Here is a 144,179-nt window from a genome sequence, read left to right as displayed (position 1 = left end):
ATGTAGCTAACCTTCAAGGCTAGGCAAAATGTATTTAATCATTAAGATTATTTCCCTCCATCTTTGTTGCTGACGTGGCATTCTATAAAGTTAATAGTATTTGGATGAATAGCTAAAATAAAGAGCATGGTTGGGGCAGAAACATGAAATCGTTGATAGGCAAAATAAAATGTATACTTTATAGTAATATTTAGATAGGTAAAATGCCTACTACCATTGGAGATGCTCAAGGCTAGCTACATATAGCTAGTGAATGTGAGCTGAGCTAAAATGCCTAATCATATGGCTAGTGCATTGGAGTTGAAAAAAGTGAGTTACATTAGGCATTTTGACTAACATGTATTAGCATCTCCAATGGTATTAGGCATTTTACCTATCAAATATTACTATAAAGTATACATTTTACTTTGCATATCAACTGTTTCATGTTTCTACTCCAACCATGCTCTGTATTTTAGCTATTTATCTAAATATTATCGGCAGTGATTCGTAGCTTGAATCTTGTGGCTCGAGAGTGGCTCGATTTTTGTTTTCAGCAGGAGAAGGAGGAGGGAGGAGGGAGGAGGAGGAGGAGGAGGAGGAGGAGGGAGGGGAGGGGGCCATAAAAATGGCTGGAGGAGGAGTCGGGGCCGAAGTCAGGGCTGGAGGCGGGGCTGCGACGAGCTGCGGCGGGGCTGCGATGATCGGAGCTTTTACGACGGGCGAAGGCGGCGGAGGCGACGAGCTCCTCGCGACGAGGACGGCGGGCGGAGGCGGCGGAGGCTCCCTTTCTCCTCTTCCCCTCAGTTCTTCTTCTGGTTTCAACGAAGAAGAAGAAGAAGAAAAGGAAGAAAGAAAAAGAAAAAAAAAAATTCGAATTGCAAAACGACGTCGTTTTGCAATTCGAGCCGATTTCGAGCTACCAGTCTTTATCCAAATATTATTAACTTTATAGAATGTCACATCAGCAACAAAGATAGAGGGAAATAATCCTAATGATTAAATACATTTTGCCTAATCTTGAAGGCTAGCTACATGTAGCAAGTGAATATGAGTTGAGCTAAAATGCCTAATCATATGCCTAGTACATTGGAGTTGAAAAAAGTGAACCATGCTAGGCATTTTGACTAACAAGCATTATATACCTAGTGGGTTGGAGATATGCCTAGTGGGTTGGAGATGCTCTTAAACCTTAAGGTTGGAAAATAAGGTCTTAGTCAAGTCTACGCATTTTAATTTAAAAAATGTTTAAAACTAAAAAAAATAAAAATTAACAATTATATTTATAATGATGTGAAATTATATCACTACAAGAAAATGCATTTTTGCCGACCATTTTTGGCTACTAAAAACAATTTAGTCGCCAAAAGTCACGGAATTGGCTACCAAAAATAATATTAGTCGGCAAAAGTCAACTTTTTAGCTACTAATTTTTTTTAGTAGGGGAATGTTGATTATTGGCGACTAAAAAAAATTTAGTAGCTAAAAATATTACAAATGGCGACTAAAAAAATTTTTAGTAGCTAAACATATCACAATTGGCGACTAAAAGAAAATTTAGTAGCCGTAGAGGCACCTTTAGCTACTAAATTATTTGGTAGCCGAATGAAAATAAAAAATTAATTTTTAATCTTTGCCGACCAAAATCTTGGTCGCCAAATGTTAACTTTCGGCGACAAAATTCCTTGTAGTCGCCAAAGACCTACCTTTAGCTACTAAATTATTTGGTAGCCGAATGAAAATAAAAAAATTAATTTTTTATAGCGACCCCGATCTTTTCTCTTTAAATTATTGTATCCGGACTTAGGATCCGTGGATCCTGTCATTACTTATTGGTTGTTGTTGTCCTTTAATCTCTTTGGATTTGAAGTATAGGTTGTGTTGGGCGGGTCTGTTACAGGTTGGTTGATTCTAGATGCCAATAGGTGATGCCCAGATTTTGGCCTTCATGCTCGAGCAGAAGTTTTAACGCTCAAGCGGTCCCTTCGTGGTTGCTTCTCCGCTCGAGCGGGAATTTTGACGCTCGAGCGTGATTTTCCATCTCCCAGTATTTTGCTCTGCAGTTCTTCCGCTCGAGCGGTAGTTTTTACGCTCGAGCGTGATCCCTTGTTTTTGCTCCTCCGCTCGAGCGGGGAGTTTGACGCTCGAGCGGGTACCAGCGCCTGCAAAACTTCTGGAAGGGTGCAATCGACGCTCGAGCTGCTTTCTTCACGCTCGAGCATGATTCTGTGTCTTACGCTCGAGCGGGGCTTTCTACGCTCGAGCGTAGAGTCGATTATATCAGTCCGTGATTTCACTTTTTGGATCACTTTTTGACCTACTTTTCCTTCATAACGTTTTAAAAACCGCCCCTGGAGTGTTTTTATCTCTCTCTCTCCCTCTACACACCTTCTCTCTTTTGATTGATCTACTTAGAGTGAGTTTCTACCTTAGATCCTTTATTAAAAAGTTAGAGTGAGTTGAGGGCTTCGTTTTAATCTGAGAAACTTGGGATTTGGAGCACGTTGGTCTTTGGTCTTCATCTCCATCTTCTCCATACGGGTTATTTTCTTCGAGGTAGGGATTTTCCTACTCCATTTTATATGCTTTGTTCTAAGTTTGGTATTTTGATAGGTTGGGGACACTTTGAAAATTTTGGAAAAAAACCCTAGTTGAATTGCTAAATTGATTTGAGTAATTAATTCAAGGAAATTGGGGAATTTATTGATTAAATGGTGTAGTTGGTATATTTATTTTTCGAGTCTAGAAATAACTGTTTTGGGCTATCGGTGGAGGATAGTCGTGCTTGTTGTAGACATTGCATGCGGATTAGGGAAAATTGAAACTAATCAATTTGTTAAGTCATAAATTTAGACTATTGAATTAATACATAAATTACATGTATTGATTGAGCATTGCATATGCATATTGTTTGGGAGGAGATAGGGGATGTACTCCACGGTTTAGGAGAAGATAGGGGATGGACCTCTAAACCGGATTTTTGTTTGGGAGGAGATAGGGGATGGACTCCATTAGCACCATTTTTATGTGTGCTTATTATATTGAAGTGTTTTTACATGATTATTGATACAACACTAAAATGTGTATCAAATGGGAAGTATGAAGTGTTTTGATATGAGCATGAGTCTCATTTGTTTTGTTGATATTGGAAGTAATGTGAATATGATATATAATTCACTGTTGTAAGTTTGGCCAGGTTCTGAGCCATGTTGATAATAATGGAAAGTGAAATGTGTCTTAGACATTAGTGTCATGAGACTGTTTAATGATAAAATTGATTATCTTGGTTAACCATCTATTGAATGCTATAGCTTTATTCAATGCTTATATTTGGTTTAGTATTTTTCTACTGGGCTGTGGCTCACCCTTTATGGGAACATCATTTTCAGGTTCAGGTGATAAGCTACCTCCACGGACTTAGCCTGGAAGGATTTGATGTTTGGGATTTTGAAGACTTGTCTTTAGTTATATGTTTTATTTTGTTATTTTGAGATTTCATGTAAACATTCAAGCCTAGGGCTTAACTTGTAAATGAGTTAGTACTCATCCTTTTTGTGTCCAAGTGTTAGCTTGGAAAGATGTAAACCCTTAGGGCATTTATTTTGATGTTGCAGGATGTTACATGTGATGTCTTTCAATAAGAATACTCTGATGAATAACTCAAATGATTCGTTTTCTTTTATAAATGCATGTTAATGTTATGGTTATTATGGGTTTATTTTGAGGACGTTACATTTTTAATCTTTGTCGACCAAAATCTTGGTCGCCAAATGTTAACTTTCGGCGACAAAATTCCTTTTAGTCGCCAAAGACCTACCTTTAGCTACTAAATTATTTGGTAGCCGAATGAAAATAAAAAAATTAATTTTTAATCTTTGCCGACCAAAATTTTGGTCGCCAAATGTTAACTTTCGGTGACAAAATTCCTTGTAGTCGCCAAAGACCTACCTTTAGCTACTACATTTTTTGGTAGCCGAATGAAAATAAAAAAATTAACAAAATAGTTATTTTATTTTATTAATAACAATACCATTAGTCTCCACTTGAAAATTTGACTAAACAAAATAGTTATTTTTATTTTTATTTTTAGGTTGTGCACCCACCATCCAAAATTATTAATATCTTATTTTATTTTTTATTATCTCAGAATATTTATTTTAAAAAAAAATTAATTATTAAAATAATATGAATTTCTTATTTTGTCCTTTTTTAAATCCATTAATAATACAAAAAGTACAATTATGACAATTGATATTTCTACAAAAATATACTATCAAAAGGTAATTTTGAAAAATTAATATTTTTAAAATGTAATAATTGTATTATAAAAAGAAATTAAATTCTGAAAATAGACTATTATTTTTAGATGGAAGAAGTTGTCGGCTTTCATTTGATGGGTTGAACACATCTTTTAATAATTGGGCCCTCACGCGAAAGGTATGCTAAAATGGGCAACTTGTTATTGGCTGTTTGTCGATAGTTTTACATTGCAAAAATTTAAAGGCATAGTTACAGGTCAGTCTGATGAATTTAATTTTTAATAATAAATTTATTATTTTTAAAAAGTACAATTAAACTATTTATACTTTTTACATCATCATTTTTCAATAACACTAATAAATTAAGAATAAATCAAAATTCACAAATAAAAGACAAAATATCCCAATTATTTAGCATTTTAATAAATTTTTGCGACGGAACTATTTGCGACGACACACTTTGTCGCTCATTACTCTGTCTCTTTCTCTGTCTCTCTATCTCTTTTCTCTATTCGTCTCTCACTTATCTCTCTCTCTCACTACCCATCTTATCTACCACATTTACCACTACTGCAAATGCCATTCAACTACCACCACTCTTCTCTTTCTCTCTTTTATTCATCACTCTTCTTTCTCTGTCTGTTTGTCTATTTGTCTGTGTGTCTTTCGTTCAACTTTCTTCTCTCTATCTCTCTCATTTTTCTTCTTTCTATGTCTCTCTCGCTCATCTCTTTTCTCTCTCTGTCTATCTCATTCATCTATGTTCTCTCTATCTCTCTATTTTTCTATTCTCTCTCTCGTTCATCTCTTTTCGCTCTCTTTCTATATATCTCTCTCATCTCTTGTTTCTCTCTATTTTTCTATATGTCTCTCCCTATCTCTTTCTCCCTCTCTCTCTCTCTCTATATATATATATATATATCTCTTTATCTCTTTATCTCTCTCTCACTTATCACTCTTCTCTCTTTCTTTCTCTCTCTGTGTCTGTTTGTCTGTCTCTCACTCTTCTCTCTCTCTCTCTCTCTCTCTCTCTCTTTCTTTCTATGTGTCTATCTATCTGTTTATCTCTCTCCCCCATTGTGTTCACATTGCTCACTCTCTCCCCCATCTCTGTGTCTCTCTGTGTCTCTCACTCATCACTCTTCTTTGTCTGTCTGTCTCTTTCTTTCTCTCTATGTCTTTGTCTCTCTTCTCTTTTTCTCTCTCACTCATCACTCTTTTCTGTCTGTCTGTCTCTGTCTCTGTCTCTCTCTCTCTGTGTCTCTCGTCCATCTTTCTTCTCTTTATCTCTCTCATCTCTCATCTCTCTCTGTCTGTCTTCTCTTTATCTCTCTCGCTCATCTCTCTTTGTCTCTTGCTCATCTCTCTCTGTCTCTCTCTCGTCTATCTCTTTTCGCGCTCTCTCTCTCTCTTTGTCTATATCTTTTCATTCATTTTTCATCTTTCTTTCTCTCTTCTCTTTGTCTCTCTCACTCATCACCCTTCTCTTTCTGCCTGTCTGTCTATCTGTCTCTCTCTCTCTCACTCATCTATCTCTTCTCTCATCTCTTTTCTCTCTCTTCTCTTTATCTCTCTCGCTCATCTCTCATCTTTCTCTGTCTCTCTCGTTCATCTCTCTTCTCTCTATCTTTCTTTCTGTCTCTCTCGTTCATCTCTCTTCTCTTTATGTCTCTCTCACTCATCTCTCTATCTCTCTGTCTCTCTCGTCCATCTCTCTTCTCTCTATGTCTCTTTTCTGTCTCTCACTCTCACTCTCTATCTCTTTCTTTCTCTCTCTCTCTCTCTCTCTCCCACTGTGTTTGAGTTGCTCACTCTCTCACTCTCATCCTCTCTATTTACTGAGCTCCCTCTTGATTTATCGATCCACTACAAGAAAATGCACTTTTAGCGACCACTTTGTCTCTCTCTCGCTCATCACTCTCTCTCTCCTCTATCTGTCTCTCACTCATTTCTCTCTCTCACCATCCATCTCCAGTACCACCTTCACCACTACTACAAACGCCATTCCACCCCCACCACTACTTCCACTATCGCCACTTCACCTCTACGACTACTATTACTACTATCATTACCACCACTCCACTACCACCACTACCACTACTACTACCATTACCTCTCTTTCACCCCTGCCACTCCATTTACACTACCACTACCACAACTTCACCACTAATCTCTTTCATGAGGGCTAAGTGTGTAAAAAAAATTCACACTTTTTGCGAGGGCTAAGTGTGTAAAAAAAATTCACTCATCATGACTTATGAGTAAATAATACATATTTGTAAGACTTATTGATATTATTTTAGATTTTAAAATTTTTCTTAATTTTCTAATAATTATTTTTTTCAACTTTTTTAAATATTTAAAGTAAATTTGTTTATTTTTTAGATTCACTTAATTATTTTTTAGATTCACTTAATTTAGATATTTTTTTTTTAATTTGAGGGATTTATAAAAGTAATTGGCGATTTAATGCTAATTGAACTAAAGGCGTAAGCTGGGGCTGTGCGTATATATTTTTTAGTTGTACGTTAATGATTTTGACTGCTAAGATGTGCTTGAGAAAATGATTTTGACTGCTACTTATAAGTAGCAGTCAAAATCACATGATTTCTTGACACATGATTTTTTCATCTGTCTTTATCTATGAGAAAATATACATATTGCATGTTCTAAAATTCTAAAAAATTGATTAGTGCCTAGTTATAACTAGGTTTAGTTATGCAGGAGTCCCAAAAAAAAAAAAAAAACACGGGTTGAGTTGGCTCATAATTTTTTTTTAAAAAAATTTTCCTTCTTTTTTTTTTAATTTTCTTTCTTATTATATATATAAGAATATAATAAAATATAAGGATATAAAATTTTAAAATATATTATTATAAAATTTTAAAATATATTATTATAAAATTTAAAAATTGTGCTTCATATCTGAGGGAAACTTCGGAGGGAAACTTTATTACTTCTTTAAAATTTTTAAAAAATTCAAAATTCAAAATAAGCAACAAATATTTACTATTTTTTTGTTTATTTTTATCTTTATTGAATTCTTTTTGAAATTTTAGAAAAAAATTATAATTTTTCGATTCGTTTTGTTGAATGAAAACGAAAAATAAAAAAAATTATTTTTTACCTTTGGCGACCAAAATTTTGGTAGCCAAAAGTTTGTTTTCAGCGACAAAATTGAATTTCAGTCGCCAAAGAACTAAAATATTTTGGAGGGAGACATTTCAAATATGTAGAGGGATTTACAAAATACCTTTAGCGACAAAAAATTTTAGTCGCCAATAACCATTTATAAAATATCTCACGCTCTCACCAAACCAAACCCAACAAAACCAGCGCCTCTCTCTCTCTCTCTCTCTCTCTCTCTTCAGCATCCTTCTCCCTCTCCCTCTCCCTCTCCGCTGCTCCTCTCCCCTCCACTCTCACCGCCGCTCCTCCTCACGTTGGCCGGCAACCAGAGCACCGATTCAACCCCTTGTTGGTCAACGTCGCCTGAGATCCTCTCTCTCCCTCTCGGCTCTGTTTTTCTGTCTCTCATTCTTCACCATTCACTCACAAAAACCCATAGAGCTTCACATACACGCATACACATGGGTTCTTCAAATAGTCAGAAGGTATGATTTCTAATGCATAATACTCTATTGGGTCATTCACTTTTTGCTCTAATTCTAGCTTTCCATTAATGGGTTCCATCAATTTTTTTGAAGGACCACTTTGAAGTTGTAAGACAGTTTTTGTTTGATTCATATTAAAAATGATAATGACCTAACATTTTGTTTGGCTCAAAACATTGGTCATGGTGTTTTGTGTTTTTTTGGGGGGAATGTTGGTGAAATTGAATCACTTTGTCTATGTAGCCATTGTTGGTTTTTAATCTGTGTAGCTACTTCCCTTTCTGCTATCAACTTGAACATATGATTTCACTATCTCGCCCGTTAACTGTTTGATAAATTGCATGAACTATCAAAGCTTCAATTTCTTCTTATATTCTTGGAAGTGCTTAATTTAGGGGATATTAACCCAAAAATCAGGTATTGTAGGAGTGCCCCTTATTTCTAGTTAGCTCTGATAATCTATCTAAGATAGATCTTCGCAATTTACTTCGGGTTCAACTTGGTTCCCTTCCTGTCAAATACTTAGGAGTGCCCCTTATTTCTAGTTAGCTCTCAATTGATGACTGTAAAGGCCTCATTGACAAAATTAGTTTCTTTCTTACACTGGTAGACTTCACATTATCCAGTCTATTCTCTTCAAGTTTTTTGGTCTATGCACTTTCTCCTCCTTAAGTTAGTATCCTTGCATATAGACCAGTTGCTTAGGAATTTTTTCGGACTGGGACAGACTCTTACCTTCATTCTTATAAATTCGCTTGAGGGACTCTTTGCTTACCTAAAATAGAAGTAGGTCTTGGCATTAGAAAGCTTCTAGATTGGAACCATGCTCATTTTGTCAAGAATATTTGGGTCATTTACTTTTGTTCTTGTCAATCATAGATGAAGCTATATAATGATAAGTCAATATTTTTTTATTATAAGCCTTTTAAGAACATGAAAGGTATTCTCTGGAGAATGTTTAGCCAATCACCGTTAGATTGTGTGTGTCGAGTGTAACTTTCTGTGAACCAATTGAATGGCTTTTTTGGACTAACTGACGAGAGTTCTCTATAGCATGTAAAGCTATAGTCTTTAGAGTTCCAAGAGTAACTTGTTTTGAAGTTGAAATGGAAGAAAGTGAGAACAAGAGATAACTTTTATTCACCCAAAAAAAGATCTATAACTTGCTTTCCTATATAGTTTGATTTAGAAGAATATTTCCATGTTTAGTTGTAAGGAATTGCATTTGTTGATAATTAACTTTTGGAAGATCTTTTGTGGTGTATTGTATTATATTTTGATTTTCAATTTGGTAAAAGAAATGGAGCTGTATCATTTTCTATGGGTTGATTTACTTGGAAATACTTGTAATTTGTAAAATTTATTATTTTTTCTTTAGATAATATTTGTGAAATGATTTTCACACTTTTCTTTTAACCTTTCACAACGGGAGTGTGAGAGGCTAACGGGGGAGAGTGAATATAATTTCTCTAATATTATTATTCAATAGAATTTAGATCCATTGCAATATTTTGAATTTTATCAAGGTCAGTTTTGTGGTAATTGGCATTTGAGGCCACCTTTATTATCAATTCTAACTTGCTTTGGAATTTTCTGTTTCTATTTACAGCATTCATGGGCAATGTGCAGCAACTATGAAATCTCTGTTAAGAGTAACTATAACTTTGAAAAACCTTTCTTGCACCTTGCCAGGAAGCTTGCAGGGTAATGGAATAGTACATTGTTTGTTATTTTATTTTTTGTTTATTTATACTGGTGGAGTTGTAGACTATTAGAGGTTAGGAGTGTATTTTCACTCTTACCACTGAATTTTGAATTGTTCATTTCTGCCACTTCTGATTGATGCATCTATTTTATTTGTTTATTTATTTTCTTGTTTTTGTGTCTGTTTTGGTTGAGTTTTTTAATTTTTTTGGTCTTTCATTTCACTCAAGTATTGGTGTATGTTATGAGATTTATGGGTTTTGAGATTTTTATATAATTTATGTATTTGGTATGCATTTCATAGCTGGATCTGTTCGGATTGTTTGTGTCTTAAGGTTCTGGGGTAATGTATGTTGATTTGTCTCTCAAATGGGTAGTACATTGACTCTACTCTCCTTTAGGGGATCATTATCGGGTTGCTTCAACTTTTTCTTCTCCACTGTCTTTTCCTTATTCTCAGATGAAAAAAATATCATCAATAGATATCCAAGTCAACAGAACTCTGGTTGTGTTTTAGAGATTGCCTCCCTTTTGAGTGGGAAGTTGGCTTTACAGTTGCCGAAGTTACAGAGCTTGTGAGGAAAAAAAGAAAAAGGAAAAGAAAATCTTTTAGGTATGTTGTTGAGGGATACTTGTTGGAGAATGTCAACAGAACTCTGGTTGTTATGTAATTAATTTTATTTTAATTTTCTAATTTAACAATGAATTATGTTGATGAATATTGTAGTTTTTCCATGCCATCTGTTCTATGCATCTAGTGCTAAGACATTTAGAGCATAAAGTGTCCTGCCTTTTGTTTTGTTTTGTTTTGTTCGTTTGTTTGTTTTTGTTTTTTGTTTTAACAAATGAATTTTGGGCATATGCAACAAAGAAATTTTTGACTATACAAGAATGGCAACAAACAAAAGAATGAGTTTGTTATTTTTGTTGTTTCTCTGTTTTTTGGTATTTGGTTTTTGGTGCCTCATAATTGTGAATGGTATTGATATGTTATTGTCATGACTGTTGTTTTTACAAGAACTAGAGTGCGAACTAGAAACATTACTTACTGTGCAAGTCCAGCTTCGATTTTGTGATTTTTGGCCACGAGTAATTTTAATTTTGGGAGTTTTCTTTGTTGTTGTAAATTTAAATTGTTTGATCACACAGATATTACAACACTCTTTCAATTTTATTCGATTCCTTTCTTATGTTGTTTCTTCATATTCCTCTGTTTCCTCTGTTTTTTTCTCAGGTATATAGAATTTGGTGGTGTAGTTCCTTATAGACCTGTTGAAGACTTGGCATTTTCAGTTGCTAGGTTTATACAAAATAATGGTTCATTCATGAATTATTATATGGTAAGTCAATTCCAAATTATATTATTTATAGAAATAGTTCAGCCCATGTACAATGAATTTTTTTCTTTTCTTTTCTGTATCAGTACCATGGCGGAACAAATTTTGGGCGGACAGTTGCTGGTCTCTTCATTGCCATTAGCTACGACTATGATGCTCCGATTGATGAATACGGTATGATACCCAAAAACAAAAACAAAAACAAAAAATACAAAAAATACAAAGAAAAATGCGTGTAGACACACGCATATATTGTGAGATCATGAGTAAGATTATCGTGCATGTATATATGATACGAATAATTTGTTATCTTGAAGGATTACTAAGAGAACCAAAATGGGGGCATTTGACAAATTTGCATAAAGCTATCAAGCAATGTGAACCAGTTTTGGTTTCCTCGCATCCTGCAGTGACTTGGCCTGGCAATAATCTAGAGGTAGATTAAGCAAAAGCTATAAGGTAAATGACTTGGCCTGGCAATATATACTGTGGTTTTCAACATTTGTCGCTTTTTTGACAATTGAAACTCGCTCTTTTTCATCAACGGTCAACTATCAGGTAAATGAACTTATTTAGTAATTTTAACAAAAAATTGAAAAGACTTTCATGAAATGAGCTTTGACCTGTATCTTGATTTACTAATGCATGTTTATGGCAGGAACCGTGTACGGGGCTGCTAGAGAATCCAAAACTGACATATAGCAGTACTGTGAAGTTGAGAGCCGGAATTAACAAGATTTCTTTACTAAGTGTTGCTGTTGGCCTTCCGGTTAGTCCATACCTTCTGATAAAAGTTTACATTCTTGGGATGTTAATGACAGTAATGGAATCTTTCTAAATTCTATTGGATCAATTTCATAATGTCGGTGTGCATTATGAGACATGGAACACGGGGGTTCTTGGCCCGGTCACATTGAAGGGCCTTAATGAGGGGACAAGAGACTTGACAAAGCAACAGTGGTCTTACAAGGTTTGTTTTTGTTTTCATTGTTTTCTGCTTCCATTTTCTGTTTCCAAGTATACTCTCTACATTTCAAAATGGTAAAAGTCCAAGGCAATGATGAAACCAGTAAGTTTCCTTCAAAGTCGAGTGGTGAAAACAATAATAAAGGGATACCAGAATTTATCAGAAGATAATAATAATAAAGGGATACCGGGATGAAAATAATGATGATATGGGAAAAGAAGTTCATATAGTTCATAAACAAGCAATAAAAATTAAGATTGATGTTTCTATGTTGGTTGGTCTAAAAGGCGAGAACTTAAAACTGCAAACACTTGATGGAAGTTCCTCTGTTGAGTGGGCTGAGGGATCACTATTGGCTACAAAACAACCCTTGACATGGTACAAGGTAATAATCATCCCAAAACCCCCGTTAACGCCTTTTTATTGATACTTATGAGTTCCATTACCCATAGACGCACAAATGAATTCATAAAAAACTTTTAATTCATTGAACAATCTTTCCAGACTACATTCAACGCACCAGCAGGAAATGATCCATTAGCTCTTTTTTTTTTTGGGTTGATTCTCCTTTCTCATCTCTCTCTGATTTTGATTTGATTTCTAGAGTTTTGATTTTGATTTCTAGGGTTTTGATTTTGATTTGATTTCTATTCAATTAAGCTAAATTTTTCTCCCTTCCAGTTTCATTTCAGCTTTTTTTTGTTGTTGATAAATACAGTTTCATTTCAACTTTATGATCTCAAGGATCAAGGATTCATAGAGACAGGAGCTTATGAGGTATTTTGAATTGTGTTGTGTTTATTGCTCTTCAATGAAAATTTCTATTGATTTGGTTATGTAACATGTTTTGATGGTTTGAATGTCTCTGTTCTTACAGAAATTGTTTCCAATTGCTAGTTAAATTTTGCTTTGTTCTGAATTTTGATGGAGATATTAGTTGCTTGCTTAGTATTATTAAATTTAACTTGCAAGAAAGATATAGAGATCATAGATGCTCTTAGCAAGTTGCTTGACTTTAAGATTTGTATATAGAGATTCCAATAATTGACTTGAAGCTTTAACTCCCTCTTAGTCAACTACCAACGGTCTCTGCTTTATTGTGAGAATCGTGGTAGCAATGATAACACACATACATGGATCTCTTTTAGCTGCCCCTGTTTGGCCATTGAAAAAGCATTTGCCAAACGCCACTTAACATAGTGCTTTAATTGTTTATTCATTTCGTATTATTCATCTATTTTTAGCAAATTACAGCGGCATATTGCAAAGTGGGTCTACTATGTTCACACATAATGCTCTATCGGATTATATCCCAATTATCCTTTATCCTGATGTCTCAAATTATTTCAACTACATCATGAGTTTCTCTAAACATGATAAGACGAGAGAATTGGTGACTGGGGATTTGATCTATGTCTTATCATTATATGTGTTTCAAAACTATCGTTAAAAAAAAGGCAGTTTATTTTGTCATTAAGATTTGTTAGAATGGACTACTCCATTTCGAGAGAAGTTATTTTGTATTCTTGAGACAATATCCTATACTTTTTACGAATAATATGATTACATAAGTACATTATGTGTCTAAATAAAATAATTTACACGATCATGTGAGTTTTGAAGAAAAATTGTATGGCTTAGATTTAACACTTAAAAGTAAGCAAATCAAATTTAAACAAATTTCAAATTTTATTTTTTGGTGGTGGTGGTGGTGGTTCACAGTTCTTAAATTTTTAACTTGTGGGGAACATTAGAGTCCAGGAATGAAAATTTATGAGTTGCTGTTAATGATCAATTTGTGGTGTTTCTTATCCCTTTGGTATTCTTTACAGGCACGAAGCTGAGCTTGCTGCAGTGGCTAGCCAGCCCCTTCCTGATGATGATGACGATGCATTTGACTAATGCTCATGACTTTAGCTTTTTGCTATCATTTTTCGTGCTCCTTTAGTTAATATGAGTTCTAAAAAAAAAATTTCAACGCTATCGAAGGACTTGTGTATGAGAGGTGAATGTATCGCGGAGAAGAGACTATTTTAGTTATTCTTTAGCCATTGTTTGAAGTCTGGTTGTGGTTGTGCTTTGTGGTAGAATTCTTTAGGCTGCCATATGGATGTTTTGAGTCACTTCAAGTGTTTGCTTGAAGATTTTAAATTATGTATGGATTTAAATTATTGACGTTGGATTAGATTTGGACTGTATGGAATTTGTAATATATATAGAATTGGACGTTGAAGATTACTTTTTTGGATGCTTGGAACTGAAATGTGTGCACGTTGTTGAATGCTTTAATGGTTGATAACATATTTTGGTGTTGATAGATTATATTGTTTTTACAGGTTGTAATATAAATGAATACAGTTTGTTTACAAATTTTTTTTTTTCAAAAAAAAAAACAAAAAATTATTTGGCCACCAAATGTTTTGGTAGCCAAATAGGTAATCAAAAGTTTTGGCTACTAATAATTTAGTAGCAAAAACATAACCCAAAATGTTTTTGCCACCAAATAATTAGTAGCTAAAAGATTTGAGAATGAGAGAAAGAAACTATTGGCCACCAAATGTTTTGGTAGCCAAATAGGTAATCAAAAGTTTTGGCTACTAATAATTTAGTAGCAAAAACATAACCCAAAACGTTTTTGCCACCAAATAATTAGTAGCTAAAAGATTTGAGAATGAGAGAAAGAAACAATTGGCGACTAATACTTTAGTGGCGGAAACATAACTTTTGCCGACTAAACTAAGATTAGTAGCCAAATGTGTACTTTCGGCGACCAATTATTTAGTGGCTAAAAGTGATACCTTCCCCGACCACAACAAGTTAGTAGCCAAAAAGCCTCATTCGGCGACTAATACTTTAGTGGCGGAAACATACCTTTTGGCGACTAAACTAAGATTAGTAGCCAAATGTGTACACTTTCGGCGACCAAACAAATTTTAGTCGCCAATACTATCACCGACAGGGTAAAGGCGACGAGCTTAGTGACAAAAAATTTTGGTCGCTAAACACCTTCGGCGACTAAATAAGTGACTTTTGGCGACCAATATTTTGGTAGCCAAAAGTGACATTTCTTGTAGTGTATGTGTTAACTTTTACTTTGTTGTACATTTAGGCCATGTTTGTTTGGGTGGACATGAGCTTGGGATTGGACTTATAATCCAATAAAATTATTAATCCGATGTTTGGTTAAACAATTAAAGTACGGACTAATTATTTTAAACTTGACTATTAGTTAAGATAGGATACATAATCCAATGGATTCGTAATCCTAGGACTATTAGTCATGGGAATACTAATGTAGTCCGCCCAAACAAACATGGCCATAATGATATGAGACTTAACTTCCTTAACACATCATTGTAAGTGAAAGTAAGAATTTAAAAATGTAGATCTGTAATATTTGCTCTTTTAAATTTTTTTGATTAGTAAGACTCGTATTTGTTGGTTGGTTTAGGAGACAGAACATCTCAAATGTCATGTGTTAAACGGTGTAGGGCACTATTTTAAGGCTATCAAATAATCACTCTTCTAAAGCTTGTTTTTGGTGGATTGCAATCACTCTATTTAAATATTGGGATTAGATCCCTTTTAATAAAGATATTCGATTGAATGGTTCTATCCGGCCTATTGTAAGTCCATTTTGAGCTTGTTAAAATAATTTAAATTGTTTATTTTATAGAACCATTTAAAAAAAATTATGGATACAAAAAATAAGTTGATTAGATATTGGAAATCACTCGATTGAATCACATTTGTCTAAAAAAAAATTAATGGACTACTTTCAAAATTATGGTGTCCGTTAATTAATTTTTAGACAAATATGTTCCAATTGAGTGGTTCCCAATGTTCAATTGACCTTTTTTTTTTTTTTTTTTTTTTTTTTTTTTAAACGCATGATTGCTTTGGAAGACCTTACATTTGAACAGTTTGAATCATTAAGACTGGCCCAAAATAAGTCCACAGTGAGCCAGACTGGATCATCGAGTTGGATATCCCAATTGGAGATAATGCAGTCCCTCATATATTATATTTACCATTTGCTTGGAGGAGAAAGGAAAAAAAAAATTATTTTACTTTGTCCTAATCACTTGTTTGAATTACTCATTAGAATATATGAAAGTTATAGGAATCAAACTTTTTTCTTCAAAAGAAAAATTTTTATTGTAAGAAAATATTATGAGACCAATCCTTGTCATTATAGGGCATATCAGGAGATGACCCTTAGTGCTAAAATTTTGAAATTGTTGCTAATAAATGTTAGGAACAAAATAATTTCATGCAAAAAATATTATACGCTTTTAAATGATAAATTTTGGTTCAAAAAAGAAAATAATTTATCACTAAATATCAAATTACATTGCTAAAAGTACAACAATGATACATTCAACAATTAATGACTCATTTGTTTGACAGATTAGGTTGGATAAGATTACGAGTATGGTGAGATTGAGTAACAATATTATTAGTGTGGTGGTATTAGGTTGGAGATATAAGACAAAGTATGTTTGTTTGTGCACTAATGTGATAGTATTAGTTAGTTAGAATTAAATGTACAAATTACATAAAAACCTTTATCACCTAGAAGATAACTTCGTTGAATTTGTAAAATGAAAGGTAAAATTGTCTTTTAGCCATCAATCCATGGGAGTGGACTACCAATCTCATCTCCACTATGGGATTGCTAATTCTATCATGGGAAGGGACTTATTGTCCATGGGATTAGCAATTCAACACCATTCCTCTTCAAACAAATATGGTATAGGTAAGGCTCACAGATTACTAATCGATTCCCCCTTTCCAAACCCCCCAATCAAACACGGCCTAAGAATTTTCATCCCTAAAATGTGAATTTTTTTTTTTTGGGTCTCTAAAACCTTAATTATTGTAGTAAAGATGAAAGAAATGAGGAAAGGTCGAAAAAAATAGAGTTATTGATTTCTCTTACAACTTACTTTTTAAGTCACTCCAAAATTGAAGAGATTCGGAGATAAAAGAAATTGGGTGATTAATAAGTAATAGAGAAATAAAAACATAAAAAATATTTTGGTAATATAACCTGTAAGAGTTTCATTTCTTTGATTTTATATAGTCTTATTAAACAAGATTAGAGAGAAATCATAATTTATTTTTTTATTTTTGCTATCTAATTTAATTAAACAAGAGAAAGAAATCACAATCCTCTCTCTTGTTTTCTTTTCATTTATGTATTTTTACTTTTTATTTTTTGTATTTAGTAAATTTTTTAACAAATATTTTATTTTTTTTAAGTATTTTAGATTAAATGCATCTAAGGTAGACAAAAAAATTTTAAATATTAACAAAATTTACTAAAGATATAAAAATACAAAAATATAAAAAATTCAAATTCAAAAACTATAATTCAAAATTCAAAACGAAACAGAGCAAGTCTTTCTTTTAATAAAGTTTACAGAATCAGGCCCACAGTTGCAATTTTACAGTACGTTTTGAGAAAACACAAAGAAAAAGATAAAAAGAAAAAGGAAAGATTGTCTAAGTTGGAAGAGAAAAAGGGGAAAAAAAAATTATGTTATATCTTTTTTTGCAAGTGAAACCAAGATAATGGGTTTCCTATCTTGTTTTCTTAGAAGGAAAAGAAAAAGAAAAAGAAAAAGAAAAGTAAAACACTCATATGGCTTGTTTTGAGGGACTGGAATGAGGGTGTAGAATAAATAATCTCAATGTATTTTAATTGGACGGTAAGAAAATATATATATATATTTTTTTCATAAAATAGTGCAATCTCTTGTGCATATCGTATGTTTTTTTTTTTTTTTTTTTTTTTTTTTTTTTTTTTTTGGTGTTTAATAAAATTCTATTTATAATATAATGATTTTAAGATTGTCTCATTTATGTATAATTTCTCAACCAAGTAATACGGTGACCTCCCATAAATTTTTAGTATCATAAAATTACTAGTGAAAACCCTTGTTATGCACAAGATATGAAAAAATTAATAAAACATATTTGTATAAAATAATATAAATAGTTAGATTTTTATATGTAAATTATGAAAATAAAAAAATATTTATACTTACAATTTAAGTTTCATAATTTTATCACAATTTATGTATCAATTTTAAATTTGTCACAACTTGAATCATGTAGCTTTCAACTCCCTTACTAAGTTATAAATTTGGGCGAGTTGAACCCAAGTAACTCAAGTCAAGCTTGTAAGTTTTTAAAGATTGGGCAACATAATTTTTAATGGAGATTTTTTTTAGGGTCTTTGGTATTAAGATTTTATAACATAAAAGATATCTAATATTTTCATAATGTCTAAGGTCCCTCAACATCAATCTAGAGAAAATTCGATCTAAAGAATTTCTTTGCATTTCCCACTCTTCAGAGAAATTATGAACTTTCCAGATAAATTCTCTCCAGAGAAATTTGAGAATTGGATAAAACTTAGATTGAAAAAGATGAAGTGAATTTCTCTGGAACCATTCCTTCAAAACCCACAACCACCATCCTCATCTTCATCTCTCTCCTCTAGCTTTCCAGAGAAATTCTTTGGAAATTTAGAAAAATTCTCTAGATTTCAGAGAAAATTATGAAATTGAGGTTGATTCAAAACTGAACCCCACATAAAAATTAATTACTTGCCCCCAATTATAAAAATTGGATAGAGCTTAGATTAAAAAAAATGAAGTGAATTTCTCTAGAACCCACTCCTTCAAAGCCCACTACCACCCTCATCTTCATCTCTCTCCTCTGGCTTTCCAGAGAAATTCTCTGGATTTTAGAGAAAATTATGAAATTGAGGTCGATTTAGAAGCGAACTCCACACAAAAATTATTTACTTGCCCCAAATTATCAAAATTGGATAAAGCTTAGATATAGCGATCCCGATTTTGACCTGATTTTTGTTACATTCCGGACCCGAATTTCGTGGTTTAACATTGTATCCATGTCTTGTTTTCCTTCTTTAGCTCCTTGAATTTGAGTTTTGGAACATGTTGGGCATGTTTGGAACAGGTTAGTTGTTAGTTGGTCTAGATTGTTGTTGCCCAGATTTTGACTTCTTCTCTCGAGTGAGGCTTCTTGCGCTCGAGCAAGCCTTGTGAAATTTGCTTCTTCACTCGAGTGAGCTTTCTTGCATTCGAGCGAGAATTGAGAGTCCTTAGGTTTCTTTCCCAGATGCAAAATTTCTGAAAAGGTTGAGGTCTTTGCTCGAGCGAGGCTTCTTGCGCTCGAGCGAGGTCACTTGTTGTGTCTGGTCACTTGAGCGACAACTCCTTCGCTCGAGTGAAGGTCGCGTATATCTGTTCGTAGGAGAGTATTTTTGTATCACTTTTTGGTATCTCTCTCACTCAAAACCCTAGCCCAGCTCATTCTCTCTCTAAGATACTCTCTCTTTACAAATACACCTTGATTTGGGGTCTCTTAACTCTAGTCCCTTTATTAAAAGGGTAGAGCATCTTGTGGGCTTCCATTTCATCCGAGCAAAATTGGGTTTGGACATCTTTGAGGCTTTTCTTCATCTCCTTTGAGTTTCTACACTTGAGGTAGGGATATTCTACCATTTGATATGATTTTTAACCTAGGTATTGGTCATTTTGTATAAATGGCGAAATTTGGGAGGTTTTGGGTGAAGCTAGGGTTTAGGTTTGAATTTTGAAAGAGGGGTTTTCTACATCTGGCTCCATATATGTAAGTGAGATCTTGAATATGATGCTACTTGAAAATGAATGGTGAGATTGGGCCTTGGGAATGATATTGGGAAAATGGGGAAGGTTTGCCCTAATTTGTGTTACATAACCATTTTGTATAAATAATGAAATTGATTTGGGAAATGTAGTGTAATTGGATTTGATGAATCACTCACCTTTGGAAATTTGATAAATTATCTGTTTGATAGATTGTATATCTGTTTAAAAATAATTGTTTTGGGCTATTGGTGGAGGATAGCTATGATTGTTGTAGAAACTGCATGAGGATTAGGTAAATTGAAACTAATCATTTGAATTATGTCATTGAATATGACGGTTTGATTAAACCATGGAATATGTGATTTGGTTAGTCATTGTATATGACAACGCTTTTAAATACATTATATATGTATCATTGTTTGGGAGGAGATAGAGGATGTACTCCATTGTATGGGAGGAGATAGGGGATGGACTCCATTGAAAATTAAGTTGGCCGGAGTGTCCAGGGTGAAAGTCCCGAAATCTTATATACATATATGGGTGCCGATTCCCTCGGATGTGAATTTTGTAAAATGGCAAGAACATAAAAGTGTTGGAGTGATGAATGTTTTGAATTGTAAACCATTGAGTTGTAGTCTCATTTTGGTTGATTAGATAATAATGAATTTGGTTAATAAATTAACCTGAAATGGATGAATGGAAATGAATTGAGGTATGGTTATCTATATTGAATGGTCCTGGAAGGAAAATGAGTTGGTTATGAATATTGAACATTTATGTGATGCTTATATCTTAGTTGAATCTCATATATTGTGTTCGTATATCTCTACTTGGCTTTGACTCACCCTACTTGGGAAATCATTTTTAGGTACAGGTGATATGCCACCTCCAAGGACATAGCTTGGGAGGATTAGAGGGCTGAAGGCTCCATTTTGTTATTTTGCTCAGTGTTAAATGTTTATTCAACTCGAGAACTTTACATGTACAAAGCTTAGGACTCTTTTGTTGTAACCAAGTGATATCTTGGAAAGATGTAAAGCCCGTAGGGCGTTTATTTTGTTGTAATCAATTAGTGTTACATGTTGTAGTTTTAGAATGAATATTTATGAAAGTATAATACATGTAATATCTTTTGTATTATAAACTCTGATGAATGAAAGTATTACATTTTCTATTATGTTATGAATCTCTTGGGTTGGATTATTCTCTTAATTTTGAGGGCGTTACATTAGATTGAAAAAGATGAAGTGAATTTCTTTAGAACCCATTCCTTCAAAACCCATCACCATCACCACCACCACCACCACCCTCCTCTTCATCTCTCTCTTCTGGCTTTCCAAATAAATTCTCTGGATTTCAGAGGTCAATTTTGTAGCATAAAGGATACTTAAATCAGTGACAATAACACCCAATTTATGAATCCAAAAGATGAATATGAATATGAATATATATATATATATATATATCATCACCATGAACCTGGTAATGATGATATTCTAGGAATTCTCTGGACTTCCTACTTTCTAGAGAAATTCTGGACTTCGTAAAGAATTTCCCATCATCATCACCACCATCACCAGCACCCACCACCCTCATCTTCATCTCTCTCCTCTGGCTTTCTAGAGAAAATTATGAAATTGAGGTCGATTCAGAAACGAACCCCACACAAAAATTAATTACTTGCCCCCAATTATCAAAATTGGATAAAGTTTAGAATGAAAACACATGAAGTGAATTTCTCTGGAACTCATTCCTTCAAAACCCACCACCACTACCCTTATCTTCATCTCTCTCCTTTAGCTTTCCAGAGAAATTCTCTGGATTTTAGAGAAAATTATGAAATTGAGGTCGATTCAGAAGCGAACACCACACAAAAATTAATTACTTGCCCCCAATTATCAAAATTGGATAGAGCTTAGATTGAAAAAGATGAAGTGAATTTCTTTGGAACCCACTCCTTCAAAACCAACAACCACCACCATTATTCTCTTAATTTCTTTTTTCTGGCTTTCCAGAGAAATTATCTAAGCATCCAGAGAAATTCTCTAGATTTTAGAGATCAATTTTGTAATATAAAGGACACTTAAATCAGCAACAACAACATCCAATTTATGAATCCAAAAGATGAATATGAATATGAATATACATACAGATTATACACACACGCATATATATATATATATATATATGAAATATGAAGTTCAAATAATTAATCAAAGAAAAGAGGACAAATACTAGAGCCATCCCTAAACGGATGGTTAAGATCGGAGAGAGTATGAATACCAAAAGTACACAATAGTCAAATTCAAAGACTTTCAAACAAAAGATAACAAATTTCACCAACTTCTTTAGCCTCAATTAAGGCATAACTTTAGTACCAAAAATCTAGATTGGAGTTCAACTTATACCCAGAGTACTCTGTATTTACTCTCACGTCATCCACTGAAAAACAATATGATATTATTAGAAAAAAAAAGTCTCCTTTAACTTCCCTGGGATTGAGAAATGAAAAGTAGAAATAATCAATTTAATAAAAGCACACTCACAATCTATATCTGGAAGCCCATTAATTAATAGTTCAATTTCCTTATCATTAAAAATGCAATTATTTGAGGACAAATAGCAATAGTCAAACGATGCTCAGCAACTAAATCAACATATTCATGCTTGTTTTTCTCAGTAACTCAAATGTTCCTTCCACCAGGGATTAGTTCATAGTCAGTTACTTGCATTATGTAAATCAAAATTTCTCTATGATATATGAGTGTTGAGGTTGAGGGACTTTAGATATCACAAAATAATATTATAGACCTTTTCCATTACTGAAAATGGGATAGGGACCTTAGACTAATTTTCTCATTTATAATTCGTCAGAACCTATGTAAAATTCAAAAATTAATAAATTTGAATGGATTTAGGCTGAGACACCAAATAACATGAGCAATCGAAACAAAATTGTATATATAAATATATAAAATTATTTGTTGATTTATTTTTTTAATAATAAATAAGATTAATTAAAATTTTAATATTAATGAACAAAAGCAAATACACCTTTTAGAAAGGGATCATCGAATAAGTTGATACTAAAAAAAATTACATTTTATAATGGCATAAAATAATTTAAATATGATTTTTTAAAAATTATTTTTAATTTTAAAATTAAAATAAAATATTTAAATGTAGTAAAATTAAATTTCTTACAAAATAAAAGCATTTGAATAAAAAAAAAGGTAAAAAAAAAAAAAATAGAATGGTATTCTCATATGATCTAAAAATAATTCTAGATGACAAATAAATTATCACCGATAACTCTCATTTTTTAAAATAAAAAAAAATATTTCACAAACCATCACATTTATTAGAAAAATAACATTTATTTCTATTTGTTTTAGCAAAAGTCACTTTTTAGCAATTTGAGTAAAAAAAAATTTGATTTTGATTTTAGTTTGTTTAATTGACAATTGAGATTTTAAAAACATAAAATTAATAGGATCCAACAAGTGCTAAAAAAGTTAGATGAACAATAAGAAAAATGTTTGAGACCCACAATTGTATCCATAATGATGTGAGATGTGTTAACTCTTAATTTACTATATACTCAATAACATGGGATCCAACTCCCTTGCCAAATCATTGTAGTTGAAAGTGTGGGTTTGTAACATTGTTGAAATAATAAATTATCATGTGTGACTCCCATTTTCTTTTTTTATTTAAGAAAATCTCATTTTGCCCCCTAAACATGCATTTTTCAATTTGACCCTCTAGACTTCGATTAATACAATTTTAAACCAAAACATTCAAAATTTTGATCAATTTGGCCCCTGCCGTCACATTTTGTCTACAATTAGACAAAATGTGCTAACATGGCATCAAAGTTCATTTGGAATTTCATTTTACCACCCAAATTATACCTTAAAAATTATTTTTTCCCTCAAATATGAAAAAATTAAATTTAAATATTTAATAAATAATTTTTTTTATCAAAATAATGAAAAAAAATTAAATTTTAAATAATATATACTTTGCAAAATATATATATATATATATATATAAAATATAAAAATTCTCATTTAGAATTATCTTGAGACTATGAAGCACGGGTACTTCGACAAACATGTCGTATCCGTATTGGATACTTACTGAATTTTGAAAATTTTCTCCCACTCAATGTTAAAATTACTATTAGTCTATCAATTTTATTGAAATTAGTTTGGGTAATAAAGTAGTTACAATAAGTTTTTGCAGGATCGACTCGAGATAATTTGAGAGTTATGAAACACAGGTACGAGTATGAGTATTAGTATTGGTATGATACAAGTATGTCGACATAGTAAAATCCAAAAAAAGTAGGGTATAGGTACAACCTAATACGTTTATAAAAAAATATTTTTATTTTAATTTTGGAATAATACAAAAAGTGATTAAATGGTTTAATTTGTTAGATCTAACATACAATTGACATTTAATGTTAAAAGTATAGGTATAAGATAAATCAAAATTAAATATCATTATATTAAATAACTTACAAACCATAACTTAATTTTAAAATTATAACGATCCTAGTTTTGTCCCAACCTTTATGGTGTTCCAGACTCGGGTTCTGTGATTGTATGTTGTTGTCTATGTCTTGTTTCTTCCTTTGATTCTTGAATTTGAGTTTTGGGACTTGTTGAGCGAGTTTGGAACAGATTGGTTGTTAGTTGGTATAAATGGCTGTTGTCCAGATTTTGGCCTTTTCGCACGAGCGAGGCTTCTTGTGCTCGAGCAAGCCTTGTGTATTTGTTTCTTCACTCGAGCGAGGATTGAGGGTCTTCAGGTTTCTTTCCCAGACTCAGCTTTTCTAGGAAGATTAAGTTCTTTGCTCGAGCGAGGCTTCTTGCGCTCAAGCGAGTCTTGTGAAATTGTTTCTTCGCTCGAGCGAGACTTCTTACGCTCGAGCGTGCGTCTGCGTCTATGGCAGACCTGAAGCTTTGTATTCTGCGCTCAAGCGACACTTCTTGCGCTCGAGCGAGGTCACTTGCTGTGTCTAGTCGCTTGAGTGACAACTCTTTCGCTCGAGCGAAGGTCGCATATATCAGTTCGCAGCAGAATGATTTTTACTCCACTTTTTGATTTATTTTCTCCTAAAAACCCTAGATCAACTATCTTTCTCTCTCTCTAAAACACCCTCTCTCTCTCTCTCTACAAATACTCCAAGATTTAAGCATCTCTCAATCCTTGCCCCTTTGTTAAAGAGTTGGAGCACCTCAGGAGCTTCCTTTTGATCCGAGTCAAACCGAATTTGGGGCTTTTTGAAGTTCTTCTTCATCTCCTTTGCTTTCCTAACTTTGAGGCAAGGATATTCTACACTTTGTTATGATGTTTAACCTAGATATTTGTCATTTTGAATATATGATTGGATCTGGGAGTGATTTGGGTAAAGTTAGGATTTGGGTTCTAAATTAAAAGAGAGGTTTTCTTGTTGATTTACAAAATAGCTATGGGGCTTTGTGTATGAGGTTCTCTAATGTTGAAATGGTGAAATTTAGACACATGGGTTGATATTTTGGAATAGGGGGAAACTTGCCCTAGATTCGGTTGAATTAATTATTTTGTGTAAATAATGAAATTGTTATGGGAATCATGAACTTGGGAGGTGTAGACGCGCCCTTTGGCCTCATGCTACAGTTTGGACTCAAATTGTCACGGTTCTGAATCTAATCCCACAAAGTGCAATGCGAGACCGATAAATCACCAAAGAGTCCAAATCCGGCAAATCGTTTTGGAAAACTGATTTTTAAGAAAGAAGTGCCAAACATGGATTGTTTTGCCAGATACAGAGTCGCCACCTAAATATTTTATTTTGAGAGAATTTAGGAAACCCTGACTCGTGCTAAGGCCACGTGTCTGTCATCACCAAAGTTGCATTGGCTCGGGAACTTGGGTACGATTGGAAAAGGTTAGCTATGAGCACCCCCGCTCGCCCGATCCGAAGATCGGCCTGTACTAAGCATGATATCGAGTTTTTGAAAACACATGCGTTCTTATTGCGGTTAATTAGCTAATCTTTACTACGTGATGCGCATAACACACGAGTATAGACTAGATCCCCTAATTTGGAACAAAGCATCGCATATCCGTTTGTTTGGAAATGGTTTAGAGTTTGCTACTCGTAAGTAGGCTAAAACACGGATTTCAATGAATCGTTCCAATTCAAGCAATCCAATCTCCACCCACAGGCATTCAGGCAGTTAAACACATAAGCAGTCAGCTTCATGGCAAGCATGCTATCATGGCAGCACTTACACTTATGCAAGATGCTAAAGCATAAACACTTACAGTGTACTCCAAGCCAAAACAGAAACTAGTTAGTAATCAATGCAAGATCCTAGTTCATGTTTGAAATGTCTAATGCAACACATACAAGATGCAATCTAGATAGGCTCGACTTATTCTAAAATGGCATATGAGGTGCAACAATTGATAATCATGTATTCAAATTGGAATTTGAAATACGATGCAATTAGTATGATGCACCGAGTCCGGTGCATGCAAGATAGATGAATGTATGCAAACATGCAAAGCGTAAGGATTCTAGACAGATGAATAGATGCAAACATGCAAAGCATAAGGATGCTAAAATGAAATGTGACCTAAAACTAACCAACAAAAGCAGCTAAGTAAAAGGGAGGAAGAAATGGAGGTTGGAAGACATGCACACACGCACGCACACTTATTACAAAATTGGCCCTCTCGACGGAGGGTCCGAATAAATAATACATGCCAACTAATTAACTAACTAACAAGCTAATTAATTATTACATAACCGAATTGAATAACTAGCTACAACTAATTATTACAAAACTTAATTAATCAACAAATTAATTAACTAACAAATGAAAAAAACAACAAATAAACCTGCTCCAGCTCTGTTCACAGAAACAGAAGGGTATGCATGCTCGCATTCGGTTTCTTACCTCGAAACGCTCTCCGGTTGCTCTTTAGAGGCTCTGTCTGCAGGGTGTCCTCAAGGAATTCCTGCTGAAACTTACCAAAACACTGCTGGGGAGTGCATCAGTGGCCTGCCGGCCATGGGGAGCCACTGCCGACCAAAAATGAAGGGGTGTCGGCCAACAACAAGGCACTGCTGGCCACTGATGTGCTGTGACACCAAACTGCAGTAGAGCACAAAATAGAGAAAATGGAGGGTCTCCCAAGGGCATGTACGCACTATGCCACCCCATATCACCTCAAAACATCAAGGGGGAGGCATAGTTGGATCCACGACCATCAATCACGCATCCCGATGCGTGATGGCCAAAGATCTAACTTGTGCAAATCAATGTGGAATGAATGCACAAATAAATACATAAGTGCCTAAAACTCTATCATGGACAATCAAGAGCGTCGGCGACCGAGAATTGAGACACGTTTTATCACTTGAAGTATGAAACGTTCCTCATTTCTCCTGCTCGGATTAACACTTAATCCAAACAACAATGCAATGCAAGGATGGCATACACAATGCTAACTTGAACATGCAATCATGCAATATGACTTAAGCATGCAAAATGCAGCGTAATAAACATGCAATAACATGTAATGGAACTAGCATACGACAACATGCAAAGATGGAGCAAGCATACAACAATATGCAAGACAAACATGCAACAACATGCAAGGGTGGACTTAAACCAAAATGGGCAGACCTCAACTATGCCCAAATCAGTGGCCAAAAGGTGTTGGAATTAAGTCACCAAAACACATACAAGCATGCAAAATGCAATGGCTCATCAAAGAGGCCTAAGAGCACAACTCTCTAGAGCGCTTAAGGAGTGACAAATGTGCAAGTGTAATAACGCTAAGTGCACCGAAATTAAGTAAGAAATGATGACAAATCATTCAAACGACACAAGTGTGGCATGCAAGGGTCCTAAGGCATGAAAGCTAGCAAAAAGTAACAGAAAGGGGGTCCAATACATGGCACAAATGATTGAACCAAACATGGACAGAGGTTAAATAGGTCTAAACAAAGACCTAAACATGCTGAGATGAAGGCTCAAAGATCAAGGTATGCAAGCATACAAGCTAGGCCACAAATAAGGCAATAATGCACAACACTCAAAGACACTTAAAGAGTAAATGAAGTGCTAATATGGCAATGCTAAATGCTCTGAAATGAAGTATTAAATGATGTCAAATCATCTAAATAGCTCAAAGATAGCATGCATGAGTCCTGAAAACATAAAGCTTGCAAGGCCAATTACACTACAGCTATACAAAGCGTGAAGGATATGGCAAGGGCAACCCAAAACAGTCCTAGTACATGTTAATGTGAGACTAAAACATGCATGGAAGGAAGCCAAAACAAGCTAGCATGGAGAGCATGAGGCATGATGCATACAAGGCAAATAAGGTGGATTACACTACACCTATTAAGACCAAGCATGAGATGACTCAACTAACAAAAATCAGAGTTATATCATGGCATAATAACCCCAAAAACCCACTGAGATGGTAACCTAAGGACCTAAGCATAGAGGCATGCACAATGATCCATTCATGAGGCATAAAACATAAACTCTCTAAGGCATTGAAAGCATGTTAAATGCAAGTGTATGACCACATTTCATGGACTGAAATAACATTTAAAATGATGGCAAAGCATGCAAACATCACATGTATGGCATGGTAGAGGCCTCAAAACCTAAGGCTAGCCTAAGCATTTGTACTATAGCTATACAAAACAAGTCATGCATGACTAAAATGACCAAAATCAGACCTTAAACATGGTAAAATATGAACAAAGTCTTCCTGAAGTTATGCCAAAAGCATGCTAGAATGACATGTTAAAGCATGAGACATACTAGGCTAATTCATGAAAATACTCTACAAGTGCATGGAGCATGCAAGGACTAACCAAACCAAACCAAAACAGGGGTATGTCATGGCAAAAAATCACCAAAAACCTACTGAAATGGAAAGAAAACAAGCTAAAATGACATGTCAAAGCATGAAGCATATAAAGCTAGTTTAAGTGATTTACACTACAAGTGTGTGGATCATGAAAAAGATGACCAAACCCACTTTAGACAGAGTTATGTCATGGCAAAACATCACCAAAAATATGCTGAAATGGACTCAACATAAGCTAGGCAAACATGCTACTTTGATGAGTCACAAATGGGATTACATTACACATACAAGATGCATGCAAAAAGTGACCAAACCAGCCATGGAAAGACTTAAGGCAGGTCCTAAAAGTCACAAAAAAGTGCCTGAGCTAGGCCTTAAAAGCATAGAGATGCAAGATCCTTTGGAAGGCCAATAATGCAAGAAAACAAAAACAAAAAGAGAGGGGGTCACCCCCTCTGATTTGAGGCCTCAAAACCACATGCATACCACTGAAAATCTACTGGATTTTAGTGGTTAGAAGGCCAAACCAAGGCTAGCTCGGAGGCCTTAAGGCATGGCTCTAAACAAGGCCAAACAAGGCATACAAGAGGGTTGAAGACCCTTAACAGCAAAAAGACCTTAAACAACCACCAAAAGAACTTAAATACAAGACTTTTTTCAGTTGAAAGCAAGGCCTAAAACAATATGCAAGGATGGCCAAAATGAGATACAAAAAAGTGCCTAAAAGGGGGAAATACTCACCCTTGAAGATCAGCTTCGAAACCAGCAACCTCAGGGGCCAAAAACTCACTTTCAGAGCTCAAATAACCCTTCCAAGAACCTCAGTCCAAAGGTGGTGGTGTATCTCTAAGTGTTGTAGTATAAAAGTGCAAGGAAAATGGACTTCAAGGCACACATCAACAACAATATAGAGGGAGAGAGAGATATTTCTTCTCAAAAATGCTGAACCTCTGATAAGGAGAGATGCTCTCTCCTTATATAGAAGGAAAACAACGCAAAGCTTCTTCAAGAAGCTTGGAAAGAGCTTCATCCCTCCATACACGTGTATGGAGGGGAGATGAAAGGATTCTAGCTGGCTCAAAAGATCTGGCGTGAAACCTGCTGAGACAAGGGCTCTACCGGCCATCATTAATGGCCGGCAGTGGCTCATTGATGGCCGGCAGGCATCATCAATGGCCGGCAGTGGCAAAGGCATGGCCGGCAGGGCCAAAAAGGGGCCGACAGTGCCTTCCACAAAGCATGTAGAAAGGGCCAACACAAGGTCCAAAAATGGGGCAGGAAGGATACAGGGTTTGGAAAGTTCAAACCTGTGACGTTTCATTGTGAAAGTCGAGTACTCGGCGAGCAATCGAACTAGTGGCTGGATGTACCTGCAAGCACAACCGAGTCTTGAGGACGGTCAAAAATGGGGTGTTGTAGACGCGCCCGTGGGCCTCATGCTACAGTTCGGACTCGATTTGTGTCACGGTTCTAAGTCTGAACCAAAGAGTCCAAATCCGGCAAATCGTTTTGAGAAAAACAGATTTTTTTGAAAGAAGTGCCAAACATGGATTGCTTTGCCAGATACAGAGTCGCCACCTAAATATTTTAAAATGGGGGAATTTAGGAAACCCTGACTCGGTGCCGAAAGCCACATGTCCGTCATCACCGGAGTTGTCTCGGCTCGGGAGCTTGGGTACGATCGGGGAAGGTCAACTATGAGCACTCCCTTTCGCCCGGTCTGAAGACCGGCCTCTACTAACTGTGATATCCGTTTTTGAAAACTTTATGTATTCTTAAACCAATTGTTAGCCTAGAATTACTATGTTATGCGCGTAGCAAACAAGTATAGACCAAATCGCCCAAATTGGAACAAAACATTTCATGTTTGTTTTGAAAATGGTTTGCTACTTGCAAGTAGGCTAAAATGCAGATTTTGCCACCCTCAAGTGGGCTTTTAGAGAAGATGATTTTGCCACTATCCAGTGGGCTTAAAACTCACAGTTTTAATGCATTATTCCAATTTAGGTAATTCAACCTCCATCCACAGGCATTCAAGCAGTTATATCACATAAGCAGCTAGCCTCATGGTAATCATACTGTCATGGCAACACTCACACGCATGCGATATGCTAAAGCATAAAAGCTTACCTAGTACTCCGGGCCAAAACAGAAACTAGTCAGTAATCATATGCATGATCCTAGTTCATGTTAAAAATGGCTAATGCAACACATGCAAAGATGCAATCTAAACAGGCTCGGCTAACCCTAAAATGGCATATGAAATGCTACAAGTAACATGTATTCAATTTGGAATTGAAAAGTACAATGTAGTTTGTATGATGTACCGAGCCCGGTGCATGTCAACAAATGCATGAATGCACGCATGCATAGCATAAGGTATGCTAAAATAAATGTGCCCTAATCTACCATCATAAGCAGGTAAATAAAAGGGAAGAAAGAAGTGGAGGTTGGAAGGCATGCACACCACGCACACACACTTATTACAGACACGCCCTCACTCGGAGGGACCAAAATAATAATACAAATTAATTAACTACGCAAGCTAATTAAATATTACAAATTGCTTAATTAATTAACAAATTAACTAAACTAAGAAAAACGGTAAACCGCCTCGGGGCGAGGGCCAGATGCAACACATGCTCGGGACTGGCTCGGAATTGCACTGCCATGCATAGTTTGCCTCTGTTTTCCCTGCTCTGCTCCTCTGAAAACTGCCAAAGTCTCAGGGATGCCTCTCAGGACACTGGGGGATACCATCGGCTGAGCATAATTTCCACCGGCAGTAGAATTTAGTCACCGGCACAAAATAGATCCACCGGCCATCGATTGACTGCCGGTCGGCAATAAATACTGCCGGCCGGCAATAAATTCCTGCAGAACCTGCAACTCACAGCAGCAGACGGCAAAATCTTGCATGCAATGCAGTTCAAGCAATTTATGCACCCATCACATTCCTTATCATGTTAATGACTCAAAGGAGGATGTGCCCCAATTCTCGGACCACCAATCACGCATTTGCATGCATGATGGCCCAAAGAATCAAGTGTGCAACTTCAATTTCAAAATGCATGCAAACCAAATAAACACACAAGGAGGCCTAACCTCTATCATACTCATCTCAAGAGGCAAGGTGATGCATGCAAGATGCAATGCAACTTAGGCATACGAGCTAAGGATGCAACATGCCGATACAAGCAAACATGCAAGGTGAGCATGCAAATAAGCAAAGGATGGTCTTAAACATGAATTAGGCAGCTCTAGTTAGGCCCAAAACAGTGGCCAAAATGCTAAGTGCATGGAGGCAAATGACATGCAAACATGCATAGATACATGGTCCAAGACTTAAGCGTAATGAAGCAACTTTTCGACGCATTTGAAAGGCACAAACATGGAAAATTTGCATGCAAATTTCAGAGGTGATAGGTGATGCAAAACAACCCCGAAACATAACGAAACGACACTCAACGCATGGAATGAATCCCGAAGTGCAAGATTAGGCACATGAAATGGCTTACAGCTATACAAAGCATGCAGAATATGGACATGGAGCATGAAGACATAAGCAAGACAGCTCTGAGATAAGCATTTTTACAGTTTATGACATGGCCAAACAGCAAGCAAAGATAGGGCTAAAATGGCATACAAAAAACGGCCCTAAACATGAGATTATGAAGCAACTCACAGCTGCTGACCCCGAATAGGTTAGGGCCCTTCAACAACATTGAATAGGGGCCAAAAATAAGCCACTTTACAGAACTGCAAAAACCCTAAAAACAAACATAGGTATGGCTAAGCTTTTGTGCAAGAAAAAGGGCCAAAAGGTGGCCAAAGAGGCAAGTGGTAGATACAAAGCCCAAACTGAAAAATTCCCTTCTACAACATTGAAGAGGGACCAAAAATAAGGATATTTAAAGAACCATAAAAAGGCCAAAAACAGAAGCATGATAGGCTGCCAAAGCATGCAAAAATGGGGACCAAAGAGAGGATATAAAGGCAAGTAAAACATGGAGGTCCCAAACAGTGTTGAGCCCTTCTTCAATGTTGAAGAGGGGCTCAAAATAAGCCTATTTTCAGTTTACATCAGGCTCTAAAACAGATCACACGCAAGCCAAAAATTCTATGCAAGATTATGGCATTCAAGGAGGATATTGAAGCAAGTGCAAGCTACTGTTCTCAAACAGGAAGAGGTCCTCAATCAAACATGAAGAGAACCTCAAAATATGATGAGTTACAGTTTGGGTCGGAGCCCAAAGATGCAAGAAACTATGGCTTAGATATGATGCAAGGATAGGCTAGAAAAGGGAAGAAGAGGACTCACCTTTATAGACCAATGAACCAGCACCTCTTGGACCAAGTTTAGGTGCTCCTAAGCTCTGGAGAACAGCCTCAAGCTGCTGGAATGGGCGTTGGATGCCTTGTGCTATGAGTTGATGAAGAAATGGCCCAAGAATAAGGGTGTTTGATGGTTGAATGGGAGAGATATAGTGAGAGATGAAGGGATATATGTATATATATATATATATATATATCAGATATATCTATATATCTCTAGTTTTTTGTTCCAAAAATCCAACCCCACCAATGGAGGAGGAGAGGCCCCTTATATAGGCAATACTAAGCTTCTAAGACAAGCTTCAAAGGGTCAAAGGGGTTTAAAGGGGAGGTCAATACTTATTGGAGAAGCTTGGACAGCTGGTAGGCTTCTTGAGGAAGCCAAGATAAGGGGTCAAGGCTTCCTCAAGAAGCCTTGAGCAAAGGGTGCAAAAGAGGGGTCCAAAGGTGGTCAAGGGTTCAAAATAGCAACATATATGCACGGGGGAGTGTGCTGGTGCATTCCAACTGGCACAGCTGGGATGCACCAGGCTTGGAGAGTGCAAATGGTGCAAACTGGCCAGAAAATTTGGTCGTCGGCCAAAATAAAGTGCCGGTCGGCATAATATTTTACCGGTCGGCAAAATAGATTTCCGATAAATGATTCCAATGTCAAAAAACGGCCGGTGGGTATGTAAATTTAAGCCCCGGAAGTTAGCTTTCCAATGGCGCAAACCTTGCATCAAAATTCCTCCTGTGAAAAAAGTTATGCCCTTTTTCGTGAAGCCGCGCAGATTCGATCCAACCGGGATGATGCCCGACTTCAACTGATCATATCTCCCCCACCCGGACTTGGCTCTAGGAGATTCTTGAGTGCAAAATGAAGCCCCGGAAGTAAACTTTGCGATGGTGGTGGCCCCATAGCTAAACTCCAAGTGTACAGACAGATAAGCCCGATTCAGCGAGGGCTACTCGACTCGCTTCTACCCGGATTCATGCCAAACTTCTCCCAAACTAGTTTTCTCCTCTCCTTTCCTCTTTTCTTCAACTCCAAAACCCTAAACAAAGTGTTTTGAAAGATTTGCCTCTCTTCTAGCCGAAGAAACTGATTCTTTGCCCTGCACATCTCTCAACACCGAGCAAACCATCAGTAGTGCCCAAGTCTTAAGGGCGGTCAAAAATGGGGTGTCTACAGTTGCCCCTCTTTGACAGAACTCGAAAGTCATAACAATGACGGGAGTGAATGTCAAAGCCCAGAGACGACCTATTTTTGACAAGGCTGAAGACTTGGACAAACAAACAAAATACCGATAAATAAATGGTTGTGCCCACAGGCTGCCTACGTATCCCTTTGCAAGGAATCAAACCAGCGTAGTTCAGGGGCAGGATGCAAATAATATGCAGGAAGACTTTGATACTTGGACTTATACGCCACGCGAAGCCAGTTTGTACTCAAGACAATGCAATGTACTAACAAGTACAAGTGAGGTGCGCAAAATAGCGCGAATGTAAACTGCACAAAACAGTGCGATGCGCAAAATAGCGCGAATGTAGCTGTGATGAAGCAATTATGCAAAATAAATGCAACATTTTAAGCGAATGCTATGCCAGCAAGTAGACATGAACCAAACTACATCTCATGCAGAAAGGATGTGAGAGAATTATGCAATTCTCACGAACATGTGCGTTAGATACACAAAAGTGAACGAAGTGTGATAGATACACTAAGTGGACAAACATGCGTGATAGATACACAAAAGTGAAGAGAGTGTGATGGATACACTAGGTAAGCGTAGTGTGATGGATACACTAAAGGTGAACACAAAGCATGGTAGATGTACCTAGTGAACAAGTATGATAGATATACTGAAAGCGAACACGAAGTGTGATAGATGCACTTAGTGAGCAAGTATGATAGATATACTAAAAGGGAACACAAAGTGTGATGGATGCACTTAGTGAGCAAGTATGTTAGATATACTAAAAGGGAACACAAAGTGTGATAGATGCACTATGTGAACAGAGTGTGATTGATACACTAAAAGCGAACACAAAGTGTGATAGATGCACAGTGTGAACAAAGTATGATTGATATACTGAAAATGAACACAAAGTGTGATAGATGCACTATGTGAACAGAGTGTGATTGATACACTAAAAGTGAACACAAAGTGTGATAGATGCACTATGTGAACAAGTATGATTGATATACTAAATCAATGAAGTGTGATACAGAAAACGAGAATGTGTGTGATAGATACACAAAATGAAAGAAGTGTGATTGATACACTAAGTGAGAGTGCAATAGACACAAAAGCGAATATGTGCGTGATAGATACACAAAATGAGAATGTGTGTGATAGATACACAAAGCGAGCGAAGTGTGATTGATACACTAAGGAAAATGAAGTGTGATTGATACACTATATGAATGAGAGCGTAACTGAAGTGTGATTGATACACTAAGTAGATTAGAGTGTGATTGAAATTAGAGTGTAATTGATACACTAAGTGAATGAAGTGTGATTGATACACTAAGCGAATGAAGTGTGATTGATACACTAAAGTGAGTGTGTGTGATTGATACATAAAAGTGAATGACCTTAAAACGGAACTTCTTTGAATGAACCGTGCATACAATATCGTGCATGACAGAGGAAGAAACTTGATAGGTATAATGCATTACAATGCAAGTGAAGTGGGTGCATAACAATGTAAGTGGAAGAGTGTATAACCTTAAAGCAGGATTGATCTTGCGCTTGAGGTAGAGGTACACTCATATTTCGGAGCATTGACAAGGCCCTGAAGAGGTACGTCCGGAGTACACTCACGGAATTTTCTGAAGTTGACACAAACTTAGATACTTCGATTTTCGCTCTTTTGTCTTTTGCTTGGCAGTCTGGAACCATCATAGCTTCAGCTAGGTCCTGGTTTCACCGTTCACACTTATCGGGGGTGGACCCTGCAGTTTTATGGAAAAAAGAATCTTGTTTTGCACAAACGTGAAGGATGGCACAACATTCTGAGCACAAAACGATTTATTTTTGAAATTGAGAGATGAGTTTTCGACCAGGTATTGAGCCTACGACTGAACACAGCGAGAAAGACTCAACAACGGAAAACAAAAGGTAAACAACCTAAACACGTTGAGACACGCTCGGGACGACTCAAAGCAAGAATCGAGACAAACAAAACAAAAGACACGACATACAGACGTGCACAGGGAGCCTGTTTCACCGGGTATTATTCCCACCCTTTCTTATTTGTGATCCTCACATCACTCGGCCCTCAAGCTCTATTTTTCTGAAAAAACCCTTTTCTCACTTGTTCTCTCATCACACATCTCTCTATTCTTCAATCTCTCATTTTCCAATCCCTCCCCTGGGTGGTTGATGGATAAGATGGAAATTGTGGGCTCTTGCCGTTGGTATTCTACCAGATTCTCAATCTTGTTCACAACAGTGAGCTTCTCCCATAGAGGGGCTACGCTACAACTGGGCGTGTAGCAAATTTGCAGCTGACATCGGTTGACGATACTCTGCTGGGGAGTTTGGACGTGATCAGATTCGTCCAGATGAGGAAGTAGAATATCTTGATCCATTCTAACTCGTGCTTCGCACTTGGCTCGATACCTCGTTGCTCGGAGGATGAAAGAGCTTTCAGCCCTTTGTTGTTGACTTCAGTTGTGCCCTTTTCTGGCAGGTAGAGTGCCCTTCTTGGCAAGTATGTTGAAAATGGGGAAAAGACAGGAAGCCTGACTCAATTGTGCCCCTAGTTCATCATTTTGACCATTTTTTATTTTGTTTTCTACGAAAACAATTTTTGACCAATATGAGAGTTAGATTAACACACTTGTTCGATTTTTGATTTGAAATCATGCAAGTCAGGCTATGAGCACTGAAAATTTTACTTTTTGGGTCCAAGAAATGGTCCAGTTTTTGGAAAAAATGGAACAATTTTCGAGAAAAGTAGTCAGCTTCAGTAAAAATTCTCAAAAACTATTTTTGCAAACGGCCAATGCTTAACAAGCACGGAACCCACTCTTGAGACGCACAACCTCAGATTTGGAGGAAAATTGCCCCCTTGCTCGAAGAGAGCTACATGGCAACGGAAAGTTGCCCCTTGTTTGCACGGCACCGCAGCGCATTGAATGGCAACAGAAAGTTGCCCCTTGTCTGAATGGCACCGTAGCGCATTGTAATCAGTCCTCAGAGCGATGATTGCAACCGAACTCCCGGATATAGAAAAGACAAAGATGACTAGAACCATCACATGGACACAAGTTGAATTTGAAGTATTTTACGGCTGGACTTCAGAATGAAGTTGCCTACGTATCCCAAACATGGGAATCAAGCCTTACGTAGTTCGGGGTTAAGGTACACTCGGGTATTTAACCTCTCCTTTTTAGGCTCTAACTTTTGCCAAGGCGCCCGATGCGGGTTTTCGACCTTGCGAGCTTTGTTTTTCTTTTCTTTTCAATTCTTTTCATTCTTTTTCATTCTTTTTTCTTTATTTTTCTTTTTTTTCTTTTATTCTTGTTGTTATTTTCTTTTCCTTTTTTTTTTGGTTCTTTTCTCTTGCTCTAACTTTTGCCTGGGTCGCCCTTCCGGGTTTTCGGCCCAGCGAGCCTCTCAAAGGGTAAAAGTGTAACAAGTCCATGCCAAATGGTTTTAGGGTCTTGCAGCCATCCGTATCCAGGAGAGTGGCCGTTGATTTGCAAGAGGACTCATCTTCGGCTCTTCGAGCATGTCTGACATCTTTGCCCCTAGTTTGAAGGGTACTTCTGTTCTAGCTTTGCAAGCTTCTTCTGATGAGGTCTAATCTTCTTGATCTGACTTTCTTGCCTCTTGTCCGAGGGCTGTTTCGAATCTGGCCACACAGGCCTCATATGGCGGTCGACCATTGAACATTATGAATTTAAGTCCGAGGTTTGAAAACAAATGGACAGAATCTTGAGGCTGAGAGCGATCCTAGGCTGCACAATCTCAAGAGCGATTCCACACAAGTCTTCACACGACAGCGCAAAACATTTTTCGAAAGTTTTTAAGAAAGCGACAAATCGCTCGCGCTGAAGACAGTGTGGGACCAATCTGGATCAAGCCAGGATCCTTCTCAGTACTCACATTAACAAATATGATCTCATTCATTAAGGGCTTAGCACGCCTCTCTTTCCCTCAGTTTGATCAAATTTTGCAAAATCTGAGGAATTCCTTCCTCTTCATTTTTATCACCGCAGTGTTCAAAAAGGTTTTGAAAAGCTTAGGTCATTACAATGACTTCAAGCCACAGAAAAGGCACAGCTTCTAGTCAAATATTGCCATCTCATTTAGAATTTCTAGCGCAACTGGCACACGGTAGAAGCAAACACAAGAGTGTGAAAATCACTGCTGTTCATTCAAATCTGTTGGCACAACTGGCTCCCTGGCAGAAACAGACTCAAAAGGACAAACACAAAGCAAAATAGTGATATCCGAAGTAACACCCCCGGAATCACCCGACTTCTGTACAATAGGACTGACTCGATACAACGAGACAGACCCTTAATCAAAAAAGACTAACTCAAAACAAAGAGACAGACTCAAAACAAAACCACAAAACTGACTCAACACCCAAGTCAGAAGCTACAAAAACCAGCATTCGCAAATGCTCAAAACAGTGCGTGCCACACGCCACATCTGTTGTAAATTGAGTGCCGCCCACAGGTGGTTCATCCCCTGATCACATATTCGTACTATCCCCCGAGTTCACTGATCCAATGGTGATAGACTTTACTGAGCTGGTGCGGCAATGACCTTGTTGTCAAACAAATCCTGTACATCATGGCGCAGACGAAAGCAGCTATCGGTCTCATGACCGGTTTGTTGGTGGTACGCACAGTACTTAGTCTGGTCATGCTTTGCAGGGATAGGATCGGGTAGGGGGCGTTGTTCCAACGGTTTCAGATGTCCTTTCCGGAGTAAGACCTCTAGAGCCTTTGACAAAGGCATATGAAGTGGAGTGAAGACCCTCTTGACTGGAGGTGGATATTTGGTTTTTTGTGAGCTACTTCCGGATGCACCGGTGAATGGGGTAGCTGTTCTTGGTGTGGTGGTGGCGACCATGCCCACCTCGGAAGATCTTGCAGCTGCGTCACCGCTGGTGGTCGCATTCGAACTGCGGGTAAATGCCCTCCTGGGCTGCTCCTTCTCCTGGTCAATGAGGCCCTGCTTCATAGCATCCTCGATCTGTACTCCCATCTCATGCAAATCTGAAAAGGTAGGGAAGGGGAGCACGATCATTTTCTGCATTAGTTTGGGCTGGAGGTTGCGCACAACCATCCGTATCTGATCCTTATCTGTTGGCCTAATGGTCATCATTGAGGCCTTGGCCCTCCACCGGGCCACGAATTCTGAGAAGCTCTCCTTAGGCTCCTGCCTCGTCGTCTCAAGATCACGGGTCGTAATCTCGATTTGTGTATTGTATGAATATTGTGCGACGAAGGCCTCAGCCATCTCGTCCCAACTTCTCTTGACGTCATCCTTCAATTTGGCATACCATGCGGCCGCTACACCTGACAGGGTCCGGCCAAATAAAGATAGCTTCTGCAGTCTAGTGAGGCCCATTGGCCTTAGGACGTCTGAAAATAGTCGTAGGTGCACCATGGGATCCCCAGACCCGTCAAAACGATCAATTTGTGGCATCTTAAACCGATCTGGCAGTGTCACGGCTGCGTCAGTGTATCCATCTCCAATGTCCGGAATGGACTTCACACCTTGAGATTTCTTGAACAGCTTTTCAAGCTTGTGCATTTTTAATGCCACGGGCTCCACCTCGGGCTCGAAGGGAGAATCTGATTGGTTGATAGGAGTGGGTGCCTTGGATAGTTGAGGCAGAATCGGGGGTGGAGCTGGCCCGACTGGAATGTCCGTATCATCCTGGACATGGGTTGCCTCCCCGAGTATGGGAACTCTTGGTGGGGGAAGAGCCTGGTGTGAAGTAGATACTCCAGTTTGCTGCTCCAATCTGGCAATTGTCTCTGCCTGTTGGGCTATGACCACAGCCTGTTGCTTGGCGAATTCTGCTTGACGGACAGTGTCTTGCTGCATGGCTTTCATACTATCCTGGAGTTGGTGCACCATCTCTTCCAGACTTGACATACTGTTCTAATCTAACTGAGCAACCGGTATATCTGTGTCGGCAATAGGTTCGGAAATCTCAGCCTGACTGCTCAAAGATCACTGATCTGGTAGCTGTTGTACTGGTGGTTTGTGCCTGACTAGCCTTCTCTAGCCCTGATTACCCTTGAACTGAATCTCTAACCTGACAAAGTCTATCAGCATAAGTCCGATGAACCTCGGGGGATATCGGAGCCTTCTGAAGCTATGGTTCCAGGACTACCTTGCAAAAGGGAAAACATAGAGCATCTTAGCCTAATTTCACTAGAACAGGTATGCACATAGCTGAACGACTGTGCTCTCTACTGAATTCTGCCCAAAATTCTGCCGGTAAACTGATACCCTCAGGTAAACTGAATCCCAAAATACTGAACTGGTGCCCGCAGGCCTGATGCCCAAACTTGCAAACTGGTATGTACGTTCCTGTAGAGATACACTCTAAAAGCACATAGCAAGTAAGGAGAGCCAAAACACCCCTATGTTGGGGTAGGGTTTCCCTGTCCTATTTTGTCAGGAACCAGGGTTTCACTATGCACACAACAGTTTCAAACAACCTAACATCGGGTGAGCAACCTGTCCTAATTTGGAATGGTCACTATGGATTTCAATATGCACTAGGTCGAATGGCCAAAAAGGGTGCCCCGGTAAAAACGGGGTTTGTGTTCCCATACTGTCAGAGCCCATAACCGGTCAGCCTTACGGACATGCCTTGACAAGACAAGCCTCCGGCAAACCGTTCAGGAATGGCAGATGGCAAACACGGTGTCCTAGGCCCACCAATGCACATGCAATGCAAAGAAACACATAAATGGAATCAAAATAGGATATCATGAGTTCGAGTCAAGCTCTCTAAATCCCCAGCAGAGTCGCCAGAAACTGTAGACGCGCCCGTGGGCCTCATGCTACAGTTCGGACTCGATTTGTGTCACGGTTCTAAGTCTGAACCAAAGAGTCCAAATCCGGCAAATCGTTTTGAGAAAAACAGATTTTTTTGAAAGAAATGCCAAACATGGACTGCTTTGCCAGATATAGAGTCGCCACCTAAATATTTTAAGATGGGGGAATTTAGGAAACCCTGACTCGGTGCCGAAGGCCACATGTCCGTCATCACCGGAGTTGTCTCGGTTCGGGAGCTTGGGTACGATCGGGGAAGGTCAGCTATGAGCACCCCCTTTCGCCCGGTCCGAAGACCGGCCTCTACTAACCGTGATATCCGTTTTTGAAAACTTTATGTATTCTTAAACCAATTGTTAGCCTAGAATTACTATGTTATGCGCGCAGCAAACAAGTATAGACCAAATCGCCCAAATTGGAACAAAACATTTCATGTTTGTTTTGAAAATGGTTTGCTACTCGCAAGTAGGCTAAAATGCAGATTTTGCCACCCTCAAGTGGGCTTTTAGAGAAGATGATTTTGCCACTATCTAGTGGGCTTAAAACTCACAGTTTTAATGCATTATTCCAATTTAGGTAATTCAACCTCCATCCACAGGCATTCAAGCAGTTATATCACATAAGCAGCTAGCCTCATGGTAATCATACTGTCATGGCAACACTCACACGCATGCGATATGCTAAAGCATAAAAGCTTACCTAGTACTCCGAGCCAAAACAGAAACTAGTCAGTAATCATATGCATGATCCTAGTTCATGTTAAAAATGGCTAATGCAACACATGCAAAGATGCAATCTAAACAGGCTCGGCTAACCCTAAAATGGCATATGAAATGCTACAAGTAACATGTATTCAATTTGGAATTGAAAAGTACAATGTAGTTTGTATGATGTACCGAGCCCGGTGCATGTCAACAAATGCATGAATGCACGCATGCATAGCATAAGGTATGCTAAAATAAATGTGCCCTAATCTACCATCATAAGCAGGTAAATAAAAGGGAAGAAAGAAGTGGAGGTTGGAAGACATGCACACCACGCACACACACTTATTACAGACACGCCCTCACTCGGAGGGACCAAAATAATAATACAAATTAATTAACTACGCAAGCTAATTAAATATTACAAATTGCTTAATTAATTAACAAATTAACTAAACTAAAGAAAAACGGTAAACCGCCTCGGGGCGAGGGCCAGATGCAACACATGCTCGGGACTGGCTCGGAATTGCACTGCCATGCATAGTTTGCCTCTGTTTTCCCTGCTCTGCTCCTCTGAAAACTGCCAAAGTCTCAGGGATGCCTCTCAGGACACTGGGGGATACCATCGGCTGAGCATAATTTCCACCAGCAGTAGAATTTAGTCATCGGCACAAAATAGATCCACCGGCCATCGATTGACTGCCGGTCGGCAATAAATACTACCGGCCGGCAATAAATTCCTGCAGAACCTGCAACTCACAGCAGCAGAGGGCAAAATCTTGCATGGCAATGCAGTTCAAGCAATTTATGCACCCATCACATTCCTTATCATGTTAATGACTCAAAGGAGGATGTGCTCCAATTCTCGGACCACCAATCACGCATTTGCATGCATGATGGCCCAAAGAATCAAGTGTGCAACTTCAATTTCAAAATGCATGCAAACCAAACAAACACACAAGGAGGCCTAACCTCTATCATACTCATCTCAAGAGGCAAGGTGATGCATGCAAGATGCAATGCAACTTAGGCATACGAGCTAAGGATGCAACATGCCGATACAAGCAAACATGCAAGGTGAGCATGCAAATAAGCAAAGGATGGTCTTAAACATGAATTAGGCAGCTCTAGTTAAGCCCAAAACAGTGGCCAAAATGCTAAGTGCATGGAGGCAAATGACATGCAAACATGCATAGATACATGGTCCAAGACTTAAGCGTAATGAAGCAACTTTTCGACGCATTTGAAAGGCACAAACATGGAAAATTTGCATGCAAATTTCAGAGGCGATAGGTGATGCAAAACAGCCCCGAAACATAACGAAACGACACTCAACGCATGGAATGAATCCCGAAGTGCAAGATTAGGCACATGAAATGGCTTACAGCTATACAAAGCATGCACAATATGGACATGGAGCATGAATACAGAAGAATGAAAGCTCTAAGATAAGAATTTTTACAGTTTATGACATGGCCAAACAGCAAGCAAAGATAGGGCTAAAATGGCATACAAAAAACGGCCCTAAACATGAGATTATGAAGCAACTCACAGCTGCTGACCCCGAATAGGTTAGGGCCCTTCAACAACATTGAAGAGGGGCCAAAAATAAGCCACTTTACAGAACTGCAAAAACCCTAAAAACAAACATAGGTATGGCTAAGCTTTTGTGCAAGAAAAAGGGCCAAAAGGTGGCCAAAGAGGCAAGTGGTAGATACAAAGCCCAAACTGAAAAATTCCCTTCTTCAACATTGAAGAGGGACCAAAAATAAGCATATTTACAGAACTGTAAAAAGGCCAAAAACAGAAGCATGATAGGCTGCCAAAGCATGCAAAAATGGGGACTAAAGAGAGGATATAAAGGCAAGTATAACATGGAGGTCCCAAACAGTGCTGAGCCCTTCTTCAATGTTGAAGAAGGGCTCAAAATAAGCCTATTTTCATTTTACATCAGGCTCTAAAACAGATCACACGCAAGCCAAAAATTCTATGCAAGATTATGGCATTCAAGGAGGATATTGAAGCAAGTGCAAGCTACTGTCCTCAAACAGCAAGAGGTCTTCAATCAAACATGAAGAGGACCTCAAAATATGATGAGTTACAGTTTGGGTCGGAGCCTAAAGATGCAAGCAACTATGGCTTAGATATGATGCAAGAATAGGCTAGAAAAGGGAAGAAGAGGACTCACCTTTATAGACCAATGAACCAGCACCTCTTGGACCAAGTTTAGGTGCTCCTAAGCTCTGGAGAACAGCCTCAAGCTGCTGGAATGGGCGTTGGATGCCTTGTGCTATGAGTTGATGAAGAAATGGCCCAAGAACAAGGGTGTTTGATGGTTGAATGGGAGAGATATAGTGAGAGATGAAGGGATATATGTATGTATATATCAGATATATCTATATATCTCTAGTTTTTTGTTCCAAAAATCCAACCCCACCAATGGAGGAGGAGAGGCCCCTTATATAGGCAATACTAAGCTTCTAAGACAAGCTTCAAAGGGTCAAAGGGGTTTAAAGGGGAGGTCAAGGCTTATTGGAGAAGTTTGGACAGCTGGTAGGCTTCTTGAGGAAGCCAAGATAAGGGGTCAAGGCTTCCTCAAGAAGCCTTGAGCAAAGGGTGCAAAAGAGGGGTCCAAAGGTGGTCAAGGGTTCAAAATAGCAACATATATGCACGGGGGAGTGTGCTGGTGCATTCCAACTGGCACAGCTGGGATGCACCAGGCTTGGAGAGTGCAAATGGTGCAAACTGGCCAGAAAATTTGGTCGTCGGCCAAAATAAAGTGCCGGTCGGCATAATATTTTGCCGGTCGGCAAAATAGATTTCCGATAAATGATTCCAATGTCAAAAAACGACCGGTGGGTATGTAAATTGAAGCCCCGGAAGTTAGCTTTCCAATGGCGCAAACCTTGCATCAAAATTCCTCCTGTGAAAAAAGTTATGCCCTTTTTCGTGAAGCCGCGCAGATTCGATCCAACCGGGATGATGCCCAACTTCAACTGATCATATCTTCCCCACCCAGACTTGGCTCTAGGAGATTCTTGAGTGAAAAATGAAGCCCCGGAAGTAAGCTTTCTGATGGTGGTGGCCCCATAGCTAAACTCCAAGTGTATAGACAGATAAGCCCAATTCAGCGAGGGCTGCTCGACTCGCTTCTACCCGGATTCATGCCGAACTTCTCCCAAACTAGTTTTCTCCTCTCCTTTCCTCTTTTCTTCAACTCCAAAACCCTAAACAAAGTGTTTTGAAAGATTTGCCTCTCTTCTAGCTGAAGAAACTGATTCTTTGCCCTGCACATCTCTCAACACCGAGCAAACCATCAGTAGTGCCCAAGTCTTAAGGGCGGTCAAAAATGGGGTGTCTACAGGTGTCTACAGTTGTCCCTCTTTGACAGAACTCGAAAGTCACAAAGTGACGGGAGTGAGTGTCAAAGCCTAGAGACGACTCATTTTTAATAAGGCCGAAGACTCAAGCAGACATTCAATATGAACATTCAGAGATGCACCCGTAGGCTGGGGCAAAATGCAAATGACATGCAAGATGCGATAGCATAACTTATGATTATGCAAAGAAAAACTGTAACGAAGCAATTATATACAATAAATGCGACATTTTAAGCAAGTGAATAGCAGTTCTACATATTCCAATAGAAAGGATGTAAGAAAATTATGCAATTCTCACCACGTCTCATGCGGAGTGAATACAATACCATCCGGTTCGTCTGGTTGCGTCAGCTTCAAATGAACCGTACATACAATATCATGCCTATAAAAGAAAGAGACTCAACAGGTACAATATTGTTAGAAACATGCATAGCAATGCAAGTTAAAAGTGCGTGACAACGAGAGTGAAGGGGTGCAAGACAATGCAATCCTGAGGGTGCGAGACAACGCGGGTGGAACATGCGTGACAGCGCAAGTTAAAGAGAAGTGCGTGACAGCGCAAGATAGAACAAATAAGACATGCGTAATATCGCAAGTAAAACAGATAAAACATGCGTGACAACGCAAGTTAAGATATGCGTAACAACGCAAGTTAAAGATATGCGTAACAACGCAGGTTAAAAGGAGAAGAGCATGCGTAACAGTGCAAGTTAAAACATGCGTAACAGTGCAGGTAAAACAAATAAACATGCGTAACAGCGCAGGTAAAATAAATAAAACATGCGTGATAGTGCAAGTAGAAGAAATAAAACATGCGTGGCAACGCAAGTTAAAGAAGTAGACATGCGTAACAGCGCAGGATAGAGGTGTGTGCGTGACAACGCAAGTAAAGATAGTAAAACACGCGTAACAGCGCAAGTTAAAGAAAAGTGCGAAACAACGCAAGTTAGTGGGGTGCGAAACAATGCACTTAACAGGCGTAACAGCGCAAGATAAGATAATAGGTGCGTAACAGCGCACATAACCTGCGTAACAGCGCAAGTTAAGATAATAAGTGCGTAATAGCGCACATGACCTGCGTAACAGCGCAAGTTAAGATAATAAATGCGTAACAGTGCACGTGACCTGCGTAACAGCGCAAGTTAAGAAAATAAATGCGTAACAGCGCACATAACCTGTGTAACAGCGCAAGTTAGGTAATAAATGCGTAACAGCGCACATAACCTGCGTAACAGTGCAAGTTAAGATAATAAATGCGTAACAGCATACATAACCTGCGTAATAGCGCGAGTTAAGAAAATAAGTGCGTAACAGCGCACATAACAGCGCACATAACCTGCGTAACAGCGCAAGTTAAGAAAATAAGTGCGTAACAGCGCACATAACTTGCGTAGCAGCGCAAGTTAAGATAATAAATGTGTAACAGCGCACATAACCTGCGTAATAGCGCAAGTTAAGATAATAAATGTGTAACAGCGCACAAAACCTGCGTAACAGCGCAAGTTAAGAAAATAAGTGAGTAACAGCGCACATAACCTGCGTAACAGCGCCAGTTAAGATAAGGGGTAATGCGAGATGCAAAACAATGCAGATTTGATGAGATGCAAAACAATACAGATTTGATCAGATGCAAAACAATACAAGTTTGATGAGATGCAAAACAATGCAAGTTTAATGAGATGCAAGACAATGCAAATATAAACCAGATACAAGACAATGCAAATATGAACTAGATGCAAAATAATGCAAATATGAACTAGATGCAAAATAATGCAAATATGAATTAGATGCAAAATAATGCAAATTAAACTAGATGCAAGACAATGCAAATATAAACTAGGTGCAAGACAATGCAAATATAAACTAGATGCAAGATAATGCAAATATAAAGAATGGGTGTTTAATTGAATAAGCGAATGCTAGGTGACAACAACAAAAAAGACATGCTTAATGAAGACATCTTGAAAGGGGACTTCTGGTTTACTTCTCGGAAGGTTTGTGATGCGTCAAAAGGATACACCTTGCGTGCGTTTATGGGCGACGACCACCGTACATTGAGGACATGATTCCCGGGTTTCCACAGAGGCGTTTTGAATCAAATTTTGAGCATTCCTCGGGATTGTTGGAACCCAGGGACACATACCAAGATCAAATAGGCAGAGGAAGCTGGTGGAGGACTGCTGGTCATCAGGGAGAGCCGCCGGCCGTTATTGGCCACTGCCGGCCATCGAGGGAGTTGTGTCGGCCACCGATGTGCCCCTGCCGGCCATCGGTGGCAGGTTTGGGAAAAATGGTCTTTTCGGCCATGGGTCTTTAAATAGGCCCAAAATTACTCCATTTCCTCACAAACCCTTGCATAGAAAACATTTTCCTTGCCCTCTAGGTGTGCCTTCTGTCTAGATTCGCGCGTTCTATGCGTTTCCCAATACCCTAAACAATCTTGAATCGTTAAAACCTCTTGGTTTTCTTCGATTTGAACCGATCAGAAATTGAATCTGAGCCCTCTTTCATCATTTCCCCCATTCAAGGATCATTTCCCCCGAACTTCTCTCGAGGTTAGTTCACTTTCCTCGGGTTTTCAACTTTTCTTGAATTTTCTCTCTTAGGGTTTGATTTGTTCAAAACTTCATCATTTGCTCATTTTGGCTCATTTTTGCAACTATCTCAGATGGCTGATGATGTCCCACATGATGAGGACTTCCCCGCACTTCCTCCAGTAGAGTTTGCGGCAGACTTTGCGGTTAAGACAGAGGTTGAGCCTCAGCCTTTACCATTGAGCATACGTCCCTTTGACCCCGCGAGGTATCACCCGGAGACTCACATTATACCGGTGGCAGGAGGCATCCACACTTTTACTGATTTTGATGAGGACGTGCCAGACGACGTCTTGCTGAGGGAGCCGCTGTCTCACTTGTTGGCCATTGCTGTGGAGGTACGAACTCTGCGTTTCTGTAGTATTACTTTCAACTATTTGCATTTCTTACACTGTTTCGATCTGATCGCATCACATGCTTTGACCTGACTGTATTTCATACATTATTGCTCTGCATTTGACTGTACTTCTCACATCACCGCCCTATATGTACTGTATACGAGCGCACCTCATGCGCCACTATTCTGAATTCAACTGTATCTTCAATACACCTCTGATTTGCATCAACTGTATTTTCAATACATCATTGATCTGATCTGAACTGCATTTTCAATACATCGCTGATCTGTCTTGAACTGTATTTTCAATACATCACTGATCTGACTTGAATTGTATTTTCCATAGGATAGATCTCGCTCCTTCCGAGGTTATGGTGCTACGACTGCTCGGGGTTGGTATGATGTACTTCCTGCGAGGGTTCGCCGGATCATCGACGGGACCGTCTTTGGCATATTTTACTGCAGCTTGACACGGGTTACAACGAGTAGCCCTCTCCTAGGGGCTCTTGTGGAGAGGTGTTGGGACACCACCAACTCTTTCCACTTCTCCACGGCAGGAGAGATAACCATGACTCCTTTCGACTTCGCCGTGATCACTGGCCTGGGCGTAGGAGGTGATCCGATTCCCCTTGATCTCGGCATGGGAGAGTGAGTGGCTGCATGGGACACATTGCTTGGAGCACGTCCACCTACTCTTTGAGCAGGCATGATTAGATACACTTGGTTTGAGGAGCACTACAGAGGGGAGGATCCCGATATTGATGAGGAGGCAGAGCAGTACGCCAGGGGCTTCCTCTTGTTCCTTTTCGGTACCACCTTGTTTTCGAACAGGTGGAATACTGTGGGTTTGTACTTCTGGGGCGCTCTGGTGGTACTCTAGCGGGTCCGTTTTTTACGACTGGGGCGCGGTCGGCCTCACCACTTTTTATGGATACATGAGCTCCACCTCTTGGATGGGTGGGAGGCTGATTGGCGGCTACTGGCGGGCTTGGGAGGTACATAACCTAGTTTCCCCTTTTCATTGCTTTACTCAGCATTTGTACTTTTGCTTTGTTCGGCGCTTGTACTTTCTGTATTTTCTGTATCTGCTCTTGTACTGTATGCTTTCTGCTTTGCATTTTCTGTACACCATACATGCTGCACACTACATACCATACACTGCACACATAGGATCTAATGTCCGCTCTAGGCTTGCATCTGTTATGCACTGTACTGCGTTCTACTTTCTGCATGTTCAACAATCTGTTCACACACTGTACTGATCACATCTTTCTAACAGCTGTGGGTATACGCATACTTCCCGACACTTGCTTCGAAGCCTGTGGAGGAGACCCCAGCGACAGTCCCATTTTCTAATGCATACGACGGTCCGCTTCGTCGTAGGACCCGAGAGAGCTTCATGTTCTTCCGGCAGTATTTTGACACGATCATGGCGCACGAGGTAAGTTTGCAATAAGATTATTTCAAGTAACTCGATGCACCCACCTTAGTTATTTGACAACTGATCATATTGTTTATTCTCTTTTCTCAGATCACGTGGCAGCCATAGAATGCGATCCCGTCAGGACTCCGAGATCAGTACCACACTGCCCGGACCATGTCTTAGTTCCACATTCTGTTCGAGGGGCCGATCTGTCGCGCCTGGTTTTTGAGTGAGTGCTTCGTGCGTCAGACCTTAGGGTTGCCTGCTCCATTTGTACCGATGGCACCTCTACCATCAATGAGGGAGACACATAGGTTGTTTGCCAACCAGGTGATTCAGTTCATGGTAGGGCTGGAGACAGATTTCTTCCGCACTGAGGGTGACTACGCAGCCTTTATTCAGACGCACTTGATGATACCTTTGACTGGTGTCTAAGGAGGAGAGGGAGCGAGGGCTCCAGCTGTGAGAGGGAGAGGTAGAGCGACCAGGTCTCGTAGGAGGAGAGGTGCTGAGGGGAGACAGGGGGATGCATGGCCCGTGCTGCCTGCTACTATGACATGCCGAGGGCAGGCTGGAGAGGTTTATCAGATTCCCTTCGCTCTTCCTCCAACTGGTCATGAGTTTGTTGGAGTTTACGGTTCGACTCCGGTATGCGCTATACTTTTCATTTTGCACAGTCATTTCATTTGATATCCCGCAGAATACTAATGACTTCAACATTTTTGCAAGCTCCCATTGAGTACACTCGTCAGTCTCTGGAGATGACGACTTCGGTGATGGGGATGTTGCAGACGAGCATGGACCTGCTTAGTATTTACAGTATTCCGGTGAGTTCTTTCAAACCATACTTCATGCCACATAGTCTTTTCTCGACACGCCATCATTTGCACAGTTGCACACTACACTGATCTGATACATTGCTCCCATACACCGCTCACGGTACACATTCATTGCAAATCATTCACTGCTCACAGCACATTATTCTTTGCATCTGACACATCTTGATCACTAATGCATTTTGGTGGATTGCCCTTTTTTCAGATTCCTTTCTTGATGCCAAGCCCATCCGGTACCTCAGCAGGAGTAGGAGCGGGTCCTTCAGCACCTTCTCGAGCAGCAGGGGGAGCGGGACGAGGGACTAGTTCACGGGGGCCTACCCCAGATGATGATGAGTCTGACGAGGAGGCAGTGAGTCCGCGGTCAGAGTCGTCTCAGGATGGAGATGGAGCTGGGGATGGTTCGAGTTCAGAGTCAGGTGCTGACGGTGGCGATGTTCCAGAGTCTTCTCGGTCGAGGAAGAGGACGAGGAGGACCCTTCAGTCTTGAGGCGATTGGCGCCGATCCAGACATTTTGCTGATTCAGATGTTGCTCTTCTTTTTGCTTTATTTTTCTCTTTACTAGTAGTTTTGCACATTGTACTACATCAGGCATATTTACTTTTTAAAACTATGCTCTTTTGTAAAAAAGAATCTATGATGGAGTAAAAACAACATTTTGTTGAAAAAGTGTTACATCTGTACATTCTACGCATCGCATCGCATCACTTTACACAACAATGTAAATGAGTTCAAACTTTTGTTTAGAAAACCAAACACTCGAATTGCACTAATCAGGCAGTGAACCGACTAACAATAAAAACAACTCGATAAGCAAAACAAAGTCTTAACAAGTTTATAACTCGATAAGCAAATTACGACAACCCGATGAATGAAAGGAAGATGATTACAACCTTGACACAAAAAAAGAAACAAATACATCTTAAACGAGACACGACAGAGTCCAACAGGACAAAACAAGACCTTAACAGACCTAGGTAACAGGGCTTCACTGTAGCAGACAACTGGGTCTTCACCAAAAAGGCCAGTGAGCATGAGCGAGAGGCTACCGGCCATCAGTGTGCCACTGCCGGCCATTAATGGCAGACTCTCCGAAATGTCGATATCTGTCCTCCACTCACTGCCTTATCTTCTATATGAGTTCCAGCTTCGGGATTTTCTTCATTTCAGCTCAAATTTGCACCAAATGGAAGCATTCCTTGCTCAAAACCTCACAAATTGGATTGCCAACTTAGATGGCTCGGAAAAGCTTAATTTTCGAGGCTTCGGCATAAATGCACTATTCACGTTAGGTCACACCCCGCTGCGTTTCCCATTCCTTCATGCCGCAGCAAGATTTTGGAATCCGGTGATGCATGTCTTTAGCTTTCGCGGACAAGAGATGTGTTCTACTTTTGAAGACTTTCAAACTCTAATGGAATTCGAACGCGATGAAGAAATCTTGCCGCAATTCCGCTTTGGCCACGCCCAAGCCTTGGGACGGATGTGTGGCCTTACTTTGCAGGACGCTCAGTCATTGATTCACGGTAAAGAGCTGGACATTCCAAGCTTGATTTGTCGGTTTTCTAATGCCGGTGATCGCAGCGACCATCATTAGCAGGGTTATCGGCGACATGCGCTTTGCTTCTGCATGTTCTCTCATTTCTTGGTTTAGCACTCGTTTGATTGAAGTTGCTGAGGGCTTGAGAGAGGGCAAAAGCTGCATCGCCATGACGCTTGCTGAGACGTTGATAGGTTTGGATGCCTTTCATCGCCGGGAGACGACTAGATTGGCGGGGAGCCCACTACTATTGCAAGTATGTTTCTCACCCTTTCTCACATATATTTCTCATCACTCGGCCCTCAGGCTCGGTTTTTCTCTCAAAACCCTTCTCTTACGTTTCTCTCAACGTATACCTCTCTATTCTTTAATCTCTCATTTTTCATCCCTCCCCAGGTGTGGTTGATGGATAAATTGAAGGTTGTGGACCCCTGCCCGTCATATTTAGTTCGCAGCTATTTCTTCCGGCGACGTCTAGTGGAGGCTCCTGATGAGGGATGGTGGTACAACTGGATGTGTAGCTTGTTCGCTACAGACATTGCTTGGCGCTGTCCTTGGCTTAATCTACCAGCGATAAGTTATAGCATGACTCACCAGCCCGGGATTCAGTTGGTTGGCCTGACACACTGCGTGTTTTACTTTCCATTCCGATTCCGGCATCAGTTCGGACATGATCAGACTTGCCCGGAGGAGGGGATAGAGTACCCTGCTACATTTTCGGTCTGAGGCACGCAGCTAGCTCGGTATGCCATAGCCTGGAGGACAAGAGAGCTTCTGGCTCCTGCTTCCACTTTCAGCTGCACCCTTTCTGATGAGTGCCTAGTTTGGCTCAATGAAAAGGCACAAGTAGGGCTCACTTTGGCGTCAGAGGCTTCCGCAAGCTCTAGGAGGGGAGGCAGGAACACCGGACTTATGCCCCGAATTTATTTGCTTTAATCGGAACTTTCAAGTTTTCTTTATGAATGTAGTAAAAAAGCAACTTCAATTTGTACTCAAGAGTAGGAGAACTCTATATTGAAATCAATGAAATTGAAGGTTGTGGGTACTGCAAATTTTCCGTTTTGGTCCAAAAATGGTCTAAGTTGTAAAAAAATTAATTTGAACAAAATTAACTTTTATTAAAACTTTTCAAAACCATTTTCGATATGGATTAGAACTGGACATGCCCAATATCTATCACTGAGATGTACAACCCCGGATCCTAGCAATTGGAAAGTTGCCCCTAGTCTGAATAGTACTGCACCGGAGATCACAACCGAGCTCTTGAATGCTGAATAGACAAAGATGACTAAGGCGATCACATGGACAAAGTTGATCGGGGAAGTGTTTACGGCTGGACTTCGGGATGAAGTTGCCTACGTATCCCAAAGATGGGAATCAAGCCTTACATAGTTTGGCTTGGGTTCACTAGAGTATTAACTTTTTCCTTTTGCACTCTAACTTTTGCCAAGGCCGCCCTTTGTGGGTTTTCAATCTTGCGAGCTTAGTTTTTGTAATTTCAAATTTTTCATGCTCTAACTTTTGCCTAGGTCGCCCTTTCGGGTTTTCGACCTAGCGAGCCACTCAGGGGTAATATTTCTTCAACTTGTCCATGTTGATCGGTTGGGAGAACTCTAGGCCATCTAAGTCCATCAGAACGATAGCTCCACTTGACCAAATAGACTTGATGAAGTAAGGGCCAGTCCAATTAGGTCTGAACTTGCCCCTAGGGTCGTGGATGGGAGCTCAGTTGTCTTTGAGCACCAAATCTCTTTCTTTCAAATTCCTGGACTTAACCATCTTGTTGAAAGCCCTGGCGATTCTGCGTTGATAACCCTAAACATGGTACAGTGCTTTCAGTCTTCTTTCATCAAACAACATTAGTTCTTCGAATCTGCTCTGCTGCCAATCCGTCTCAACTATCTGATACTCAACCAATACTCGCAAAGACAGAACCTCAATTTCGATAGGTAGAACAACCTCCATTCCATAGACCAAGGAATATAGAGTTACTCCAGTAGAAGTTCTAATTGAAGTCCGGTAGCCCCACAGAGCAAATGGTAACTTATCTGGCCAATCCCGGTAGGTTTCCACCATCTTTTGCAATATGTGTTTGATGTTCTTGTTGGCGGCCTCAACTGCTCCGTTGGTCTGTGGCCCGTATGTAAATGACTTGTGAAAAGCCACGTTGTACTTGTCCAACAAGTCAATGACCTCCTTCTTGAAGTAGGAACCATTATCTGAAATGATCTCGTTCGGGACCCCATAACGATAGATGATGTTTCTGATGAACTTTACGACATGTGAAGCCTTCAATACCGCATAAGATTGGGCCTCAACCCACTTTGTAAAATAGTCAATCGCTACCAGAATGAACTCATGCCCATTGGACCCTTTTGGAGTGACAGCTCTGAAAATGGCCATGGTGAAGTCATGTTGTACAGCTTAGACGGCGGAATGTTCATGCGATTTGCATGGATTTGACATTTGTGGCATCGCCGAACAAAGCCAATACAATCCTCATCCATGGTGGACCAGTAATAACCCTGTCTGAGGATCTTCCGAGTTAGCATCACCCCATTCATGTGCGCTCCACACTCTCCTCCATGGATGGCCTCCATTAGGCGCTTTGATTCTTCGACATCAACACACAGCTTATGCATTCCCAGATGACCTCTCTTGTACAGTTTACCCACGCAGATGATGAACTGAACAGCCATTCTTCTAATTGCCCTTTTATCTTTGGCATTTGCCCCTGGTGGATACACCCCTTTCTCCAAGAAGTTCCAAACATCGTAATACCAGGGATTCTCATCTTGAACCTCATCTATGGCAGCAATCAACTCATAAGCCAGCACAAATTTCTGGTCAATGATGATCGAACGTATCTGGACTCCAAAAGGGATGTCTATCATGGAAGATAGAGTTGCTAGTGAGTCTGCAAACCTGTTGTTCTCTCTTAACAGATGAGCCAAGTTCAGCTTCTCAAACCGAGAATGAGCAAGTCCAAGGTCTGGTGGTAAATTCTCATATTTTCTTCTTTGACTTTCCAATCTCCTTTAGCCTGAGATACAACAAGGTTCGAGTCCCCGATGACATCTAACCGTTTTGCCCCTAGTTCTAGGGCAGCTTCTAAACCAGCAATGCATGCCTCATATTCTGCTTCATTGTTCGATACTTTGAAATGGAGTTTGAATGCTAGAGGGATGCGTGAATTGTCGGGCGCTATCAGCAACACTCCTATCCCATACTCGTATTGGTTTGATGTTTCGTCAAAGTACATCGTCCAAAATTCCTCTTCGATGTGCAGAATGGCCTCGTCTGGAAACAGATACTCAACTGCTTCATCCCCATCCACCAGGTGATCGGCTGAGAATTCCGCTACCACTCTCCCCTTTACTAACTTGCATGTCACATACTTCAGATCGAATTCGAAAAGCAGAAGCAACCAACGGCGCTAGCCTACCTGTAAGTGCTGGTCTCTCGAAGAGATATTTGATGGGATCTAATCTTGAAACCAACATTACAGAGTGGGCTAACAGGTAGTGCCACAGCTTCCTGGTAGCCCATACCAAGGCTAAACAAGCCTTCTCCAGCGGAGTGTATCGGGTCTCGTATTCCAGCATTTTCTTGCTCAGATAGTAAATGGCCCTCTCCACTTTGTCCTCAGACTCTTGTGCAAGCATGCAGCCCATCGTAGTCTCAGTCACTGAAAGATACAAAATCAACGGTTTCCCCGGCTCAGGCGGTGACAACACAGGTGGGTTCTGTAAGTACTGCTTAATTTGTTCAAAAGCATCTTGGCATCGGCTGTCCCATTGGAACTTCGTTCCTTTCTTCAGGAGACCAAAGAGTGGTTCACAAGCCAAGGTTAATTTTGAGATAAACCGTCTTATGAATTGCACTTTACCCAGAAAGCCTCGCACCTCCTTTTCAGTCCTTGGTGGTGGCATTTCTAAGATGACCTTGATTTTGGAAGGGTTGACTTCGATGCCCCTTTGTGTGATCAAGAACCCCAACATTTTTCCTGCTATAACACCGAACGTACATTTTTGAGGATTCAACTGCAACCGAAATTCTCTGATCCTTCGGAAGAACTTTTGCAAGGCGGTGTAGTGGCCCTCTCTTTCCTTGGACTTGACAATCATGTCATCCACGTACACCTCAACCTCCTTGCGGATCATATCGTGCAATATTGTGGTTGCAGCCCGTTGATATGTAGCTCCAGCATTCTTCAGCCCAAACGGCATTACCCTATAACAATAGGTCCCCCACGGGGTAGTAAAAGCAGTCTTCTCCCGGTCTTCGGGTGCCATTACAATCTGGTTGTAGCCTGAAAAACCATCCATGAATGAGAGCAGTGCATGCCCCGTAGTAAAATCCACTAACTCGTCGATATGCGGCAGAGGAAAGTCATCCTTGGGACTAGCTTTGTTTAGATCCCTGAAATCCACACATACCTGAATTCTGTCATCCTTCTTCGCCACTAGAACTATGTTGGCCAACCAAGTTGGGTATTCGGATACCAGCAGGAACCCTGCATCAATTTTCTTGGTGACATCTTCTTTGATCTTGATGGCCCAGTCAGGGCGGATCCTTCTGAGTTTCTGTTTAACGGGTCGGGCCTCTAGGTCAAGAGGGATTTGGTGCTGTATAATCTCAGGATCGATTCCAGGCATGTCTTCGTAGGACCACGCGAAAACATCTTTGAAATCTTTTAATAAAGTGACTAAGCGCTCGCGCTCCTCCGAAGACAACGTGGACCCGACCAGCTGCGGGTCCTTCTCAGTACCAACGTTAATTTGGGTGATTTCATCAACCAGCGGTTTTACAAACCTCTCATGCTCTTGTTTAAGAAAATATTTCAAAACCGGAGGAATTTCTTCCTTGTTATTTTCATCGAAATTTTGAAAGTCCTGATTAATACAATAAATCAAAGGCACAGAAAAGTATTCGAAGGCCACAGCCACATAATTCTCATTAATCACTTCGTCCAGTCCATTTGATTCTTCTGTTATAACAGACTTAAAAGAGAAAGAAAAAGACGACCTAGACAGGACTGTGGCATTTGGGTTGTCACCCCCAAGAATACCGGACTCAGACTCAGACGAGCTGGAACCTGATTCTGACTCTACGGACTCAGTAGAATCAGATTCCGGCTCAATACCTGACCCGGTGCTGCTCGATAAGAATCCTTCCTCGTACTGCCAGACGAGAGAGGGTGCAATGGATGCATCCAAAATGTTTGGAGGTGGGCTCCCAGCCATTTCATTCCTGATCATAGATACTGAGAGGTCATTCCCCAAGCACTCATGTACGATCGGAGGATCTAATAGTAGACAGGCCAGTGCTATCCCCATTTCAAACTTGGTGTTCTCAGAATTCACTTCCTTACACTGCTCAACCTCAGCCGATGGACCTGTCTGCTTCTCGATGACATCATCCTCGGATAACTGCAAGTCGAAGAAGATTTCAAATCCTGGCATGCACCTCTTTCTGCGTTCAACTATGGCTCTGGGAAGCCGTAGAATGGAAAGTCTTCCCCCTCCCAGACAAAGCGTCCGTTTAGGGTCCCCTGAATAGGCCGATGCATCAAATCAAAACGCTTCCCGGTCTGCTTGGCTCTGGCTCTTCCAGCCATTTCTTTGCCTTTCCTTAGCCAGTCCTCTTTGGTAGGCAGATAGCCTAAGCCAAAGGTATGCAGGCTGCAGGCACTTTGGCCGATACTGCAATGCCTTTCCGACCACTTCTTCCTAGTCCCATCCCGAGGATGTGCTGGAGTTTGTTCATGAGGTACACTGACTGTGCGCTGACATATAATCCCTCATCAAACAACTTGGGCCTCGGCTAAGGTGAATCCTGATAGGAACACATCCTCCGTGCCATGCTCGATTTTCAAAACCGGCGTGGACACCTCTGGTGGAGGATGAATTGACGAATTCCCAAAAATAATAGCTACCTCCTTCCCGTGAGAATATTCAACATCTGATGCAGGGTGGAAGAGACCGCCCTCACCTGGTGCAACCACGGCCGCCCTAGGAGTAGATTGAAGGTTGCAGGAACGTCCAAGACATGAAAGTCAACATCGTGTTGTCCTGGACCAACCTGGATCTGAATCTGCACAGTCCCTTTCACTTCTCTGCTTGTATTGTCATATGCCCTTATCACCTGGATGGTTGACACAAAGTCTGCGAGCTTAAACCCGATTGCTTATGTTGTCCTTAACGGGCACACATTGATGGCGGATCCCATGTCGACAAGAATCACCGGTATCCTTTTGTTCCTACACTCCACAGAGATGTAGAGTGGTTTATTGTGATCCGAACTCTCAGGCGGTAGTTCCTTGTCAGAAAAGGTTAACGTCGGGGAAGCTCCTTCCGGAAAGACCAGCCCTACCAGCTGTTCAGGTGTGGTATCTATTGAGAGTTTGGCCTTGTCCATTGCCGAAAGGACAGCCTGTCTATGAACTCGTGATGCCATAAGCAGTCCCCAAATGTAGATGTCTGCCTGTATCTTCTTCAGCTGTTTCAGCACATCCTCTTCTTCGAGTAACTTCTCTTTCTGTTTTTCCACCTCCTTGTCCTTCCCGGACGCTTCTGGTTGATCTAAGTGCGAGGGCTTAAAATACCGCCCGCTCCTAGTCATGTGGTCTACTTCACCCACATACCAGGTATCATCTGGCTGGCTTTATCCCCAGTCTTCATCTGTGTGGGCAAGACGTAGGTCGTCATCTTCGTACCACATGCCATCGACAACCGAAAGGCACCTATCCGGCTCTGTTACAACTATTCCTGTACCCACAGTACCTTCCGTTCCCGTGCTCACAACATGTTCTGTCCCCTCAGGGGCTTTAGCTTTCCTGGCTCTTTTAGAATCCCCGGCCCTTTCTTGCTCGAACTGTTTCAGTGCGGCTTGCTGTTCAATGTCCTCTGTACTTGAACTGCTCTAGTCTTGAGCAAAATTATTATCATCGGTGCTCTTCGGCGGTGCATTCTGATTCCCGACCCTTTCAGCCATTGTTGATCCGTCCCTGGCGGACTCTGCTCTAACTAAGGTTGTTCCACAACATCTGGTTGGTCGTCAAGCCATCCTCTAGTTTCTGCTGACCCATCAAACCAATTGACTGTCACATCCCCTGAATCCTGCTCTTCAAAGAACTGCAGATTTATAAGGTCTTCTTCCAGATTCGCTAGGTCATCTAGCCCTTGATCAGGTCCATCCTCCCGTTCTACACAAATCACTGCCCCTACTGGCAATTCCACATTCGGCCTAGCCTGGCCTACTGATGTAATGTAACCACTCGGGTTGTACTTGAAGCTCATAGACCCCTCAAGCTCTGTATAATCATTTTGATCTATCTCCATAGTCGACCCAATTCTACCTCTGGCAATCACCACCACCATCTCAGGTTGGGTTCGGGAGATGTCCAACATGCACAAGTCAGCGCTGTCAGGAATGAACACTTCCAGCTTGGGTAGGTGAGAAGGGGTGATATATATGATGGGGTCGTATGAAACAACCCCAGTTTGGATGAAATTGATGCGTTTGGGAGGTGGAGCTTGGTTATATGGTGGGAGAGGGTTGGTTGTGACATTTGGTTTTTCCGGGGGCATGATCACCCTGTTGTCGATGAGATCCTGAATCTCATGACGTAATCAAAAGCACTGGTCGGTGTCATGACCATGCTGTTGGTGAAATGCGCAGTACTTGGCTGGGTTATGGGAAGCAGGGTGCCTGTCTGGTAGTGGTCGCGGCTCTAGGGGCTTTAAGTGCCCTTTCCTGATCAAAACCCCCAGAGCTTTGGACGGGGGTATGTATGGTGGAGTGAATGTTTTTTGCCTTCGGGGGGAATACTTGGTTGTTTGTGAGCTACTTCCAGACGCACCGGTGAATGGCGTAGCTGCAAGGGTTCTCGGGGTGGTGGTGGTGACCATTCCCACACCTGAAGATCTGCCAGCTGCAGCATTGCCTGTGCCTGCATTGGTACTGCGGTTGAATGCCCTCTTGGGCTGCTCTCGGTCTTAGTCAATCAGACCCTGTTTCATAGCATCCTCGATCTGCACCCTTATCTCGTGTAGGTCTGCAAAGGTGGGGAGGGGAAGAACGATCATTTTCTGCATAAGCTTGGGCTGGAGGTTGCGCACAACCATCCGTGTTTGATCTTTGTCAACTGGCTTGATGGTAATCATCGAGGCCTTGGCCCTCCACCGGGTTACAAAATCGGAGAAACTCTCCTTCGGCTCTTGCCTGGTTGTCTCAAGATCACGGGTCGTAATCTCGATCTGTGTATTGTATGAGTATTGAGCTATGAAGGCCTCGACCATCTCCTCCCAACTCCTCTTAACCGAATCTTCTAATTTTGCATACCAAATGGCTGCTACACCTAACAAGGTCCGGCCAAACAAGAAAAGCTTCTGTAATCTAGAGAGGCCCATTGGCCTTAGAATGTCTAAAAATAGTCGCAAATGCACCATAAGGTCCCCCGACCCGTCAAAGCGGTAGATATGTGGCATCTTAAAATGGTTCGGCAATGTCACGGCCGAGTCGGTGTACCCATCCTCAATATCCGGAATGGAATGAGCCCCTTGAGACTTCCTGAACAGCTTTTCAAGCTTGCTCACTTTCAATGCTGTGGGGTCCACCTCGAACTCAAAGGGAGAATCCGGTAGGTTGGTAGGTGCTTTGGATAATTGGGGTAGGATTGGAGACGGAGCCGACCCAATTGGAATGTCCGTATCATCCTGGACGTTAGTTGTCTCCCCGAGTATGGGAACTCTTGGTGGGCGAGGAACCTGATATGAAGCAGATGCTCCAGTTTGCTGCTGTAGCCTAGTGATTAATTCTGCCTGTTGGGTGACGACTGCGGCCTATTGTTTGGTAGATTCTGCTTGACGGGCAGCGTCTTGCTGCATAGTTTTCATGCTTTCTTGGAGGTGACGCACCATCTCCTCTAAGCTTGCCATATTGTACAGATCTATCTGAATAACTGGTATATCTGTCCCTGCAATAGAAACTGAGACCTCAGCTTGACTGTTCACTAAGGGGGTAGACCACTGATCTGGCGACCGCTGTATTGATATACTGCGTCTTTTTGACCTCCGTCTGGCAACCGGGGGTAAGGAATAGAACATTGGTTGTCCGTCTATCAGATCCCTAGATCGATTAAGTCTGCGACCTCTAGTCCAGAGTGCTTGGGGAATATCTGCCTGGTCGGAATCAATGGTGCTAAACTACCTTGAAAAAAAAGATAAATAAAGCATAATAAGGAAACAATGAACAACAAAAACAGACAGCATAATAGCTTAAATAAATTCAACACACAGTTGGCACACACAAGCTGAAAGAACTATCCTCAACCACCGATCACTGTTCCCGAATCATTGCCCCAAAACTGAATCTGATACCCGTAGATATAACTGATTCTCAAAATACTGATGCTGATGCCCGCAGGCCTAATACCCAGACTTGCAAACTGATACGTGCATTCCTGTAGAGGTATACTCTAAAAGCACATAGCAAGCAAATGAGAGCCAAAACACCCCTATGTTGGGGTAGGGTTTCCCTGTCCTATTTTGTTAGGAGCTAGGGTTTCACTACGCACGCAGCGGTTTCAAACAACTTACAATCGGGTAAGCAACCTGTCCTAGCTTGGAATGCTCACTATGGATTCCAAATATGCACTAGGTCGAATGGTCAAAAAGGGTGCCTCGATAAAAACTGAGGTTTTTGTTCCTGTTGTGGCAGAGCCCGCAACCGGTCAGCCTTATGGCACGCTTCTCAAAGCGAGCCTTTGGCAAACCGTTCAGGAATAGCATACGGCAAACACAGTGTCCTAGGTGCACCAATGCAAATGCAATGCAAAGAGACACATAAGTGTAATAAAAAAAAATATCATGAGTTCGAGTCAAGTTCTCTAAATTTCCCAGCAGAGTCGCCAGAGACTGTAGACGCGCTCTTGGGCCTTATGCTACAGTTCGGACTCAAATTGTCACGGTTCTGAATCTAATCCCGCAAAGTGCAATGCGAGACCGATAAATCACCAAAGAGTCCAAATCTGGCAAATTGTTTTGGAAAACTGATTTTTAAGAAAGAAGTGCCAAACATGGACTGCTTTGCTAGATACAGAGTCGCCACCTAAATATTTTATTTTGGGGGAATTTAGGAAACCCTGACTCGTGCCTAAGGCCACGTGTCTGTCATCACCAAAGTTACCTTGGCTCGGGAACTTGGGTACGATTGGGTAAGGTCAGCTATGAGCACCCCTACTCGACCGATTCGAAGATCGGCCTGTACTAAGCATGATATCGAGTTTTTGAAAACACATGCGTTCTTATTCCGGTTAATTAGCTAATCTTTACTACGTGATGCGCACAATACACAAGTATAGACTAGATCGCCTAATTTGGAACAAAGCATCACATATCCGTTTGTTTGGAAATGGTTTAGAGTTTGCTACTCGTAAGTGTAGACATCCCCGAACGTCCTGGGAGGAAATCCCCCGTTTGTTCATTGGGCTCACTACAGTTTAGGACTCAATGTCACGGTCTTGTATCTAATCTCGTAGAGTGCAATGCAAGACCGATGAATCATCAAAGAGTCCAAATCCGAAAAATGCTTTTTGAAAAATTGATTTTTAGAAAGAAGTGCCAAACATGGGCTGCTTTGCCAGATACAGAGTCGCCACCTAAATATTTATTTTGGGAGAATTTAGGAAACCCTGACTCGTTGCCTAAGGCCACGTGTCCGTCATCACCAAAGTTGCCTCGGCTTGAGAACTTGGGTACGATTGGGGAAGGTCAGCTATGAGCACCCCCGTTCGCCCGATCAAAGATCGGCCACTACTAAGCATGATATCGAGTTTTGAAAACATATGTGCTCTTATTCCGGTTATTAGCCTAGAATTACTATGTGATGCGCACAACATACAAGTATAGACTGGGTCGCTTGAATTGGAACAAAACATCTCATGTTCGGTTTCAAAAACGGTTTGAAGGTGCTACTCGCAAGTAGGCTAAGACGTGGATTTTGCCACCCTTGGGTGGGCTTAGAAAACATGATTTTGCCACTCTCAAGTGGGCTTAAAACTCTCATTCAATGCATTGTTCCAATTCAAATAACCCAACTTCCAACCATAGGCATTCAGGCAATTATATCACATAAGCAAATAGCCTCATGGTAAGCATGCTATCATGGCAGTCACTCATACGCATGCAAGGATGCTAAAGAATACACACTCACCGAATACTTTAAGCCAAAACAGAAACTAGTTAGTAATCAATGCATGATCCTAGTTCATGTTAAGATGGCTAATGCAACACATGCAAAATGCAACTACGATAGGCTTGGCTATTCTAAACATGGCATATGAAATGCAACGGATAACATGTATTCAACTTAGAATTGGAATACAATGCAGTTAGTATGACGCGCCAAGCCCGGTGCATGCATGACAGATGAATGGATGCAAACATGCGAGCATAAGGATGCTAATTAAAACGTGCCCTAAAACTAACCATCGAAAGTAAGTAAGTAAAAGGGAGAAAGATGTGGGGTTGGAAGACATACATCACACACACGCACACTTATTACAACATTGCCCTCCTCAGAGGGTCTGAATGAATAGTACATAGTAAACTAGCTAATCTAAGCTAATTAAACTAATTATTACACAGCATTAATTAATTAATGAATTAACTAAGTAAGTAAGGAACCTATCATGCAAATTAAACAAAATGGACTGCCTCAGCTTTGTTCCGAATGATAGGGATGCATGCGTGCTCAAGTCGCCTTGTCGGGAAATCCATCACGATGCCCCGATTTGCCTCTGTTTGCAACTGGTCCCAGAATACTATACAAAGCTCCAAAAGGCTGAAACTCCACCATGGGAACTTGTAGGGATACTGCTGACTAGTTTTTGCTGCTGGTTTCTGGTTTGCTGCAACAGAGAGCGAGAAAGGGGCATGGAAAAGTATCTTCAACATATGTATGCATGACTACTCTCCCTGTCATTGCAAAAGCTCTAGGGAGTGTAGTCCTCGATCCTCGTGCCATCAATCACGCATATCGACGCATGATGGTCGAGGAGTCGGATTGCACGACTCGATGTAAAATGAATGCACATATAAACACAACAAGGCCTAAACTCCATCATGGGTAATCCAGAGTGTCGGCGACCGGGAATCGAAGCATGTTTCGTCACTTTGAGTATGAAACGTCCCTCGTTTTCCGTGTTTGGACTAAACCCTACTCCAAACACTATGCAACATACATGGCATACACGATGCGACTAACATGCAACCCTAAATGCAATGCAACTAAGACATGCTAGCATGCGAGGGATGATATGTAAGCATGCAACCAACATACACAATGCTATGAACCAAGAATGGCATACTCAATGCATATGAACTATATGGCATACGCAATGCACACATACGAAGATGGACACACACGAAGATTTGAACAAGGCATACACAACGCGACGATTAAACATGCAACAACATGGACATGGCATACATAATGCAAGATGGACTTAAACTAAAATGAATGGGCCTCAGCCACATTCAAATCAGTGGCCATATATGATGGAATGAAAGGTAGGAACACTCATGCAAACATGCCCGATGCAAGGGACCGAACCTAAGGCATCAAATGCCACTCTACCAAAGCATGGCAAGGGATGAAATATGGCATACAACAACACATTTTCCAGCTCTGAAATGGCATACGAAAGGGTCTCGAATCATGCAAAGACCTCACACAATGCATGCTAGATGGCCTGAATACCGAAACTAGTGAAGTGCGTTACACTAGAGGTACACAAAGCAATGCACAAATGGCAAAACCAACCCCAAACTGACCCTAGGCATGTCCAAGACAGTGGGAAAATGGCCTAAAATGATGGCTCAACATGCATAGAAATGAAGCTCATGCAATGGTCCAAAAACGAGGCAAACAAGCACGACTCTCAAACGCATTTAAAGAGTGGAAAACATGGGAATATGGCATACATGTAAACTCTGAAATATGATGTACAATGGGCCCTAAAACATGGAAATACCTCAACATAAGCATGCAATAAGCTCCAAAACTCAAAGCTAGGCAAGGGCATTGAACTACAACCATGCATAGCAAGCATTATTTGACCATGAGGTATAAAAACAAAGCTAAGGCAGTCCAAAACATGCACAAAATCAGTTTAAAGCATAGCCAAAAAGTGCTAGAATAAATGACCAAAATAGCATGCAACACAAGCTAGTAAAGAGGATTTGCACTACAAGTATATAAGGCAATCAAGTGGCTACCAAACCAGTAAAAGTCAGAGGTATGACATGCCAAATAAACCCCAAAAAACCACTCAAATATGGTCCATGCATGCAAGAATGATTGGCTCCTTTGATAGGCTATAAAGAGGGTTGTTCTGCACATGCAAGAGGGACACCTAAAATGGAAAAAAAGGCTCTGGACAGAGCCTATGCAGGTCACAAAACCAGCCAAAAAAGGCCTGAAATATGGCTTTGAAACATGCAAATATGAGGTCCTTTGTAAGGCCAAAAATGCTAGTAAACAAGACAAGGGGTGAGAGGGTCACCCCTCTCTGATTTTGATGCTCAAAAACATATAATAACCACTAAAAATCTGCTGGATTTCAGTGGTCAAAAGGGCCAACAAAGCTCAACACAAAGGCCCTAATGCATGGCTCAAAACAAAGGGAAATGAAGCATGCAAGGGGGTAGATGACCCCCAACAGAGAAATGGTCTAAAACAACCATGTTAAGGACCTCAAAATAAAACTTTTTTCAGTTTATGACAAAGCCCAAAAATGCTTGCAAATAGAGCTAAAATATGAAGCAAAACAATGATAAAAAGAGGGAAATAGAGTGTTACCCTTGTAGCCAAAGAGACCAGCAACTTCTGGACCAAAATAGCACACCTTCAACCTCTGAAAACCAGCTCCAAGGTGCTTAGGTTGATAATGGAGGTGTTGTGCTAGGAGGTGTAGTGCAAAAGGGGCAAGAACTTGGCTCTTTTGAGGCTAAAATATAAAGACAAAGGGAGATATATGTATGTATGCTCCAGCTAACTTCTGAACCTTAAGCAAGGAAGGGAGGGCCTCTCTTATAGACAAGAGGGTTCAAAGCTTCTTCTAGAAGCATAAAAACAAGTTTAAACATCCTCCATAAGGATGCAATCTGTGGCTTCCAGCTGGCACAGCTGGCACCAACTCAGTGAGACAGAAAAGGAGAAAGCTAGCCGACCAGTTCAGGTGGTCGGCCGACTCCTTCCCAGGTCGGCCGACCAGGGTCAAAAGGTTCAGGTGGTCGGTTGGCCTATTTGGTGGTCTCCACAGTGAATGCAAGCTAGTGGTGTGGTGGGAGACCAGTAATTGTGGCCCAAAAGTGAGGGAGACCAGTTACCTGTCAAGAAAACCGACCGGCGGGGGAAAAGTGGTCTCCCACTGTTGTACCACCTTCCAAACAATGAAAATAGGGTCCATGCCAAAAATGAACCAAGATAGATGCAAAACGAGGGTTCGGGGGTCAAAACGCGCGGTCGGAGGCCCCAAAAACTGACTGTTAAGCATCGAAAGTGGCGTGCGACCACAAAGGTGGTCTCCCGGGCCACAGTGTCCCTCTAGAGAGTGGAAACAAGGTGTGTGCCAAAAATCAGAGCAAATGGAGAAAGTTAAGCGGTCCCGAACCGAGGAGCGCGGTCGACGGCTCCGAAAATCAAAAACTGGTCTCCAAACGAAAAAAGTGGCCTAGGACCACGAAAAGTAGCCTACCGCCACTGAGAGATGGTCTACGAGACCTCTCCCTCCCTTCGGGAAGAGAAAACAAGACCTAGTTCGTAAACCGAAGGAAAGCACAGGAGGGTCCCGAGGTCCGGGGGTAAGGCTCTCAGCCGAAACTCCGACACCTCAGAACGAGCACAATATGCACCATCACCGAGTGCTCAATTGATGACGTCTAAGTCTTAAGGTCGGTCAAAAATGGGGTGTCTACAGTAAGTAGGTAAAACACGAATTTCAATGAATCGTTCCAATTCAAGCAATCCAACCTCTACCCACAGGCATTCAGGCAGTTAAACACATAAGCAGTTAGCCTCATGGCAAGCACGCTATCATGGCAGCACTTACACTCATACAAGATGCTAAAGCATAAACACTTACAGTGTACTCCAAGCCAAAATAGAAACTAGTTAGTAATCAATGCATGATCCTAGTTCATGTTTGAAATATCTAATGCAACACATACAAGATGCAATCTAGATAGGCTCGGCTTATTCTAAAATGGCATATGAGGTGCAACAATTGATAATCATGTATTCAAATTGGAATTTGAAATACGATGCAATTAGTATGATGCGCCGAGCCCGGAGCATGCAAGATAGATGAATGTATCCAAACATACAAAGCGTAAGGATGCTAGACAGATGAATGGATGCAAACATGCAAAACATAAGGATGCTAAAATGAAATATGACCTAAAACTAATCAACAAAAGCAGCTAAGTAAAAGGGAGAAAGAAATGGAGGTTGGAAGACATGCACACACGCACGCACACTTATTACAAAATTGGCCCTCTCGATGGAGGGTCCGAATAAGTAATACATGCCAATTAATTAACTAACTAACAAGCTAATTAATTATTACATAACCGAATTGAATAACTAGCTACAACTAATTATTACAAAACTTAATTAATTAACAAATTAATTAACTAACAAATGAAAAAAATAACAAATAAAACTGCTCCAGCTCTGTTCACAGAAGTAGATGGGTATGCATGCTCGCATTCGGTTTCTCACCTCGAAACGCTCTCCGGTTGCTCTTTAGAGGCTCTGTCTGCAGGGTGTCCTCAAGGAATTCCTACTGAAACTTACCAAAACATTGCTAGGGAGTGCATCAGTGGCCTGCCGGCCATGGGGAGCCACTGCCGACCAAAAATGAAGGGGTGCCGGCCAACAACAAGGCATTGCCGGCCACTGATGTGCTGTGACACCAAACTACAGCAGAGCACAAAATAGAGAAAATGGAGGGTCTCCCAAGGGCATGTACGCACTATGCCACCCCATATCACCTCAAAACGTCAAGGGGGAGGCATAGTTGGATCCACGACCATCAATCACGCATCCCGATGCATGATGGCCAAAGATCCAACTTGTGCAAATCAATGTGGAATGAATGCACAAATAAACACATAAGTGCCTAGAGCTCTATCATGGACAATCAAGAGCGTCGGCGACCAAGAATTGAGACACGTTTCATCACTTGAAGTATGAAACGTGCCTCGTTTCTCCTACTCGGATTAACACTTAATCCAAACAACAATGCAATGCAAGGATGTCATACACAATGCTAACTTGAACATGCAATCATGCAATATGACTTAAGCATGCAAAATGCAGTGTAATAAACATGCAATAACATGTAATGGAACTAGCATGCGACAACATGCAAAGATGGAGCAAGCATACAACAATATGCAAGACAAACATGCAACAACATGCAAGGGTGGACTTATACCAAAATGGGCAGACCTCGACTATGCCCAAATCAGTGGCCAAAAGGTGCTGGAATTAAGTCACCAAAACACATATAAGCATGCAAAATGCAATGGCTCATCAAAGAGGCCTAAGAGCACAACTCTCTAGAGCGCTTAAGAAGTGACAAATGTGCAAGTGTAACAACGCTAAGTGCACTGAAATTAAGTAAGAAATGATGCCAAATCATTCAAACGACACAAGTATGGCATGCAAGGGTCCTGAGGCATGAAAGCTAGCAAAGAGTAACACAAAGGGGGTGCAATACATGGCACAAATGATTGAACCAAACATGGACAAAGGTTAAATAGGTCTAAACAAAGACCTAAACATGCTGAGATGAAGGCTCAAAGATCAAGGTATGCAAGCATACAAGCTAGGCCACAAATAAGGCAATAATGCACAACACTCAAAGACACTTAAAGAGTAAATGAAGTGCTAATATGGCAATGCTAACTGCTTTGAAATGAAGTATTAAATGATGCCAAATCATCTAAATAGCTCAAAGATAGCATGCATGAGTCTTGAAAACATAAAGCTTGCAAGGCCAATTACACTACAGCTATACAAAGCGTGAAGGATATGGCAAGGGAAACTCAAAATAGTCCTAGTACATATTAATGTGAGACTAAAACATGCATGGAAGGAACCCAAAACAAGCTAGCATAGAGAGCATGAGGCATGATGCACACAAGGAAAATAAGGTGGATTACACTACACCTAGTAAGACCAAGCATGGGATGACTCAACTAACAAAAATCAAAGTTATATCATGGCATAATAACCCCAAAAACCCACTGAGATGGTAACCTAAGGACCTAAGCATAGAGACATGCACAATGATCCATTCATGAGGCATAAAACACAAACTCTCTAAGGCATTGAAAGCATGCTAAATGCAAGTGTATGACCACATTTTATGGACTGAAATAACATTTAAAATGATGGCAAAGTATGCAAACATCACATGTATGGCATGGAAGGGGCCTCAAAACCCAAGGCTAGCCTAAGCATTTGTACTATAGCTGTACAAAACAAGTCATGCATGACTAAAATGACCAAAATCAGACCTTAAACATGGTAAAACATGAACAAAGTCTTCCTGAAGTTAAGCCAAAAGCATGCTAGAATGGCATGTTAAAGCATGAGACATACTGGGCTAATTCATGAAAATACTCTACAAGTGCATGGAGCATGCAAGGACTAACCAAACCAAACCAAAACAGAGGTATGACATGGCAAAATATCACCAAAAACCTACTGAAATGGAAAGAAAACAAGCTAAAATGACATGTCAAAGCATGAAGCATATAAAGCTAGTTTAAGTGATTTACACTACAAGTGTGTGGATCATGAAAAAGATGACCAAACCCACTTTAGAAAGAGTTATGTCATGGAAAAACATCACCAAAAACATGCTGAAATGGACTCAACATAAGTTAGGCAAACATGCTACTTTGATGAGTCACAAATGGGATTATACTACACATACAAGATGCATGCAAAAAGTGACCAAACCAGCCATGGATAGACTTAAGGCAGGTCCTAAAAGTCACAAAAAAGTGCCTGAGTTAGGCCTTAAAAGCATAGAGATGCAAGCTCCTTTGGAAGGCCAATAATGCAAGCAAAAAAAAAAACAAAAAGAGAGGGGGTCACCCCCTCTGATTTGAGGCCTCAAAACCATATGCATACCACTGAAAATATACTGGATTTCTGTGGTTAGAAGGCCAAACCAAGGCTAGCTCGGAGGCCTTAGGGCATGGCTCTAAACAAGGCCAAACAAGGCATACAAGAGGGTTGAAGACCCTTAACAGCAAAAAGACCTTAAACAACCACCAAAAGCACTTAAATACAAGAATTTTTTTAGTTGAAAGAAAGGCCTAAAACAATATGCAAGGATGGCCAAAATGAGGTACAAAAAAGTGCCCAAAAAGGGGAAATACTCACCCTTGAAGATCAGCTTCGAAACCAGCAACCTCAGGGGCCAAAAACTCACTTTCAGAGCTCAAATAACCCTCCCAAGAACCTCAATCCAAAGGTGGTGGTGTATCTCTAAGTGTTGTAATGTAAAAGTGCAAGGAAAATGGACTTTAAGGCACAAATCAACAACAATATAGAGGGAGAGAGAGATATTTCTTCTCAAAAATGCTGAACCTCTGATAAGGAGAGAGGCTCTCTCCTTATATAGAAGGAAAACAATGCAAAGCTTCTTCAAGATGCTTGGCAAGAGCTTCATCCCTCCATACACGTGTATGGAGGGGAGATGAAAGGATTCCAATTGTCTCAAAGATCTGGCGTGAAACCTGCTGAAACAAGGGCTCTGCCAGCCATCATCAATGGCCGGCAGTGGCTCATTGATGGCTGGCAGGCATCATCAATGGCCGGCAGTGGCAAAGGCATGGCCGGTAAGGCCAAAATGGGGCCGGTAGTGCCTTCCACAAAGCATGCAGAAAGGGCCAACACAAGGTCCAAAAATGGGATAGGAAGGATACAGGGTTTGGAAAGTTCAAACCTGTGACGTTCCGCCGTGAAAGTTGAGTACTCGGCAAGCAATCGAACTAGTGGCTGGATGTACCTGCAAGCACAACCGAGTCTTGAGGACGGTCAAAAATGGGGTGTCTACATGAGGATATGTGATTGAATGGTGTAGTTAGATTTGATAAATTATACAACTATGGAAAATGTGATAATTTATCTGTTGATAATTAATATATCTGTTTAGAAATATTTGTTTTGGGCAATCGGTGGAGGATAGCGGCGATTGTTGTAGAAACTGCATGAGGATTAGATAAATTGAAACTAATCATGTGAATTATGTCATTGAATATGACGATTGATTAAACCATTGAATATGTGATTTAGTTAGTCATTGCATATGACAACGTCTTTAAATATATTGTATATGTATCTTTGTTTGAGAGGAGATAGGGGATGTACTCCACTGTTTTGGGAGGAGATAGGGGATGGATTCCATTTAAAATTAAGTTGGCCGGAGTGTCCAGGGTGAAAGTCCTGAAATCTTGTGTAATTGGGTGCCGATTCCCTCATATGAGAATTCCGTAAAATGGCAAAGATAGAAGTATTGGAGTGATGAATATATATTATGGTGAATAATTGAGTTGTAGCCTCAATTTGGGTTGATTTGAAAATGATGACCTATATTCATGAATTGATTGGAAATGAATGAATGAAAAATAGATTGAAATGTTAATGTCAATACCGGATGATCATGGTTAGCATGTAAATTGGTCGCAAAAGTTAAACATTTAACTGATGCATATATCTTAGTTAAACTTCATATATTGTGTTGGTGTATCTTTGCTGGGCTTTGGCTCACCTTACTTGGGAAACCACTTTCTGGTACAGGGGACATGCCATCTCCCTCGAGGACATAGCTTGGAAGAGTTTAGGAAACTTTTGTTTTCTTTACGCTCTATGTTTATTCAAGCCGAGTGCTTTAATTGTATAGAGTTTAGGAGTCTTTTTGTTCTAACCAAGTAATATCTTGGAAAGATGTAAGATCGTAGGGCGTTCATTTCGTTGTAATTATATAGTGTTACATGCTGTAGTTTAAAAATGAATATTTATGAAAATATAATGCCTGTAATCTCTTTTGTAATGTGAACTTTGATAAATGAAAGTAATACATTTCACATTATGTATATGAATCTCTTGGGTTAATCTATATTATATTTTGACGGTGTTACAACTTGGTATCAGGGCGTACCGGGTTTGAATACTTTGGGTACGTCAGAAGTGGTTAGTACCATAATGGGTTTGCCTCGCTTGTTAGAGACTTAAGTATGACGTTATGTGTTTATATGATAACATGTTTATGTGACTATATGGGTGTGGGATCTAGTTTCTAGGATGTTGATCGGGTCTATGGGCTTCTAGAAGTCTCGTTGGAAAGGCACTTGATCACTGTCATTTCTAACTAGAACTCTAGCAATGCCACGGGACGGTCATTATCTGGAAATGAAACTCGTATGTGCTTATGTGATTATGTGCTTACATAGAGTGAATTATAGTTGTCCATTGTATTAGGACGTGAGTGAGATAGCTTCGGCACATTTGTAAATGTACTAATCTCTTTTGTTATCTTTATTAGGATGTTAGGACATGGCCGTGGTGGTAGGCATGGTTGGCCTAGGAGGCATGAGATGCCTATACTGGATGAGATTCCGGCGCAGGAGGAAGGAGTTGGCCAGACCAACGTGGCTGAGCCAGTAGATCAACAAGCCATAGGCACCTTAGCCTACGAAATGGCAGGAGCATTGAGGGAATCCATGGACATTCTCAAGGCTAAGAATTAAGTCCAGACTTAAGTAGTTGAAGCAGGGCCTTCTTTTCTGAAGAGGGAGTTTTTCCGGTCAAATCCGGACGAGTTTTTGGGTGACCCGAAGGAGCCACTGAAGGCTGATGAGTGGTTAGAGCAGATGACAAAGACGTTTGAGATCCTTGGCATCGAAGATGGAGGTTTGAGAGTGACCTTGTCATCCTTCCAACTGAAGGGAGACGTGGGTCAGTGGTAGAAATATACGCGGAGGCGCATTGGAGGGACTTAGAAGCCTTTGTTGAAGCTTTCCAGGACAAGTACCTACCTGCTACAGTGAGGGAGAAGTTGAGAGATTAATTTAACAAGTTAGTGTAGTTGAATACACCAGTGGTTGAGTTTGAAGCCACCTTTACTAGCTTGTCTAGGTTTGCACCGAAATTGGTGGCGACCGAAGAGCGTAGGTGCTTGGAGTTTGAGAAGAGATTGAGGACTGGACTCATGTTTAGAGTTGCCGAGTCCATGATTAGAGACTATGGGCGCCTTGTGGAGGCTGCAGCCCATCTTGAGACTATTATGTATGTAGAAGAGAAGAGAATGAGGGGCTCCAAGAGGAGTCAGGTTAGTCAGGAGGATAGTAAGAGGCAGAGGGGTTCCAACCCTCAGCAGTCCTAGAGAGCGCACTCGAGGTCTACTTTTTTGGTACCGAGTTCGGGTTTTGGGAGGGGTGGTCAGGGAGACATCACCTATTACAAATGTGGTCAGTTGGGCCACAAGTCTCCAGCTTGCCCACAGAGAGGAGGAGGGCAACGAGCAGCATCATCTTTGGCCCATCCCCAGGGCCAGAGTCAGGGTAGAGGCCAGTCGCTCACTTGTTATCAGTGTGGACAGGCGGGGCACCTGAAGAGGTTTTGCCCACAATTGGGTGGTACCCTTGGTGCGTCTGGTTCGAGGTAGACACAGAGTCACCAGCCAGCTCAGTCAGTACAGGCCTCGAGGGCCAAATAGGGAGCCTCTTCGGCTCAGTTAGTGTGGCAGTCTTATGCCCCGAGAGGTGAGCAGGTTGATCAGAGGCCTACGGGGCGCGTGTATGCTGTTACAACATCAAATCTTTTACCTGCTCCATCAGTAGTGAGAGGTACCTTCCTGTTTTGCAATTCAGTTGCTAGTGTGTTAATTGATACGGATGCATCCCATTCCTTTATATCTTTTGCATTTGCATCAGTTTTGGGGTTGGAGTTGGCATAGTTAGCATCTCCTATATGTGTCGTATCACCTATTGGGGGTGAGATGGTTTTGAAATAGAGGTGTCGGGGCTATGATATAGAGCTCGCTGATCGTCGGCTTTCTTTTTCCTTTGTATTGATGGATATGTCTAGTTTTGATGTTATTTTGCATATAGACTGGTTATCGTCATACTGGGTTGTTATAGATTGCTACCGTCAGAGGGTTACTGTATGTACCTTGACCGGCGATTGTTTTCATTTCTTGGGGGGTCGGGTTGGTAGAGTCCTACCAACGATGTATGATCCGTGTGGGTGAAGTGAACTTAGTTGTCTCCTCGCTAGCTTTATGAGTAGTGAGTGTAATGAGGCCCAGGTTATGTTACGAAGGGTGGTTTATGAGTATTTGGATTTCTTTCCGAGGATCTTACTATTTTACCACCTCACCGAGAGATCGAGTTCTTTATTGATCTAGTACCTGGCATGACACCAATTTCTATGGTACCGTATCGGTTTGCGCTAGTTGAGTTGAGCAAGTTGAAGATTCAGCTCCAGAAATTACTAGATAAGGGTTTTATTCGCCCCAGTACTTCGCCTTCGGGAGCACCGACCCTCTTTGCTAAGAAGAAAGATAGAGCCTTGAGACTTTGTATTGACTACCGAAAATTGAACCGAGGCTACAGTTAAGAAAAAGTATCCTATGCCTCGTATAGATGATTTGTTTGACCAGTTGAGAGGATCTCGTTGTTTCTCTAAGATAGACTTGAGATCGGGCAACCATCAGTTGAGGGTAAGGGAGGGGGATATCCTGAAGACGGCATTCTGTATGCGGTACGGCCATTATGAGTTTCTGGTGATGCCTTTTGGGCTAACCAATGCACCAACTGTGTTTATGGACTTGATGAACCAGATCTTTTGGGAGTTCTTAGATCGTTTTGTGGTTGTTTTCGTGGACGACATTCTAATTGACTCACCCCCTAAGGAGGAGTATGAGGGACACTTGTGAGTGGTGCTTGAGTTGTTTAGAGCCCATAAGCTATATGCCAAGTTCGGGAAGTGTGAGTTTTGGCTGAAGGAGGTTAAGTTCTTAAGCCATGTGGTGTCCGGGGAAGGGGTGACTGTAGATTCATCCAAAATTGAGGCAGTGCAAGATTGGGCATAACCTAAGAATGACTTCGAGATCCGTAGTTTTATGGGATTGGCCGAGTATTACCGTCGGTTTATAAAAGATTTCTCCAGACTAGCTTCACCTTTGACTAGATTGGCGCGAAAATGGGTCAAATTTGTGTGGAGTGAGACTTGTGAAAAGTCATTCCAAAAGCTTAAGGTTAGGTTTACCACCGCTCCATTCTTGATCATTTCGGAGAAGGGTTTGGGCTATTCAGTGTATTGTGATGCCTCACGAAAGGGTTTGGGTTGTGTATTAATGCAAGAGGAGAAAGTAGTAGCCTATGGCTCACGGTAGTTGAAAACACACGAGAGGAACTACCCTACTCACGACTTTGAGTTAGCAGCTGTGATTTTTGCCTTGAAGATTTGGAGGCACTATTTGTATAGTGAGAGATTTAAGGTGTTTTCTGATTATAAGAGTCTGAAGTATCTATTTACACAGAAGGACTTGAACTTGAGGCAGAGAAGGTGGACGGAGTTCATAGAAGATTATGGCTTCGAGTTACATTACCATCCGGGAAAGGCCAATGTTGTGGCCGATGCCCTAAGTAGGAAATCCATCAGTAGTGTAGCTTGTATAGCTATCCAGGAATGGGAGATGTTGGGTACTTTGGGGGAGTTTGACTTGCATTTCGGCGAGTCCGTTGAATCTACAACCTTGTTTTCTGTAGTTGCACAACCTACACTTATGAATTGAGTGTTGGAAGCACAGAGAAGTGACTTTGAGGTAGAATCCCTCTAGGAGAAGATCTCTAACGGAAAGGTAGAAAGAGGGTTGGCTATGTATCCCGACCAGAGTGTGAGATACCGTGACCGTTTGTTCGTGCCGGAGTCCTGCCAAGAGGAAGTACTCCGAGAGTTTCACCATTCACGCCTTGCGGTGCATCTGGGAGGCACAATGATGTATCATGATTTGAGCTGCCAGTTTTGGTGGAGGGGTATGAAGAAGGATATGGTAGTGTTTGCGTCGAGGTGCCTTACTTGTCAACAAGTGAAGGCCGAGCATCAGAGGCCAGCGGATTTGTTGCAACCCTTGCCTATAGCTGAGGTGAAGTGGGAGCCTGCCACGATGGATTTTGTTATGGGTCTTCCGAGGACACAATGGGGCAGCGATGCCATTTGGGTTGTAGTTGATCGGTAGACTAAGTCAGCGTATTTTATTCCTATGCGCGTAAGAGATTCGGTAGATTACCTTCTTAACTTGTACATTCGGGACATAATGAGGTTGCACGGGATTCCTATGACGATTGTCTAGGATAGACATCTGCGTTTCACTGCTCGGTTGTGGCAGAGTTTGCAAAGTGCCTTGGGTACTAGATTGACTTTTAGCACGGCTTACCATCCTCAGAATGACGAGCAGTCCGAGCATACTATTCAAATCGTTGAGGATATGCTTAGAGGCTGTGTCTTTAATTTTAAGGGTTCGTGGGAGAGACACTTACCCTTAGTGGAGTTTGCCTACAATAACAGTTTCTAATCGAGTATTGGCATGGCACCATTTGAGGCTTTGTATGGCGGACCGTGTAGATCTCCAATCTGTTAGGCCGAGGTGGGTGATGCACCTTTGTTAGGTCTAGAGTTGGTTCGGGAAACGACGGAGAAGGTGGCACTCATCCGTAAGAGATTAGTTATAGCCCAGAGTCGCCAAAAGAGTTATGCCGACCATAGGAGGTGACCTTTGTCATTCAAGGTGGGTGATCACGTCTTTTTGAAAATATCACCTAGACGGGGTTTGATGAGATTTGGGAAGAGTGGGAAGTTATCCCCTCGATTTATTGGCCCTTTTGAGATCCTTGAGCGGATTGGGGAGGTAGCATACCGTTTGGTGTTGCCTCCGCAACTTTCTGGAGTACATGACGTGTTTCATATTAGTATGCTTCAGAAATATGAGCCGGATCCATCATATGTGTTGGATTGGACCGACTTAGAGGTAGATGAGGATGCCTCATATGAGGAAAGACTGGTGAGAGTCTTGGATAGACGGGACCAAATTTTGCGAGGCAAGACAATTCCCTTGGTCAAAGTACTGTGGAAACATCATGGAGTTGAGAAAGCAATGTGGGAATGTGAATTGGAAGTCCGAGAGAAATATCCGGACTTATTTATTGATATTTGAATGTATGTTGGGATTTTAGTTTTGTTTATGAACTATAAAAACATTGTATATGTTTTGGATTATGAAAGCATTGTAAATGTTAAATGTGTTTCGGAAATGCAAGTTTAGTTTGAACATTGTATATATTGTTTTAGTTTTGGAAATGCAAATATATCATGAACATTGAATATGTTTTGGAGATATGGAGGATGTATTGAAAATTAGTTAAAAATTTTGATTCATGCATATTGGTAGAATGTGTTGGGCTATATATATTGGATTGTTCTCTTGAGAAGAGATAGGATGACCGGTGGGTGGGTCATGATGATGAGAATTGAATTGTAATCTTTTTTTTTTTTTTGGAAATTGGAAAATCATGGTTTTGAAACTTGTACTAAAATTTCTGGGACGAAATTCTTTAAGGATGGGAGGTTATAACGATCCTGATTTTGCCCTAACCTTTATTGTGTTCCGGACTCGGGTTTCATGATTGTATGTTGTTGTCTATGTCATGTTTCTTCCTTTGTCTTGAATTTGAGTTTTGGGATTTGTTGGGCGAGTTTGGAACAGGTTGGTTGTTAGTTGGTATAAATGGTTGTTGCCCAAATTTTGGCCTCTTCGCTCGAGCGAGCCTTGTGTATTTGTTTCTTCACTCGAGCGAGGTTTTTTGTGCTCAAGCGAGAATTGAGGGTCTTCAGGCTTCTTTCCCAGATGCAGCTTTTCTGGAAAGATGAAGTTCTTCGCTCGAGTGAGTCTTGTGAAATTGTTTCTTCGCTTGAGCGAGACTTCTTACGCTCGAGCGTGAATCTACGTCTATGGCAAACCTGAAGCTATGTATTCTGTGCTCAAGCGGGGTCGCTTGTTGTGTCTGGTGGCTCGAGCGACAACTCCTTCACTCGAGCGAAGGTCGTATATATCAGTCCGCAGCAGAGTGATTTTTACTTCACTTTTTGATTTCTTTTCTCATAAAAACCCTAGTTTACTTCACTTTTTGATTTCTTTTCTCCTAAAAACCCTAGATCGACTATCTCTCTCTCTAAAACACCCTCTCTCTCTCTACAAATACTCCAAGATTTAAGTATCTCTCAACCCTTGCTCCTTTGTTAAAGAGTTGGAGCACCTTAAAAGCTTCCCTTTGATCCGAGTCAAACCGAATTTGGGGCTTTTTGAAGTTCTTCTTCATCTCATTTGCTCTCCTAACTTTGAGGTTGGGATATCTATACTTTGTTATGATGTTTAACCTAGATATTTGTCATTTTGAATATATAATTGGATCTGGGAGTGATTTAGGTGAAGTTAGGATTTGGGTTCTAAATTGAAAGAGGGGTTTTCTTGTTGATTTACAAAATAGTTATGGGGCTTGGTGTATGAGGTTCTCTAATGTTGAAATGGTGAAATTTAGACATATGGGTTGATATTTTGGAATAGGGAGAAACTTGCCCTAGATTGGGTTGAATTAATTACTTTGTGTAAATAATAAAATTGTTATTGGAATCATGAAATTAGGAGGATATGTGATTGAATGGTGTAGTTAGATTTGATAAATCATACACCTATGGAAAATGTGATAATTTATCTGTTGATAATTAATATATCTGTTTAGAAATATTTGTTTTGGGCTATCGGTGGAGGATAGCCGCGATTGTTGTAGAAACTGCATGAGGATTAGGCAAATTGAAACTAATCATGTGAATTATGTCATTGAATATGACGATTGATTAAACCAATGAATATGTGATTTAGTTAGTCATTGCATAAGACAAGGTCTTTAAATACATTGTATATGTATCTTTGTTTAAGAGGAGATAAGGGATGTACTCCACTATTTTGGGAGGAGATAGGGGATGGACTCCATTTAAAATTAAGTTGACCGGAGTCTCTAGGGTGAAAGTCCCGAAATCTTGTGTAATTGGGTGCCGATTCCCTCGGATGAGAATTCCGTAAAATGGCAAAGATAGAAGTATTGGAGTGATGAATATATATATTATGGTGAATAATTGAGTTGTAGTCTCAATTTGGGTTGATTTCAAAATGATGACCTATGTTCATGAATTGATTGGAAATGAATGAATGGAAAATAGATTGAAATGTTAATGTCAATACCGGATGATCATGGTTAGTATGTAAATTGGTCGCAAAAGTTAAACATTTAACTGATGCATATATCTTAGTTAAATTTCATATATTGTGTTGGTGTATCTCTACTGGGCTTTGGCTCACCCTACTTGGGATAACCAGTTTCAGGTACAGGTGACTTGCCACCTCCCATGAGGACATAGCTTGGAAGAGTTTAGGAGCTGAAGGCTCTATTTTTGTTTTCTTTATGCTATATGTTTATTCAAGTCGAGGGCTTTAATTGTATAGAGTTTAGGACTCTTTTTGCTATAACCAAGTAATATCTTGGAAAGATGTAAACCCGTAGGGTGTTCATTTCGTTTTAATTATATAGTGTTACATGCTGTAGTTTCAAAATGAATATTTATGAAAGTATAATGCATGTAATCTCTTTTGTAATGTGAACTCTAATAAATGAAAGTAATACATTTCATATTATGTATATGAATCTCTTGGGTTGATCTATATCATATTTTGAGGGCGTTACAAAAATCATGCTAAGCACAGAACTAAAAATGAAAAAGAAGTCTAAAAAAGGAATTTTATCTTTGTTGTAGAAGAAAATATTATTTCGACTGATGTATGGTACGACTTGGGTATTTACTAGCTATGTCTGGGTATGCCAAAAATTAAGAAGGAAATTTTTCAGCATGTATTTTGTGTACCCAGTGCGTATGTAGAAATACCATACGTTAGTAAATACCTAGTACGGGTACAACATGTTTGTCGAATTATTCGTGCTTCATAATCTCAAGATAATTCTAAATAAGGATTTTTGTATATTTTATTATTTTTTGCGCAGTATATATTATTTAAAATTTAATTTTTTCATTATTGGGGTAAAAAAATATTTATTAAATACTTAAATTTAAATTTTTTTTATATTTGGGAAAATTTGATTTTTAAGGTATAGTTTGAGGAGTAAAATGAAATTCTAAATGAATTTTGATGTCACGTCAGCACATTCCATCCAATTGTAGATGGAATGTGACAGTAGGGGCCAAATTGACCAAAATTCTGAAAGTTTGGGTGTAAAATTGATATTAATCGAAGCTTAGGGGTCAAATTGAAAAACGTGTGAAAGTTTGGAGGGCAAAATGATATTTTTTTTCTTTTTATTATATAAAAAAATAAGTTTCACCAACTATCACTTTGAATAGAGAAAAAAATGTTTATTTCTATTTGATTTTAGCACAAGTCACTTCTTAACTATTTAAGCCAAATATATATATATATATATATATATATTTTATTTTAATTTGTTTAATTGACAATTCAGATAAAAAAGAAAATTAAAATCCATTATATTTGACAATTGTTAAAAAAGTTATTCATTTTCTTAATGTTTTTGTCTTTTGTTAAAAAAATATTTGTATTAAAAAAATTTATTGTTTAAGTCCTTGTAATTTAGAAGGATATACAAAAAATTATAAAATTTAAAACCAAAAATGACAAAATATAAATTTTAATAGCGATTAATAGTTTGAATATGTATATTTAATAACATATTATGTTTAGACCAATAATATTATAACACATCACTATGACACATGTGAGTATTGATCCCATTCTAATTATAGTAACATAATTTAAAATTAAAATTTTATGTTAGAATTTAATAAAATATACATAAACTAAGGAATAAATATTGATCATATTCTGCTAACATAATTTAAGGAAGAATCTAAATTTAAAATTTTATTTTAAGAATATAAAATTAATTTATAAACCAATCATATTGTGACACATATTAACAAAAATTAAACAAAATAAAAAAAGAAAAAGAATTACAACTTTTAGTTTTAATAAAATGACAACGTTTTGCAATTATAATAGTATATAAATTTTGTATGAGGTTTTGAACTTTCATAATATCTCTTCTTAAAGGTATTCTTTTGTGAAATATATAAATAATCTCAATGTCACTTTTATTGCTCCTTAATACAAAAATTATGAGCTAATAATAATTTATGTTTAAAACTCATAAATCATGGGATAGATCATTATAATTTTAAATTTATATTGTGTCAATTTTAAATTTAAATTACTAGAATTTTTTTTTTCATATTTAGTGATCCTCAAATTTAAATTTTGAAATGAATTAGTATACTTTTCATTTTTTTTTTTAGATTTGATATACTTTCCATTTGAAAGTCATAAATTAAGGGATATTAATTTTAATTTTAATTTTTTCTTGAATAAGAGCAGGCCAATAGATTTTTTTTTGATTTTTAAAAATAAAAAAATTATGAAATTTAGATTGAGTGAAGGGATATTAATTTTTATTTTTATTTTTATTTTTTTCTTGAATAAGAGCTAGCCAATAGAATTTTTTTAATTTTTAAAAATCAAAAAATTATGAAATTTAAATTGAGAACTTGAAACTCGTGGAGGCCTTATGGGTTACAAACTCCCTTTTACTTAATAATGTATAATATATTAGCTAGTTATGATGGAATAAACGATATGCTAGTTCAACCTCACACGCATGAGCTAGCAAATTCCAAGGGATTGGAGGACAAATTCATAAGCCAACATTAATTTTGATATTAACAAAAGCAAAACTTAACTAAATTGTTATTATTATTTTTTTCTTTTTTCCCTCAAAATCCCTCTCCTTTTCGAGATATACAAAATGAGTTTTAATAGAAAATTATTTTTCACATTTTCTTTTCATTTCTTTCTTAATAATTCTATGTATTCGTTAGCAAAAATCTAATTTGAATGAAATCGATAGAGAAAATAAAAAGATTCACAAAACATAATAGACCAAGCAATGTGGTTGTGCTCTAAGGCCTTGAACAGATCAAGGATTTCTTTGGAGAAAATCGATAAAGAGAAACAAACTAAAACTGCTGAAATTGTTACTTGTTACAAAAATTTGAACAACAATAAAAACAAAAATACAAAAGGATTAGAAAAAAAGTTTACTGATTACAATAACCAAAAAACGATTATAGAATCACTAAATTAAAACTACTCTTAAAAAGAATAAACTACTCTAATGCTATAAGTCATCTACTCCTAATTGAACTTATTTAGAGTTTTTGGATTTGATTGATGGTCTTTTTTACTTGCATCTCTTTGTCTATTTATAATTAACACCCAAGGCTTCTTTCAGCAATAACTACTAAGCAGTTTCTCCTTCAATATAGCCGCATTTGCTACATCCTCCATAAAGCCACGTTTGCCACCTCAAATCATGCATGCTTCACTACTCTTTGGAACCAACATTCCATCATGTTATTTTCCTTAATTCACATCATGATCAACTAATTGATTCCATTCTGCACGAAACAAAAATAACAACAATAATATTAATAATAAAAACATTTAGGTGTTAATTTTTGACCTCACAACCAAACAGATCTTCTTGTCGAGATCTAGGAAACTTAGCTGGAGAGCACACAGAATAATAGATTAAGCTAGCACCTGTGCACAAGAAGACAAGAAATACTACAGGCACGCGGGGGCACTCCAACGATCAAGTCAATCAACATATCTCACAAGATATCAACTCAAATCAAAAGCTCACAAAATAAATCACATACCTTAAACCCACGGGATGTCGTACTTTTATAATGATCAGTATCCAACTTTCCGATAGAACTCTATCCTTTATAAGTGTAGACCCGCCCGAACGTCCCGGCTTTGTGCGCGAAGGCGCGAAAATCCGTTTTGTTCATTGGACTTACTACAGTTCGGACTCAATGTCACGGTTCTGAATCTAATCTCGCAAAGTGCAATGCAAGACCGATAAATCACCAAAGAGTCAAAATTCGGCAAATCATTTTGGAAAACTGATTTTTATAAAGAAGTGCCAAACATGGACTGCTTTGCCAGATACAGAGTCGCCACCTAAATGTTTTATTTTGGAAAATTTAGGAAACCCTGACTCGTTGCCTAAGGCCACGTGTCCGTCATCACCAAAGTTGCCTCGGCTCGGGAACTTGGGTACGAGAGGGGAAGGTCCTGAAATGAGCACCCCCGCTCACCCGATCAAAGATCGGCCTTTACTAAGCATGATATCTTGTTTTTCAAAATACATGTGTTCTTATTCCGATTATTAGCCTAGAATTACTACGTGATGCACATAGCATACAAGTATAGACTAGATCGCCTAAGTTGGAACAAAACATTTCATGTTTGTTTGTTCGAAAATGGTTTGAAGGTGCTACTCACAAGTAGGCTAAGATGTGGATTTTGCCAGCCTCAAGTGGGTTTAGAAAACATGATTTTGCCACCTCAAGTAGGCTTAAAACTCGCATTTCGATGAATTGTTCCAATTCAAGTAATCTAACCTTCACCCACAGGTATTCAAGCAGTTATATCATATAAGCACATAGCCTCATGGCAAGCATGCTATCATGGCAATCACTCACACTCATGCAAGATGCTAAAGCATAAAAGCTTATCTAGTACTCCGAGCCAAAACAAAAGCTAGTTAGTAATCAAATGCATGACCCTAGCTATGTTAAGATGGCTAATGCAACACATGCAAAATGCAACTAGAAATAGGCTCGACTATTCTAAGATGGCATATGAGATGCAACTTGATACATGTATTCAACTTGGAATTGAAATACAACGCAGTTTGTATGATGCGCCGAGCCCAGTGCATGCAAAACAAATGAATGAATGCAAACATGTGAAGCATAAGTATGCTAATTGAAACATGTCCTAAAACTAACCATCAAAAGCAGGTAAGTAAAAGGGAGAAAGATGTGGGGTTGGAAGACATGCACACACGCACGCACACTTATTACAACAATGTGCCCTCTTGACGGAGGGTCCGAATGAAAGCTAAGCTATTCTAAGCTAAGCTACTTTAACTAATCTAATAATCTAATTAGACTAATTATTACACAACACAAATCGAATAACTAGATACAACTAATTATTACATCACTTTAACTAATTAACAAATTAATTAAGTAAATTACAAATTGAAGCTAACTAACAAGTGAGCATCAAACTAAGCTGCTCCAGCTTTGCTCGAAGAAGTAGAAGATGCATGCTCAGTTTTCGCCTCGAAAAGCTCTCTGGTTTGCTCTCGAGAGGCTCTGTTTGTAGGGTGTCTTCCGGTGCTTGCTGCTGACACTTACCAAAATAGTGCTGGGGAGTGCACCAGTGGCCTGCCGGCCATGAGGAGCTGCTGCCGACCCTCCTGCCGGCCAGAGATGCACACTGCTGACCATCAACAATGCACTGCCGGCCAACAATAAGAGGGGTGCCGGCCACTAGTGTGTTGTGACACCAAGTTGTAGCAGAGCACAAAATAGAGAAAATAGAGGGTCTCCCAAGGGTATGTACGCACTATGCCACTCCATATCACCTCAAAACATCAAGGGGGAGGCATAATCGGATCCAAGACCATCAATCACGCATCTCGATGCATGATGGCCAAAGATCCAACATGTGCAAATTTCAATAAATGCATGACAAATAAGACACCAAGACCATGTCCTTATCATGGGAAGTCAAAGGAAATGGAGACCAAGGGTGATTGGCTCACTTCATCACTTCAAGTATGAAATGAGCTAATCCACCTTGTGTTCAATGTAACGCCCGATTGAACACAATGTAATGCACACAGACAACATGTTATGCAAATATGTAATGTAATAAGCATGTAACAACAATGCCAATAACAAGCATGCGACAACATGCAATCTAATAAGTATGCAACAACATGCAAGATGGATAAGCATGCAACAACATGCAAAGATGGACTAGCATGCAACAACATGCAAAGGTAGACTAGCATGCAACAACATGCAAACTAACAAGCATGCAACAACATGCAATGTGACAAGCATGCAACAACACGCAAAGATGGACTTAAACCAAAATGGGCAGGCCTCAGCCATGCCCAAATCAACGGCCATAACACCAAAATGAAGGCACAAAAGACCCGGTATGCATGCACAATGCATTGGCCTATCAATTAGGCCTAAGAGCACAAACCTCAAGCATCATAAAGAAGTGATAAACATGGAAGTGTGACAACACTAAAGGCTCTGAAATCAAGTGTGAAATGATGCCAAATCATTCAAACAACACAAGTAAAGCATGTAAGAGGACCTAAGGCATAAAGCCATTAAAGGGACTACACAAAGGGCATGCAATACATGGAACAAATGATTGAACCAAACATGGACAGAGGTTAAAAAGGTCTAAACAAAGACCTAAACATGCTGAGATAAAGGTTCAAATACCTAGGCAAGATGGCATACATGCTAGGCCACAAACAAGGCGACAAATGCACAATCCTTAGAGGCACTCAAAGGGTGAATGAAGTGATAACATAAGCATTCTATAAGCTCTGAAATGAAGTATTAAATGATGCCAAATCATCTAAATAGGTCAAAGATAGCATGCATGAGTCATCAAAACACAAAGCTAGCAAGGCCCATTACACTACAGCTATACAAAACATGAAGGATATTGCAAAGGCAACCCAAAACAGTCCTATAAGATGTCAAAATGATACTAAAACATACATGGAAGGAAGCCAAAACAAGCTATCATGAAGGGCATAAGGCATGATGCATACAAGGCAAATAAGGTGGATTACACTACACATATTAAGACCAAGCATGGGATGACTTAACCAACAAAAATTAGAGTTATATCATGGAAAAATAACCCCAAAAACACATTGAAATGATAGCTCGCAAGCAAAGGCATGAAGGCATACACAATGGTTCATGTTAAGGCATAAAGGGGCAAGCCCTCCAACGCATTGAATGGATGATAAATGCAAGTGCATGACCATGAAACATGGACTGAAATCACATATGAAATGATGTCAAATCATTCAAATAGGCCAAGGAATGCATGCTAGTGGACCCAATGCACAAAGCTAACAAGCTAAAATGCACTATAACTACACAAAGCATGGCATGCATGACCAAAACAACCAAAATCAGAGCTAGAGCATGCTAAAACATGGACAAAGTCTTATTGAAGTTAAGCAAAAAGCATGCTAGAATGACATGTCAAAGCATGATGCATGTTAGGCTATTTCATGGAATTGCACTACAAGTGCATGGAGCATGCAAGGGCCAACCAAACCAAACCAAAACAGAGTCATGACATCGCAAAAAATCACCAAAAATATGCTGAAATAGAATCAAATCGTGCTAGAAAGGCATGCTACTTCATGAAGCATACAAGACTAGTTTGTGAGAAATACACTACAAGTGTATAACCCATGCAAGGAGTGAATCCACCAATCAAAATCAGAGTTGTAACATGTCAAAATAACACCAAAAATATACTTGAACTAAGCTAATTCAAGCCACAAAAGCATGCTACTTTGTAAGGCTAACAAGGCTAGCAAGGAGGATTTACACTACAAGTGCAATAAGCATGCAAGAGGTGACCAGGACAGCCAAAAATAAAGTTATGGAAGGTCTGATAATTCACAAAAATGAGCCTAAAAAAATCCATAAAGAAGTAAAAACACATGCTCATTTGGTTGGCCACCAACACTCGCAAGCAAGACAAGAGGAGAGGGGACCACCCTCACCTATTTGGGCCCTCAAAATAAAGTTTTTACCACTGAAAATCCTTTGGATTTCAGTGGTTAAAAGGCCACGAAAAGTTGTTTTGAAAGGGCCTTGGAAGATGGCTTAAAAGCTATATAAGCTAAGGAACAAAAGGGAGAGACAACCCCCTAGCCAAACAAGGCTTAAACCATCATTTGTAGGAATGAAAAATAGATATTTTCTTAGTTCAAAACCAAGCCAAAACAGTTTAAAATGGTGATAAAAACAAGCATGCAAAGCAAAGGTTTAAAGGAGCAAGTGTTTACCCTTGAAGAACCTTGAAGGACAGCAGCAAAACCAGCCAAAATCTAAGCCAAACAACCTTCAATCAGCCCAAAAATAGGTTCCAAGGGACCTCAAGCCAATGGTGATTAACTCTTCTCAAGGGTTGATAGGTTGAAGATGGTTGTATGCAAGCCTTCTAGCACAAATGCTCAAGCGAGGATTCTAGAGAGAGAGGTGCAGAGAGAGAGGCTCCCCAAACCCTTCCAAAATGTTCTAACCTACTCTCCCCCTTCAAACAATTGATAAGGCCTCCATATATAGCAAAAAGAGAGGTTTGGGTCAAAATTATCTCAAAAAAGACAATTGGAGCAAGCTGGAGCAAAATATCTGTCGAAATCTGCTTTCTGCCATCTGTGGCCGGCACCTTATCACTGTTGGCTGGAACCTTATCATTGTTGGCCAGCAGGGGGTCACTTTTGGACGGCATAGGGCCAGCATTGGCCATTCATGGCCGGCACACTCCCATAGAGGCCGGCAGCAAAAATTAGATCTAGTCTCCGACTTGAAGAAAGCCTAACTCCTTCATCTGGATGTCTTTTCAGGTCATTCTTGTGTGCACATTGAAGCCCCAGAAGTAAGATTTCCAATGGTGGTAGCCTTGCATCAAAATTCGAAGTGTGCTAAGAGATATCCCTCTTTTAGTGAAGGCTGCTCAGTTTCGGTCTAACCGGAATGATGCCGAACTTCTCCCAGACTTGTTTTCTTCTCTCCTCTCCCCTTTTCTTCAACTCCAAACCCCCAAACAAGGTGTTTTGAAAGATTTTTCAAAAGAGTTCATCTCTCCTTCATTCATTCATTTCCACTTTGTCCTTGCTCAATTTACCGAAAAGCGCAACATTTGACAAAATGCGAGCCTCGAAACATCGTAGAAACTTCTTTTCAAAAATATTTTGAAAGAGAAGGTTTTAATGTCTAAAACCCATTCAAAATAGCTTTGGTCCAAAATGGGGTGTGAGGTTAGGATTTGACTCCCCTCTTGCCGAAGAAATCGAACCTTTGCACTGCATAGCCTGCATCACTAAGTAAGCCATCAGTAAAGCCCAAGTCTTAAGGGCGGTCAAAAATGGGGTGTCTACAATAAGGTTATAAATTATCAAAGACTCCTCCTGTTTAGATTAAGGTGAACCCTCCCAAGAGTCCAATCTTACCCAAATAGAGAGTCTATCATCATCTAAGACTGTAGTCCCTCATTTGAACATCTTGGTTTCAAATGTGGTTTGACCACACTTTGACCAATCAGAATCACCCATGCGGCACCTTGGCTAACCACCTAGGCCACGTGGACAACTCAAACTTATGTCCCTACAAAAACCCCATAGGTTCTATTACCTTGGCGACTTGAGGTGATGGAACATATATCGTCTGATCTTCTAGTATGTCGGCTAAACAACATACTAGAGATACTCCTCCGACCGAGATCACGACTCATCGGCATCAAGAAACAAGGACTCAAATGACCACTCATCAAAAACTAAGAACCAATTGTAGCTTGTTTTTCGTGTTCCTTTCGGATACGATTAGCCTTACAGTTCGGACACCCGTGATTCTGAATCTGGTTTCACAAGCGCAATGTGAAACAGATAAACACAAAAGAGTCTAAATGCGGCAAACCATTTTAGAAAATCGAGTTTGAATCAAAAGATGCCAAAAAAATGGATTGCATTGCCAGATTTTAGAGTCGCCACTTAAATATTTTTGGAAAATTTAGGAAACCCGTGACTCGTGCCAAAGGCCATTAATCCGTCATCACCATAGTGTCTCGGTTTGGGAACTTAGGTATGAGAGAGGAAGGTCATGATTTGAGCATCCCACTCACCCGATCAAATATTGGCCTCTACTAATCATGATGTGATTCTTATTTACATTATATGCTCTTGTACAGGTTATTAGGCTAATTTTACTAAGTGAAGCACACAAGTATGGACCAAGTCACAAAATTTGGAATGCATTGATTTTATGTTTGTTTTGAAAAAGTGTTTTGAATACATGTCACTTGAAAAAGTGAGCTTGTATGTACATTTAATCAAATCATCCCAACTTAAGTAAAAGGCCTTCATCCACCAGCATCAAACAGGTATACCACTTAAGCACTTAGCCTCATGGAATATGCTTGATATGATAACACAAACATATAATGCAATATGCTAAAGCAAGAAATGCTCACCTAGTACTCCGAGGTGAGCCAAATAAAGCAAAATAATTATAAAAAATGCATGCTTCTAAACAATGCAATATAACTAATGCAACGTACATATTATGCAAATAATAAGCTTGGCTACTAACATGGCATGTGGTTCAATTCAAGGCATACGATAAGGCACGCATTCAATTAAGGAAGTTGAAATTGACATTTGATTAGTATGATGAGCCGAACCTATGCAAGTCATGGAAAATACAAAGCAAATATGATGGTACCATTATAAGCGGGTAAATAAAAGGGAGAAAAAAATGTGGGTTTAAAGACATACACAAATTATTACATATTTTACCCCTCATGCAAGAGAGTTTGAATGTCCAAGTGTTCGAATTAAAACTAATTATTACAAATCCAAATGAATAATAAATGAACTAACTATCTAATTTATTACAACAATGATTACAATAATAATAATTACAACAATAAGATGAACAATAATATTACGACATTAATGCATAAAGATCGCATGTGCACTGATGAAGACAGTTTGCAGAAACTACTCTGTCTGCCTTCTGTAGAACTGCTTTGTTTCATCTTCAACCACTGCCCTCTGTTTCTGTCAAAAGGATTCTGTTTACCAAACATTGGAGCTCGACTAGCCTCCAATGAAGCCCAGTCGAGTCCAAACAAGGCCGGTCGTGTCCTATTTTCATGCAGAAAAATGTTTTTGTGCTCTGAGGTGAAAACAGTGCAGACAGAGCCTTTCTAAGCCCTGTTTGTCCCTTCTTCTCTTCTCTGTCATGGGGAAACTCAAGAGAAGAACGAATTCGGTTCTGAAACCATCAATGGTAGCAAGTTGATTGCTTGATGATTTCGAGTACGTTTGGACAAAAAGTTAATAAATGCAATGAAAGATAACCGCCTATCCCTTCTATCATGAAGTTAGCTCAAAGAGGGAGGTAGACATGCCTTAAAATTCATCAAAATATCATGAATTAATATATCACAACTCTTGACGCAATGGACTCGGCATAACGTCCGGCCGAATCTAACCAATTTTGTTCATCTTTTTTATGTCGGTTTCATTGATTTTTAAGCCAATTTTATTAGTTCTTTTTTACTTACCATTCCATTCTTTACTCATTTTGTCCCAAATTGATATTTAAGTCCACTAAATGAAGAGAAATGTCAAACAATAAGTGATCTTTAGCATGAAAGAGAGACTATGCTTTGACAATGAACCTCCGAAGAGATTAAGCCATTGAGCATAGGAGGTCTCTTTCTCATGCCTCAAATAATAATTATTTGCTTGAAATAACTCTCAAACAAAGAAAACCAAGAAAGGATGGAGTGCGCAGAAATGATTATGCGAAGTTGATTATTACCAAAAATGGAACTCTTTACATATAAACTAAGTAAAGAAAGCTATCGACTCGAATGACTTGGTGTCTAAGGCCTAAACAACCGAAGCCATGAGGACGTACAGCACAACAAGCAAAGTATTCAAAGCATAAACTAATTAAATGAATTAAAATAGCCCTAAACTGCCCCTAAAACATAAAAAAAAAAATAGTAGCTAAAAAAGCACAAAAAGATAGGTAAGGACAAGGAGATACAAAACTAGTAAACAAGAGCAAGGAGAGGTGGCTAACCCCTCCACTTTTGAGACCTCTAAACCAAGTTTTTCAACCCTTCTAAACTCTGAAAATCAGTGTGAAATCCAAAGAAAAGAGTGTGTAAAAACAAGGGTATGAGCTATGAGATAAGGTGTAAGAAAGGGTGTTAAGCTTCTCTACCTTTGGCAGCTCTTCAACCCCAAGTTCTAACACTTGGAATGGATTCAAAACAACACAAAAACACAACAAATAGATAGAGAGAGATTGTAATGAAAGCAAGGAAAAAGGTAACAAGCTTATACCTCTTGAAGAGAGCAAGTTTTTTTGGTTGTAAACCAAACTTGATCCTAGCACACTCTCAATGTTGAATTATGATTCTCAAGGCTCAACCAAAGCTCCAAAGTTTAGCTCTAAGGGTGTGTATGTATATATATGGTTCAAGCATGATACAATATCACAAAGCTAGCTTGTAAAGGAAAAAGGAGCTCCCAAAGATGTTTTGACGTCTTTGAAAATTTTCAAACCCTCAAAACAGAGATGTATGCTCGTATTTATAGAATTTGAGCCAAATAGGCCACAAATATCTTCAAAAATAGACAGCTAGTGGATTCCCACCCAGAACAGTATTTCTCACCTAAAAGGCATGGCTGGGCCCCAATGAGGCACGGCTGGGCCCCAATGTGGCTCTCCTATTCCTCTGTTTCAAGCTCAGAGCACGTTGGCATGGTGCTATAAATGGATTTTTGTGGTATATAGGTATAGAAACAGCCTGGGTATGGAAGGTTGAGATTTTTTAGAGCTAAAAACCGAATTTCTTTGTTGAGAATTCGAACCATTGACAATGTAACTTTCATCATTTAGTGCTCAAAATAAAGTGCGCAAGTCTTGAGGGCAGTCAAAAATGGGGTGTCTACACCAAGAATCAAGAATCAAGATGATCCTTCTGGTCCTCCTTGCTGGATGTTGGCCATCTATTCTTACTAAGTTCACACAGACAATGCCAAATTGTGGGTGTTGATTTTTGACCTCACAACCAAACAGATCTCTTTGCCGAGATCTAAGGAACTCAGCTGGAGAGTTCACGGAAGAATAAATTAAGCCAGCACCTGGGAACAGATAATGATAAAGATAATAAAATATAGTCATAATCACTTAAAAAAAGATAATTTATGGTATGAATTAACAGACCAAAATCAACTGGTCACTATTAATAAAATTAGATTTGGTAACAACTAATAGGCCACAATTAACAAAAATAAACTTGTCCATAATCAATAGGTCACAGTTGATAGAAAATTAATTTTTAGTGCCAACAGTATCCCACCTTATCTACTCTAAATTTACCTTGAATGAGATTGTGTAGTTGTGATTGAATTTGTGTGGTGTGGGATCCATGTATATAATAAATTTGAACTGTAAGATGATAATTCCGAGTAATTTCTAAGTAATTAAATCTGGGTTTGTAATATTACTATTTTGTTTTACCATATTACTACTAAATTGGGCAACAAACATGCATGGATATATATATTGTAGATAAAAAATAAAGGAAATTTGCATTACTAAATATTATAAAATCCAAGAACATAGGATAAGATAGTTCTATCTTTGATCGATATGTTCCACAAGAAATCACATAAATGAAAATTCTTAGCACTTGGCTCCCCCTACATATTATGTTATGCAATGTGCCAATTCCTCTTACTTGCAAACCAAATTAAGGACACTTTGAACACCAAATAAGCCACCAATAAAGATTAGATATTTAAATTCATAACTAGAATGATATATATATATATATATATAAAATTAAAAATGATTCAAGTTACAAGTCAACCTTAACACTAAAAAACACACCCCACTCTGATCAAAATGTGAATAATTCAAACACTTACATTTGTTATTCATCTAATGCCATTGCTTAGGCTTCTCTGTGAGGTTAAGGTCGTTGAGAACACTTGTTAAAGCTATTGTAGTGATCCAAGACGCCTTCAACAAGCTCAATGCCTACATCAAGCCAATTAAGACTCTTAAAACCATTTTACTATTTTTTTTTCTTCATTTCCTTGCAAAATTTGAAGATTTTATGAGTTCAACAACTACAACTTACCTCATGCTTGTCGATTTTTATCACTTGCTCCTCGATATCATGAATTAAAACATCAAACTCCTTTAGATAAGAGATGCTTGAAGTCATACCAGATGATGGAATCACTACCAAATATCATATACTATAAATGTAGCCAACCTTTTCACAAATTCACCGAACCTTGTTTCCAATCTACGAAATTTTAGGTGAATTAAGGTTAAAGGCTTGCAAGAGGGCCGTCAGAAAAAAAATTAAAGAACAAGCATCATAATTTTTTGATTCTTCATTGTCACAATAATAACTTGGACTTCTTTCTATTAGGATTTTTAATTCTAATCTTTGTTGCATGTGATTTATTATGGCAAATACCGAGACAAAGTTGACAAAATTGTTTCTTAGTTAATTTTTTATCTTCTTGGTTTTGTAAAATGGAAAGTTTTTATTTTGGTGGCTAGAAGAAGAGCTGGGCATGTTTGGACAAAGATTTGTTCGCTGTTTGTCTCAGCTTTTTGGTGGCAACACATGGATGAAGAGATGGAGATTCACATATATGCTTGACCTTGTTGGCATAAGCATGGTTCAAAGATTTTGATGGACAACTTGTGTAATCTTTCCAGCCCAAAAAGAGGAGATTTGTTTGAGGAAAATAAGTTGTCAACGCATGGGGAGCATGGCCGAATTTGTGGAAGAAAGCTGCAACAAAATTCTTAAAAAACAGTTGAGCTAGCACGCATAGTTGCGCCTGCGACCCAGCCATTCGCACTCGTGATTTGTAGAACAGGACATCGAGCCCGTGACTACCAGGCCATCACACCCGCGGTTCTTCTAACTGTGCCCACGACCATTGTACTCTAAAATGTTTAGCTCCCAGTAGTTTGTCTGCAACTCGTGAAGGCACCTCACGCCCACGACCATTGGACCGCACCCACAACAAGCTTGCAAACTTGTCCTACCTCAGGTTTATTTAAAGGACCCCTTGCTCATTTGTTGAGACACCTCTCGAAGATCATTTTGTATCTCTCCTAGAGCATTTTCTATCTCTCCAAAACCTTTGTAGAGCTTAACATTACAAGAAACTTAGTGAGTTTATTTTGAGGGAAATATATTCAAGTGAGATATATTTTGTAAGGGAGATTTTATTGAGAGAGTTTCTTTTGAGAGTGAACTTGTAGTGAGGATTGATTGTACTCTCATCTACTTGGTGATACATTAGCCATATGAGCTCAAACTTAATCATCAAGTCTTTGTAGTAAGTTCTTCACACCTTGTCAAAAGTGAACCTTCTTGGTGGATTCCAAGATTGTAGATTTCGGTGGATTCCAAAATCATTGGCGTCATGGTGATTCGACAACCGTGGCGGATATCCAGTGGAGATCATGGAGGTACTTGTAGAGTGAGCAAATAAATGTGTCGGTGAGTGGACTCGTGTAGCCTGGATTGGCCTTAAATTTGTAAGAGATCTCTTGTACTACTTTTCTTGCATAGTGGATTATTCGTCTGGTCGAGGGCCCGTGATTTTTTTATTACAAGTTGGTAGATTCCAATTATGATTTTTTCACCTAAAAAATCCTTTGTCTCGTGGATGATTTCTCTTACTCTCTCTTATCTACATTGATCACGGTTGCATTATTTTTTAATTGGTTTGCCTAAATCAATAATTATGTTTAACAGCACGCATCTAGATTTTCCAAAAGAGTTTTCCGCACTAAATCTAGATCTTTTCACTTTCCTCAAGTTCAAATGGTTAACTGAAGCAACTAAATTTCGGAGCATTCCCAGGATTGAGTGATAGGCAATTTAAGTAAGGATCAACTATGTGTCACAAACCACTTATCGTCCAAATGTTGTACGTTGTTGTACAAGTTATCTATGCATCCCAATGAAGAATCCCCACTCGAACAATTAACTACATTTGCTAGGGGAATTGTGAGGAAACTGAAGAGAAGGTCAACAAAATCTTCCATGGCCTCAGCACACAATGCCTTTCCATCAGACTTTCTTACCAAAACCTTCCCTATCATTGTTACATTGGTAGCTTTTTTTTTTAGCTATGTTATAAGGTAGGAATTAATGATTTCTTGGCTCGAGTGATATGCTCTTGCAGATGAATCTAGTAAATTGGTTGGCCCCTCTTCAGATATTGTGTTTGCTACTAATGCTCTCATATTATAAACTAATGACAAAGTGTCACTAAGTCACAAATAAAAGTTCATCTATTGGGACACAGAACAAGAACCATAAGCCATTCAGTTTACACAAGTCAAATTTAGCACCCCACCAAAAAAAAAAAAAAAAAAAAACCACCCCAAAATCAATTTCACATAGTGATAAAAATTTATGAATTCAAACACTAACTTTCCAATTCAGTTCATGCCGCGTTGTCCCATAGAAGTTTTACGGTTCTTGCTTAGTCTTCCTTGAACAAGGGAGGTTGAGCACATTTGTTAATGCTGATGTAGTGATCAGAGCTACCTTCAACAAGTTCAATGCCTGCATCAAGAAAATTAAGAGAGACTCATTAAAACCAACTCTGTCTCAGCAAGAAAGAGAAAGGAAAATGCTAAATCCATGGTAAGAAGGTGTGTGTCCGTGTCTACTCACATTTGAAAATTGATGTGTTCACGTCTCTGCGTCATGTCGTCTGGTCATGTCCATACTACTTAGACTGCCATATGTGGGTGAGTAAAGGATGTGGGTTTGTTGATATGTCTTATGTCCTGTTGTGAGGCCCATTAGAAGTTTTTTCTGGACCTACTTTGATAATTTGAATAGTTCATATTATAGAATTTATTGAATATATCATCTATGAAAAAAATCAAGTGAATCAAACTTTTGTAGTCCTATGATCAAGTCCTTAATATTTTTGAAAAATTTATCAATATCATGTAATCATTTTATTTTAAAAATAAATAAATAAACAAATGTGGTCTTATTATGGGATTACAGTTGTTCAATTAACTTGATATTTTGCATGAATAATTTACTCCACGAAATAGTTTGAATGATTAAAATATGTCTCCGGATATGCCTCCACAGACCCTCATAGCAGGCAGCAGCAACCCCAATAGAAAGCTGGTAAAATACTGTGAAATTTAACAATTTCCCATATCAAATCCTACAAGCTGAGTTTAAGAAAGATTTTATGGCACATGTTTCCGAAACTCAATAATCGTATAGTCAATGTTCAACATGGTCATCATTGTCATCAAATGTCTAATGGTATATGTTTTTAGTGACAAAAGTAATGAATTAAATATATTACAAATATTAGATTGAGCTAATTATTTGTGTGAATAAAATATCAAAATGTCTGACAAATTGAACGATTTAAATTATCAAAACGGAACTTATAATAAATCTAACGAACCCAAACATTGCCCTCCAGTCCAGACTAGAGGGAGTCACTTCCAAAATGGGATGGATCAATTTCAAGAAAAAGACGAACCCTTAAAAAAAGTTTAAAGCAAAAAATTGTACATGTCATATACTCTATAATATTTATTTACAGTGAGACTGCATGTAGCACCTGTATCCTTTGAAACTTTTGGGAAGTGTATTTGAATCCTTTATTTTGTTTTGGAAATCTTTGGTGTTGTTGTATGTTAGTTTTGGAGGAGTATAATCCGATTTAAACCCATTGGGTTTGTTTGTTCGCACTTGTTCTTATCAAAAGCTCCTTAGAGACTTACAAATTCTATTCTAGGGTCAACACCAGCCTTCCTAAGGGTCGACCCTTACCTGTTGGTGATGTTTCTGGAAGTGTTGCTGGACGACCCCCTCCTGTCTAAGGGTCGACCCCCTTGCTTGCTGCCAGATTGTCTTTTCTACCTAAAGGATCGACCCCCCTGCCCGAAAGGTCGACCCCTGCATGTTTTTTTTTTTTTTTTTTTTTTTTTTTTTTTAGGGTTCGTATGGGCCCTACCTTTGGGGGTTTTTTTTGGCCTATTATTTTATTTGACCTTAGGACTATTTGCTACTACTATAAATAGGCCCAAACCACTTTTTCTCATTATTTTTCCTCTCATTTTCCTTTCAAACCGTGAGTTCTCTTCTCTCTCTCTCTCTAAAACTCAAACTTTTTCACTTAAATCTCTAGATCTACTCACCTAGAGTGATCTTTTCACCTTGCTCCTTTGAGATTAAATGTAGAGCTTATCAAGGGCTACGTTTTGATCGGGGCAAATTGTTGTTTCATTGCCGTCGACTTTTGAGTTTTTCTCTCTTCTCTCTTATCTAAGCTTGAGGTAGGGATCTTTTCTACATTGCCATATGATATTTAACTTAGTTATTTGTATCTTGTGTAACAATGATGCGATTTGGGGGTGTTTAAGGCAAACCTAGGATTTGGGCATAAAATGGAAATAGGAGTTTTTGGGTGAAGATGAAATAAATGCTTGAGGGGTTCGAAAATGATGTTGTATTGTGTATGATTTGATGATTTTGACACTTGGCTAATATTTAGGGAAAAATGGGGAATTTGCCCTAATTGAATCCAATTATTATTTTGTATAAATAATGGAAATTCACATTAAAAATGTGAAATTGAAAAGGCATTGATATGAATGGTGGGATTGGTTATGTGTTATTCCATTCTTTGATAGTTTCGAATAAACTACCTATTATGAGATTTGATATCTGTTTAGAAATAACTGTATTGGCCTATCAGTGGAGGATAGCTATGATTGTTGTAGAAATTGCATGCGGATTAGGTAAATTGAAACTAATCACTTGTGCTTGTCATTGAATATGACTATATTTATGTACATTGTATATGTATTGTTATTTGGAAGTGGAAAGAGGATGTACTCTATTGTTTGAGTTTGTGATTAAATACATTGCATATGTATGTGTGATTATTTTGGAGGAGAAAGGAGATGGACTCCATTATAATTAAGTTAGCCGGAGTGTCCTGGGTGAAAGTCCCAAAATTATACATGGGTGCCTTGCCCGCGGACGAAATATTCGTAAAATGGCAATTGTAGTGCTTGTATAGCCTACGTTTACATGGGTCTCATTTGACAGCTGCCCGCGGACGAAATATCCATGAAAGAATACATGGGTCCTGTTTGATGGATACCTGCGGACGAAATATTCGTGAAAGAATACATGGGTCCCGTTTGATGGTTGTCCACGAACGAAATATTCATGAAAGAAAAGTTTGAAGTGTTTACATAGTGATAATGTGGTTCTAGAACTAATGAGTTGTAATCTCATTTGAGTTATTGAGAAATGATGAAATTGGCTTATGTAGTTAAATGAAATGAAAAAAAATGGCTTAATGATTGAGTTTGGTAATTTAAGACTACATAATGTGGATGCCTTTATCTTTGACGTTGTATATGTGTAGTGTACTTATACCTTTGCTAAATTTCATATACTATGTTAGATGGTTTCTATTGGGTTGTGGCTCACCTTACTTGGGAATAACATTTTTAGGTCATGATGGCATGCCTCCACCAAGGCAATAGCATTGGAGAAACTTTTGGAAGCAAAGGGCTTCTTATTTTGATAGTATATATTTATTGTAAAGCCAAGGGCTTAAGATGTAATGAGCGAAGTTCACTTTTGATTGTAACCAAGATATGTCTAGGAAAGATGTAAGACCGTAGGACATTTAATTTGTTGTTATTAATTTGCATTACATGCTGTAAATTCTGAATGACCGTTTATGAATGTATAATGCATATAACCCCTTTTGTAATACGAATTTTGTTATGAGAAAGTGTACCGATTATGTTATATTCATTCATCTTATGAGTTGGGCTATTTGTATTATTTTGAGGGCGTTACAACTTGGTATCAGAGCGTACCGGATTTGAATACTTTGGGTACGTGGGAGGTGGTTATTACCACAATGGGTTTGTCTCACTTAGTTGAGGCATTAGCGTGCACTGTATGCTTATGTGATAACATGCTTGTATGATTATTTGGGTATGGGATTCAATTTCTAGGATGCTGATCGAGTCCATGGGTTTTTGGGAGTCCTGTTGGAAAGGCACTTGATCATTATCGTTTCTAACCGGAACTCTAGCAACGCCACGGGACGGTTATTATCCGAAAATGAAATTCGTATGTGTTTACGTGATTACATGCTTATGTGGAATGAGTTAGTGTTGTCCATTTACTAGGGCTTGAGTGAATTGGCTTCAGTACATTAGGGACTGTGCTAATCTTTGGGTTATCCTTACTAGGATGCCTAGACGAGAAAGTGATAATTTCCCTCCTTCCACACGGGAAGAATTGCGGAAATAGTTTTTGGAGTTACGCCAAGGTACTACACCTTTGGTACAATTTGAAACATGGTTTGCTAACCTATCGAGGTTTGCTACGGAGTTGGTGGAGACTGAGGAACTGCATTGTTCGGAGTTTGAGAGTAGGCTGTGTGACGACATCCGAGAAAGGATTTTCAGGTCTTGGCATAGAAATTATAGTGTGCTTGTTGAAGTAGCGGCTCAGGTAGAGGTAACGGTGTTAGTCATGGGTCAGAGTAGGGAGAAGGCTATTTTGGTGACCCCTGGGTGTTAGTAGACCTTTTAAGAGGCAGAGAGGTTTCGACCCATAACGGTCTCAGGAAGTACAGTCTAGATCTACTTTTCTAGTACTGAGTTCAGGCTCAGGGAAGGGTAAGCAGAGGAGTTTCACTTGTTTCAAATGTGGTTAGCTGGGCCATAAGTCTCCAGCTAGTCCATAGAGGAGAAGGACAGGGTTGGTAGTTCAACCAGTAGTTGCACCGCCAGGATCATCCAGTCAACCAAGATTTGGAGTGATCAAGTGCTTGATGGGGAAGCAGTCATTGGGATCCTCACCAATCCAGGCTTTGAACTTGTCATGTATTGCTGGGTGTGTAATCAGTCAGGTCATCTTAAAAGTTTCTATACCCAGCCGGGGGCTTCTTTGGGAGTTTTGCAACCTAGTCGGGTTCAACCTTGTTCGTTTGGGGAGGGGCAATATCGTTACGACAAACAAGCAGGCCAGATTTCGAGGGCCTCGAAAGAGTCAAATTCTCAGACCCCTAGTGGGGGATTATGCATTTGTTCCAGGTGTGGCCAGTTAGGACACATCAGCAGTTCCTGCCTATTGCCTATAAACTCTTAGCGTATCTTGGGTTTGAAAATAATAGACTTTAGTGGTCCAGTGAGGGACGATAACGGTGGTAGTATTAATGGTTTTGTTTTGACCATTCTATTTTGTGATCGGTGGATTATCGTTGTAATCATTAAGTTCTGTTATGTAACCAATGTGTTTTGGGGATGTTGAGACATCATAACTACTTATATATACGTACCATTGCTTGTTTATTTCCTTGGATTGAGCGGATTGGAGCATGTAGTGACTCTAAAGTTTTATTAATATGATAAGTTATTGTAGAATCGGAAAATTTTTGTATTAATGCACATTTATGCATGTGATTTTGTTTGGAAAGGTGATGGCTGATGAGCCATAGTTTGAAACTAAAAAGAGTTATTAAGGGATGTGTGTTTTGGTCGGAATTACCAAGGGCCAAGAACAGTTATACTTGTCAGGTGCACGTAATTTCATGAGCATTTCTTATTTGGTCTTATGTGCGTGGTAGAGATTTTGGTCTACTGTCATGGGAATTCCTCGAGTGGATATGAAGTGTACGATTGGCACTAGGTTTTACACATACAACACGATGTTTTCAAGGATGAATAGCATATAGTTTCATTAGGTATAGACTTGTACCTTCATGGTGGGTAATGTTATCGGATCTTCATATTTTCTGATTAGTTGTTTCTTTTGAAGGGAGGTTAGTCCCGTATCAAAATTGTGGTTGTTAGCATCGGTGAGTGGTGTGTTGTGAACAGCTAGTAATATATATCGGGAATTAGTATAGTGGATGTTTCTTAAGTTCTAGGATTCTTTCATTATGTTTGAATGCGATAGGTGTGTACACCTCAATTCTGGTTAAGTCAGGTGATGCTATCGAAAGGGTTGGTTGGGTATATAATCCGTGGTTAGGGTGTGACCCCTATGTAGGATCACAGTGGAATGGTGTTTATGGATAAAGGTATGGGATAATGGTGAGGAGATTGAGGACTTCATTTGTTCTTCTGGAGAGTTAGGACGGTAAGTGTTTGAAAGCCCTGTTGGTGTCATGTGTTTGTGCTGGGGCTTGGTTCGGAGTAGTTGTTCAGTAGTAGCAATGGCTAGTGGATTGACTTGGAGGCTTAGTATTTTGATTGTACTCTTGTAACGAGTGATGAATAGAATGTGGATTAAAGAGTTGACCTTACTGGTCATTGAGGGATGGAAGTGTTATGTTTTCTTGTGCTCGGTTCGAGCGATTACATAGTACCGATGGTGTTGTGGCATGGTAAGCCTTTGCTAGTTAACTTGGGGTGAGAGAACAAGTATGTGAATTTTGTTATTATGAATTCAGTCGAGGTTGTGAGTACACTCTCAGAATAACGGATTCAGTATGGGTGTAAGATATTGTGTATTAAGTGAGGAGGTTTTGCTAGTATGGTGTGTGGTGGTGTGTGGTCCGTATGTTGTTGTTAGATAATGCGTAGAAAGGAGTCGGTCGTAGGGCAATCCTAGGGGAGTGCCTTGGTAAGGCGATAGTGTGGTTAATGATTGAATTGAGTAGTTTAATGTTTGATAGTGCTAGGTCACTTTGGTGTGGGTGTTTATCGTCTAGTTTGGATAGTGGAACTCTGAGTGAGGCAGTAAGGTTGTGTAGAGTGAGTAATGCACTTTGTCAGAGTTGTTTCGACTTGTTCAGTCCTTGTGTGCGTGGTGTAAGGCACTGGTGTGTGTGTTGACTTGGGATGGTGTATTGTGTTTGACTTGAAAAGTTCAGTTAGGACTCAAATGTAAAGCGAGGATGTATGTGCCACTTAGGCATACGTGCAAGGGGTGAATGAAAAATCAGAGTACCATGGGTTAACTTTGAGGAATCCGGAGTGATTCATTGGACCGGAGAGGTTGTGTATGGAACTCCATTTAGGAGTTGGTGAGGTTGGGCAAGATGTTGGTATTTGAAGACTAGTATGAGTGAATAAAGTTGGATAGTTGATTGGTCAATACTTGGGTTGGTTGACATATAGTCACCTCAAGAATAGGTCGAAATTGTAGGTTGTGTAATTAAATGGTGTCTTGGTATGGAATATAAGTCCCACATGGACAGTTGGAAGGTTGTTTGAGTGGTAGTAACCGGTTCGGGATTTCGGTTGAGAACTTTGATCTTATAAGCGCTTGCACCATTATGTGAAAAGTGGGTGTGCATTTTCTTCCTTTATGTTATTGCATTGCTGGCATTTCTAAAATTTACAGGGGTTCTCATCGTGGAAAATTTTGTTTTGAATATTGTAACACCACTGTGAATGTGATGGGTTTTGTGGGATGACTATGGTGTGATTCACTAGAGGGATGTTGATGAATAATTTGGAAAAAGACCAAGTGTTTTGAAACAAATGGGATAGATTAAGCATTTTCTTTAACTTGAATGGAATATTTTATACTATGTGTTGAGAAGTCACATTTTGATCTAGCCTAAGTTGCTGGTTGCATGTTGTATGTCTTTTGGAAAGGACTTAGAATTGTCGGGTATTAATGTGCCATGATGTTATTGGTTTTTCGTGTTTTACTTTGTGTTCTCGTTCTACGGGAGTTGACCGAAGCCTTGTGTGCGAGTGGTTTCCTTTTTCCTATGTCGGAGTGTTAAGCACTCAATGGTGATTCGAGTACTGTAGGTAGTCGAGTTGTGGTGGATGTTTTGAAGTGCGGTTGTTATTGAAGTTGTTGTTACGGTTGTTATTATTATTGGGGGCATGTGTTCTTGTCCTATAAACCGCCGCGAGTTTTGCCGGTTGGGGAGGTATTCATGTTTGTTCCTTGTTGTTGAGTCGAGTCTTGTGAAGCAAGACGTTTCTATTAGTAAAAGTATTATGAAAACATCATGGGGTCGAGGAAGCGACTTGGGAGAGTGAATTGGAAGTCTAAGAGAAATATCTAGACTTGTTTGTTGAGATCTAAACATGTATTGGAATTTTAATTACGATGATGAAAGGTATAAACAGTGTATATGTTTTGAATTATAAGAACATTGTATATGTTATGGGCATCTTGGAAACATGAGTTTATTATAAACTTTGCGTATGTTTGAGAATGTGGAATATCACATGTATTATATCACTTTGGGAGCATTGGTTATGTGAAGTTAATTTCTTGAAAACTCGGATTCTGGCTAAACATTGTAAATATTTTAGGAAATTGAAAATTTCATTTTAATATGGGACTTGTGTATCGAGTCGATGAGAATGGATGACTGGAAAATGGGTCATGGTGATGAAATTGATTGATTATCTTTGTTGGGATTGGTTTAATCATGGCTTTAAAACTTACTTAAATTTCGGGGACGAAATTTCCTAAGGTGGGGAGGTTGTAGCACCAGTATCCTTCGAAGCTTTTGGAAAGTGTATTTGAATCCTTTATTTTATTTTGGAAATCTTTGGTGTTGTTGTATGTTGGTTTTGGAGGAGTATAATCCGATTTAAACTCGTTAGGTTTGTTTGTTCGCACTTGTTCTTGTCAAAAGTTCCTTAGAGACTTACAAATTCTATTCTAGCGTCGACACCAACCTTCCTAATGGTCGACCCTTACCTGTTGGTGAAGTTTCTGGAAGTGTTGCTGGAATATAGGGTAGACACCAGTCTGGGGAGGGTCGACCCTCTTCTATTGTAGAATCTATGTGTTAGTTGCTGGAAAATAGGGTCGACCCCCTTGCTTGTTGCCAAATTGTCTTTTCTAGCTAAAGGGTCAACCCCCCCGCCCGAAGGGTTGACCCCTGCATGTTTTTTTTCTCTCCAGATTTTGGGGTTCATATGGGCCCTACCTTGGGGGTTTTTTTTGGCCTATTATTTTATTTGACCTTAGGACTATTTGCTACTATTATAAATAGGCCCAAACCACTTTTTCTCATTATTTTTCCTCCCATTTTCCTTTCAAACCGTGACTTCTCTTCTCTCTCTCTTTAAAACTCAAACTATTTCACTTAAATCTCTAGATCTACTCACCTAGAGTGATCTTTTCACCTTGCTTCTTTGAGATTAAGTGTAGAGCTTGTCAAGGGCTACGTTTTGATTGGGGCAAATTGTTGTTTCGTCGCTGTCGACTTTTGAGCTTTTCTCTCTTCTCTCTCATCTAAGCTTGAGGTAGGGATCTTTTCTACACTTCCATATGATATTTAGCTTAGTTATTTATATCTTGTGTAACAATTATGCAATTTGGGGGTGTTTAAGGCATAAAATGGAAATAGGAGTTTTGGGTGAAGATGAAATAAATGCTTGAGGGGTTCGAAAATGATGTTGTATTGTGTATGATTTGATGATTTTGGCACTTGTCTAATATTTGGAGAAAGAGGGGGAATTTGCTCTAATTGAATCGAATTATTATTTTGTATAAATAATGGAAATTCACATTAAAAATTCAAAATTGAAAAGGCATTGATATGAATGGTGGGATTGGTTATATGTTATTCCATTCTTTGATAGTTTCGAATAAACTATGTGTTATGAGATTTGATATCTGTTTAGAAATAACTGTATTGGTCTATCGGCGGAGGATAGCTATGATTGTTGTAGAAATTGCATGCGGATTAGGTAAATTGAAACTAATCACTTGTGCTTGTCATTGAATATGACTATATTTATGTACATTGTATATGTGTGGTTATTTGGAAGTGGAAAGATGATGTACTGTATTGTTTGAGTTTGTGATTAAATACATTGCATATGTATGTGTGATTGTTTGGGAGGAGAAAGGAGATGGACTCCATTATAATAAGTTAGCCAGAGTGTCTTGGGTGAAAGTCCTGAAATTATACGTGGGTGCCTAGACCGCGCACGAAATATCCGTAAAATTGAAATTGTAGTGCTTGTATAACCTACGTTTACACGGGTCCCGTTTGACGTCCGTGAAAGAATACATGGGTCCCGTTTGACAGTTGCCCGTAGACGAAATAACAATGAAAGAAAAGTTTGAAGTGTTTACATGTTGATAATGTGGTTCTAGAACTAATGAGTTGTAATCTCATTTGAGTTATTGAGAAATGATGAAATTGGCTTATGTAGTTAAATGAAATGAAGGGAAACGACTTAATGATTGAGTTTGGTAATTTAAAACTATACATAATGCGGATGCCTTTATCTTTGATTTTGTATATGCATAGTGTACTTATACCTTTGCTAAATTTCATATACTATGTTAGATGGTTTCTATTGGGCTGTGGCTCACCCTACTTAGGAATAACATTTTTAGGTCATGATGGCATGCCTCTACCAAGGCAATAGCATCGAAGAAACTTTTGGAAGCAAGGGCTTCTTATTTTGATTGTAAATTTTTTTTTGTAAAGCCAAGGGCTTAAGATGTAATGAGCGAATGTCACTTTTGATTGTAACCAAGATATTTCTTAGGAAGATGTAAGCCCGTATGGGTATTTAATTTGTTGTTGTTAATTTGCATTACATGCTGTAGATTCTAAATGAACGTTTATGAATGTCTAATGCATGTAACCCCTTTTGTAATACAAATTTTGTTATGAGAAAGTGTACCAATTATGTTATATTCATTCCTCTTATGAGTTGGGCTATTTGTATTATTTTAAGGGCGTTACACTACATACCCATACAAAATGTCCAAAAAAATTATTCGAAATCTAACTAATGTAGACTAAATTTGTTAGAGGTGGGACCTACAATAACACTATCCATATAATTTTTGCACAACTTTCATGGTAAAAATTCTAATTTCCTGGCTTTTCTTTTCTTTTGAAGTACTACAGAAAATCATAGAGAACTCATGCCAAATGATAGCAAATTGTTTGAGAACAAGAAACTTACCTCTTGCTTGTTAATTTTTATGACATGCTTCTCAATATCCTCAATATGAACATTTAACCCCATCAGATAAGAGATGCTTGAAGTAGTATTGGCCAATGGTAGCACTACCAAACCATCAGATACTAGGAATACAACTGGTCTCTTCACAAAATTTCCAGAACTTGTTTCCCAATTAGGGAGGGGTCTTTGGGTCAATTAAGGTTAAATATGTTAATACCTCTGTATTATTATTGACACTTGTAGACGTCCCCGAACGCCCCGGGAGGGACGAGCTCCCGTTCTGTTCATATTGGGGTCACTACAGCTCAGGACTCTCAAATTTGTCACGGTTCGTAATCTGAACCAAAGAGTCCAAATCCGGCAAATCGTTTTGAGAAAATAGATTTTGAAAGAAGTGCCAAACATGGACTGCTTTGCCAGATACAGAGTCGCCACCTAAATATTTTATTTTGAGAAATTTAGGAAACCCTGACTCGTTGCCTAAGGCCACGTGTCCGTCATCATCAAAGTTGCCTCGGCTCAGGAACTTGGGTACGATTGGGGAAGGTCACTTCGTGAGCACCCCCGCTCGCCCGATCAAAGATCGGCCTCTACTAACCATGATATCTATTTTTGAAAACTTTATGTATCCTTGTTCCGGTTATTAGCCTAGGTTACTATGTGATGCGCACAGCATACAAGTATAGACTGGATCGTCTGAATTGGAACAAAACATTTCATGTTTGTTTTTGAAAGATGGTTTGCTACTCGCAAGTAGGCTTAAATGCAGATTTTGCCACCCTCGGGTGGGCTTAGAAAAGATGGTTTCGCCACTATCTAGTGGGCTTAAAACAAATAGTTGATGATTTATTCCAATTCAAGTAACCCAACCTTCACCCACAGGCATTCAGGCAGTTATATCACATAAACAAATAGCCTCATGGTAAGCATGCTATCATGGCATTTACTCACACGCATGCAAGGATACTAAAGCATAAAGCTCACCGGGTACTCCAAGCCAAAACAAGAAGTTTTATTAGAAATCATGCATGATCCTAAGTATACAAAAATGCCTAATGCAACACATGCAACAACTATAGCAGGCTCGGCTATTCTAAACATGGCACATGAAATGCTACAACTAACATGTATCCAACTTTGAAATTGAAATACAATGCAGTTAGTATGATGCGCCGAGCCCGGTGCATGCAAAATAGATGAATGATGCAAAACATGCTGTCATACTGTATGCTAATTGAAATATGCCCTAATCTAACCATCATAAGCAGGTAAATAAAAGGGAAGAAAGATGTGGGGTTGGAAGACATACATCACACTCACGCACACTTATTACAGTTATGCCCTCGCGCAGAGGGTCCGAATAAATATACAGTCCCGAATAAAAGAATATTACAGTCCAAATATTACAGTCCGAATAATATACAAATTCCTAATTAATTAACAAATCAACTAAGAAAATAAATAAAACTGGCATGCAAGCCAGGGACTGCCTTGCTTCTGATGGATGATGCATGTCCGGGTTGTCTTGCGCGGAAATCCACCGGGATGCCCCAATTAACCTCTGTTTAGCAGTTATTCTTGGAAAGCATGCCGAGCTCCTAAAAGTTGTTGATTCTTCATTTTACTGCAACAGAGAGCAGGAAAGGGGCATAGCAATGTATTTTCACAAATATATGCATGTCTCGATCCTCGTGCCACCAATCACGCATACCGAGGCATGATGGCCGAGGAGTCGAATTGCACAACTCAATATAGAATGAATGCACATGAAAACACAACAAGACCATAACTCCATCACGGATGATCCGGAGTGTCGGTGACTGGGGAATTGAGACACATTCCGTCACTCGGAGTACGAAATGCACCTCGTTTCCCGTGCCCAGGCTAACTCCTATCCCGAACACGATGCAATATGCATGACATGCATGAAATGCAACTAAGATACAATCCTAACATACACAATGCTATGGAAATGAGATGCCTCAAAATGCGTGCACACGAGCACGCAAACCGAGAAAATGACAGAATGCGATCTAAGATAAACCTAGTATGCACTATGCTGTAAAAATGAGATGCCTCGAAATGCGTGCACACGGGCATGCAAACCGAGAAAATGACAGAATGCGATCTAAGATACAACCTAGTATGCACTATGCTGTAAAAATGAGACGCCTCGAAATGCGTGCACACGGGCACGCAAACCGAGAAAATGACATACGCAATGCAAATGACATGAAAATATGATATGGACTTATACCAACATAAGAGAGAGCCTCAGCCACACTCACATAAAAGGCCGAAGGACGAAAATGAAGTGTCTCGAAATGCGTGCAGACGGGCACGCAAACCGAGGCAATGGCATACGCAATGCAATATGGCAAAAATGGCATATAGAATGCAACATGGACTTATACTAACATGAGAGAGCCTCAGCCACACTCACATAAGAGGCCGAAGGATGAAAATGAAGTGCCTCGAAATGCGTGCACACGGGCACGCAAACCGAGGCAATAGCATACGCAATGCAATATGGCAAAAATGGCATATAGAATGCAACATGGACTTATACTAACATGAGAGAGCCTCAGCCACACTCACATAAGAGGCCGAAGGATGAAAATGAAGTGCCTCGAAATGCGTGCACACGGGCACGCAAATCGAGGCAATGGTATATGCAATGCAAATGCATGGAAAATGATATGCAAACATGTTAATGGATTTTCAGCAATGAAATGTGGGGGAAAACAGCCCCGAAACGAGGCGAAAGTACACCCGATGCATGGAATCTCTCCCGAAATGCAAAATTAGGCACATAGAATGAACTACAGCTATACAAAGCATGCATAATTGGTACATGGAATGAAAATAAAGAAGCAAGGCAGCCCAAAAATAAGCATTTTACCAATACAAATCATGGCCAAACAGCAAGCAAAGATAGGGCAACAATGGCATGCAAAAATGGCCCTAAACATGAGATTATGAAGCAACTCACAGCTGCTAACTCCAAATAGGTTAGGGCCCTTCAACAACATTGAAGAGGGGCTAAAAATAAGCCACTTTACAGAACTGTAAAAACCCTAAAAACAAGCATAGATATGGCTAAGCTCTTATGCAAGAAAAAGGGCCAAAAGGTGGCCAAAGAGGCAAGTGGTATATACAAAGCCCAAAATGAAAAATTCCCTTCTACAACATTGAATAGGGACAAAAAATATGCATATTTACAAAACTGTAAAAACTCCAAAACAGTATACAAACATGCTAGAAATGCAATGCAAAATGAGGCTCAAAAGTGGCTATAACACAAAGTATACAAAATATTCATCAAACAGCCAAAGGCCCTTAATGAAACATGAAGAATGGGCCAAAATAAGACTATTTTTAGTACTGTAAAAAGGCCAAAAACCGAAGCATGATAGGCTACCAAAACATGCAAAAATGGGGACCAAAGAGGGAATATAAAGGCAAGTGTAGCATGGAGGTCCCAAACAGTGTTGAGCCCTTCTTCAATGTTGAAGAGGGACTCAAAATAAGCCTGTTTTTAGTTCTATAAAACGCCCAAAAATGCAAGCATAATGGGCTTCCAAAGCATGCAAAAAAATGACATTCAATGAGGATATTGAAGCAAGTGCAACATGGGGGGCTCAAACAGGGTTGAGCCCTTAATGAAACATGAAAATGAGCTCAAAAAAATGACCTTTTCAGTTTTGGTCGGAGCTCAAATATTCAAGAAAGAGAGACTAAGAAATGTTGTAAAAATGAGCTAGAAAAGAGGGAAAGTGAACTTACCCTTGAAGACTTGACTTTTGTTGCCTCTTGGCTTGAGTTTCTGGCTCCTTAGGCCTTGGAGAACACCTTCAATCTTCTGGAATGGAGGATGGAAGGGTGGGGGTGGTGGTGTAGAAGGAATGGTGGTGTAGGACTTGGAAGTTTTTCAAGGAAATGAGAGAGATGAAGAGGGATTCTTGTATCCAAGCTTGAAGAGCAAATTTTCTAACCCCTAAGAACAATGCTTGCAACTGGTTATAAGGACCAAAAGGAGAGGGAGCATGGAAGGGAATGGTGCGGGAAAAGGACCAAGGCTTTCCCCCAAGAAATATCCCACGGATTGAGATCTTTTCTGGGGGAAACAGCTATACAGCTGTAAAGTCCCTTTTGAGAGGATCATGGCCGGCCAGTTTAAAAGGCAGAAAAAGGTCAACCACCATGTAAGTGGCCGGCCGGCTAGGTCAAAGGGAAAAAAGTGGCCGGCCACCCCCTAGAATGAAGCCCCAGAAGTTAGCTTTCCAATGGCGCAAACCTTGCATTAAAATTCCTCCTGTAGAAAAAGTTATGCCCTTTTCCGTGAAGCCGCGCAGATTCGGTCCAACCAGACTTCAACCAACCACATCTCCCTCCCCGGACTTTGACTTGGGAGATTCTTGAGTGCAAAATGAAGCCCCGGAAGTAAGATTTCCAATGGTGGTGGCCTCATATCTTAATTCCTCTTGTGCAAAGAGTTACGCCCGTTTCGGTGAAGCCGCGCAGATTTTTCTCCTTCCCGGATTCATGCTGAACCACTTTTGACCAAAAAGAAGTTGGCTTTTCAGCAAAATTGCTGGCCTCCCACCCTCCTACAAGTTTTCTAATAGTGAAAATAAGGTCTGCACCAAAAATGAGCCCAAACCGATGCAAAATGAAGGTTCGGGGGCCGAAACGCGCAGCCCGAGGCCCCGAAAACTGGCCGTTAGGCACCGGGAGTGGTGTTCGACCACGAAGTGGGTCTCTCAGACCCCAGTGTCCCTCAAAAGGGAGTAAATAAGAAGTATGCCAAAAACCGGGGCAAACGGAGATGGTTAGGCAGTCCCGAACTGAGGCACACGGCCAACGGTCCCGAAAAATCGGAAACCGGGCTCCGAAATGGGCAAAATGGCCTATGACCATAAAACGTAGCCCACGGCCACTGAGAGATGATCTACTGGACCTCTCCCTCCCCTCAGGAAAAGAAACAGAGAAAATCGAGTCTGGTTCGTAAACCGAGGCAAGGCACAGAAGAGGGTTCGGAAGTCCGGAGGCAGGGCTCGCAGCCAAGACTCTGAAACTTCTGAACGAGCACATTATGCAATATCACCAAGTGCTCAATTGGTGACGTCTGAGTCTCAAGGTCGGTCAAAAATGGGGTGTCTACAACACTACGCCTTTTGAAAGTCAAAGAACAAACATCAGTGCTCAATTTACGGTGCAAATAATAATCTTCATTTCTTTCCTCAAGTTGGAATGGCTGACTGGAGCACCTGAATTTCGAAGCAAGGCTAGGATCTAGTAGTAGTTTATTCGAGCATTTAGGACAATGGCTCCATGGCACTTTATGTGTTACAAACCATTTCTCGTTCAAAACTTGTAGGTTTTTGTACAAGTTATCTACACATCCCAAAGAAGATTTTCCTTCCATACATTCAAGTACATTTGCTAGGGAAATTATGAGAAAGCTGAAGAGAAGGTCGGCAAAATCTTCCATGGCCTCGGCATACAATGCCTTCCCGTCAGACTTTCTTACCATGATCTTCACTACCATACTCCCACTAGTGGCCGTTCCTGGTATGTTTTGTGATAGGAATTGATGATATCTTGGATTGAGCAATTTACTCCTCTCGGAGTTAAATCTTTCGTTTGGCAAAAATACATCCGTCAAAGGGGATTCAGAAAGCAGAGTGCTTGAGCAGTTTCAAAATCTAAAAGACAATATATTTGTGGGTGCTGATTTCCGACCACACTGTCAAACAGGAACTCAGTAGGGGAGCATAGGAAGAATAGAGTACGCCCGAACAACCTGTCACAGAAAGATAAGACTTCAGCGGTGGTTCGTCCACTCGGGGGCACTCCGACGATCAAGTCAGTACTCAATTATCTCTTAAAGATAGCAAACAATGCTTAACTCACAAGCCAGAATACAAAAAGCGTACCTTAGACCCACGAGGGTGCCTTACTTTTATAGCTAGCACTAACCTGATCCCTGTAGAAGCATAGCTTCAATGGACTCTGGCTCAATGCTCATCCTAGTCAGATAGAGATAAACTCCCTAAGAGCTTTATCTTTATCCAGACTGAGGTCCTCTCCCATTCTAGGACTCTTGTCCCTCATCCGCTCATCTCGAATTTCGATATCGCCGTAGATAACCTCAGTTTATCCCAGATCACCTTGGCCACTTGACCAAGACACATGGTAACTCGACTGACACTCTGGTGCCACCTTGGCCATGTGTCGTCATTCACAAAATATGTCCCCACAACTTCCCCCTAGGTTCTATTACCTTGGCATTCTGAGGTGATGAAACCTATACTGTTTGTCTATATAGCACGCCGGCTAACGCTTACTCCATCCTTCATGACTGAGATCATGACCAAGACTCTGCAGTCCACTTTATCAATGACCAAGAACCAATAACCAAGTTCTTTAAGTTCCTTAACTAGGACCGTTCCTTTAGCAGAGGTTCTCGCTCCATTAAATTAAGAACTCCATGAGTTCTATCTACGCATGAGCTGTCACGCACAGTTTTCTCAACTGTTTTCGCCACGTGTCCTTCTCTCATTGATTTGTATCTGACATGCGCTATTAGGTCGCGTCGATTTTGTGCACGCCACCTGACAGGAACGTCGTCCAAGGCACATTCATTTTGTCTTTGCCGCCTTTCGTGTTTTAACAAAACATCTTTCTCTCTCTCTGTCTCTTCACTTTACATTCTTGCTCTCCCTATGTGTTCAAGTTTTTCTCTCTCTAACAAATCCCTATCCTGCATTGCTGCTTCTTCGAGCTTTCTACAATCGCTTCGATCACCTTCTCCGACAAACTTTTCATTGTTCGTGTGCGACCACTCTCGTCGTCTGACTCTGGCGATATTCATCCGACGTCATTCTTCTTCGGTAAGCCATTGTTTTCCCTATTTTTAGTCTTTGGTTTGTTTTAAACTATGTCGCATACTTATACGCTGTTTGCTGCAATTGTGAATTTGTTCACATTCTTGAATCTTTGCTTGTGTTTTGAATTTTACCATTTGGGTGCCAAACGTGCCTGTTTGCGACTTAGTTTTTTCAATTTGTTGCTGGGTCTGTACATACGAACTGTTCATGTACTTGAGACTTTAGGAACTTTACCATTGTTATGAGTTTTTTCACATCTACACACACTCACTCAATGTTCTTGAATTTCTTGAGTCTGAATCACGTTTTCTTTTTTGTTTCTCTTTGTCTTGTTTTCAGATTCTTGCCATTGATTCTCTGTTTCCATATAGATTTAGGCTTTGGGTTTTGATAGAGATCACATACTTAGGAAAATTGAAACAAACTCCCCTAAATCTTGAAAAACCCTTGCCCCCATTCCTGTTTAGGGTTTTAGCCGAGGTCCTTCAAACCCACATTAACCACTTCCCTCTGAAATCTTACACTTTCCTCTTTCAGCCGACATCATGGGTACAAGTAGAAGGTAGATACCCCAGAAAAACTAGAGTACTTTAGGAAAGAGTTCTCCATCTTAGCTGATGTTCACCTTAGGCTGGCAGGGAAGGAGGACTCCATCATGCTTGATGGGGACTCCATGCCTTTCCCCGTAGTTGTTTTCGTAGAGTGTGGACTTAGGTTCCCTCTAAATATCCTTTTCCGACAAGTCCTTCATTACTACAAGCTCAACTCGATGCAACTGGCCATTAACTCCTATAGAGTCATTAATGGTATAATTGTTCTAGCTAGCCAAGAAAACGGTAGGATAACACTAGCCAATATCCAATATTGTTGCACCATGTGTGGCCTAAAATCCAAAAAAGGCTACGTCTATTACCTCAAGCCAAGATCCACAGCCTATAAACTCATAGCCAACCTCCCAAACTCCAACAAAGGTGCTGGAGATGATTATTTCATCGTTTTGGGCAACTGGGAGTTCTCACCTGATGACAACCTCCACTTCTATCCTTTGAGCCGAGCAGTGTTTAAAGAGGGTGATAATAAGAACCAAGTGTCACTTTATATGCTTTCAAGTTTTATTAGTTTATTCCCTTTATATGTTTTAATGTCTGATTTTTGTACTTGCATCTCTCCCTCAGCCATCAAAAGACTTTCAAAAAACCTTCTTTCCCAGCTAAAAATTTTTAGAAGCTGCTGGGTTTGGCAGTTGACCAACGCAAAGCCCCCCTACTGCTTAATTATATATCGACGTGCAAATTCGTATTGCCCGACGTCCCCAAGAAGAGCAAGTCCCCACCTTTAGCAACAACTCCCCCTACCGCTTCATCACCACGACTTGACGAAGCCTCAACTTCCGATCCAGCGGAGCAGCCATTAACATCTGCTCTACAACTAATTCCTCCTGCCTAGCACCAACGCCATCACCAAGTTCCCATTTCTACCCCTACCGGCAGAACTCGCAGCCGCAAATGCTGACTTTCTGAGTCATCGGCCTACAACCCAACGAAACCTCTTACTGCACTTCCAGCTATACACTTTGGCACTAAAGTCACAGTGGCCTCCACTACCGACGAGATGGGCTGCAAATCGGTAGTTATTGAAGACCTACTTGGCAATATCCCTGGGGTTGTCACTGTGCAATCCTCATCCTCTCCGTCCCAACCAAATCCAAAGCCAAAAATGATGAAGAAGGCCAAAACAAAGGCCACAGTGACTTAGATCGATTCTTAGGACATTGTGCCAATTGCCAAACTTGCTGAGGCTGAAAAGAGTGCCCCATCTGCCGATAAACGGCCCGCCGAGGTCCCACTGGCCCACCGGCCAAAAAGCCGAGATCCGACCACCAAGATGGCAGCAGCTATTCTCGAACCATGACCTGCACGCCCGAGGTTATGGTCAACGACAGACCCCTTACTGCTGGTGACACCACGACAAATCTTAAAGTCAGCGTAGCCCTGTCAACGGCTGTTCTTCTGCCAGAAAACATGAACCGTATGGCCGAGTTGCATGAGTATGAGAACTTTGCTTTCATGATGCAGCACTCAGTTTTGGTAATCCTCTTATACTTATTTCTTTACAATTCTTTCTATACTTAGAAAAATCTCACTAATATGTTTTACTTCTTGCAGGCTATTCGGCATGCTCACTCATATGCTGTCAAAACCGAGATGATGAGGAAGGAGTTAGCAAGAAAGACCAATTAAGCAACCAAACTCCTATCCTTACTCAATGAAGCCGAGGCCAGCTATTGAGCTCTAATAGACCAGGCCAAGGATGCCAAAGTTGCTTAGAGTTTGGCTGAGAAAAGAGCCAAAATGGCCAATGATGAAGTTGAGGCCGCAAGAATCGACCTTGAAACAGCCAATGCCAAGGCAGCTGATATGGAGGCCAAGCTTCAAGAGGCCCTTGCCTCTAAGGAGGCCAAGGTAAAGGCGGCTAATGAAAAAGCATTCGAAGAGGGGCAGGCCGCCATTCATGATCAATACAAACAGCAAGTCAACTTGGCTTGCAATCGAGGTTATTACCTCGGTTGGACGGCAGCCCTCAACAAGTTAGTTGTGCCGATGGACTCCGACCTTCGAGACATCAACCAGCTTCAGGTGCCTTTCCCTCCAGAGCCCGAAGATGACGTCGAGGATGATGAAGCCGACGAAGTAGAGGAGGAGGCTGCCACTGATGCCAAGTCTTCCGCCCTCAATAAGCAAATAGACTTGACTCAGGATGAGGAGGATGACTTGGCTTCCAAGGGCGTCTCCCCCAAACCAACCACATTTGAGACCGAGGTCCAGTGCGTCGAACGGAGTTTGGACCAGACTTTACTTGAGATAGATGGCCAAATAGTGGCAGAGAAAAATGTACTCTTGCCAATTGAGGCCGACAAGACTCCATCAGCCGAAGTTGAGCAATCCCAAACCAATCCTAACACTTAATTCCCTCTGTTTTGTTCTTCGTTTTTGTATGAACAATGTTTTGCATCTTATTTGGCCGATGTGCCCCTTCTGTAATTGAACAAGTAATCCTTTTGCAGGCCGAAGTGCCTTTTTGCCTATGGACAAATTTTTCTCTTGAATGCAAGTCTGATTTTTTCTTTCAACTGTTGTATGTTCGTATGCTTTACTGCTTTCCTTCATGCCTTTCCTGCTTCCGTACTTAGAATATTTTTGCATTTCTTCAAAGTATAACTCGGATATAGACCTTAAATGTTTTCCTCGACTAACACTTATAATACCAAAATATTTTTATGTGTTATTCAATATTGCTCTTTTACTTTCACATGCTATCTTTTATCAAGACTTCTTCCTTCTACCCTCTCCAAGCCTGGCAACCTGGTTGGCCATCTCGGTGAGTACTCATGTCAGGTACTTCTTTCAATATTACCTCGGCTTAACTACAACTTGTAAATTTTCCTAAAATTTCAGCAAGTGTTACGCTAATTCTTAACCTGTATATATTTCCAAAAAATTTCAACAAGCCCAAAGCACTTCAAATTTTTAAGCTCATTCATCATTCTCCAGCTCTTTGCCCCTAATGTGAACCTAAGTTTCACTTATGTTCACATTAAGCACGTATAATCTTTCACTGAAGTCAGATTCAAACAAAGACCAGCCAAGGTTCTCAACCTTGGTTTCTCTGTTAATCTAATTGAAATGCCCTTAGTTTCATTCCACGTTTAATTCTGCTGACACAGCAAGTCTAATTTCAATTCAACTTAGTTCAACTCTATTATATGCAAGTATAATTCAACTCTGCCATATAATAAATCTAAGTTATTCGTCATGTTTCAATCAAAAACATCGTCAACTTAGTTCAACTCTATTATATACAAGTATAATTCAACTCTATCATATAATAAGTCTAAGTTATTCGTCATGTTTCAATCAGAAACATCGCCAACTTAGTTTAACTCTATTATATGTAAGTATAATTCAACTCTGTCATATAATAAGTCTAAGTTCTTAGTTCAACTCTATTATATGCAAGTATAATTCAACTATGTTATATAATAAGTCTAAGTTCTTAGTTCAACTCTATTATATGCAAATATAATTCAACTCTATCATATAATAAGTCTAAGTTATTCGTCATGTTTCAATCAGAAACATCGCCAACTTAGTTTAACTCTATTATATGTAAGTATAATTCAACTCTGTCATATAATAAGTCTAAGTTCTTAGTTCAACTCTATTATATGCAAGTATAATTCAACTATGTTATATAATAAGTCTAAGTTCTTAGTTCAACTCTATTATATGCAAGTATAATTCAACTCTGTCATATAATAAGTCTAAGTTATTCGTCATGTTTCAATTAGAAACATCGCTAACTTAGTTCAACTCTATTATATGCAAGTATAATTGAACTCTGTCATATAATAAGTCTAAACTATTCGTCATGTTTTAATCAGAAACATCGCCAAAGGACTAGTTAGTCCTATCACACAAATTTCATATTAAAAAAAATCAGGCTAATTTTTTTTTATTATTACTTCGACTAATGACATAAATTTAAAAAAACATAAAATCTAATGATAGAAAAATTTTAGGTTACAAGTGTTCCAGGGTCTTGGCAACTCTTTGCCTTCACTGTCCTCAAGCCGATATGCCCCATTGCCGGTGACTAAGATGACTCTATAAGGCCCCTCCCAGTTTGGGCCTAGCTTGCCCTCCCTACGGTCCTTCTTGTTGCCCACCACTTTCCTTAGTACCAGGTCCCCAACTTTGAACTCTCTTGGGTTGACCTTTTTATTATAAGCCCTAGCAAGTTGTTGCTGGTATGCCCCCAATCGAATTGCTGTTTTCTCCATTTTCTTCTCAAGTAAGTCTAGATCTCGGGCCAGAAATGCCTCGTTAGTTCCATTCTCTACTCCTTGGGTTCTGATCCCTGGGATGCCAACTTCCGGTGGGATAGCTACTTCTGTGCCATAAGCCATAGCAAATGGGGATTCCCCAGTTGATCTTCTCGGCGTAGTCCGATATGCCCAGAGTACATTGGGCAACTCTTCCACCCATTTTCCCTTTGCTGCTTCTAGCCTCTTCTTGATCCCATCCAAGATAGTCTTGTTGGATGTTTCTGCCTGACCATTACTCTGAGGGAAACTTGGAGTGAAGTAATAGTTCTTGATTTTGTACTTTACACAAAAGCTTTTGATTAGCTTACTATCAAATTGTGTACCATTGTCTGCTATTATTTCCCTTGGCATCCCAAACCTGGTGATGATGTTCTTCCATATGAAGTTCTTCACATCAGTGTCCTGAATCTTCGCAAGGGGTTCAACTTTTACCCACTTTGTGAAATAGTCAGTTGCTACCAGCAGGAACTTCTTTTGTCTAGTTGCTTGTGGTAGTTATCGAACAAGATCTATGCCTCACTAGGCAAATGGCCAAGGGCTAGACACTGGGTTTAAATCTGCTGCTGGTTAATGTATCAAAGGCGCGAACCTTTGACACTTCTCACACTTTCTGACATAGGCTTCAGCATCCTTCTACATGTAAGGCCACCAGTACCCCTGAGTAATGGCCCTATGAGCAAGTGATCTGTCCCCAGCATGACTTCTATATACTCCTTCATGTATTTCATACAAGAAGTCTTCAACTTGGGAGGGATGCACACATCTCAAAAGCGGACTAGTAAAAGACCTTCTGTAGAGATGTCCCTCTGCTGTCAGGCTAAACCTAGCCGATTTCAATCTGGTTTTGTGTGCTTTTTTGCAATCATCCGGTAGCATTCCCATCTCTAAGGAACATTACTATTGTATCCATCCACCCATCTCTACACACATTACTTTGTACTCTGTGATTAGTTGTTCCACACTTGGGCCTGACAAATAATCAACTATTATTGTCCTTGCCTCCCCTGATTTCATTGTACTAGCAAGGTTGGCCAAGGCATCGGCATGGTTGTTGTCATCTCAGCTAACTTGTTGTAGTCAGCAATCTTGAAATAAGGCTAATGTTCTGAAAACCTCTTTTACATAGGCTAACATTCTTTCATCTCAGGCTGCATACTCGCCTGTTACCTGGTTCATAATAAGCTGGGAGTCACAAAAGACCAACACCTCGTTGGCTTCCATTGCTGCTGCCAATTTTAATCCAATGATCAGTGCTTCATATTCTGCTTCATTATTTGAGGCTTTGAACCCCAAACGAATAGACTGCTCTAACATTCGCCCATCTAGAGATACAAACACCACTCCTGCCCCTGCTCCCTGACAGTTTGAACTCCCATCAACAAATAGGTGGAAGGAGTCGCCAATGTAGATATCGCAGGGCTTGAGTTTTTCTTCTTTCCTCTGATTTACTGTGGGGGTTTCATTCCTAACCTGGTCTCTTCTTGTTTCCCTGGACATCATAGGCTGCAGCTCACCGGAGCCCAACGTGGGATGGCACTAGGTGTGAACTCAACCACGAAGTTGGCCAGAACCTGGCCTTTGATTGTTGTTCTGGGTCTGAACTCTAAATCGTATTGGCCCAATACCACTGCCCATGTGGCCACCCTGCCTATTAGATCTCCTTGTTGTAGCAAGGACTTCAAAAGGTGCTCAGTCAATACCACAATCTTGTGGGCTTGGAAATAATGGTTCAACTTCTTGGAGGCCATCATTAAGGCCAATGTTAATTTCTCCAGGGGTAAATACCTAGTCTCTGCGCCCGCTAGGGTTTTACTCACATAGTATACTGCCATTTATTCTCCCTTCTCTTCTCTAATTATCACTACGCTCACTGCATGCTCTGAAACCACCAAGTACAAGAATAGCTCCTCTCTAAGAGCTAGATTTGAGAGAACTGGGGCTGTGGTCACGTATCTTTTCAAGTTGGCCAAGGCGACTTCACATTCCTCTATCCACAAGAAGTCGGTGGCCTTTTTTAACAAACTGAAAAATGGTTTACACTTATTTGAACTTCTGCTTATGAATCTGTTCAAGGCAGCGGCCCTTCTAGTCAACATCTGTACTTGTTTTGCTGACTCTGGGCGTTTCAAATCCAGGATGACCTTGATTTGATCTGGGCTTGCCTCAATGCCTCTTCTGGTAACCAAGTACCCCAAGAGCTTACCAGACCCAACTCCAAATGTACATTTTGAAGCATTGAGTCGGAGCCGATATGTTTTTAGGATGTCAAAGATTGCCTTCAGTCGGTCAGATGATCCTCAGGTTCCTTGATCTTCACAACCATGTCGTCGATGTATACTTTCACTGTTTTTCTAATCTGATGTCTGAGCATCTTGGTCACCAACCTCTGGCACGTTGCTCCTGCATTTTTCAACCCGAAATCCATCACTCTATAGCAATACAGCCCTTTTAGGGTGATAAATGCAGTCTTCTCCTCATCAGGGGGTACATTGCTATTTGATGGTACCCCCTATAAGTGTCCAGGAAGCTCATCCTTCCATGTCCTGAAGTGGCATCCACTAATTGATCGATTTTGAGGAGTAGGAAACTATCTTTGTGACAAGCCTTATTCAGGCTAGTAAAGTCCATGCAGACCCTCCACTTCCTATTCTTCATTTTCACAACCACAGTGTTGGACAGCCAGGTAGGGTAGTTTACCTCTCGGATGGCTCTGGCCTCTAATAATTTGTCCACTTCCTCCTTTACTGCCTCCACATGAACCAACATCGACCTCCTTACTCACTGAATGACGGGTTTTGCCGACCTGTCTACGTTTAGTCTGTGGTATGTAACTTCGGGGTTAATGCCAAGCATCTCGTATGGCGTCCAGGAAAACACCTCTATATTTGCTTGCAAGAACGCTTCTAACTCCCTTTCCTCATTCTTGGTCAAGCCTGAGCTGAGGAGGAAGAAACGCTCTTCATCCCCTTGCCAGACCAGAATTTTCTTCAAAGCTTTCTCACTTTTGTCGATCAGCTCTTTGCCGACGTCATCCAGGACCTCCATGTCCTCGTCTTCAATTCTTTGGTCTTTCTTACCTCTCGTACGTTGTAGATGGATTTCATCACTGCCATGGAGCAATTCTTTTCCTGCACCTGATCCCCTCTGACCTCCTCAATTCCATGCTCTGTTGGGAACCGCAATAGCTGATGCAGTGTTGAGGTTACAGCCCTTATTGCGTACAACCATGGCCTTCCCAAGATAACATTGTAAGAGGAGGGGGTGTCAATTACTGTAAACTCTGTGCTTACCTTCTTGGTGTCTGCCTGCACCTCCGAACTTATTGCTCCCAGGGGCCATGTCGGCGTTCCATTGAACTGTTGAACTACTCCAGATCATCTTGGTGAAAGCCAAGCTCCTTGTAACATCTGGCATACATGATGTCACAAGAGCTGCCTTGGTTAACCAGAATGCGCCTTACTTGGCACTTTCCAATCTTCAGGGATATCACCAGAGCATCGTTGTGTGGATGTTGCAACATGTCTAGGTCAGCTTCAGTAAAGGACACCATTGGTCCCTAGTACTCGTCTGCCCTAGGCCTCTTTTGTTGGACCTGATCCACATGTTGTAAGTGTTTCACTCTCTGAGTCTCTCCACATACCTCATTCTCATTGACCTTCGAGTGAAACACATTGATCACTCGAGGTCCGTCTGCTTGCGGTTGTGGTGCTAGTAGAGGTGGTGCTGCCAGTGCCTGGGGCAGCCTTACTTGCTTTTCCCTTATTCTGGCCTCATCTACCAAGTCCCCTAAGTGACCTTGTCTTACTAGGTCTTCTAGATGTGTCTTTAGGGCTCTGCATCCCTGAGTTAGGTGTCCATCCTCATTGTGGTTGGCACAGTGCTTCCTCAGGCTTCTTCCCATAAATTCGCCAGGGATCTTCTCTGGTGCTCTATAGTAAAGCTAATTCTTGATCCTTTCCAAGACTTTGTAAACCGGGATCCGGAACACTATGGTGACTGCCTGTGCTGCCCTTAGTCCTGTTTCTTGTCTATTAAAATTTGTATTACCTTAGCCCCGCTTCGGCGAGCCGTTCTTTTTCTCTTGCTTTGACACTTTTGTCCCTAGCGTGACTTCCTCTACTCTCACATATTTCTTGATTCTGGCCATAAGTTCCTCCATACTTTTTGGCAGTGTCTTTGCTAGTATTTTCAAAGCAGACAGTCATCATTTAGGCCGTTCTTAAAAGATACGACTGCCACCTCTTGGTTGCGCCCTGGTATTCGGTTAAACACCTCATAATACCTTTTGGCATAAGCCTTAAGGCTTTCATCCTCGCCAATTCTCAAAGCCATAAGGGAGTCTACCCTCAACAGCTGCAGTTTGTTTGTAACAAACCTGGCCACAAACATCTTGGCCAGGCCTTCCCAATTTCTCATATTTCTTTTCGACAACTTGTGAAACCAATCTGATGTGATTTCTCTAAAGGATGAGGGGAACATCTTGCAGAGCAACGGCTCGTTCCCGGTATTCAGTACCATTGAGTTCAAATATAAGCCGACATGAAGTTGGGATTGGACTTACCGTCGTATATCTAAATCTCAACATGTGGAACTTTTTCGGGGCCTCAAACTTGTCTAATTTTACTGAGAACGACGTTCTCGGCTTGACTAGAGATGTTACCTCAGTATCTTGTCACTTCCTCTAGAGGCAATCCCTCAAATACTCCTTAGTTTGTCCAGGAGCTCGGCTGTCATCGGATTTCAGCCTTTTTGGTGCACTGCTCCTGGTGTCGTTATGAGTCCTCTTAGACCTCCCTTCATTCATTATGTCAAAACAAAGCTCCTTCGCTTGAACATGCCGATGTTCTTTGACGTAGGTTTCTTTGGCACGATGTGTTTTCCGAGACTCTCCTCTCATCGATTCTCCTCACCCATCCTCCCATGAAAACCGATGAGAATGCTCCCTTGCCCTTTCATGCTGAGGGACTGCGGGGATTGCTTTTTGCCCCCTTTTCTAGGCATCGTTCTTGGCTGTTGGAATCGGCGTGTCCTCCAATGGGAACGGTGGCTACATGATGTTGTTCTGCATCATGAAATTGACAACCGATTGCAGGTCTGCCAATTTGTTTTGTCATCCCCTTCATCTCGCCGTCCCTTCTTAGGCATCTATCTTTCCATACCTGGAGGTCGCTTTCATTGTAATACCTGCCCTGACATGCTTTCTTCAGTGTGTCTCCCTTTTGGCCGATGTCTTTTTCACCGAGATTCTTATCCCAAGGTTCTTCATTATAATTGTCCTCCTCAACGTTAGGATCGGCGTTTTTACCACTCCTACTAGGGATGTCGTTCCCAATCTTTTCTTTCTGTCTGTCGTTGGCCATCTAGTCTCTTAAGATTCCCACAGACGGCGCCAAATTGTGGGTGCTGATTTCCGACCACACTATCAAACAGGAACTCAGCAGGGGAGCACAGGCAGAATAGATTACACTCGAACAACCTGTCACAGAAAAATAAGACTCCGGTGGTGGTTCGTCCACCGGGGAGCACTCCGACGATCAAGTCAGTACTCAATTATCTCTTAAAGATAGCAAATAGTGCTTAACTCACAAGCTAGAATACAAAAAGCGTACCTTAGACCCACGAGGGTGCCATACTTTTATAGCCAACACTAGCCTTATCCCTGTAGAAGCATGGCTTCAATGGATTCTGGCTTAATGCTTATCCTAGTCAGATAGAGATAAACTCCCTAAGAGCTTTTTTTTTTTAATCCAGACTGAGGTCCTCCCCCATTCTAGGACTCCTGTCCCTCATCCGCTCATCCCAGATTTCGATATCTCTGCAGATAGCCTCGACTTATCGGAGATCACCTCGGCCACATGACCAAGACACGTGGCTCCCCGACAGAGACACTCCGATGCCACCTTGGCCATGTGTCGTCATTCCCCACAATATATGCGCGATAATTAGGACCGTCATATGGTCACTATGGTAGATCTCAATATCAAAGCACTCTAATTTGTTTTGGTGCTATCCTTAGAGATAGGATACACAATCCAACAATTGGACTATTATTAGTTGGATTATGTATCATATCCCACCCCACTTGTATATCTCTCCATCTTTATAGAAAACAAAATTTGAAAGGTCACCTTATGACATTTTATCAGAAACTCATGGTTATAGATATGAATGAATGTCCTTACCTCCTCTGAGCAAACCTTCACAACCTTTTCCTCAAGACTTTTTACATCTTTGAAGCAAACATTGCTGAGCAATTCGACTAGAGCTCCTGGTGTGCTCACCATTACTTGGAGATTATCACTAACAATGTAAGTCGATCGTTTGACAAAAACTTCATCTGTAGCATTGGCATTAGATTCAGAACCCAATACATAAATCTCTCTGTACAACAACTTCCCACATTCGCATTTTGTGTTTACATAGTTACTTAACAATTTATAATTACATGCCGAATCAGAACATGTGAAATACTTGTTGGGCTTTGTATCATCTATGTTTACGTTCAAGCCGTCGCAAATGGTTTCGGAGTTCTCGGATGAAGCAGCATATCCTTGCATGCATTAGTCTGCAAATAGGATGTGCTGAGATTTTCAACACTTCGGTACAAGCTGTTCGTGCAGCCAATTTGTGCTTCTTGTGATGATTGCTGATTGCGGATGAGTCGGACAATAGTGCCCATTGGTAAGGTCAAGAAACTGAAGAGTATGTCGAGGAAATCATTACCAGCTTCAGCACAAACTACTCTCTTCTTCTCTTCGTCTATCAAAATTCTCACAGAAACTTCAGCGGTTAGCTTGGAAGCCATGGCCCTCGCAACAAAGCACAGAGGGTTGGTTTTGTTCCGCCAAGGACCAGGGCAGCCGAAGCTGTTTAGGAGGTGTTTGGCATGGACCTAGATCCTCTCCATTACATATCATTACATATTTGCAAGGGACAATTTTCATTATAATAAGAGTACTGCTTCTTTAACCGCGAAATTAGATTCACTGTTCAAATTCAGTGATATACAATCCATTAGAATATCTAATAGATTCTCATTTTCATATTTTCTAATCATCAATCAATCATCTTTATTAGATATCATTAGATTTAGATTATGGATCTAGAAAGTAGGCTTATAAATCATTTCATTTAATAATTATAAAATAGAAATGTAAATTTATAATTATTTTAAATTTAAAAAAAAAAAATCAGTATACTTATTGTTGAATGATTTAATAGAAAGTATGACAATCCATTTACCATTAGTTTTTTTAATAATGTTTTAATTTATTTTATTTTATTTTAAAAAGTTGATGTGTTTGAAAATTGCTAAAAAAAAAGTTATTATTTTATTAGTGAGAATGTTTGATTTTTTTTTTTTTGGAAACTTTTACCTTATATATATACTAGCATATGCCTGTCCCTGAAGGCACGGGGTAAATAATATTAGGATTAAAATATAATTGTAATCTCAACACTATTTAAATTTATTTTTTTAATTTGATAAAATCACAAATTTATCATAAAACTTTGGAGTTTTTACAAAACTCCTCACGAAAACTCGTTTTTGCTTATATAATATATAGCTAGATAGATAGACGTGCTTAGCATACATACAATTTTCATGGGCATACATACAATACTATTTTTGCTTATATAATTATATGGAAATTGTATGTATGTCCGTAATGTCCTAGTGTATTACGGGCATACATACATTGTATGGAAATATGTATAAAACATATTGAATAAAAAAAAGAAAATAAAAAAAATAAACAAATAGAGAGAAAAATAAAAACAGAAGAAAATAAGAAAATAAAAAGAAAAGAGAGAGGAAGGCGGGATTATGGGATCATGAAAGGAGGGTGCGAAAAAAAGAAAAAGTACGAGAGAGAGAGAGAGAGAGAGAGAGAGAGAGAGAGAAGCAGGAAAGTAGAAAATGTATATGTAGAACATTTTTTCGAAAATATATCTTAGCCATTGTTTTATAATTTGAATAAATCTAAGCCATCCAAATGTCCTAATAGGACTAAAATATGTTGAAAATTCAAAAATCGTCCTGCTTTATTAAAATATGTTGAACATTTATATGAGGTCAAAATTTATGAAGTTTATCACGTATGCAATATATTTAAAAATAATAATTAATTGTTCAAATTCATTTAATTTGTGGACTAAAAAATTCATTAATATAATCTCCACTACACATAGTAAAATCTGACTCCTAATTCTAGTATTGCAGACTTTTCCATATAATACGGATAAAAATAAGTGAACAAAAAGGAGAAAATAAAAAAAAACAAAAACAAATAAAGATAAAAAATAATAATGGGAGAAAATAAAAAAATAAAAAGAAAAGAAAGAGGAATGTGGGATCATGGAATCATAGAATGATGGGTAAGAAAAGGAAAAAGTAAGAGAGAGAAGCAGGAAAATAGAAAATGTACATGTACGATATTTTTTGAAAAATATATCTCAGTTGTTGTTTTATAATTTGAATAGATCTAAGCCATTCAAATGTCCTAGTAGGACAAATATGTATAGGACAAATTCAAAAACCATCCTGCTTTATTATATAGATGTTGAAGATTCATATGAGGTCTAAATTTACAAAGTCTATTAGGTATTCAATATATTTAAAAATAATAATTAATTGTTCAAATTCATTTAATTTGTGGACTAAAAAATTCATTAACATAATTTTCACTACCCACAGTAAAGTCTAGCTCCCAATTATGGGATTGCAGACGTTCCATATAATATGAATAAAAATAAGTGAGCAAAAAGGAAAAATAAATAAAATAAATAAACAAATAGAGAGAAAAATAAAAATGGGAGAAAATAAAAAAATAAAAAGAAAAGGAAGAGAAATGTGGGATCATGGGATCATTGAATGATGGGTAAGAAAAGGAAAAAGTAAGAGAAAGAAGCGGGAAAATAAGAAATGTACATGTAGAATATTTTAAAAAATATATATCTCAGCCATTGTTTTATAATTTGAATAGATATGAGTCGTTCAAATGTCCTAGTAGGACAAATGTGTATAGGACAAATTCAAAAACCATCATGCTTTATTATATAGATGTTGAAGATTCATATAAGGACTAAATTTACGAAATCTACATTTACATGTAGGACTATAAAATTGTTCAAATTCAATATATTTAAAAATAATAATTAATTTTTCAAATTCATTTAATTTGTGGACTATAAAATTCATTAATTTAATCTCCATTACACACAGTAAAACATGGATCCTAATTCTAGGATCGCAGACTTTTCCATATAATATGAATAAAAATAAGTGAACAAAAAGGAGAAAATAAAAAAAAACAAATAGAGAGAAAAATAAAAATGGGATAAAATATAAAAAATAAAAAATAAAAAAAAGATAGAGGAAGGTGGGATCATGGGATCATAGAAGGATGGGTGAGAAAAATAAAAAGTAAAAGAGAGAAGCAGGAAAATAGAAATTATACATGTAGGATATTTTTTTAACAATATATCTCAGCTGTTGTTTTATAGTTTGAATAGATCTAAGCCATCTAAATGTCCTAGTAGGACAAATGTGTGTAAGACAACAAAAATCATCCTGCTTTATTATATAGATGTTGAAGATTCATATAAGATCTAAATTTATAAAATCTATCAGGTATTCAATACATTTTAAAATAATCATTAATTGTTCAAATTCATTTAATTTATGGATTATAAAATTCAATAATTTAATCTCCACTACATACAGTAAAATCTGGCTCCTAATTCTGGGATCGTAGACTTTTCCATATAATATGAATAAAAATAAGTGAACAAAAAGGAGAAAAAAAAATAGGGAGAAAAATAAAAATGGGAGAAAAGAAAAAAAATAAAAAGAAAAGAGAGAGGAAGGTGGGATCCTAGGATCATAGAAGGATGGGCGAGAAAAGAAAAAAGTAAGAGAGAGAAGCGGGAAAATAGAAAATGTACATATTGGATATTTTTTGAAAAATATATCTCAGCCGTTGTTTTATAATTTGAATAGATCTGAGCCGTCCAAATGTCCTAGTAGGACAAATGCGTGTAGGACAAATTCAAAAATCATCCTGCTTTATTGTATAGATGTTGAAGATTCATATAAGATCCAAATTTATGAAATCTATATTTTAAAATAATAATTAATTGTTCAACTTCATTTAATTTGTGAACTATAAAATTCATTAATCTAATCTCCACTTCACACAGTAAAATCTGGATCTTAATTCTGGGATCGTAGATTTTTCCATATAATATGAATAGAAATAAGTGAACAAAAATGATAAAAAAAAAAAAAACAAATAGAGAGAAAAGTAAAAATGAGAGAAAGAAAAAAGAGAGAGAGGAACGTGGGATAATGAGATCATGGAAGTATGGGTGAGAAAAGGAAAAAGTAAAAGAGAGAAGCAGAAAAATAGAAAATATACATGTAGGATCTTTTTTAAAAATACATATCAGCCGTTGTTTTATAACTTGAATAGACTTAAGCCGTAGAAATGTCCTAGTAGGACAAATATGTGTAGGACAAATTCAAAAACCATCTTACTTTATTATATAGATGTTGAAAATTCATATGTTGTCTAAATTTACGAAGTCTATATTTACATATAGGACTATAAAATTGTTCAAATTCAATATATTTAAAACTGATAATTAATTTTTCAAATTCATTTAATTTGTGGACTATAAAATTCATTAATTTAATCTCCACTACACACAATAAAACCTGGCTCCTAATTCTGGGATCGCAGACTTTTCCATATAATATGAATAAAAATAAGTGAATAAAAAGGAGAAAATAAAAAAAAAATAAATAGAGAGAAAAATAAAAATGGGATAAAATAAGAAAGAAAAAAAGAAGAAGAAGAAGAAGATAGAGGAAGGTGGGATCATAGGATCATAGAAGGATGGGTGAGAAAATGAAAAAGTAAGAGAGAGAAGCGGGAAAATAGAAAATGTACGTGTATGATATTTTTTGAAAAATATATCTCAGTCGTGTTTTATAATTTGAATAGATCTGAGCCATCTAAATGTCCTAGTAGGACAAATTCAAAAACCATCCTGCTTTATTATATATATAAGGTCCAAATTTATGAAGTCTATTAAATATTCAATATATTTCAAAATAATAATTAATTGTTCAAATTCATTTTAATTTATGGACTATAAAATTCAATAATTTAATCTCCACCACACACAGTAAAATCTAGCTCCTAATTTTGGGATCGTAGACTTTTTCATAAAATATGAATAAAAATAAGTGAACAAAAAGGAGAAAAAAAAATAGAGAGAAAAATAAAAATGGGAGCAAACAAAAAAAATAAAAAGAAAAGAGAGAGGAAGGTGGGATCATGGAAGGATGGGTGGGAAAAGGAAAAAGTAAAAGAGAGAAGCGGGAAAATAAAAAATGTACATGTATGATATTTTTTGAAAAATATATCCCAGTCGTTGTTTTATAATTTGAATAGATGTGCTTTATTATATAGATATATATAAAAGACTTGGCTTCCAAATCATGGACTGGAGGGTATTGTTCAAACGTCACGAATCCCATTTCGATAATTCGAATTGTCCATTATGTCGGCTCTTCTTGTATATCATTCAAAAAAATTAGATTGATTTGATAATAGTAACTTATTCAATTTATTGCATTTATCTCTAAAAAATGAACAACAAGTGTGTTTTAATTCTCACTAAAAAAAAACAAAGTGTGTTTTAAAAAATAGACCATCAAATTTTATTTTTTTTTGGATAACAAATGTGATAAATTAAATAGGTTATAAATATTGAATCGATGCAATTTTTTTGTGTGAGTAATATATACAAAGAGTCCAACAAAATGAATAGTTCGAATTATCAAAACGAGGTTGTAGTAAGCCCAATGAACCCACACAACACCCTCCAATCTAGATCATGGATCGAAGGGAATCCATCCAAAAAGAAATTAACTATTCGAAGACAGAGGCTTAGGAGTTTTTATCCTCTCTGTTCCATATATGTAATGAAGGATTTTCATTATATATCTAATGATTATGAAATATTAATGTAAATTTATAATTAATTTAAATTTTAAAAAAATTATTACATTCACCATTAGGTGATGTATATAATGGAGAGGATCACAACCCGAATCTCTTATGATATGTTTGATTGGACGGACTGTATATGGGGATTAGAATCCATCAGACTTAAATCTCGGGCTGTGAATCCCTCGAACTATTCGGTTGGATTGGATGTGTATCCCGTGTTTGTTTTTCTCATGGGATTAGATGTCTAGAAATGACTATTTTTAGTAAATCCAATGTTTGGTTGGACGGACTGGATAATGATAAATTTTCAAAAGACTATTTTATCCTTGTAATTTATAATTTATGCATTTTATTTAATATATAATTTTAAATTAACAACACTAAAAAAATAATTTTATTTAATACATAAATTTAATCTCTTAACAACACTAAAAAATTTTTATTTATAAGGCCATAATTTTTAATGAAATTTAATTTATAATTTATATTTCTTATTTAATATATAATTTTAAATTAACTATACTAAAAAGATAATTTATAAATGTTCAAAGGACTATTTTATCCTTTTTCAATTGTTTACTAAGTAATAGTATGAGGATAAAATAGACATTTCATACATTAGTCCTGTGGGATACCAATCCCCTAGAAATAATCCTCCCCTAGGATTGTTTAGTCCCTCATATGAGAGATATGGAGTCCGGCTTGACTCCATGTCTGGCAGACTAAAATTGCACCAAATAATGGACATCTCCCTCTATTAGATAAGCAATCCAAACAATAAATAATCTCCCCCTCCCCTAATCCCCTCCTAATCCCTTGAATCAAACACACCCTTAGAGTTATCAAAGCATTCAACCCGAAGTAGAAGTAAAATGATAAGGAAGTACAATCCAATCTATATAAAAAAAAAAAAAAAAAAAAGAAGAAGTAAATTATAACTATACCCCTTCAAATTTGGTTAAAATATAAATTACCCTTATAATTATAAAAATTACAAATATTCTCTTATTAGAATTTTTTATTTAACAGAATTAACATAAAAAAAATTTAAATTCCTAATTATTTTTTTATGCCATAATAAAATTACTTGAATTGCTAATTGAAATATATTTGTAATATTATTAAAAACTGAATAAATTACAAATACTACCCATGAGATTAGCTTAAAGCATAGATTGTCTCATGTGATTTTAGAAATTATATCCCGCGCCCCTTCAACTTTATAATCGCATAACAAATGCCCCCCTCTATTAATAAATTATCAAGTCAATTATCAGTTTTTAATGATATTAAAAATATATTTCAATTAACAATTAAGATAATTTATTGTTGTATGAGAGAGTAATTAGGAGTTTTTTTTTTTTTTGTGCTAATTTTGTTAAATAAATTTTTTTGAAAAGGGATATTTATAATTTTTCAAACTACAGGAGCAATCCATATTTTAAGCAAACTTTAAGAGATATATTTGTAATTTACTCTTAAAAATTATTAATTAACTTGATGATTTATTAATAAGAGGAGTCATTTGTTATGTGATTAGAAACTTAAAAGGACGAAATATAATTTTCAAAACTACCTATGTTAATTCATATTTTAGGCAAACTTAGGGATCTATTTTCAATTTATCAAAAAAAAAATGATATGGATGCCTACTCTTTAAACCGACTTCCTAGACCGAATCATGTGGCCGAATTAAAAAATTAAAAATTAATACGGAGCAAAAAAATAAAAAATAATAAATAAAGAGCATTATTCACAAATAGATAAAATAGTAGGGGTGCAACTCGGGCAGGTTCAGGCAGGTTGGGAGGTTGTCCAAGCCCAGTCTAAGTTGTGCTAAGATCTGCCCAGGCCCGCCTAGGCCCAAATTGTAAATCAAGGTTGTCTACCAAAACCCGACCCGAATTAAATCTGAATTGCCCGAGTTGTCCGAATTGTAAATCAATTTCAATTTTTTTTTTTTAGTTTTTTTTTCCAACTACATTATTAAATTATTAAACTTGGACTCTATTTACATTTTTTTATTATAAAAAATCATTAATTCCATCAAAACAAATAGTTTATATAATGTATGAAAGATGCCCCTATAGTAGTCTTCACAATTATGAGTGAAAATAAAAAAAATAAGATTTTTTGCTATTTGTATATATAATATATATTAAATATAATTTAATAATCTAAATTACTTTAATATCATATAATGGCTAATAATCTATATATATATATATATATATAATATTTTTATATATTTATATATGTATAATTAGAGCTTTGGGATGCTTGTAACGCCCTCAAAATAATTACATAAATCAATCATTCATAGTCATAACGTAAACATTATATATGTTCATTCATCAGAGTTCTTGTTACAAAAAGTATTACATGTTGACAACAAAATTAAATGCCCTACGGGCTTACAACTTTCTAAGTCAACACTTAGGTTCAACAAAAGAGGGTCAGTAGCCCTTTACAATTAAAGCCCTCGGCTTGGAAATAAATACATATAACACAAAAGAAATGTCAACAAAAGAAGCTTGCTGCCTGTAAACCACCCATGCTAGGTCCATGGAGGCGGCATGTCTCCTGTACTTGAAAATGATGTCCTATATAGGGTGAGCCAAAGCCCAGTAGAGATACGCTAAACATAATATGAGTATTAACTAAAACATTAGTATCTGATAAATGTTTAGCACTTAGTACACCATATACATCATTTTTGTAACAAATCAACGTTACACTACAAACAAATCCCTTTCCATTATGCATCCAAACCAATTCATTGACATAGTCCAATGTTATCCGAATAGTTTAAACAAAATGAGACAACAACTCATATATCAATACTTCAATAGCAAACATCATTCAACACTTCTATTCACATGTCATTTTACGGAACTACGTCCGAGGGAACCGGCACCCAAATATATAAAAGATTTCGGGACTTGCACCCTGGACACTCCGACCAACTTAATTATCCATGGAGTTCATCTCCTATCTCCTCCCAAACAATGGAGTACATCCCCTATCTCCTCTCAATCAACATACATATACCATGTATTTAAACACATAGTCATATACGATGACCCAACAATTCACATATTCAATGTGTTAACTCCATTGTCACATTCAATGACACAATCCAGTTGATTAGTTTCAATTTCCCTAATCATCATGCATTGTCTACAACAATCAAGATTATCCTTCACTGATAGCCCAAAACAATTATTTCTAAATAGATAAATAAATCTATCTAACAGATAATTTAGTACATTTTTCATCGGTGAGTGATTCGTCAATCCAACTACACCATTCAATCACAATTTTCACCAATTTCAAGATTCTCAACTCAATTTCATATTCTCACAATTTACCAAATTAATTATACAAATTAATTATTTAAACTTTATTAGGGCATTTTTCCCATTTTCTCAAATATTGACCCTAAGGCCAAATTCTATCTATTTTATACAAATATACCCACTTTCAAGATCTCCCATACACAAAGGAGCCCCAATTAGAAAACCCCTCTAACATAAATTCAAGTTTAAAACACCAACTTTTCCCCAAACTTTCCATAACTCACCATTTATATAAAATGACTAAAATTTAGGTTAAAACTCATAACAAAGAGTAGTTTGTCCCTACCTCAAATGAAGGAACTCAAAGAAGAAGGAGATAAACTTGAAAGTGCTCCAAAGCTCAAATTTTTCGGATCAAAACTTAGTCCTTGTAAAGCTCAAGCTCTAATACAAAGGAACTAGGGTAGAAAACCTCTAGAACTAAGTGTATTTATAAAGAGAGAGACCGCCGAAATTAGAGTTTTTAGTAAAAAGGAGCTCAAAAAGTGAAGAAGAAGCCCCCTGCTGCGAACTGATATAGACGAAGCTCGCTCGAGCAAAGAAATCGTCGCTCAAGCGACCAGACACAAAAGAACCTCGCTCGAGCGCAAGAAGTGTCGCTTGAGCGAACAATGCGAAGCTTCAGGTCTGCAACCCAGAAGCATGCTCGAGTGCAAGAGTGCTCTCTCGAGCGAAGAAACACAAAACATAGGGCTCGCTCGCTCGAGCGAAAGAAAGCTCGCTCGAGCGAAGAATACCAACCTTTAGGTCCAAAAGAGACGCAGACGCACGCTCGAGCGCAAGACCGCTTGCTCGAATGAAGAGACACAAGACACAAAGCTCGCTCGAGCGAAGAAGCAAATACCCAGGCCTCGCTCGAGCGCAAAAAGCCTCGCTCGAGCGAAGAAGCCAAATTCTTGGCAGCAACCACCTGTTCTAATTCACAACCAACCTGTTTCAAACTCACCCAACACATCCAAAACTCAAATACAAAGAATCAAATGATGGAATCAAGATACAGATAATAACTCACAACCACGGAACTCGAGTCCGGAATATAGTAAATGACATGGGAAAACTAGGATCGCTATAACCTTCCCCTCTTAAAGAATTTCGTCCCCGAAATTATATACACATTTCAAAATTGTGTTTTTTTCAATTTTCAACAAGATTTTACTTCAACATTCACCACCATGACCCATTCACCGGTCATTCCATCTCTTTTAAGGAGAACAAGTTTACAAAATATAGCCCATTATGCATTATCAACTTGCATTCTTTCAAAATTTAACTAATCTCAATACATATATTCCATCATTCCATAACACATTCAATGTTAATAGCATATTTGCATTCCTGACCACATTCAACATGTGCAATGTTAAACTAAACTTGCATTTCCGAGACATACTCAACATTCTCAATACTCTCATGATCTCAAACATATACAATGTTCTTAGATTTCATTAACAAAACAGAATTTTCAACATAAGCTCAAACATTAACAAACAAGTCCAGATATTTCTCTCGAACCTCCAACTTACGTTCCCAAGTGGCTTCCTCCACCCCATGATGTTTCCACAAGACCTTTACCAAGGGTATCGTCTTGCCTCGCAAGACTTGGTCCTATCTATCCAAGACCCGCACCGGTCTCTCCTCATATGAGGCATCCTCATCTACCTCTAAGTCGGTCCAATCCAATACATGTGACGGATCCGGCTCGTACTTTCGAAGCATACTAACATGAAACATGTCATGCACTTTGGACAGCTGCGGCGGCAATGCTAAACGATAGACAACCTCACCAATCCTCTCAAGGATCTCGAAAGGGCCAATAAACCGAGGGGACAACTTCCCACTCTTACCAAACCACATCAAACCCCGCCTAGGTGATATTTTCAGAAAGACGTGATCACCCACCTCAAATGCCAAAGGCCTCCTCTGACAGTCGGCATAACTCTTTTGGCGACTATGGGCTGTAACTAACCTCTTACGAATAAGTTCAACTTTCTCCATCATTTCTTGCATCAACTCTGGGCCCAAAGGAGGTGCATCTTCCACCTCGGCCCAACACACTGGAGATCTACACGGTCGGCCATACAAGTCCTCAAATAGTGCCATACGAATACTAGATTGGAAACTGTTGTTGTAGGCAAACTCCACTATGAATAAGTGCCTCTCCCACGACCCCTTAAAGTCAAGGACACAGCCTCAAAGCATATCCTTAAGGATCTAAATGGTACACTCGGACTGCTCGTCAGTCTGAGGATGGTAAGCCGTACTAAAAGTCAATATAGTGCCCAAGGCACTCTGCAAACTCTGCCACAACCTAGCAATGAAACACGGATCTTTATCTGAGACGATCGATACTGGGACTCCGTACAACCTCACTATGTCCCAAATATACAGATCGGCCCCAAATATACAGATCGGCAAGATGTTCTACCGAATTTCTCATGCACATGAGAATAAAGTGCGTCGACTTAGTCAACTGGTCAACTACCACCCATATGGCATCACTACCCCATTGAGTCCTTGGAAGACCCACAACAAAATCCATCGTGACGTGTTCCCATTTCCACTCGACTATAGGCAAGGGTTGTAACAAACCCGCTAGCCTCTGATGTTCGGCCTTCACTTGCTGACAAGTAAGGCACTTTGACACAAACACTGCCACATTTTTCTTCATACCTCTCCACCAAAACTGGCGACTCAGATCCTAATACATCTTCGTACCTCCCGGATGCACCGTGCATGGTGAAACTCTAGGAGTACTTCCTCTCAACAAGACTCCGGCACAAACAAACGGTCTCGGTACCTCACACTCAAGTCAGGATACACCGTCAAACCCTTCTCTATCTTTCCACTAGAGATCTTCTCCCGGAGGGATTCTACCTCAAGGTCACCCTTCTGCACCTCCAACACTCGATTCACAAGTGTAGGTTGTGCAACCACCAAAAACAAGGCCTCAGACTTAACAGACTCACCCAAACGCAAGTCAAACTTGCCAAGAGCACCCAACATCTCCCATTCCTGGATAGCAACACAAGCTACATCGCTAATAGACTTCCTGCTTAGGGCATCGGCCACAACATTGGCCTATCCCGAATGATAGTGCAACTCGAAGTCATAATCCTCTATAAACTTCATCCACCGTCTCTGCCTCAGATTCAAGTCTTTCTGTGTAAACAGATACTTTAGACTCTTGTGATCCGAGAATACCTTAAATCTCTCACCATACAGGTAGTGCCTCCAAATCTTTAAGGCAAAAATCACAGCTGCTCACTCTAGGTCATGAGTAGGGTAGTTCCTCTCGTGTGTTTTTAACTGCCGCGAGCCATAGGCTACTACCTTCCCTTCTTGCATCAATACACAGCCCAAACCCTCTCGTGAGGCATCACAATATACTGCATAGCCCAAACCCCTCTCCGGAATAATCAAGACTGGAGCGGTGGTAAGTCCAACTTTAAGCTCTTGGAACGACTTTTCACAAGTTTCACTTCACACAAACTTAACCCTTTTCCATGTCAATCTAGTCAAAGGCGAAGCTAGCCTGGAGAAATCTTTTACAAACCGACGGTAATAACCGACTAATCCCAGAAAACTACGGATCTCAAAGACACTCTTAGGCTGTGCCCAATCCTGCACTGCCTCTATCTTGGACGAATCAACAGACACCCCTTTCTCGAATACCACGTGGCCTAAGAATTTGACCTCTTTTAGCCAGAACTCACACTTCCCAAACTTAGCATACAGCTTATGGGCTCTAAGCAACTCAAGCACCACTCGCAAGTGCCCCTCGTGTTCCTCTTCAGAAGGTGAATAAATCAGAATGTTGTCCACAAAAACGACCACAAAACGATCTAAAAACTCCCGGAAGACCCGGTTCATCAAGTCCATGAACACAACAGGTGCATTGGTGAGCCCAAAAGGCATTACCAGAAACTCATAATGGCCATACCGCGTATGGAATGTCATCTTCGAGATGTCCTCCTCCTTGACCCTCAATTGATGGTAACCCGATCTCAAGTCTATCTGAGAAAAATAGCGGGATCCTTTCAACTGGTCAAACAGGTCATCTATATGAGGCATAGGGTACTTATTCTTAACTATAGCCCGATTCAGTTTTCGGTAATCGATGCAAAGTCTCGAAGCCCCATTTTTCTTTTTAGCAAACAAGGCCGGTGCTCCCCACGGCGAAGTACTAAGGCGAACAAAGCCCCTATCTAGCAACTCCTGGAGTTGAATTTTTAACTCACTCAACTTGGCTAGGGCGAAACGATACGGTGCCATGAAAATTGGTGTCGTGCTAGGCACTAAGTCAATAGAGAACTCGATCTCTCGATGGGGTGGTAAACTAACAAGATCCTCGGGAAAGACGTCTGAGTATTCACAAACCACTCTGGGCAACTCTGTCTGGGTCTCTTCACACTCATTACTCATACAGTTAGCAAGAAAGCAACTAAGCTCACTCTGCCCTCGCGAATCATACACCAGTGGTAAAACCCTACCAGCCTGATCTCCCAAGAAATGAAAACAATCCCCATTCAAGGTACATATAGTAACCCTCTGATGATAGCAATTAATAATAGCCCGATATGACGATAACCAGTCCATACCTAAAATCACATCGAACCCAGACATATCCATCACTACAAAAGAAAATGGAAGTTAGTGAGACAGCCTCGACACCCTTTTTTCAAAATCAACTCACCCCCAATAGGTGATACTACATAAATAGGAGAAGTTAATTGCGCCAACTCCAATCCCAAAACAGATGCAAAAGCAGAAGATATAAAAGAATGGGATGCACCCGTATCAATTAACACATTAGCAACCGAGTTGCAAAACAAAAAGGTACCTCACAACAGATGGAGTCGGTACAAGATTCGGTGTGATAACAGCATATACGCGCCTTGTAGGTCTCTGATCTACCTGCTCACCCTACGGAGCATAAGACTGCTGCACAAACTGAGCCGAAGAGGCTCCCTGATTAGTCCTCGAGGCCTAAACTAACTGCGTTGGCTGGTGACTCTGTGTCTGTCTCGAACCAGACGCACTAGGTGTGCCACCCAACTGCAGGCAAAACCTTTTCAGGTGCCCTGCTTGCCCACACTGATAACAAGTGAGCAGCTAGCCTCTGCCCTGACTCTGGCTCTAAGAACGGGCCAAAGATGATGCTGCACGCTGCCCTCCTCCCTTCTGCGGGCAAGCTGGAGAGTTGTGGCCCAACTGACCACATTTGTAACAAGTAAAGTCTCCCTGACCGCCTCTCCTAGAACCTGAACTCGGTACTGGAAAGGTAGATCTAGAATGTGCTCCCTGGGACTGCTGAGGGTTAGAACCCCTCTGCCTCTTACCGTCCCCCTGGCCATCCTGACTCCTTCTAGAGCCTCCCATCCTCTCCTCCTCTGCATGCATGATGGTCTCAAGATGGGCAGTAGCCTCCACAAGGTGCCCATAGTCTCTAATCATGGACCCGGCAGCCCAAAACATGAGTCCGATCCTTAACTTCTTCTCGAACTCCAAACATCTACGCTCCTCGGTTGCCACCAACCCCGGTGCAAACCTAGACAAGTTAGTAAAAGTGACCTCGAACTCCGCCACTGGTGTACTCAACTGCTTAAGCTGAGAAAATTGATCTCTCAACTTTTCCCTCACTGTAGCCGGCAGGTACTTGTCCTGGAAAGCTTCAACAAAGGCCTCCCAAGTCCCTCCAATGTGCCCTCACACACACTTCCACCACTGACCCGCGTCTCCCTTCAGCTGGAAGGACGCCAAGGTCACCCGTAAACCCCCGTCTTCGATGCCAAGCATCTCAAACATTTTCGTCATCTGTTTAAGCCATTCATCAGCCTTCAATGGCTCCTTAGGGTCACCCAAAAACTCGTCCGGATTCGACCGGAAGAACTCCCTCTTCAAAAAAGACGGTCCTACCTCAGCTACTTGGGTCTGGACTTGGTTCTCAGCTCGAAGAATGTCCATAGGCTCCCTCAATGCTCCGGCCATTTCACGGGCCAAGGCACCCATGGCCTGCTGACCTACTGGCTCAGCCACGTCGGCCTAACCAACACCCTCCTCTTGCATCGGAATCTGATCTGGTATAGGCACCTCCTGCCTTCTAGACCTACCATGCCTACCACCACGAGCTCGTCTTGACATCCTAATAAAGGTAACAAAGACATTAGCACATTCACAATATACCAAAGCTATATCACTCGCGTCCTAATATGATGGACAACTGTAATTCACTCCATATAAACACATAATCAAATAAGCACTTACGAATTTCATCTCCGGATAATAACTGTCTCGTGACGTTGCTAGAGATCCGGTTAAAAATGACAGTGATCAAATGCCTTTCCAACAGGACTCCCAGAAACCCAAGGATCTAATCAACATCCTAGAATCAAACTCCATACCCATATAGTCACATAAACATGTTATCATATAAGCACATAATATTACATTTAAGTCTCTAATAAGCGAGACAAACCCATTGTGGTACTAGCCACTTCCCACGTACCCAAAGTATTCAAACCCGGAACGCTTTAATACCAAGTTGTAACGCCCTCAAAATAATTACATAAATCAATCATTCATAAGATCCATAGTCATAAAGGAAACATTATATATGTTCATTCATCAGAGTTCTTGTTACAAAAAGTATTACATGTTGACAACAAAAGTAAATGCCCTACAGGCTTACAACTTTCCAAGTCAACACTTGGGTTCAACAAAAGAGGGTCAGTAGCCCTTTACAATTAAGCCCTCGGCTTGGAAATAAATACATATAACACAAAAGAAATGTCAACAAAAGAAGTCTGCTACCTCTAAACCACCCAGGCTAGGTCCTCTGAGGCGGCATGTCTCCTATACCTGAAAATGATGTCCCATATAGGGTGAGCCAAAACCTTGTAGAGATACGCTAAACATAATATGAAAATTAACTAAAACATTAGCATCTAATAAATGTTTAGCATTTGGTAAACCATATACATCAGTTTTGTAACAAATCAACGTTGCACTACATACAAATCCCTTTCCATTATGCATCAAAACCAATTCATTGACATAGTCCAATGTTATCCGAATAGTTTAAACAAAATGAGACTACAACTCATATATCAATACTTCAATAGCAAACATCATTCAACACTTTTATTCACATGGCATTTTACGGAACTACGTCCGAGAGAACCGGCACCCAAATATACAAAAGATTTCGGGACTTGCACCCTGGACACTCCGACCAACTTAATTATCTATGGAGTCCATCTTCTATCTTCTTCCAAACAATGGAGTATATCCCCTATCTCCTCCCAATCAACATACATATACCATGTATTTAAACACATAGTCAAATACGATGACCCAACAATTCACATATTCAATGTGTTAACTCCACTGTCACATTCAATGACATAATCCAGTTGATTAGTTTCAATTTCCCTAATCATTATGCATTGTCTACAACAATCAAGACTATCCTTCACCGATAGCCCAAAACAATTATTTCTAAATAGATAAATAAATCTATCTAACAGATAATTTAGTACATTTTTCATCGGTGAGTGATTCGTCAATCCAATTACACCATTCAATCACAACTTTTCCCAATTTCAAGATTCTCAACTCAATTTCATATTCTCACAATTTACCAAATTAATTATTTAACCATTATCAGGGCATTTTCCCCATTTTCTAAAATATTGACCCCAAGGCCAAATTCCATCTATTTTATACAAATATACCCACTTTCAAGATCTCACATACATAAAGGAGCCCCAATTAGAAAACCCCTCTAACGTAAATTCAAGTTTAAAACACAAACTTTTCCCCAAACTTTCCATAACTCACCATTTATACAAAATGACTAAAATTTAGGTTAAAACTCATAATAAAGACTAGTTTATCCCTACCTCAAATGAAGGAACTCAAAGAAGAAGGACAGAAACTTGAAAGTGCTCCAAAGCTCAAATTTTTCGAATCAAAACGTAGTCCTCGCAAAGCTCAAGCTCTAATACAAAGGAACTAGGGTAGAAAACCTCTAGAAGTAGGTGTATTTGTAGAAAGAGAGAGTGCAGAGAGAGAGACTGCCGAAATTAGGGTTTTTAGTAAAAAGGAGCTCAAAAAGTGAAGAAGAAGCCCCCTGCTGCAAACTGATATACACGAAGCTCGCTCGAGCGAAGAAGTGGTCGCTCGAGCGGCCAGACACAAAAAAACCTCGCTAGAGCCCATGAAGTGTCACTCAAGCGAACAATGCGAAGCTTCAGGTCTGCAACCTAGAAGCACGCTCGAGCGCAAGAGTGCTCGCTCGAGCGAAGAAACACAAAACATAGGGCTCGCTCGCTCGAGCGAAGAATACCAACCTTTAGGTCCAAAAGAGACGCAGACGCATGCTCGAGCGCAAGACCGCTCGCTCGAGCGAAGAGACACAAGACACAAAGCTCGCTCGAGCGTAAGAAGGCCCGCTCGAGCGAAGAAGCAAATACCCAGGCCTCGCTCAAGCGCAAAAAGCCTCGCTTGAGCGAAGAAGCCAAATTTTGGGCAGCAACCATCTGTTCTAATTCACAACCAACCTGTTTCAAACTCACCCAACATATCCAAAACTCAAATACAAAGAATCAAAGAATGGAATCAAGATACAGAAAACAACTCACAACCACGAAACTCGAGTCCGGAATATAGTAAATGACACGGGAAAACCGGGATTGCTATATTGCTCGGGTTGTTTGATATTTTTGCCCAAGCCCATCCAAATTTAATTGGGGCTTCTGAATACACTGCTGGAAATTCTGGTTTTAGAGGCGTTTAAAAAACGCCGCAATAGGTCCTAAAAACGCCGTTAAATATTTTTGTGGCGTTTAGCACCAAACGTCGAATATGCGGCCGTCGCTATAACTCTGTGGCGCTTTATAAACGTCGCTATATGCCAATAGGCGGCGTTTTCTAAAAACGCCGCTAAAAGTTCTGCCAACGGTAGCATGACGTCATCATGCTATTTAGCGACGTTTTTAAAACGCCATCGTATATCTGATGCTATTTAACGACGTTTTTAGAAACGCCGTGATAGCCACTTTTTTTTTCTTTTTTTAATTGTGCTAATTTTAGGTTATTGAACCCAAAAAAAACCTATAATAAAACTGAAAAATAACACTAATATGAAATAATAACTCCCATTCACATAGTAAAATCTTATCAAATGAATTACATTAAGGAGTCACCAAAAAAAAAAAAAAAACATTCACACACAAATCGTTTGAATTACATTAAGGAGTCACCAAAATTGGATGTCCCTCTATTTGAGCCAAAATAGGAATCTGAGTTCACCAAAATACAAATCTGGACATTTGAACCAACTTGATATTCTTATTCTCATTCACAATAACCACATTCACACAAATCATTTTCCTACCATATCAACCTAGTTCACCACAATTGGATGCCCCTCTCTATGCATTGCGTCTCTGCAATTATATTCGGAATCTGAGTTTTGTTAACTTGTAATCCAACCTCTCCATCATTAATCCAGCCTCTCCATCATTGTCTTCAATGCACTTTTTCCATTTATCGCTGTTGTTCCCTGAACTTAAAAACATGAATACAATTTTGGGGGGGGGGGAGAGAGAGAGAGAGAGAGAGAGAGAGAGAGAGAGAGAAGTTGATATCAGTAATCATAAATAATAGAAAATGCATCTAACCGTTGATAGCAATTCCAAAATCTAACAATCTACCAAGACTTGTACTAAATTTGGCACCAATATTAGCAATGTCAACATGCAACAACTTTAATGGCATCTCCATTAGAGCATTGTGCACTTCATAATTGATGCATATATATTATCATCATGTGTACTTTTAATAGCTTTAGTTTCGTTTTTACTTCAGTTGTCAAGCATGTCATCTTTGCTAATATATAAAAGTAGAACACTAATTTTGTGTATATTTTTCATTTCCCTAAACTATCCAAAGAAAATTAAATTATGCATTATTAAAATCCTTTTGCTTCTATATTCATTTGAGGGTAAATGTTCAAGTAAACACATTATTCTAAAGAACTCCCCACAACTGCCTAGAACTCCCAGTTAGTTTTAAAAATTCTCTTTCCTAATTAAGAGGCTACTTAGTACACCTCTTTCTCTCTCTCTATGCACTATTGTTCAAAAATTGGCTAACTTAGTGGTTCTTTGTGGCACTTGCACTCATGTAATGAGTGCCACCCCACTAGTTTCTGTAATATTTCTATGCATTTGATAGGGGTCAAATCCTTTTGATGTTATAGGAGTGGCAGCATATCAAGAGGTTTTAGAGGAGAGTTCAGGCATTGGCAAATTATGCTGATGTAGTAAGAGACAAGCAGTTGCAAAAGTAAGAGAGGGAGTGGGGGTGGTTTGAGACAAGCTGTCAATTTGTCATGATAAGATTCCTTCGTAATTGAACAAAACAATGAACACATCGCACAATGGCACAAGGAGATCAATCACCAAAAATAATATAAAATCATATTCAATGATTAATAAAATTCTCTGTAATTGATCAAACAAATAAACAAATAAACTGTGATAGTCATGTCCATTTGATTTCAATTGAAGTATACTATACAAATACTACTAAAAAGTCAAAAACTTATACGTACCAGCTGAAATTGAGCCATGTGATTTATTACCGCTACATGATGTGGTAGGAAGACTAACTGATCTCTGAACTGCCCATTTTATCATGAAATCTGTGTGTTATTTCTCATGGTATAAGTTTCCTTGAACTTACAATACATACATCTATACTATTTATATTATTATATAATATAATGTGAACACATATTTTAAGGTCCGTCACGCTACCTCTTTGTCCAGAAAAACCATGCCATATGTCTCTGCTTTTCATCATAAAAGGGATAAACATGTAAATATCAAGTCGCCACCGAAGTTCAGAGAAAAATCATGACAGTTTCAACTGCCTACCCTCAACCATATCTCTATTTAAACAGAAATAGAAATTCATATTATGAATTTTACAAAAAAAAAAAAGAGGACCAAAATGAATTGCTACGCATTGCATGGGCCCAAATGCTAATATATATATATATATATATGTATACACAAGTACATATTTCTTTTAACAAGATATACTAATTAGACATTTACATATTTAACATGATATGTACACACAAGTGCAGAATTCAATTAAAGAGAAAGATGATGATGATGAAAGTGAGAAAATGGGTTGACCATGGGGTTTAACATATGGCTAGTTACTGTTCGAGAAAGCTCATGCCCATAGGTGAGAATTATTTTTCTCCAACCACAGAGACAGAGAGCAAGGAAGGTACCCTGAATGAAACAGAAAAGGAATAGATGTATAAATGAAACTGAACTTACCATTAAATTTCACATTTGGCTGGACAAACTCTGGCCAGGTCATAGCAAATTGGATCAGTTAATAATATACATATTAACTGGAACCTGGATCTGGCTTAGACCCAAAATAAT

At 39.3% G+C, this 144,179-nt stretch overlaps 2 protein-coding genes and 1 long non-coding RNA gene across 3 annotated transcripts in view; 1 reads left to right on the top strand and 2 right to left on the bottom strand.

Moving 5' to 3' along the window:
• Nucleotides 1–9,611: 9,611 nt before the first annotated feature.
• Nucleotides 9,612–11,559, top strand: LOC145801625 (uncharacterized). The gene is made up of 4 exons (XR_014343248.1): nucleotides 9,612–10,169; nucleotides 10,791–10,896; nucleotides 10,980–11,067; nucleotides 11,211–11,559. It is a non-coding gene; the product is annotated as an uncharacterized LOC145801625 (long non-coding RNA).
• Nucleotides 11,560–95,079: 83,520 nt separating this feature from the next.
• LOC145800375 (uncharacterized) lies at nucleotides 95,080–124,160 on the bottom strand. The gene is made up of 5 exons (XM_082890038.1): nucleotides 123,835–124,160; nucleotides 123,509–123,718; nucleotides 113,775–113,883; nucleotides 110,989–111,119; nucleotides 95,080–95,175 (listed from the first exon to the last, which is right to left on the bottom strand). Exons 1-5 carry the CDS (start codon nucleotides 124,129–124,131, stop codon nucleotides 95,080–95,082), a joined length of 843 nt encoding a protein of 280 aa, XP_082746164.1. The 5' UTR covers nucleotides 124,132–124,160.
• A 17,692-nt stretch (nucleotides 124,161–141,852) lies between these two features.
• Nucleotides 141,853–144,179, bottom strand: part of LOC145800374 (2-isopropylmalate synthase A-like) — a 4,582-nt gene continuing 2,255 nt past the window's right edge. Inside the window, exon 6 of the mRNA XM_082890037.1 lies at nucleotides 141,853–142,273. Within this exon, the coding sequence (XP_082746163.1) occupies nucleotides 142,258–142,273 (16 nt within the window). The 3' untranslated portion in view covers nucleotides 141,853–142,257. The remainder of the gene's footprint in view (nucleotides 142,274–144,179) is intronic.

Source organism: Camellia sinensis, chromosome 10, assembly GCF_055761805.1.
Source record: "Camellia sinensis isolate YWXY chromosome 10, ASM5576180v1, whole genome shotgun sequence".
NCBI classification, from domain to species: Eukaryota; Viridiplantae; Streptophyta; class Magnoliopsida; order Ericales; family Theaceae; genus Camellia; species Camellia sinensis.
Note: the sequence above shows the minus strand (reverse complement) of the source record. Positions and strands in the feature narration are given on the sequence as shown.

Bases quoted from the DNA above. Each gene is read 5' to 3' on its own strand.
- LOC145800375 (XM_082890038.1), bottom strand. From the start codon at position 124,131: ATGGCTTCCAAGCTAACCGCTGAAGTTTCTGTGAGAATTTTGATAGAC. The intron at 111,120-113,774 runs GTGGGGACTTGC...AAAACATACCAG, and splicing joins AGGGGGAGTTGTTGCTAAAG to GAACGGCCACTAGTGGGAGT. The intron at 95,176-110,988 runs GTACTTGAATGT...TTCTTGATGCAG, and splicing joins TCATAATTTCCCTAGCAAAT to GCATTGAACTTGTTGAAGGT.